The sequence below is a fragment of the Tauraco erythrolophus genome, chromosome 10 (assembly GCF_009769465.1).
Source record: "Tauraco erythrolophus isolate bTauEry1 chromosome 10, bTauEry1.pri, whole genome shotgun sequence".
Taxonomy (NCBI): Eukaryota; Metazoa; Chordata; class Aves; order Musophagiformes; family Musophagidae; genus Tauraco; species Tauraco erythrolophus.
The window spans coordinates 31432983-31577161 of NC_141474.1; the positions used below are offsets into that span (position 1 = coordinate 31432983).

At 43.5% G+C, this 144179-nt stretch overlaps 2 protein-coding genes and 1 long non-coding RNA gene across 3 annotated transcripts; 1 reads left to right on the forward strand and 2 right to left on the reverse strand.

Moving 5' to 3' along the window:
- Positions 1-2701: 2701 nt before the first annotated feature.
- On the reverse strand, positions 2702-4930 carry LOC147528205 (CARD- and ANK-domain containing inflammasome adapter protein-like). Its single transcript, XM_086617669.1, is given in 3 exon segments — positions 2702-3436; positions 3439-4525; positions 4527-4930. Coding segments are annotated over 3 exon segments (2226 nt in total).
- A 20394-nt stretch (positions 4931-25324) lies between these two features.
- JUN (Jun proto-oncogene, AP-1 transcription factor subunit) lies at positions 25325-27090 on the reverse strand. The gene is made up of 2 exons (XM_009980206.2): positions 25805-27090; positions 25325-25395 (listed from the first exon to the last, which is right to left on the reverse strand). Exon 1 carries the CDS (start codon positions 27038-27040, stop codon positions 26096-26098), a length of 945 nt encoding a protein of 314 aa, XP_009978508.2. The 5' UTR covers positions 27041-27090; the 3' UTR covers positions 25325-25395; positions 25805-26095.
- Positions 27091-27656: 566 nt separating this feature from the next.
- LOC147528206 (uncharacterized) lies at positions 27657-92627 on the forward strand. Its single transcript, XR_015222368.1, has 5 exons — positions 27657-27710; positions 33126-33261; positions 34957-35080; positions 86717-86781; positions 92324-92627. It is a non-coding gene; the product is annotated as an uncharacterized LOC147528206 (long non-coding RNA).
- Positions 92628-144179: the final 51552 nt, after the last annotated feature.

A 144179-nucleotide genomic window follows, 5' to 3' on the forward strand; every position in this document is an offset into this window, starting at 1 on the left:
CCGGGGTGAGCCCGGGCCGGTTGGAATGTGGTGGGCTGACAGAAGAGGGATGCTGGTTTGTAGAATCATGCAATGGTTCGAGTCGGAAGGGACTTTAAAGATCATGTAGTGCCAAACCCCCTTTCACTAGACCAGGCTGCTCAAAGCCTCATCCAACCTGGCCTTGGGCATTTCCAGGGATGGGGCAGCCACACCTCCTCTGGGCAGCCTCTTTCAGTGGCACACCACCCTCATAGTGGTCCGATTCCTCTTCCACTGAGTGGACCATCCATCAAATCCATGTCTCTCCAATTTAGAGACAAGGATGTTGTGTGGGACAGTGTCAAATGCTTTGCACAAGTCCAGGTAGATGGTGTCAGTTGCTCCTTCCTTATCCACCAACACTGTAACCCTGTCATAGAAAGCCACCAGATGTGTCAGGCACAATTTGCCCTTAGTGAAGCCATGTTGACTGTCACAAATGGCCTCATTTTTTTCCATATGCCTTAGCATAGTCTCCAGAAGGATCTGCTCCATGATCTTGCTGGGCACAGAGGTGAGACTGACTGGCCTGTAGTTCCCTGGGTCTTCCTTTTTTCCCTTTTTAAAAATGTAGGCTATGTTTCCCGTTTTCCAGTCAGTGGGAACTTCACCACATTGCCACGACTTCTCAAATATGATGGATAGTGGCTCAGCAACTTCATCTGCCAGTTCTCTCAGGACCCGCGGATGCACCTTATCAGGTCCCATGGACTTGTGCACCTTCAGGTTTCTTAGATGGTCTTGAACCTGATCTTCTCCTACAGTGGGCGGTTCTTCATTCTCTCAGTCCTTGCCTTTGCCTTCTGTGACTTGGGCAGTGTGGCTAGAGCACTTGCCTGTGAAGACTGAGGCAAAAAAGTCACTGAGAACCTCAGCCTTCTCCATATCCCGGGTAGCCAGGTCCCCTGTTTCCTTCCGGAGAGGGCCCACATTTTCTTTAGTCCTCCTTTTATCGCTGACACCTATAGAAGTTTTTCTTGTTGCCCTTGGTGTCCCCAGTCAGATTTAATTCTGTCAGTGCTTTAGCTTTCCTAACATGATCCCTGGCTGCTCGAACAATTTCTCTGTATTCCTCCCATGCTACCTGTCCTCGCTTCCACCCTCTGTAGGCTTCCTTTTTGTGATGGAGTTTGTGCAGGAGCTCCTTGTTTTGGTGCATTGTGCTGCAGATGTTGGTTTTGCTAGCCTCTGTCTGTGTACTTCCAAGCATGCTGTCATGTTTTTTCATCTAGAAGATGACAGCAGCAGGGTGTTGTGCGGGGCAAGTAAAAGTGTTGTAATATGGCTATAAAAATCACAGTTTTGTTCCCGTGCATTCTTAAATCTGTGTATTGTTTCAAAGGAAATATTTGGCCCTTCGTGGTAATTGGACTTCTAATCCTATGCTGAAGGGAAGCGGGAAGAGCTGTGAGGGTTGATTATCATTCAGTAGAAAATTACCACAGAGAACCTTCTGTTGACTCAAGAAAATGTTTCTGTTTTAAGAGATGACAATACAAATATTTTGAACCAATAAACTCTGTTGCAACCTTTTTATTCTGAACACTTCATCTTTGTGCTGGGATTGATTTGCTAAACAGCAAATACGATTGTTTTCATTATTGCTACTTAAAAATGCAAAAGATAGAAAGAAAAATAATTGTGACAGTCCTAGGAGACGTCAGTGCCGTATCATGGAGTGTAATATAGAGGTGTCTAAAGGAGTTCCAGCCCGATATTGAGTGTCAGTGTAGCACGTAATAGTGTCCTGAAAATAACATAATTGTGTTTGCGAAGTTTTGAGCACGCACTACTCTGGCTGGTTTGTACCCAGCCTCTTGATAGGATTTATTAGCATAGACAGTGGATCTAGTAAATCCAGAGTAGAGCAACCCCACACTGGTAAATTTGCAGGGAGATGTCTTCTGGTCTCCACTTAGCTCAGAGAGCAATACTGCGATCAGCATAAGCCAAGCTAATGCTACATCACCCTCGGGAGAGACAGAGCTGTTCAGCTGCTTGCTACCCTGCCTCTCCTCTTTGCTCAGTTACAGCTGTGGAATAACTGGGATCAGCTCACACATAGCCTTGAGCAGGCACGCGTGGCTGGACTGAAAGAGAGGGCCGGTCAGTCTCTTCTGGCAGCACTCTGCAGTTACGTCTGCCTAAGTCTACTCCAACATCTCGATGCTCTAGATCCTTGAGGATACAGATATCTCCTTTTCATAAGAGATGGCTTTTCAAAAATGTGATTTTACCAAACAGAGCTTAACTAAGCTACCCATACAGGCTAATATTCACAGATACATGAAAAGCTATTTTCTGTGGGTTTTTTTTCAAGTCTTAATTTCACAAATCACAGATCACAATGTTAGGGATTGGATGGGACCTCAAAGGATCATCTAGTCCAGTCCCCCTGCCGGAGCAATTTATACTAGAGGGGATCATACACAATGTGTTCAAGATTGGTGCTTTTTAAATAGGTTCCAAATTTGAGATTCATGACAGAAGCAAAAGACTAATCAATACTTAGAAGTTTAACAGTGTCTTTAAGATCCATTTTTTTCCGTGATCACCTTTGATTGCGAACTTAACTCTGCCTGCCCTAACGTAATTCTCAATCATACTGGGCAACAGCACTATCCAGATTACATTAAAAGAGAATTCTGCATTTAAATTTAGATGTTTTCACTTTACATCTTCATTTTGTTATTACCATTTTCTTTTTCAAAAGTGTCACAATTTGCACCTGATTTTCTGTTTTATTAAATTCCGCAACTTCCAGTGGGATCTTTTCGAGACTATTAGCGGCTGGTAAATTTGCCTTTTCTCCTTGTGCCCAGTTTCCAAGGGAATTTGCAGCATTAAAATGAGCAGCCTTGCACGCCCGATGCCATGGAGTGTCTTTGTGGCTCTCTAAGGCATTAATGGCTGCACCGTGCCTCAGCAATGGATTTATCAAGTCGCCGTGTCCGTATTCCACTGCAATATGCAGTGCGGTCTTTCTCCAAACGTTTCTCTCATCAATATTTTGATTTTTCCCTGGTGTCAGAAGAATTTTTATGATCTCTGTGTTTCCTTTCATGGCTGCATAGTGCATCGGAGTACATCCATCCATGTCCTTAGCTCCAAATCTTCCTTTTCTAGCTAACAGAACTTCCAGGATGCTGAGATGTCGTCCTATAGCTGCAGTGTGCAGGGGAGTCTTCTTCTCGTTGTCTTGTGTGTTGGGGTCAGCCTTAGCGTTCAGAAGCATCTCTGCCATTTTTTTGTCTCCCCTTTCAGCAGCAAAATGTAAAGGTGATTTTGGCTGCTTGTCCTTGGCATTGGCTTTGTGATGCAACAGCTGTGGGGCAACACCAGTGTTACCTCTTTGACGTGCAATGTGCCAGGGAGTTACAAACTTTCTAGTGACAGCGTTAATTTTGGCCCCAGCAAAGGGGCCAAAAGGCCAATTAATGCCCCTTTATTATGAAGTGCAGCAACATGGAGTGGGGTTTCATCAGCTTGGTTCCTGAGGTTAAGTTCCATCCCTCTGCACAGATTTGCCGCAGAAGCAGCCCCAGCTTGAATTGCCCCATGCAAAGCTGTGTCTGAAGCAGGAGTCTTTATTCCCAAGTTGGCTCCCTTTCCGATTAGAACTCCTGCTGATTCAGCTTTGCCTGTTTCACACGCCAGGAGTAGAGGAGTGTACTGCATTTCATTGTTGGCATTTGGATATGTACCTCTGTCAGTTAAAGCTGCTGCGATACCGGGCAGGTTTTTCTGTACAGCTCCAAAAAGAGCTGACTCCATTATGTCAGAAGACAAATCTTTAGAATATTCTAGGAAGATGTTGAAGATGGAAGGGTGGTTGCTGTTGAAGGCTGTTTCGGCCATGTAGGAATCAACCCTGGCTCCGGCTTCTAACAGTACTTTTGCAGTATTTTCAGACCCCTGAGAAACAGCGTAACTGAGAACAGTCTGTCCTCTTTGATCCTTTCCATCAATGGAGGCACCAGCCTTTAAAAGCATTTTTGCCAGACTGCTCTCATCTTTAAGAGCTGCCATGTGCAAAAAGTTGTGCTGGTTCCTGTAGCTTCTTGCTTCTTCTTCCAGGAGCATCTTCAACATGTGACTGTGGTGGTTCTGTGCAGCCCAGTGGAGTGGTGTCTTGCCTTCCGTATCCAAACTGTACATATATACATCACCATGGCCTTTTTCAGCAGCCCTATGCGGTGGTGTTCTTCCTTTTTTGTCCTTCACATCTGTCTTTGCACCTTTGCTGATCCAATATTCCATTGTCATTAGATGTCCGTTAGCAGCTGCAACACGCAGAAGTGTTTCACCTGAAGAGTTTAGTGCATTCCTGTCATCGTCTTTCAATGTTTTCTCTAACTCAGAAAGAAAGTCTTCGGTGTCTGCGTCAAAGATGCCGACACCAGCCCCATCTTTTCTAGGTTTTGCTGCCCTTGAAAGTTGAGTTTCTCTTTTTTCCTTCTTAACAACGCATTCTTGCTTTTTTCTTCTAGGACTTTTTTTTTTCCTGGTGCCGTTCACTGCTATTTTCAAACCAAACCTTGCCTTTTTCAAGTAAATATCCTACCAATTGTCTTCTAGCATCTCCAATGCTTTCATTTACTTCACTGACGTATTTTCTTATCTTGAGATAAAGTTTTGGCTCCACTTGCTTTAAACATGGATAAAAAAAGGGCCTGCAGGCTCGTTCACCTTGAGAAATTAGTATTTCTAGAACTCGAGAGTTCTTTTCTGTTTGTGTCCTGTAGAAACTCATGACCATCTCTTTTTCTGGGGTAAAAATACCGTTGTCTACCAGCCAGTTCAGAAGACAGTCTGGGTCGTTTATGCCTTCTACTAGCTCTTCTTTTTCAGTCCTTAGGAATTCAGTTGTGTATGGATTTGTAAGCAGGCTAGTTGAATGCGTGATCATGTTGCTAATCGGAAAGTGAATTGAGCTATTGTTTGATGTTTGAAGTTAAATAGGAAATAGCAAAGCAGGCTCACATCATTTCACACGTTCTTTTCGTAGAACTATGAACCAACAGCTGTTGTAATTCAGTGATAAATCTTTAAAGAATGAGAAAGAAATCAAAACTCCCTCACCTTTGTTTTCCTAGTTGTTAGAAGTGCTTTGATCTTCTCTGTTCTTCCTTAGCAACAAGTGAAGTTTAATAACAAAACAAAAATCTGTGATATGTAAAGCTATTCCACGTGGAAGACTTCTTCCAGATTTTTTACGCATAATTAGGGAGAAAAAAATACACTTGCGAATCTGATGTTTGAATAGAAGATGTTTGTTTATTGAGTTCCTCCGGTCCTCTGGCCAAGCTGCTTTTGTAGGTGCCTAAGTGACCAGTCTATTAAACATGACAAAAGAAAACTCACAGCATAGTTACTGTTGCCATGATTGCATACCTTGTGTGATCTTAAATGAAAGAGGACACATCACCAACGATGTAGGTGAAAGCCTTGTAATATAGTGAAATAAAAACATAAAGACCTAGATAAAAATAAGCTTTATAAGCAGCTAGTTATAAAAAGTGATCCAGCCTTTCTAGTATGAGTTACAACTTCAGTCTAGGAGGTATATTTAACTTGAAGGCTATTTAGCTTGTAATTCCTGCTGTAACTTGGAGTCTGTCTGGAACTTAATTCTTTTCCAGGAGGTGGATCAAGACGTGTGATTCAATGTGCAACGTTTAAAGTAGAATTAAATAGAACTTCAAACCTGTGAATATGTATAGTCTTCAGCATGTGTGTAGGACCTTTGAATCTAGCTGTAATTAATTTAACTTATTGGTGTTAAAAGTCCTTATGGAGAGAAGGAAATAAAAGAATAATAATCTAAGCGTTTTGAAACCCATTAAGAGAGGAATTGAGATTACAGAGTTCTGTAAGAGCTAGAAGTAAAATGAGCTGAAAAGCTGAAAGCTTGACTTTGTTGAAGTCAGAGGGAGATTTTGCCATCTGTTTCTTAGTTCGGTGTCCTTTCTGTTGGGTCCTGCTGCCTTTCCATCTATTTTCTTTAATAGTATGTACGATGTGACTGATAAGATTTTTAATTTTTTTTCTGTTGACCTTAGTTTTATAAGTAAGATCACAAAGCTTATTCTATTAAAGAAAAAAAAAAAAAAGATTTATTGAAGAAATAGCCAGGAAAGGCAAGACTTTTAATATATATTTTGACAGCCAGCCAGTTACCAAGTCAGCAAATTTGACAGCCCATTTAAGAGCCCTGTAATTCCTCTGAAATGCAAAGAAGGGCACTACACCAAGAGCAGCAAAACCTTTGTCATTTGGGTAACTACGGTTTATTGTAGGGAGTCAGGAGCTCTGAATTGTGTTCCCAAATCTGCTAATGGCTCCATCTGTCATCTGCAAATTATTTAGTCTTCAGATTTGACTTAACAAGTACTGAAGGTCTATCTGTGTCTTGAGTAAATTAATAGTCCTTACTTAAAGTTTGGTGAAGTGGGATCTCAATGTCATCATTGTTACTGTTCGTATGCAAAATGGAGGTAGCAATACTTGATTGCCTTTGCTGGAAAGTTTTGAGTTCTGGCAATGGAAAATGTTGGGTGTGTGCTGAGCAATATTTTTAATATAGACAGCACAAGAATTTTTGGAACTCCTGAAAAATTTGAAAACAGAAATTGTGACATTCTTCAAGAGTCTGTTAGTGTGGCAGTAATTTCCTAGTGTGCTGAACACGGAAATTTTACTGGTAAACACTACAAATGAAAGGGTGCAGTACTCCTGACTGGCCTTGAGGAGGAACATTTGAACAATATATGCAGGCAGCATCTCTTTCAGAGCCACTGTGAGACTTTATTTTGGGAAAATGATATGCAGAAAATTACTTGTTACTAGATGCAAATTACAGTCTTCAAAATAGAATTATGCATTTTTTAAAAAAGGTTTTTCATTATACATATGTGACTTCCGAGGAAATTCCGTCTTAAACCAAGAATCACGTTTGACAAGAAAATTTTGGAAGCTGATTTTATGGATGCATTTTTAGAAATTATGGTTTAAAAGCCTTTATTTTTTAATTAGTATTTTAACTACTTTTAGAATTAAGCCTTTGTTCCAATAATGGCTTCACAAAAAGATTGAAAACCCAAGCAGTTGGAAAGAAAAGACATTCAGAATTGACTATTTGAAACATGCTTTTTGTTTATATCTTTTAAACTTATTAACTCTTTTTACTTGACATATAAAAAGTTTTAGAGAAGGCAAACATTTTAAAGTTCCATACCTCTTTTCATTTAATTAGGTGCATGAGAGCACACGTGTGTGGGATCACCAGGAAGCTCTTCGTTGAAAAGAATGGCAAAATTTAGCATTACTAAAGATCTAAGAAAAGAAATAAGTTGGAGAGAGGAAGAGGTAAACCTTTGGCCTTCTTTGTTGTCTTTTACATGTATGTGTTGTCTGAGGGGCATAAGGTGATTATTTTTTTTTCTCTTGCTAAGTACTTCACAGTCCACTTTTATTTCTACTGGCTTCTGTAACTCCACATAGGAGTTAAGGACTATTCCTCATTAGGTTATGTTGCAAAGAAAATGATAGCTTTTGCTTCTGTCTTCCTTGTCAGAAAGCACCTAAGGAGCTTTGTGTCGGCAGTATGGGTATATAACAGGGATATGTAGCAGATCACCTTATATGCATTGAGGAAATTCTGTGTTTTATTCTAGAAGGACATAGTAAACAATTCTGATTGGTACTAGTGCAGGTTCAGCTTCAAGAGTGTCGTCAGAGAAACTTCAAGCAGTAGGTGTGCTGATTGTGTTGTAATTCAGTGTGTTGTCAAGAAGCCTGTAGTGAGTTGATTGTCGTGACATAAAAATACTGAAAATCCTCATGTAGACCACTTGAGCTCTAATATAATTATTAAATGCAGAAGTGAGACTCTGTGTATATGTAAGATTACCTTAATTCAGATAGATTATATGTGAGAGGATAGCAGCTGAAAACAACATGGTGGAGTTTAGAGTAGGTGATGCTGTTGATAGGAAGGAGCTCTGGTTTGGCCTCTGCTGAGTAAGTGTCCGTACAGGGAGTGCCCACTCACTGTTTTAACTCAGCTGTAGCTGGTTTGAGAAAGGAGGCTCGAGCCAGTTACTTCTGACATGCAATCTCAGTTTTGCTACTAACTCGTATCCTTGGGCAATTCACTTAATCTTGGTGCCTTGTTTACACAAGCATTAAAAAAGGAAATTTTTTTCTACCTCACAGACATGTCCTAAGTGTTTATTAATGCTGGTGCAGTGCTTTGAAGTTATAGACTGCTTTGAAGTTTTCCTCCTTTGAAGTATTGTTTTCTGACTTCTCAGAGATGAACATTTATTTCTTAAATTAACACGTGCCTGTGCTTTCTAGCTTATTTTGTGTTGCTATGTCATCATCACATATACGTTTCATTTTCGCTGTTTTAATTTCTCGAAGATGAAAGCAACCCAAGCTTCACCTCGCACGTAGTCCGATGGACGCGGGAGGTGGTGTGGCCGTGGGGTGAGGGACCTGCAGAGGACACCGTTCCTCCACCGAGGCCTGCCCAGCCTGCACCTATGGGTGCTGCCGTCTGCTGGAACGGCGTGTAGTGCCACGGACTGACTTCCAGTAACTTCTTGTCTTCTCCAGGGTGTTTTCTTGGTAGAACTGATGGAAAGCCAAACATTAATAACACGGTTTCACTCACCGTGATGTTTGTACGTTTCCCAATGTGTAGTTTAATTTCATTTGAGATGACTGTTTGCAGTAATGCCAGCTGTTTGTTGGGAACATAGCTCGCTGTAGAATAACTAGTCTGTAAGAGATAATAAAGCCAACATCATTGTCTAAACATCATGAGGGATGGAGAAATATATCTGGGTAATCAAGGCATTCTCATTAATAAACATGGCTTAGGAATAAAGCTTTGTTTTGGATAACCAGAAAACTAAGGGTGGCCTGGTTGAGGTTGAACTATATTTAGGTGCAGCTGGATTGAGGGACAGCAGCGTTAGAAGTGCTGGTGATGATGATTAGAGTGTACTTGACTTACTGTAACACTGGAAGAGAAGCTGACTAGTCAGAGATGAAATGCAGCACTCGGTTTTGCCTAAAGATTAACTGCAGAGAATTAGGGAAGTCGAAAGGGGAGCTCTGACACTGAGTGATCTTGTTTGTGTTAGTCATGTTTTTGTAGAGAGCAGGCTTGGGGCCTTCCTGACGCTAAGAAATCTCTGCCCTGGCTGGTATTGAAATATGAGGTGTTCTCTAGAGTAGTGCCGTGCTCCGAGTGGTACTGGCTCACACAGGACATGCATATGTGTCATCAGGGGCCTGAGCAGGGGCCTGCTGGGGGGAGGGAGCAGCTCATCTGCCCAGTCTCACGTTTTACATCTCACTCCCATCCTACAGTCTCCACGACTTAGGCGTTGGCAGGGCATAACCACCCCTGCAGAGTCCTGTGCCAGGTCCTGTACTCGAAAGAGGCACCTCACAGCAGGCACAGCTTCCCAGCTTTGTCCATTTTTCATGGATACTTCCGAAATGTGAAGTAATAATGCAACAGCTGATAAAATAAGTCAGGTGTTTTATTCTGTTTGCAATGCACGTCGCAGTGTTATCCCAACGCTACCGTACCATTTCCTGCCAATGAAGATCGTGTGAAGCACTGCGCCTGTACAATGCAAAATGTCCTTTTTTCCCAAAGATTACATGTACTTTTATGAAGTTGTCATCCTTGGGTAATTGTAAATGGATAGTAAAATCTGCAAAGTGCCCCTGGTGGCTGTAAATACTGATGGAGCAGGCTGGCTACCTGGATCAAACTGCGGGAGCAAGGCTTAGTGTACAGCACTCGGCCAAAGTGAGGATTAGGATCCTTTTTAAGCTTACATGCGTGTGTTAGTGAAGTTTAGGAAGAGTGACCAGACTACTTTTTGCCATTCAGGTTTTTGAACAATTAGATTTAAGTATTTTTCCAAAGTTCTTCATGGAATTATTTGCCAGTTAGTTTTTTGAGAAGCTACATAATGGAGGTAGAAGGGAAAAACGCATTCTAATTTAACTTCACAGAGTTAAGGAAAGGCAATGTTCTTGTTTCAGAACAGAATAAATAAAATTAAAGTTGGTTTGAAACAAACAGAAAAAATGCTAGTGATGATATGATGAAATATTTAGTTACTGTAATTTTTTAATGCAAAGTAAAAAAAAGATGTTACAATTATTGTGTCTAAGCGGCGGGTATTACTAGTTATTTGTTTCTCTATATATTTGTTCTGCAGAAGTCTTTACTGTCACAAGCTTAATTTAGATTTAAGAACTAATTTGCCTGTTAACCTGTTGACTAAACCTGGACACTAGTAACGATTTTACTAATGAGGAGATACCAGTTTTGAACTCATTGGCTTGGCATTGTATCAATGTCATGATTTTTATCTTATAATTTTAGAAATTTAAACGTGTCTTTTCAGACCAACGCTACTAGAAAGCACTTACAGCAAAATGCTAGCCCTCATATCATTAGCATAAAATGCAAATGATGTAAAAGTATTAAGTTACTAAATGCTGAGGCAGCTTCAAGAATCAGCAAAGCCAAATGGAGAGAGGGCCAGTTTTTTTCTCCAAAATGGGCAGATTTTTTTTTCCATTTTAAACCAAACAAGCCCTTGTGGTTTTGAGCCAGGAACATACACTTTGTCAGTGAAATCTTACAGAAGGAAATACTTTATAGAAGTTCTTTAACTGCTGGAGACTAAGATCCTCCTTACAGCCCCTGTACTCTCCAGGCGAGCCTTACTGGCAGCGTTGTTCCCAGAAGGTGAATGTAGCGGTGCCACTCCATCTCCCACGGGAGCCTTTTGGCCAAATACGCTTTGTAATATTTGTAATTTGTGAAAAACTGTTCTGAATTGAGATCAGTAGGCAAGCAGAATTTTGTTCTTGCTGATTATAAAATGCTGTAGATATGTATAGAGACTAATGTGACTTTGAAAGGAAACAATGTTTTGCCACATCATAAACCAGGTTTAATTGCTGTTATTTGCAGTTAGATGTCAAGCATCAGACATAGTACAGACATTTACCTAAACAATGTCTTGCTCATGAAGTCTACACACACACACTTTGAAATTTTACCCTCTCTGAGGAATCCGTTTACAGTAAAATATATATAAATTTTATTTATTATGTCAAAAGAATTTTCAAATCTCTTTATTTTAGTTCCACAGCTGTTTTTTTCTGAACTTAAAGAGTATAAAACTTCTTTCAATTCAGTGTGGAAAACAATATCAATATTTTTTGTTCTGGTAAGAAAAACTGTGTTGTAATTACTCTGTTAAAAACCGCAGTATGTCTCCTGAGTTCATGATGATAACCTTTGTTTCTAAAGCTTACCACCATCTTTTTGCTTACTACCAGCAGCAAGAAGATACTGTAATCTTGCAAGTGGGAGAGCAGATAGTAGTGAAAAGGGGCTCAGTTAATTCCCTCTCTAAACCTGTTAAAGGTCAATTGAAACAGTTGAGCCTGACTCAATCCAGTTGGTCTTCCTGATAGACTTCTTGTAATACAACGGAGAAGATTCCCTGCGTCTGTTGCCTTCTCCACAGCTGTCATTACAGGCCTCCATAAGCTTTATTATGATTTTTTTCTTAATATTCTGGCTTTGTTTCTTGTTTCTTTGTTTACCTTGAAAATGGTTCCTGTGTTCCCTGCTCTCTGAGCTTGGGAAGGTGGCTGTTACATTGTGAGCCCTTTAGGTTTTTCTTGTTGACATAGTTTTACAGAAGACTGATAATAATTAGCACTATTTAAAAAAACTCTGTGCAGGCTGATTCGTGACCCTCGAGTGACTGTAATTCCGACATTACTGCCTTGCTTCTCAGTTTCTCAATAGCATTGTTCACTGCAGTGTGGAGAAGCAAGGCAGCTCGGGATTAAGAAAGATTGCCTGGCAGTGCTGGTTTGGCTTGTCTTCATCAGTTTTTCTTTGTCTCAAATTTTATATTTAGAGAAGAAGTAAGTTGATTTTGGTTATAATTGTGCCTCAGTATGAGTTTGACTCCCAGCAACTTCAATAGGACATTAGCACCTCCTGTCTTTTTCTGAATTCTGAATTGTGCTTTAGCAGAGGAATTGATTAATTGGAACACTGAATCAGAACTTCATCTGTTCTTCTGTCTCTTTGGCTCCATGAGAAATGCGCTTGTTGATTTGGATAGCTCCCTAAATCACAAAGTCCTGACAACTCCTCCAGATTCATGGTGTTTGCTTTCCTTGGCATATCCCAAAACATCCTTCTCTGTTCAGCTGCACCTGTGATATTCCAGCAGCTCTCTTTGTTCCCAAGCCATTATGTCTTCCTACTCAAATTTCCATTCAAAGAGTGATTCATGCAGCAGGGGAAAGGCATGACCTAGCTGCCCCCTCAGTTTCCATCGCTTTGCAAATCATGTGCAGTCTCATCTGAACTGGAGCTTTCGTTTCAGACTTCTCTATTCCCATTCCTGGAACTAATTCTTTTATTCCTTACTGCTGTAGTCTGCACTGTGAGCAGAGAAATGTTTGCTGCATAAAGAGGCTTTGGTCACAGAAGCAATGAAAACCCATCAGCATGGATTTTCTTTCCCCTAGGAATGCCTTTTCTCCCAGCACATGAATATATCTGGTTGCTACCTGCGCTGTAGCTACTCTGTGGATGAAGCACAAGCTTGACTCGTTATACCAGCATCCTTTTTTATTTAATAATAGCTTCCATACTATGAATGTTTGGGTTTTGATGTCCAGCTGGAGAAAATTGCACACCTTCACCAATAGTCTTTACAAGAGCTGCATGCTCTTCAGCCTTTCTAATGCTTTTGATGTCTTCCATTGTCCTCTGTACTACTTTCCTCTTCATCCTTTGAATGTTATTACTACCTCATGCCTTTTTGAGTCTCCTCTTCCACCATTATTCCTCTGTCATCAAACCTACTCATTTACAGCTTGTCTCCTTTACTGTGCGGTAGAAGCATTCCCTATTTGAGAAAGGTGAAAGTTTTTAAGGTTTCGGGGTTTTTATTTGATTTTTTTTCCCCTTGCCTAAATAAGAGTTCTGTGTTTACAAGACTCTCAGGATTAAATTGTGTTCTCTGAGACTTCAGGGACTCCTGCCAGGTGACGTGGTAGGTGCTGAAGTGGCATCCAGACCCATTTTAGTCTACCTGTAGCTATATTTTCTGCTGTTATGGTTCCCAGTGAAGCAAACTCTTTGGCTCAATATGCATAGCATAATAGTACACAGAACAGTGATATGCCTGCTAGGGATCTTAGGGGAGTCAGATTAGGGGAAGAATGGTGATTTTTAACACATACTTGCACGGAGAATTAGCTACAATAAGTAAAGAGGTGAGCTAGAGAATCAACCTTCTTTTTCCCTTGTCACTAGACATAGGGAAAGCTTAGCTTCATCTAAAAGGTAGTACAGCATCAGGAAAATGGGATCAACACGACAGTAAAAAATGAAAGAAGCTGAAGCTGTATTAGTAACTTAATATTTAATTCAATAAAATGTCACTATTTAAAATTTATCTGAAGAAGCCAGAGTTTGCAATGGCATTCAGAGCAAACCTCCTAGAGAGTACACATGGCCATGGTGTACTACATGGTGTAGAAACAGCAGCAAACTTAGCTTAACTGCAGCAGGTTGCAGCTCAGATTTGTACTTTCCTGTTTGCTTTGGTACCTGTATTACTTTCGTTTTAAAGGTTTTAAATCAAAAACCATTAAAAGTATTTTGTGCTCTGTGGGCTTACTTACTGTCAGTTTATTTTACAAGTTTCATTAATGTTATCTAGATGTGACTTTCAGTTTTGCGTGGATTGGCACCAAAAGCGCCTGGCATAATTTCCATCCAACAACCTTTTCAAAAATAAGGAAGGAGAAGGCCTTCCTGTACAAGCTTCCTGTGAATCCTCTCCAGATATAAAAGGCTTGTGGAAAAGCTTGGCAGGCAATCCCTGCATATGCCACTTAGTGACTTCCTTATTTTGTGCTACCGTTCCATGTACAGCAAATGAATCTGAAAATCAGGGTCATTTCCATTCATTCTCGAATCAGAAATTTCAGATGTTAAATTTCCTATCTGTGTATGACGCCCACAATTGAGATTAAAAGTTTTGAATGCCGACAGCATTAGTCATAGGAAATCCTGTATGAACATCCAGCACTTCAGTTGGACCTTCCCCTAGATCGTGCCATAGAAGGAGTTTACAGGAAAACATTCTGTTACTCTTGAATACTGCATTGATTTTTAATCCTTCACATGCATTGCATCTGGTATGACAGTGCTTTTTTTTCTAGAGCCCATTTCCCATTTTCTTGTGATCAAAATGGTATTGAAAAATTATATATTTCAATGCTAAAATTTTCTGTATTTTAATAATATGCCAGTAGTGTTCTAAAGATACATATGTATACATATACACCCTCTCTCATGAACACCAGTAGTCTTCAGTGTGTGCTATTCAGAAGAAAATTAATTTGAATTAACAATATTGGTTTAGAATATTACATTTGATGTAAGGGAACCAAGTACTTCTAATAGCAGGATGTAGAATTTCTTTATGGTTGCATATATATGGTTAATTGTGTAAAATACCACATATGGTGTAAATATTTTAAAATATTTGGTGCAAAAACAAAGTTTGGTGTTCATAGAAACCCAGAGCTTTGACACACAGGCTTTGCTGTGTGCCGTTCTGCTGGTTAACCCATTACCTTTCCCACGTTGTGCCCCTACCGCTCCCAGAGACGAGGCAGCAGGCTGGGATAGAATCATAGGATCACAGAATGGTTTGGGTTGGAAGGAACCTCAAAGATCATCCAGTTCCAACCCCCTGCCATGGCCAGGGACACCTTCCACTACACCAGGTTGCTCAAAGCCTCATCCAACCTGGCCTTGAACACTTCCAGGGATGGGGCATCTACAGCTTCTCTGGGCAACCTGTTCCAGCGCCTCACCACCCTCAGAGTGAAGAATTTCTTCCTTATCTCTAATCGAAATCTCCCCTCTTTCAGTTTAAAGCCATTTCCCCTTGTTCTATCACTACATGCCCTTGGAAAAAGTCCCTCTCTAGCTTTCCTGTAGGCCCCCTTTAAGTACTGGAAGGAATTAGTATTCACATGTGACTTATGAGCATCGAGCAAACTGTATAGCTCAGTAAAAATGGAAAGCTAAAAAAGCCAATGTAACTTGGTAAATTAAACCATAACATGGTCAAGGCATGAAAGTAACATATACAGCTGTGTTGCACAGGATCATTTTCATATTACTTGGGTGAACCAACTTTGATGGTTTCTTTGTCTTTATCTAAAGGAATCATCCCATAATGGACATTATACCTCTTTAAAAAAAAAAATAATCCTAGTTATCGTTTCCATTTAGTGGGAAAATCCCACACATGTTGAGTTCTTGTGGAACAGCTGGCTTAAATTAAGGTTTCAGACTTAAGGAAGAAATCCCAGAGCGTAAAGTATCAAATAATAGCTAAAGTCAAGATTAGGATGAGGCTTGTGATGTTAGACATGACAAGCATATATTAGGTAAATGAACTTAAAGAATCATAGTTTTTTTTGTAATGCAATGGATCCTAGTACTCCAGTTTTAGATCAAAATACAGCAATATTTAAATATAGTTTAATAAATGAATCAAAATACATCTTAATATAGCTTTGTTCGTAGATAAGAGCATTTAGATTGTGCAAATACTGATGGATGGCATTAAAAGAAATAGAAAACTGTTTTAAAATCTCGGTATTTGAGTGCTCTACTTTTATTCTGACTCTTCTCATGAATTTTAAGAGCTTTTCATATATTTTTGGAGCTTCATCATAATAAATAATCATTTTTGCTTGTATAGGCAAAAGTGATAATTTTTTACTGGCTACATGGAGATTTTCTGTTTGTTTTCAACCTATACTTATAAAACTTGTCTTTTTTAACTCATAGACTCATGGAGTCATAGAGTTGTTTAAATCAGAGTGTAGATCTCCACAAAGTCAGTGTTATTATGAAGATCCAAACCAGAGGGAGGATTTAGGCCAAGACATAATTCTTTGGTTTGGGGCTTTTTGGTTTTGTTTTATAAGCCAAGAGCTGGATTGCCTGCAAGAAGGAGAATTAAGTTCAGTCCTTCTCTTCTGCACTTAGATCTCCCTTGTGCTTCACACAGCCAGCAGTTATGGAAAATCACGAGTGGGACTGTGAAGCAGCTCTTCGTGTAAAGCTGCAGGTGGAATTCAAACTCAAATTTGTTCCTTACTGTGCTATTGTCTGATGTGGTATCACCTGAACCCCAGAAACACCGAGGAATCTAGGTTTTATATGTTAATTTCTATGTCTTGGTTGTTCCTGTTTCTATGCAGTCGAACAAGACAAGGACTTTTGTTTCTTCTTCATGCTCTTAGGTCACTACTGCCACCACAGAAGTTAGACCCTCCTGTAGAGGCGAGGAAAGGGTGAGATGGTGAATCGTGTGCTTTCACAGACTGATGGGCCTGCCCTTCTGTGCTGTGATGGGCAGTGTGTTCTCAAAGAGGGTGGCGCTAGCTTTTCCTTCTTACATCAGACTGTGGATGTGTCGAAACACTTAGAACTACATTTCAGGAGAGAATGCTACTAGAAAGGCTGCAGAAAATCAGGTGGCACTGTTCTTCAGCTGAGCTGTGGGCCCTAATTGGCAACAGATTTGTGAACTGAGCCATTTCGGACAGAAAATGAGTAACTCCATAAGATCTTTCCTTCCCTGAGCTTGTTACTTCGTTGCTTTTGTCAGGATACTTTGTCACTGTTAGCTTTCGAGTTTGGTTAGAAATGTAAATTGATTTGCTGGTAGCAAGTAGATATGACAGGCACCAACCGTGAGAGCCTTCGTTAACCAAGTTGCCATGTTCGACCCACAGGCACGTAACTGTGGAAGCAACAACAATTAACATGAAGTTAAAACCCCAGCCTTTCTCTTATTGCCAGCCTGGCATTTCCTGTCCAGTGGAAAACACAGAGGCAATTTCTGCACATAAGAATGATAATGCAGTAAATGGAGGGGGCCAAGGAAATAGCTTGAAGCTCATTTTGGGTGTGCTGGTGTGTTTTGTAAGTAAATTCAAAACAGACATGGAGGCCAATATCAGGAACACGTGCAAAAAATTCCATTTATAAGACTTTGAATAATAACCTCCCTGCCCTCTTAAATAATTTGAAATATATATGTGTAAAGTTAGTCATGTAACAAAACCAGTTTCATAAGCAGGTATACTAAGAACCCACGGTTCTCATTCGAGTTAATGGGTGCCCGAAAAATGTTCACTGTGAAAATCAAACCATGTTTTATAGGTTTGTCCATATGGGAAGTTGAGCTTGTTTAACCAAAAGCATGAATTCAAATTAAGTTCGTAAAACTGGTGCAAAATCTGCCTGGGCATTTTTGTAGTGTAATTTCAATTGGGAAGAATGAATTTAAGAGATCTGACTCGATCTCTGGTTATTTGAAGATTGCTGGTGAGCGTTTCCTTCAGAGGATGCCACATCCCTACTGCTTGTACCTGCATTTATGTTCTACCTCCCCTGTTGCCCCCCATCAGTTCAGGTGTTTGTAGAGCTGTGTGGTTAACAGAATAAGAGAAGCAATGCAGATTAAAACAAGTGTCCTGCAATATTCCCAACAGCACAAATGAGGGAGTGGAAAGGAAGAGGCAAAGGAGGAGGGAAAGGTGGCTGTTCAGGCTGGCACCCATGTGAAAAAAAGTGCTTACACACATCAAAGCTGAGCTCCCCGAGGCCAGGAGGCAGATCTGCCAGTGCTCGCCTGGCAGCAGCAGCCCTAGCAGCAGTCGTGGCCAGCTGGTTCGCTACTGCAGTCTACAAACTGGCATATAAACCCAAACTGGTTTACTGGTAGCTTCTTAAAACACCGCAGCTGAAGCTACTCGAGGTCATGCAGCAAGACCCCAAGTTATATGGAAAAAGTAAGACTGTGCATACTTGTGTAGAGTTTGGAACAATCAGTTTTAAAGAGCTAGAGCTGGGTGGCTTCTTATGAAGATAAAAGTTTAGTCTGAAGCCAAGCAAATTCCTGATCAGAAAAAAAGCCTGTTGGGACAAAATGTTGTGCTCTTGCTCATTTTCTTTCTTTCTGCTCTGGAAATTCTGGCATCCCTGTTTCTCAGCATAAGAAGATACTATGATTTTTAATCATGTTTTCTTTCCAATATTTATCGGTGGCTCGATTTCCAATACTGGTATATGCAGCATCTTTAGGACTTCTGCTATTTTTTGATAACTATCAATCAGTATTTTGAGAAAGAATCAAATTGGTCAATTTCATTGTTACTTTTGCGAAATTACCCAGAAGCAAAAGCTGTGAGTAGTTGTGAAGCTTAGTCAGGGGCACTTCCCTAAATATACTAAGCTTAAGTGGTTTTGAGAGTGCAGAAGTGGGAAATAAAATTCCGAAGTCTCTAACCAAGCTAATGTATTAAAAGCACAGATAAATCTGCACAGAGAAAAGCAGCCTGCTTTTTCCCAGATCGCAGCCCTGGAAACTGATGTAGTGGGAAATTACAGAAAGATGTGCTGCTACCTGCAGCGCTGTGCTGGGAGGATACTGGTTAGAAATTGCTGCTTCGAGGAGAAGGAACCTGGGCAAAGACCACTAACTTCTGCTGGCGTTCCATCATTTAAAGAGGGAAACTGCTGTGAACTTTTCAGGGGCTAGCTTTGGTCAGTAATCTTGTCGCAGACTAAACGGTAAGCTCTTGTACTGTCAGTCCTCAAGTCAGCTATACTTACTGTATAGCTTTACATCGTTTTGATGTAATTTTTCATACAAAAGCACTTTTTTAACTAGTTAGAATATATATATATTTAGAAATACTTTATCTGGTTCAGTCAGGGAGCAGGGAGAACAGACAATCGGTATGATAGCAAAGCCAAACAAGAAAACTAGAGATGGATTTTGCCTTGAGAATTTGAGTTCTTTTTCTCCCCTTCAGGTATTTGGGTCAGACACTTGGTGATTATTTAGCACGATGAAGATCGTATCTTGACTGGGGCCCTGAGACACCACTGGTGGGTTCATAGTAAGTCTTGGTTTTAATGACTCCTTGTAAGGAGGTCTGAACAGTTAATGTTTGGGGATACCTTAGTGTTTGTATAGGGAAAAAGAGTGATGTTATGTATACAGTGCAGTAGAATAAACTTTGTGTGTGGAAATTTGTTCATCACTGACACATGGGGGATGTTTGCAGAACTTTGCTGTTTAGTAAAAGGAAGTGTCTCCTGATTCTAATCAGGTCATCATTACACCCCGGTTTCATCCCATCTGACTAGAGGGGCACCTAGGTTAAAAAGAGTAGACTGCTGAGGCATAGACACTTCTAGTTAGCGATTTAGTTTACCCAAATCGCTCTCCGAAGAGGCCTGTGCTTTTCTGTTAACCATAAGGAGAAGCTGTGGTGCCTCCTAACCCAGATAACTTACTGAGGTGGCAGAAGTTAAACTGAATGGATCCTGAGCTGTGTCTTTAAAGTGTTATGGCTTCATTTAAAAAAGAACTTTTTGTGTTTGACTTCTCAAGGTGAAAATAAAACAATAACCAGAGCTTGCAAGGTAGATGAAGCAGCTCACCATTTTTACCACTGTTAAAAGTTCGAAAATTACTTTTGGACACAAATGAAAATGAGCTTTTCATAGTTGCCAGCGTTCTTTTGATTTGCAGTTGCATAGAGGTCAGCACCTTTGAGAATTGCATCGCTTGGAATAAATAGGTGGGCTCCAGTTTTGGTAGTGCCAGGCTGTGGATACTAAAAGGCTAGAAGCAGAAATTTTCCAGCTACTGCAGCATCCTGTGAAAGTTCTTTTTCCCATGCAGGCTAGCTGAGAAACAGTTTGAGGTTTTTGTAAACTAAGACTTTATCTTGCACCTGTAGCTTGTTATGCAGTCTTGTTTATGGCACACCGGGAAAGTTGTTTTGAAATGGGTGTTGTAGCATTTAGCCAATCACTCTGGGAGGTGGATGGTCAAGCGACCAATTGCCTTGGCCATCCTTGTGAACCATGTTATATATATATACGGATTTGTAATTAATAAAAGGCTTCTGCCGCTGCTGCTAAGGCTGCTGCGGCTGCTGGCGTTGTATTGCGCTTTTTCTCCTGGACCTGAATTCTGTGTCGTTCTTCTCTCCGTCCCCAGCCCGACAGCGACACCAGGCCATGCTTTTAAACCTACCAGCAATCAGTTTGGTGGAGGTTCAAAGCTTCAGTGATCTCTGTTCAATGTGAGTGCTCTGCGAATGGCTTCGTGAGTTGGAATAGCAGCATTCCCTGGATTGTGCCTGCATCCTGCGTGTCTTCATGACTTGTTATCTGGGACATACAAAGCGTGATAGCAGCAGCCATCTAAAGTCACACCCACTAGTTCATCATTGTGAATGGGAATTCAGAAAAATAGCCCTGGACTCTTAGTTTTGAACTTGCAATTTCCTCTGAAATAACTGTGGTTATTCCATGATTAAAGGGATGCAGGATCCCCCTGATCATTGCAGTGATTATTTGAAGAATTCAGGGAAGCTGTTAAAATGAATCTTTTTTCAGTACGTTTGCACGATAGCGGGTTTCATCTGAAGACTTTTGTGGCTACTACTCCCTCTGAGCAAAGGCTCCTGTTGCAGGGAGCTGTGCAGCGTGTTCCAGGACTTTGCTTTTGAGCTCCATCTGCTGGAATTGTGTCCTGTTTCCCACATCATTAGTATTACGTTGCCAGGTTTCACAGGATTTGGTTTTGAGTTAAAAGAGAATAAGGAACAAAGTTCACAGTTCAGAGGAGGTTCTAGCAAGTCGCTGGTCCTTTTGTTTAAGGAATCAACCTGAAGATTTCTTGGAGAATATAAGGCTCAAAACGCAAAATAATGGTGAGATCGAGGAAAAGTTTAGTTCCAGATTGAGGAAAAATTAGTTCCATTTTTGTGTACAGATTTAGTTTTCAGGTATTTTAGAGAGATTTGGATTAATCAGGTCAGTCATAACCTATCGAGTTCTGTATGAGATTTCAAAAATAAGTTATTCACTTTACTCATTTTTCTGAATTAGCTTTTTGTTTTGTTTTCCCCTAATGCCCGTTGTTACTCAATAACTAAGAAAATTAGCAGTGCTTTCAATATTTAATTAACTTTTTAAAAATTCATTCTTCCCTGTTGTAACTGTATTTCTAGTATTTCAGAATATTTAAGGACAGAATGGGCTGTGATTAACGTCTAATTTGATTTTTGTAGTTCCATTGTTCCTTAACAAAAACGTACTGCAAAGAATAATGTGCAAAATTGGAAAAGAGGGCCCTGCTGTGCAAAACCACTCTAGAACTGTTTAAGTCATCAGAGGCTTTCACGGCAAATTGTATCATGGCTTTCTACAAGTTTTCTTTGTAAGAAGCACCATTGTCTCTTCAGAGGATATATTACAATGTTCATGTCAACAATAATGTATATATGCAGATTAGAATTGCCACCTGTCCTTGGGTGCAGACACTGGTGTTGGCAGCGCGTGTAGTTCTAAAGAGCAAGCACTTCTCTGGAAGAATTACCTTCTCAAGAAGCAAACCACCTACATTTTGAATTTTCCTTTCCTTTAGTTGAAAGGATAATACTACCTTCCTTTTCCCTGTCCCTGAAGCTAATGGGAGATGTTCCTAAGGTATAATCTGTTTCATAATGGGTTTGTGTATATGGTAATTTCAGATATTATTTCCTTGCTGTCCATCTGCCTGTTAGCAATATTTTGCCTTTGCTTATGATGTTTGCAACCTTTTTTTTCTACACAGCAAACTTTGCCTGAACTGGTTTTAGTTTCTTGATGTGGGTAACCCTATGCTGTTATACCTAAGTCTTGGGAACAGGGGTAGAGAGGAAGAGATGCAGAACAGAGAAAGCACTAGGCTTGATGTTAAAGATAAGTGTTCTTTTTTTTTCAGTTCTGCCTTGCACTTCTCATGGCCATGGAACACCGCACTCCGTGGTGTACTGCACTGATGCCCGAGCTTGTTCCAGCCTGAGCTGGTCCATCCACCTCCGCAGTCTATTCAGGAACGCTGCCCAGGCTAATAACCCCAGAGCCTTGGTCAGGCTTATTCACTCAGGCAGGGCACTGTGCTGATCCAGCTCTATAACTTCCAATTTCGCCGCTGGTTCGGGCTCCACACTCCACCGTGCAGTGTCCGTACGTGCTGTGTGATAGCAGACACGTGATGTCGTAACCTGCGTGTCTGTAAGTTAGAGTCTTGGCTTCCTGCAGACTTGTGGAGATAAGATCATTAATGTGTGTGCAGCAATGTACTTAATTGAAAGACCTATTTACTTTTTCAGAAAGTGATTGTTATAATGGATTTCTTATGCTTCTGCATGGGACAAAACTGTCGGTCGTTTTGCACATGGGTTTGAAGGGATATTGTCTGTATGGCTTGACAGCCTCCTATAAAATGGAAAGATAGCGAAGGCGACCGCTCTTGGTTGCCGTACTTCATTGTTAAATGGGCACGTGCTGCCTTACACTGGTGTTTGAAGTGCCATGTTTTGAGGTCAGTATTTTTTAGGCCTACAGAGACGTAGACAGTTGAAGGATTGGGACTCTGTTAGTAACTGCGACTGTGTTCTGAGATTGAAACTGGTTGGTACATAACTCATTCCCACTGTAGAAGAAGTTGGATGGCTGTTATTTCTGTAATGACAAGCACTTCGGATTGAAAATTATTCAGTGAGTAATCATGGTCAAACCCCCTTGTAGCTCCCTTCGGTTCATGGGATGGAAGTGTGAGGGGTTTGTTGGTTTTAGTGCAGACTGAAATTCTAATCAATATTCCTGTGTCCCAAACATGTTGTTCTGATTAGCGGCTCCTTGCCTAGGCATTTCTGTGCAGCCTGCCCTGTTTGAAACCCTGCCTTTTTCTGACTTCACTTCCTGAATCCGTTGACAACACTCACAGCCAAACAAAATACATGTTCACAATGCTGTTATTTGCAAAATATTCCCTTGTGAGTACAGCTGGGGCAACAAAAAGAGAGTTTCTCTCTGAATCTCAAAGAGAACTGGCTATTCCTTACAGAAGTAAGGCACAAAATGCATCAGGCAACGTTCATCTCGGCAGCTAAATAAGTCAGTGTTAAAACTTTGCATTTCACCACATACAAATGCGTGTCTTTCGTTACAGTCATACGTATTGATCACCGGATAATCTAATAATGTACTAAGAGTGATGAGTTTTTATCTGTGCTGAAGTGAACCAGATAGCAACAGGCTCCTAGCTCACCACACTGTTTCCAAAACAGACAACGTGGAGGGAATATAAACTTACTTTGCCCTGTGTTAGGCCTGATCCTCTAGTGGGATGTGGGACCAGAGAAAGGGTTCATCTAAAGCAGCCCTCTTCTCCTTGTAAAATGGCGTAACTGGCCCTCAAACCCACCTTGCTTTATGGTAGATTCTCTGACTGGACATCAGTACCTCCTGAGCTGGACCAAGTAACTCGTGTCTCCGAGACCAGGCGATGCCCGCTTAGTGAGCAGTGCCATTACTCAGGAACTTCTTTGCCTGTGCTACAGAACGTCGTCCTTGAGAGAGAAAACACAGAACTGCAGTGCTAAATGTCTCTGTGTGCGTATTAGGACAGGGTGGAGCAGACTGTCACTCAGCTGTATTTAATTAACATAGTATTTTATATAATGTATTTATTTTTTACGTAATTAGGTGATTAAGCAAAACGCTTGCTAGTAACATCTATTCCATAACCCAGCACTGCTGAGAGTTAAGCATGCACCTTTGCATGTAATTAATCTCCTTGCCCTGCTTATTTTGCTAGTTGGCACTTGCTAAATCCCTGTAAAACCACACCCAGCAGTGCTGTGTATTATCCCTCCGCTGTCTATTCCTACATATGGTCAAAATCAACTTACCTTCCGGGTTGCTGACATCAGCAAAATGTACTCTTGGCAAACTCCAGTATCCTCCTAGTAACCCTTTGTTTGGTTGATGTTATTACAATTGTATTCCTCTGACAGCAGCAAACACCATCGAAACAGTGCCTACCTTGACACTGGAATTATGATGTGGAAGGAGATTGCCGTATTTTCACATTTTGAACATTAAAATAACCCCTCATATGATATAATGCGTATAACGTGGAGGAAAAAAAGTTAGAGGAAAGATACTTCTATGCTTCCAGTAAGGAACTGGCCCACAGTAGTTGCAAGTTTCAGGGTATCATTTTGATAACAGTGAAGGTATATATATATATCCAATTATCTAGTCATCTTGGGAAGTGACCTTAAACAAGACTGTCGCTTCAGTTAAAATGATGCTTACTCCTATTTTAAGGAAAAAAGACATTTTTAAGACTGCCTGCTCTAAAAAATTAGCATTTGCTAATAATGAATTTCTAATATTTTCTGGCTATCTTTCGATAGCATCTATTTCCTCTTAGAAGTTTGGCTTTCAGCAGCAAGCAGGACAACATCTGGTCTCCCTGCAAATACATGCTTATTAAACCATATGAATAGGGTACAGTGTTGAAAATCCTGCTATAATTGTCATTTCTCCCCCCCCAATACTTTGCCCCAATGAGTTCAGTAGCATGTTTCTCAGGTATATATTTATATTGTCATAAAAACTAAGATTATTAAAAAATATATGGGAAGTGCCAGAGAAGTTGCTACTTTGAGCAAGTTGCTGAAAACAAAACAACAGGAGTTGCTGTTTTTCAACAAGTTGCTCTTTTCCTTTCCCACTGGGTTTGGTTTTCCTGGCTTTTCTATTGCTACAAAGTTTAGAACCCATAGTAACATCCAAAAGGGAAAGGATTTTGAGATGGGGAAAGGGTTATAAAGTTATTTTACTGTGGACAACAGCATTGTCATAAACATAAACAAACCAGGATCACCTCCTGCCTGGGAAGGAACACAGGATTAAAGGTGAATATTTCTATTTTTGGTCCAGAGCCCACATTTTGGGTTTTGGTGGGTTTTTTTTTTTTTTTGCCTTCTATTCTTGAGGGCATTAATTTATTAAAAAGCATGTCAGATCAAGTAGTCAGTTGCTCCAATTATGGAGCATTTTATACACTGACTTTCTACCACTCTACAACCTGCTTGAAGCTGGCTGTCTGAACTGGGCCACCAGAATACAGCAGGCAAGCAAGTCAGGTTACAATTGCGAATTCCAACACCAGGACTACTCAAAAAACTGCATTAATTTTTTGATCAGAACCGAGCTTCTCCCTCTCCTCCTCACACATTCTCCAGGACATGCCTGTAGTTACGGAGTAAGTCTCACATAATCCGTAGCCTTTAGAGTTCGGCATAAAGGGCATTTTCCCAACTCAGGTACTATCAAAAATGCAAAAGTGTGAGGGGGAAATGCATTTTAATTATTTTATTTTTCTTAAATATAATAGAACCTTCTAGATTTTTTCCAGAAACAGAAACATTAAAAAAATTATACTTTATTACAAATGGTAAACTCAGAGTGCTAAAAAAAAAAGCCTCTTATTTACAAACAATACTGGGCAGTGCCCAAATAAACAACATAAAAATAACTTACAAAGTCATGAAGTAGTTTATTGACATTAATCAACTTTCATAAAATAAAATAAAAAAAGATATGTACATACACAATTTACTTGAAGGCAGGCAGAATAGTTTTTTTGTTTATCAGCCTCCCACAAACCTCCCTCCCACTTTTTTTTTCTTAAGTAATACTACATAAAGCAATCTACAGTTTCTATTGCAGTTTAACCTTTAATACTGAATGATCATCGAAGGTTAGGTCCATGCAGGTCTTGGTCAATGTTAAACAAAGATCTGGCGTCTCGTCTTAGCAGGAACAGCACTCCTCGGAGCGCTGCTGGCCGCTTGGCTACTAACTCCAGCTGAAGGCTTGCCAGTCTTTCCACACATGCGCTTTGCAGAGCGCAGGCAGGACTCAGCCTTTCAGCTTTCCCCATTAGCTTTATGCATCTGCCACTTTTGGGGTGTTTTTTTTTTTAGTTATACCACAATATCACAGTTCTCACTTAAGACAGTCTCTTCAAAACGTTTGCAACTGTTGTGTTAGCATTAGCTGGCACCCGCTGTTGACATGGTTCATGACCTTCTGCTTAAGCTGTGCAACCTGTTCTCTGAGCATGTTGGCAGTGGATGCCAGCTCTGAGTTCTGGGCTTTCAAAGTTTTCACTTTTTCTTCCAACCTGGCAATCCTTTCCAACTTCCTTTTCCGGCATTTGGATGCTGCGATTCTGTTTCTCATGCGTTTTCTCTCGGCTTTGATTCTCTCCTGTGACTCCATGTCGATGGGGGACAGGGGAGGAGTTTCCCCTGGCATTTCGGGTACAGTCTGAGGCTCTTCCTTCAGAGCCTGAAGCCGGGGATGCTGCACGGGCATCTGGGGGTTTATGTGATGCTGAGGGGCATAGCCCATGTTGCTTGCGTTGTAGCTGGGTGCAGAGTTGAGCGCGTTGGGGTTGAAGTTGCTGAGATTGGCGTACACCGGGGGCTCGCTGTGCAAACTCGCGTTGAAACTACTGCTGCCGGCCATGGAGGACACAGGTGCCATGCCGCTGTTCACAGGCTGAGCGGCGGAGGTAACGCTGGGCATGGTGTTCTGGTTGTGCAGTTCCGCCAGGGCTCTCACAAAGCCTTCCGCGAACCCCTCCTGCTCGTCGGTAACGTTTTTGGGGCAGAGGAACTGCGTCGGGGTCGGCGTGGTGGTGATTAACCCGTTGCTGGACTGGATGATGAGCCGCTCCAGTTCAGGCGAGGCCAGTTTCAGGAGTCCCACGTCGGGGGATGTGAGGATGTCGGCGTTCTTGTTCCTCAGGTGCGGCTTCAGGTTGCTGGATGGGTCGGACAGGTTCAGCGTCATGTTCTGCTTCAGCACTTTGGCGTTATTATATCCATACCCGCCGCTCTCCGGCGGCACGAAGCTGGCGTTCAGGGCATCCTCGTAGAAAGTAGGCTCCATCTTTGCACTCATAGAACACAGTCCGCGGAGTGGCGCCGGGAGCTGCGGCAGCGCGGAGAAGCTGCCCGGCCGCCGCTTGCGCCCCGCTCCGCGCGGCCACCCCAACCCTCCCGGCGGCGCAGGGAGGGGGCAAAGGAAAAGCAGAGCCTTACTTCTCGCCGGGGCGCGGAGGGTCCTGCGGCGCGGGCCGGGCCCGCCGTCCCTGGCGCCGCCGCGCTGAACGTCCGCCCGGCCTGGCGGGGCGGCGGGGAGCGGAGCTTCGCCGGGGCGCCTCGCCGCCCTGCTGCTGCTGCTGCTGCCGCCGCGGGGCCGGGACGCCGCTCCGCTGCCACAAGTTGCCGCGAGAACTTTTCCCCGCCTTCCTGCCGCCCTCCCCGGCTCTGCGCTGCTGCGTGCCCGCGCTGTGCCGCGCCGCTCGCCTCCACCCGGCGGCCGGAGTCGCGCTGCCGCCCGCCCGCCCCGCGCTCTGAGCCCGCTCCCGGCGTGGAGCCCTTCACTTATCAGCGACCGGGAGCCCGCTAAAAATAGCCCATGATGTCACCCCGCGGGCTCCCCATTGGCTGCCGCCGCCTCTCCCGGGGGAGGCGGGCCGCTGGCCCGGCTCGGTGCATATCAGCCGGTCGCCATGGCCACCCCGCCCCTAGAAGCTTCTCCCCGCCGGCGCGGGGCCTTGTGGGATGAGGTAATGCTGGCGGCGGTTCGGGGCATTGTGGGCTGACGTATTGTTTTTGAATATCTGGTTACCGCGTCCCGAGCGCGCGCGGGGTTGGCCGCCGCCGGCGCCTCCTCAACGGCCACGAACCACCCGCCCGCCGGCGGGGCGGGGGCGCCGCGCGGCCCTCGCCCGCCAACCGTCCTCTCTCCTTGTTCGCTTTCGCGACCGGGTGTTTGTTTTTTTTCGGCCGGTCCCTGCGGCGGGCTGCAGGCTCCGCCTCGCCTCGCCCCGGCGGGTTTCGGCCTGTCGCTCCCCGCGGCCTCCCCCCCCGTCCCCCCGTTGCCGGTGGTACGGCCCTTCAGGTGGCGCTTCGGGGGAGGCCTCACGTGATTTCCCCTCCGCGCCGCCGTCCCGCCGCCCGTGCGGCTTCCAGGCAGCGCCGGGGGTGGTGCCCTGGCGGCGGCGGCCGCGCGCGGGGCCAGGGCGGGCACTGACCGCCGCGGGGCGGCCCCCGCCCCCGCGGCGCTCCCCGCCGAGGACGTGCCCGCCCTGCCGAGGGGCCTTGCGCCCCCCCTCCCCTCCGCGCCCCGCCCCGCCGGCCGGGCGTGCCTGGCGCTGGCGGTCGCCGAGGTCTCGCCCGCCTTCGAGCCGGGGCCGGCAGCTCTCCGGGGAGCCCCGCCGAGCGGGAAGGGCGTCCCGGCTCCCGAAGCGCCGCCAACGCGCTCGGCCGTCCTCCTGCGCGGCTGATGGCCCCCGGGCCCTGCGGGCCGCCCCGCCTCTCCCCTCCGCCCGGGCGGTGGGAGCCGCGGGGCTGGTGACGCGGGTTTCGTCCGATACCGCCTGATCGCTGTGGGGGTGTACGCGAGGGCACGGATGTGCGATTACAGCCATTGGGAATGGCAATTCCCGCTCTCAACAACGTGCCAGGATAAGAAAGGGGAAATAAAGCCTGAGAGGAAAAAAACTGGTTCCAGATGGGTTTCTCTGAACTTGTCCTCCAAGGGGAGGGGACAGCGGCGGTCTAATTTTAGAAAGAGTGCCCTAGTATTGCTGTGGAAGTACAGGTTAGGCGGCAGGGAAAATAAAGGCTGCAGTTGAAGGGCCCAAGTCGAGGAGAAAAGTCCGTGCTGGCATGTTCACCGCGGAGCAACAGATGGGTGATCTCTGCTGTGCTGTAACTGCTCTGTGATGAACGCGGCGTGCATCTGTATAGCACATATCTCTCCTAAAAGGGTGTGCCCTACTACCTGCATTCATTTTTCCTTCCCTTTCCCCTCTTCACCTTACCCCATGCACACCCTTCTCTCTGGGAGGCATGAATTTGTGGGTGCTGACAGGCTGCCTCTGGAGTGAGGTGCAGTAGCTGTTCCAGGGCAGGTAGTGACAGTCCGGGGTGGGACAGGGACTGAAGGGCTGTACTGTTGTATTGTGTTGCCAACAGTGCAACAAGCGCTCCTGAGCTTGCGACACAAAGCTGTTACCTGCTGTTACAGGGTGGTCCAGCTTTTTAGGTCGGTGAAGAACTTGGTATGTCAGGTGCAATCACTTTTTACGATACCTGAAGCTGACAAACTTATGGCTAGGTTTGAAAATACACTTTCAAGTTCTCCAGTGCTCTTTTTTCCTAGATGTAATGACATAATTACCAGTTACAATATAGGAAGCAACAATGAAGCAAACAGAAAAGCAAGCACCTGTGAAGGAAAAGTGAAGGTCTCGTTCTCCTGTTTGAAGTTGTTGACTTTTTTTTTTTTCCTCCGTTTTCCCCTGGTGTTCCCACCTGACTTCAGCCACTGTGTTCATTTGACCACATGGTGGGCACTGGTGTTACTTTGTATGCTAGCTGGAATTACACAAATAATACATACACTTCTTTGTACATTGGTGTGAACGGTCCGTGGCACAAAATATGAAGTTGTGGCCAGGCACGGGGGGCTTGCTGCGTGCTGTTGGTGTACACACAACCTCCACGTAGGCAGTGTCGCTCTGTGTTGCAGGTAACTCAAACTACTCAACTGCTGCTCTGTCTTCAGCTGCAAATAATTTTGCCAAACAGCAGTAAGTTACTGTATGTGCATGAGAAAATCTCTGGAATTTATTAATGCAGCGAATGCTCGAAGCAGTTGTTTAATTCCTTTTAAATCTTTACGTACAAGATATATAGAAGACAGCGACTGACTCTTCTGGCACATGAACCAAGGGGCATCAAAAGAAACTGAGAGGTTCAGAACAAACAGAGAAATGTCTTCACAGAATTGTACTTAAGCTGTGGATTCCTCAGCAAGAGCGCTGTGTGAACTGAGGGAATTAGGAGTGATCAGATGAATTCACAGAAGAGAAATCACTTGAGGGCTATTGAGCGCAGTGCATCTCTGGCTCTGGAAATCCCAAAGCTGCAAACAGCTTGTGCCTGGGAGAGCATCCCAAGGCAAAAGTGCTGTGCCCTGGTTTTGTGTGCCTCTCCAGGTACCCGCTCCTGGCTTCCCTCAGAAACAGGGCATCTAGTCGGACCTGCTGTGGCAGTCCTTGCTGTGTTAAAACTCCCTGAGATAGTCCATAAGCGATCTCTGTTGTGTCGGCGTGCAGTTTTGACGTGTATGGAGGGCTTGTCCGTGCAAGGAAGAAATTCTGGGGAAATGCAAGACATGAATTTTAAGTAGTTTGCTGTGTGAAATAAGAATTATTTTAAAATTAAGCTAAAAAGGGTTTTTTTTCTGGTTTGGTTTACATAGGAAGCCGTGCAAATAATATTGTTTAGTCAGTTTTCTGTATAGACTAATAACTACTAATTAAGTTTGTTCTGATTAATTATTGAGATATTTAATTTGTTAGAATTTTCTTTTATCTTTCGGTGTTTTTTTCCACATGTTCCTTTTGTCGTAGAAAGCCAAGTTCAGACTACAGGGAAGGTGGTCAGCGTAGCCTTAACCACTCTGATAAATATGTGTATAATCTGAGAAACTCTGCCTTTAGAGTCTGCCCAGTCGAGCCCCACAGATATCACTGCAAGTTTTTCATTAGCTTCAGTGAGTGTAGGAGCAGGTTAGGGATATTAATTTAAACTCATTTAATTTCTTTTTTTTTTTTTTAATCCCTCACCCATTTTAGTTTTCTACTTCCTTCCTTTTACAGAGGTGGAATTTCAGGACTAGACATTCCAGTTTGCCGGAGACGTGTTGCTACTGAGGCCTGTAGCTATGGGGGACACCCATCAGTCCACTCATTATGTTAATTGCTGCTCGCTTAGAGGTTATTTGGTCCAGGCTGGCAACAGACAGTCAAGCTGGTCATAAAAGTTGTGCGTAGCAGGAGAGCTCTGAAATCAAAGACAGCTATTACTGTAGGGCTTTTTTCCCCCTTTCCTGGTGTCCTTAGGTAAATATTCCTTCAGTAGTATGAAAAAACTCTTCCCGGCCCATTTATAAACCATAACCATTTACGTGTCTCGATGAACTAACTTGTTTAGGGCGGGGACTGGAAATGAACTATGTATCTCTGTTGCTGTGAGAGGCAGGTGCTTGGAGCAGCAGAAGTGCAGATTTTGATTTATAAAGTTCTCTAATCAATCAATACAAGGCTGACTGAGGCAATCAGATAATCTGAATAATTAAATGGCTTTTCAGGGACAAATTAAAATTTCTTATACATACCACATCTGTCTAAATTATATTTGGTGTCCAGGCATAAATGGATTCGTTGTTTTGTTTCGGTCCTGCATCAGAAATGCTTTTGGCTTACTTCTAGACCATTTGAAAAAAAAATTTAAAAAAAAAGAAAAAAGGATAAATCATAGTTTCTGCTCTTTTATATTGGAAACAGTGCTCACAGAAAGAAAATGCTTGTTGCCATACAGTTTTTCTTTAAACTTAGATCTATTACACCATCTTGCTTTTTCCCCTTACCAGAGATGGTTCAACAATATTTTTATTATATAGACAACAATATTTTTATTACATAAGGTTTTTTCTTTTTATTTATTTTTTTTTTTACTCACTTCATGCTTTCTAATGTGATATCCTGCTTCACCTCTGCATGGAGTGAATAAAAGTGGGAATTACTGGATCTTCTCATACTGCTTTTTACTTGCTTAAGGAGTTACTATAGAACAGGTTTCCCCAGCTGAGGTAGAAAAGAGTTTGAAGAGTCGGAAGGAGCAAGTATTTTTCTTTTATTTACTACATCAGAGTATGTAAAGAAGCTGGGAGCAAGAGGGCACAAGAAATAGAGTTTCCTTAGGCTAAGTGGAAGTATAATAATTCACAGGTGCTCCTGCTCCCAGTTGCTCCCTGGTTCCTGAAGGTGTGTTTTCGTAGTCGGTTCAAGTCCACCTGAGTCTGCCACGCAGCAGAGGTGTGGCAAAGAGGTGCCACCTCGTCCACCCCCGGCTTCCGTGGCCTCTCCTTTTGCTCTTTGCCCCTGTGCAGCCAGGTAGAGATCCAAGAATTGAATCTGGCTGAAAGCTGAGCTGAAATGAAAAAAAAAATATATATTTGAGGGTGCAAGGGAGGGATGGGAGTGCCTAGGCTGGGGGAAGAGCGGGACTCAGCTTGAAGCGAAGAGCCCTGGCACCAGATCTGTACAACACGACTGAAAGCCAGTTTTCAGCTAGTCTTCAGCTGGCACATGAGAAGTGCTCCCGCAGAACTATAGGCACTTGTAAATGAATATCATGTCCATCTCCTCCACCCTCAATTAGTCATCGCATAACCAAGCTATACGCATTTAGTCCTTTTCATCTTTCTTCTTGTCAAGCCCTTTAGCCTGTCCCCCTCACCTACTCATCCCACCAATCATTTTAATTAATCTCTGAATTTCTTTGAAACTAATAGTTTGTGGAATGGAGGAAAATGAGTAGGTTAGAGAGACAAGATTGTGAATGATGGAGGTGGGGCAAAGTTAGAAGACTTTGCAAGACCTGTTGGGTTACCTTTCGGGCAGGACAGCAACACTGGCTGTAAACACAGTGAAAGACTGCAGAACTAAGGGAGGAACCACTAAAAACATTTTCGCTTTTCTTAGGAATGCTGTCTGAGCAATTTAAACCCTGGATGCTTATGTGCAGCAACATATGAATGAAAGATTTGATATGATTGTCTTTAAAGTAGATAGGATGATTCCCTCTTTACCCAACAGTTAGTTATACTACATTTCTCACTATTCTTTTGCCTATTCCCAGCTGGCTTTATAGAGGATTTCAGTGATCACTGCAAGTGCTCATAAATATATTTTCAAATAAGTAGTGAACTATATTTTTTTTTACTCCAACAACTGTGTGTATTGTATGATTTTGTTTCAAAAACCTGACCAGATAGAAGTTAACTATGTTGTCTAGAGATGAGTCTGAAAGTAACCCTGGGGCCTTGCTCCCCATGCTTTTTAGGATGTTACAAATCTAAATGTTACACCACTAATGTCTCTGTGTTCATTATTTCTACACCATAGGGTAGCCAGTGCTCCAAAAAATAGAGAATTGGGAAAAGTTCCTGTCCTGTGGCGCTTACAGTCGGAAAAATCCTCTACGTGCAAAGAAGGCTGGCAGAATAGCAGTTGATCCACAGTGGGAGCCCAAAGAGTGAAGGTAAGGAGTAGAGGAGGCACTGGAGGACGTGTGGCATATGGGAAGCAGACGGCTGCATTCAGCATTGTGAGCTGGCAGCATGAACAAATTTACCGTACAGATAGAAGCTGAGCGGTGGGGAGGTAGCGGAACACTTTTGAAAAGATATTTACTGTGTCTGGGGACAAAGATCCCACTGGAAACGTGCGTTTGCTCAGGCATTGCTGAGGTGCAGGTTCGCTGTGAAGAACTGAAGTTAGCTTTCTGGCATTTTGACGTTTCAATACACGTGCGTTAAGGTAAGTCGTGGCAGCAAAACACATTGATTTATGGTTGCCAGTTGTGACCGAAAGCCTCGGAGTAACTAGATTTAACTATTCAGATGCCGTGGTAAAGTAGCTCAGTTTTAATTTAGGGTCTCAGGACAGATAGAAAATGCTTGGATTTTTAATTAATAAACAATCTGGCATCCTGTCAAAGTTGACACCTCACTCTATTCTAGCAGCTGTTGGAACAGTGGGCTCCTGGCAACCTGGGATAAAGCAGTGCTTACAACAGGAGAAGGAAAGGAAGCAAGTCTGCGTGAGACCAAAACTGCCTCGTGCAAAGTACCACGGGGATTTCCAGCAAGCAACCAGGCTTTCCTTCTGTGTGCTGGGGGCTTGGGCTTGGGCACGCACGGCAAGTTTCTGTTGTTGAATGTCACCAGAGGCTGGTTGCTGGCAGATGTGAGGACACCTGTCTGAATTCCAGTAATGTTTCTGACAGTAGTAGCAATAAACAGAGAAAGTGTGGAACAGCGAAAGTAGGTCCTGCAGGTTGCTTCTTCCCAGGGATTATAGTGGCGGAGCCTGTGGGGAAGTTTACAGAGTGCCTGCTCATGTAATTCAAATGGAAACATTCTCTCTGGATGACAGTCATTGTGTTGGAGTCATGGTGTGGGAGCAGTTAGGGTTGCCAAACAGCCAAGGAAGGCATTGTAGGGAGGAAAGGGCACAGCCTGGGTAGGACAATACCTGAAAGCACCAGCAGAGTTCAAGACTTCAGTTTTGGAGAAGATGCTACTAAACTACTACTCTTCCTCCATCCCATCTAATTAATAATAACCAACCTGATGTCTGATCACAGCTGGCGTACCACACAGCGACTGCACAGCTGCTCCTTACTGGTTCAGGCAGCCATGTCACCTCACAGGATGGGAATGTCCTGGTCTTGTCCACAGCAGCCCCTTAGGGCTTCCATAAGAGAAGAACCAGGATACTCAGCCCCTTATAATTGCTGTGCTTTCCTCTTTTCTTCTGCAAAAATCATATGCAGTGGCCAACACTGCAGTGCCTATATGTTCCCTTATTTCAGAAGGAAGCCCAGATGGAACATTTAGTCTGGAATCAGTACTGATCCCAACCTGAGGTGGTGCTTTTTGCCATGGGCTCAGGAGCACTGGTCACATGTATGCTAGAGGAGGTGCTGCACGAACAGCCAGCGGTGCATTTGGCAGATGTTGGTCAGCTCCCAGGACTGTTTACACGGTCTGTTGGGAACATACGAAACATATAAAAAGCCATAACGTTTGAATGTATTAGGAACAAGTCCATGAGATCAAGGAAGACTTTTTAGGATAAAAAGAGAGTAATAAAGCAAAGGCCTAAGGCTGTGACGGTTACTAATTGAAATTCAGATTTAAAAAAAAAATTTACTTTTTTTTTTTTTTTCCAGGGATCACAACTAGAAAGACATTCCAAAAATGACTGTGTGGTATTCAAAGATGTGGGTACCAGCTGCAGCCTGCACATATTTGCAGAGGCTTCTGTTCAGCTAGGAACGGCGGCTGTGGACTCAGGTAAGTCATGTGAGAGAGGTTAAGCACGTGCGTGGTAAGAGCTAAGGGTACAACGTAGCCTTGTTCTATCTAAGCATGTTTTGTGCTGATGTTTTCCAGTTACTGCGTTCCTTGCAGTCAGTGTAGGGAAAGGTGTGTGGCTGGCAAAACTGCAAGCCCGGACAAAGCAGTTCTGGGTGTGGATGCTTACAGCCTAGTGCCAGGTGCTTCAAATAGGCATTTGTGTCAAAGATCTGAGGTCAACTCAATGATAGCCAATTTCAGCCCTAGATTATTACATAAATGTTAATAAGAACAGTGGTGTATTTCACATTTATGCTATTGGTCTGCAAAGTATTTACCTAACCCTGTAGCAGTAGTGGTGGGGAATGTATATCCCTTCAAGACAGCCAAGAGAATTTACAAAGTGAAGCAAAAACATGTTCACCTCTTTAATGTAACCTCGTGAGTTTAATGAGGAGTAATCTTATTTTCTGTATGCCGGTAGAGAAAAACAGGAGAGCAGAGTAAACTCAAATGGGATAGAGCTGCAGTCTTCCCTGGTTTTGCCTCGCTGTGAATGACCCTTAATCACTTTTTGCATCTCTGTGGCATGGTTTCCCTGCCTTTAAAATGAGCATGATGAGACTGGAGTTCTAGTAAAGCATGCAGATCTACGGAGAATAAATGCTATACAAGTGGTATGAACTATTTTTATTTTAAAAAATGCATTAAGGGAAAAGGTACAGAAAAGGCATGGAATTTCATCTGGAAGATGGTCTAGGACTTACTTATTGGTATAAAATATTTGTTACCGGCCCTATTTGCTTTTAGGATATCAACCATTGATGTTTTTATTGGTTCCTCAGCCTTGTAATGTGTTTTGAATCTGACCCAGGGCTGTGTAAAAGCATATACTGGCACTTAGATTGATGCCATTTTAACTCTCTGATCACTCTCTGACATTTTGACCAAATATCTTCCAGTTGCTATGGGCTCGCTTTTTGGGAGTTTTTTTGGGTTTGTTTTTTTTTTCTTTGCATTTGGAGTTTCTGCTGCGAGAGGCTCTGACAATGATGGGGAGTCGTTAATGTCAAAATGCTGTGTAGGAGGAAGTATTACATGTCAGCTTCCCAGAAGGGGGAAGCTGAGGCACAGCGACCAGCACCTCTCCAGAATCACACAGAGGATTTCTTTGAAGAAAGAGCCTTGATACTTAGTCCCAGACTTTGACAAGAAGATAATCATGTGAAACGCAGGAACTCTTCTGCACTTTACACCCCTCCGGAAAGCGGGCGAGCACAACAGCCACTCCCTCCTCGCAGGGTGGGTGTTGCTGGTCCTGGGGAGGTGAAGCTGACAGCCCCCTTGGACACTTCTGCCCAGTAAATCTGCACCTAAGCCTTCTTGCCTGTTTTTGCTTGTGTGTTGAGCTTTAAAATGCTGTATATATAGCAGTCATTTTTAAGGAAAACTAAGGAGTGCTTTTTAGCAGACGTAAATCCACACGATTTACAATGTCATTCGCTCTCCAAGTGCTTTCGGCCGGCACTGCTGACAAAAGAGGCAGTCCTGCCCTCTTCCTGCTCCCACGCTGTCCCCTCCCTTGCGCTGACACAGCCATGAGGTGAAGCGTGTTGGGAAATACATCCCGTTCAAATCTATCCCAGCAAAAAACTGAATGGCTGGGGAAAGAGGAGGCATTTGCTTCTTTTCAGGGTGTCATCAACATATCCTGGATAAAAGTCTGTGTGGAACCACCGTGTTCGTGCAATTCACTGGTCTCCATGAAAGCCAGGAGCTTCGCCAGTTTGTCCCAACTGCTTCTGGCTAAAAGAGAGTTGGGCTGCAGCTGGAGACTCAATCAAGCGAGTTTCAAAACATTTCATTCATACGTGGTCCTCGGTCGATTCTTAATACACCTTTACTATAGTGGGTAGTGCTTCCTAAGCCTTGTCAACATTGCAGTTGAACAAAGGCTCCTCTCAAGACTTTGTGTTGTGTAAATAAACCTTGTGCCTAGCAGGGTGTCACTGAGTTAATGTAAAGCCTGAAAAGGGGAGGGCGTGGGAGCAGCACGCCAGTGTTAACGTTCTGTTTTCTGCACAGGATTGCAACAGGATTGCAACAGCCCAGCCTATCTGAGCCGCTGCACGTACCCTAAACATGTCTCTGCGCTTGGATTTGATATGGGTGCTGATAGAACAAGGTGCCTTTCTGGGAAATGGTAATGGGCAGCAAGATTTTGTTTTAAGGAAATTGAGTAAACAATAGCAGTTTTCTTCTTAGAGTGCTGATGCTTTCCAGGTGGCCCACCAGACAGCCAAACAAAGGAAATATGCATGGCAACATTCACTCAAGGGTTAAAGTTTCAGGGTAAGGAGGGGGAATGTCGACAATCCCATGGACTTTAATAGTTTTGCTTCTATCTTTGTGGTAGCTCTGACTCCTTTTTTTTTTTGCTTCTCACAGATCAGTAATCAGGGGACAGTTGCCAGGAATAACCCCCTGGTAAAAATATACAACTGTTTCTGAAACAAACAGCATTTCATATGCAAAGCTGTCTGCTAAAGCGCGTACCCAGGGTGCTTTTTCAGGCCCCATGGGAAGTTTTACAAAGAGCAAGCTACCTTTTAGCAAGTGCTGTTCTGTTAGTTTCAAAATCCTCTGTTGCTTTTTTTCTAGAATGGTTTTCCCACAAAAGGTGATAGAAACCATAAGAAAATTCTCAGTAGAGCTTACTGTCCCCCTGCAACCCTCTTCTCTCCCTTCCTCCTCCCCCAAACACTGGGAGCTCTCAAAAATATTTTAGTGTCCTGGAGATTAAAACCAGTGTCGTTAATTTGTGTTTGTCTTGTAATAGCTCTGACTTTCCCCGCCTTGTCCTCCCCTTTGTTGGGAGGACATGTGTGAGCACTCCCTCTGATGTTGTTTATACACTCTCTGTCAGGTTCAATAAGCAGTTTCTTAGCAGGGCACCTTCCCACGTGAAGGAAATGTTTCCAGTTCTTGCCCTAGCTCCTGCTTCCACCATGCGCCGTGTCTTGACAAGGCTCAGCAGAGAACAACAGGAATGAGTATCAGCAAATCTTAGCTGATAAGTGGAAATTAACTCCAGAATCTCACGAATCTGCTGGCAGCGTAGATGTAGGGCAGCTGTTTGCAGGGCATTTTGTGAGTGTTCCAGTTGTGCAGGTTTTGCACAGTGCCTGTTTTAAGTTCAGGCATTTTATTAATAGTGGATCTGAAGAATTTTAGAACTGTTGAACACCAGTGCACCTCTTGGGTAACGCTGGAAGGAATGTGGCAATCTGTTGAAGGATTCTCTATGTAAATGGGGATATTGCTAAAGAGAATCAAGATGAAAGGTAAATGTGAATAATTGCTCCTAAGACAAATTGGCAAGCAGCCGGATTGAAATCAGAAATTTAACTAGTTTTGTAACAGGACTACTAAATCCTGGTGGTGGGCTCTCAGGCCCAGCCAGCGAATGGCATAGCCATTGCCAACTCGCAGGACCAAGGGTTTCCCCTTCATGAATGGGTGCAGATAAGTAAAATTTCCCAGAGCGAAGAAGCAGTTAGAGAAGTGGACAGATTTTCAGCTTTGAAGTAGAAGAGATGCTTTCATTTTCAGTATCCCCATTAGGGCTGCTTTTTTTCAAGACCAGGAGTGTTAACTCTTGTGTCTGAGCCAAAATTCCAACCTAAGCAGAATGCACTCATCTAAATTTCCCTTTTGGTTTCATTTGGACAAGGTATTCTTTGGTGTAGTGTTGCTGTGTACTCTTACAGCAGTTGCTGCGTCGGGAGCTTGGGAAGGCGCCCGCATGGAAGAGGTTACATAAAAACTAGACCATTGTAAGCTCAGAGAAACCCCTGAGTGTGATGATTAAAAAGAGAAAACGATTAGGAAAAACACATCAAAGAGTCTCAGTGAGAGTCCTAAAAGGAAAAATACTGATTATATTTGTTTTGATTTTGTCTTACATGAAGTAAAAGATGTGTGGTGTGTCCTGGGTCGCCACCCTAAGGGGTGTGTACTTAAAAGACAACAGAATCAGACTCCAAGACTTGAGTGTGGTTTATTTTGGTTGCACGGCTGGGAAGATAAGATATAATTGTACCACATACACAGTGGTGCTGTCAATCTGATGGATTATACTTCCCATACACCCCTGGCCACCTTGCCTACCCTCTGCCTGCAAATCTGTTTCTAGCAGGATAACTCCTAGCTTTCTGACCTTTCAAGAAACTTTCAACTACGGTTTTTAAAACAGTCACAAAAATGTTTTTCTTTCTCCAAACGTGCAATTCTTCTCCCTGATGAAAGCAGTCAGAGGCATGAGCTGGGTAACATTGATTGCTAAAGCTGGTGTGCGAGTTCAGGTGCAGTCAATTGTGAATCTTAGGGGCTAAAAATTGGTTAGAATTCCATTCTGAGTCTGGGAATAAGAGCAGGCATTTATCGATAGTCCTGTTGTTCACACTTCACCAGATTCTAATACTGTTATTTTAGAACAATGTTATATTCGTTTTTTAAAGCTTGTTAGACTTGGTCTGCCCTGGGAACCATGTTAGAAAAGGTTTGAACTAATAAAATATGCAAAATGTGGTTTTAGGGCTCTCCTTTAATGTGGAAAGGGGAAGAAAGGTTTTAGTCGGTTATAGTAAATCCAGTAAGGGAACTGTTTACTTAATGCTCTCACAGGTGTTTTGTTTGTTTGTGTTTTTTTTTTTTTAATGTGCCTTTTCAGAGCTTTTCAGCTGGGTTTAGTTCATATGGGTTAGCATATTAAATAATGATTTCTACTGATACGTGTTTTGCAGTTGTTACTCTGACTTCAGTAGTTACAGTCATTTTCTTTCTGGCACACTGGTATGGTAGATCCCAAAAAGCTAAAGGAAAATAACTGAACAGGACTTTGGAAATAGGGGAATATAAAATACAATCCCTATAGACTTAGAATTTAGGTAGGAAGATTGCATCCCAGTGTATTTTCCCATGAATATATCTAACATACACAAATCGATGTGGTGTTAAGAGTAATACAGATTCTTGTTTGACACGGCTTGTGTGACTATTTTACTTGAGTGGTGCAGCATCCTAAGAAAATGGAAGGCAACAAAGTGTTTATGCTGTCCTGCTGAGAATGTCATCTCTCTTACCAAGTCCATGTAGTACTTGTGTGTAACATAAACCCACATGCAATAGGTGTGTGTATCTGAAAATGGCAGAGAAAGTGCCACTTTCCCTCTCAGGAGACCCAGCGCTTCCCTGGCTGCCACACATTGGTGATCGTTTTAGGACTTTTTTTTCACATCAGGAAAAACACTGGCAAAGTGATTTTCCTATATCAAAAAAAATAATTGTAGAAAATGCAAAGTGTGGCTGTTTGTGCCCGTGAGGTGATACATTGACTTCACTGATTGTGCGTATTTGGCTTTGGCCTTTTTAGAGCCTTCCGAGTTTGGGTCCAAGCTGCGGAAGAAATTGTCTTATACTTTATGCTTTTGTGTATAAACAAAAGGTTGTTTGGAACAAAATGTTTCTGTGTGAAAGATCCTTTCATTTTCCTTATATCCTTCTACCATCTCGATTTGGTGACAGGCTCTAAAATCCACCTGTTCTTCTGGCTCATTTGAGACTCTAGAGAGCAGTGGATGGGTGAGACAAACGAGAAACAGGATGGAGAATGGGTGTAGACAGCAATACTTTCCTTCAGACCTTGAAGGCTAAGAGAATTTTTAAATTTTTTCCATGTCTGGGGTGTCCTGCTCTTGTGCATTAGGTAGCTTGACTTTTTGGTCTGATCAGGAGTCTAATCAATTTTTCCCTTCTTAAAAGAGGTATAAAAAATTCACTTTGTTTATGTTAAGAGTGGACCTAGATTCATTCAGCTTCGATGTGATCCTCACAAGCGTCAGATCTGTTTGTAGAGCCAATAGAAGCGTAATGGCAAGAGCAGCAGGGGCAAATACCTTTTTTTTTTTTCTCCTTTTAATATCAAAGCTAAAAATGTGGTCTTGATTTATATGCAGGATTACTGATATGCATACTGTTAAAATATAAAATAAAATATCTAAAATATAAAGTAGTGTATCTAAAGCCTAGCACAGTTCATAAATGCACAAAACATATGTAACTTCATAGTTATTTGTGCTGAATCTTTTTTTCCCCTGCATATTCTGTCCTACCTTTGTTACTCAGGGCACTAATGCTGCACTAATGTAAGCTGCAAACAGCTGCATTTATCTTTGTTTTATTCTTCCAAGTCGCAGCAATGTGCTGGAACAAAAGCCATTGTCTGTAGCAAACCTCCTTGAGTCTTTTGAAGGCATCCATCTGGATAGACGTTGTGGTCATAGAAGGGCTGGTGCTGGAAGTATTCCTTCCACTAATGGCCTCATTGATTTTTATTTACGGTCTTTGCAGGTCGCACAGAGCCTCGGTTTGAGTAAGAACTGCAGAATATATGCCGAGTTCAAGAATTATGGGCGTATGTTAAACTAAAGCAAGGTCTCTGTATCTGTCTTTAGGACTCCCAACCAAAGCGATGGCTCAGAAGCAGGCTGTTCACTCTCCAGGGAAGCTGAGGAGGAGTGCGATGGGTAAGCACTGTTAAAAGCCAGGTGCATAAGTTGGAAAATGTTGGTTCAAATCACATTATTATAAGTAGTAGGGAAATGTCATGACTTACTGAGATTAAACAAAGACCTGCTTAGAATCTTGTGACTTCAGCTCATAAATGGATTTCATCACTCATTACAGCTGCATAAACAAATGCATGTGGTATATATGCATGTTTTGGTTTTGGAAGTTGTTGTTTTTAAAATCCCCTCAGAGTTTTTTTTAATTGCTCCTAATGAGCCAACGTTCCCTAGTTCTGGAGCAATGCCTCGTGTACCTGAGCAGCATAGCACAGTGATTGCTTTTAAGGGAATAGTTTGCCTGCTTTTCTCCCTTTCTGGCAGCTGAACTGCTTTGGCAAGCAAGTTATTTTAAGGGAGAAATTTACAATATGAACCCTGGTGTCAAAACTTTTATTCCCTTTACAAAAGTAGTCTTACTCTAGTGCTCCTATGGAGCTATAGAAATGTAATCCCAGCCCAATCAACAATTGGAGAAAGTCCTACACAGTGTCTGAGGTTATACTGAATAAGTTTGTCATGTATCTGGATATTTTTTGGTTGTTTAATGTAATTTTTCTTGTTGTCTGTGGCCTCATTTCTCCTGATGGGCCTCTCATAAGGAATCCTAGAAATGGGTGCCCTGTGATTATCCCTGGGTAATTAGTACTTCCCCTGTGTTTTCTTGCCAATATGTCGCAAGTGGGATGTGGCAAGATTAATCCAAGTTTTGGTCTTCCTGCTGCAATTATTACCTGAAGGCACTAGTGATGGCAGAAGTAGTTTGTGATGTAGAGCAGACACTTGTCTGTGGATTTCAAAAGTAGTACAGATCAAAACTATCAAGCTGTTCTTGTATCTCTGGGTTAAAAATTGCTGCTTTCAGTTAAACCTGTACTATTCAGCATTTCAAGGCCGGCAGTTATCAAAGTTTAACCTCAAGAAACTAAGGTGGCAAAATGTACGGGTAATTCTTTGAATTTCAATATGCCATTTCATGTTCAGAACTGGGATTCTGGATTATTCCTGGATGGATAGTATCTGATGTTAATGTTACACTGTAAATTTATCTTTTTAACCATATCTAAAGGAAAAATTTATCTTTTTTTGCCAAAGAAAAAATATTCAAAGACACTCTTATTATTTCTGTTGCTGTTTTCTGAGAAAGATTTAAAACCCAAACTTAAAAATGGGTATTGTTGGGGAAAAATTGTACTTTTTTCCTCTTTTACTCACAGCCTCTTCTTTTTACTTCTCAAAACTAGAGTCAGGAAAGTAAAAAGAGCAACAGTACGGGACAGTTCATGGTCAGGGATACTTACACATATATCCTGTATGGATGGGTTTGGCCTGAAGTGGTTTAGTTTGTTTTGCTCCCTAGAAGAATAAAACAGGTAATAAAAAGAAACTTAACTTAAACTGAATGAAATGAAAATCTTTTTGCTTTTCTGTCAAGCAGCCTTCATTTTTAGGCAACTGGGGAGGAGTCTCAATCATGTGTGTTCCTTAAGCTTGCTCAAACGAGTTGCTGAGTGTCTGAGGCTTCGAGTGTCCTCTTAAAGTCTTCAGAAAATCCAGTTTCTCACCAGCTCCGAAAACCTGCCCTCTTGTGTAGGTAGCTAAAGAGATGCCTGACATCAGAGACTCCCGCTCCAAAGCGTCGCCTCGAACGTCTTCAAATGTCGCATTAAAATCCCGTACGGTTCACCCACAAACCATCCGGCTTTACAGATCCGAAAACGATCGTTCAATTAATTAAGCTTCTCTGCTTCCTAATAAGGCCCGTTCAGAACTCTGGGAGGCTGGAGATGGCAGGGCTGGAGGTCTGCTCTGAGCGGGAGCGTGGCGGTGGCCAAGGGCTGCCCTGGCCAGCGGTGGGGAGCCCTGCCTGCCGCACCTTGCTGCTGGCAGTGTTCCCAGGCCAGGGCTGGGGAATACCTGCCTTTCTCCTTACAAGGCTGGCGAGCTGCTGCGGGAGCCCCGCTCCTGCCCCGGCACTTCCCGGCTCTGTTCAGCCACGCTCCTAAAAAGGCAGTTCCTTGCTCCCGCTTCCCACAGCCGAGCTCCCCGGGGAGCACAGCCCTCGGCGAGTCGGGCGTTTGACTTACAAGGAGAGCTGTGCTTGGGGACTTTGCTGTTGCTTCTCAAGGCGGCCGTTGTGCTGGCGAGCGCGGCTGGGGTCTGTCCTCTCGTTCAGGGAATAATGAGAAGTGTGATGGAGTGCAGCGTCTGCGCGGGCACATTCCGCAGCGTGTGGATCCCTGTAGGGTCCTGCGCTGCGGGAAGCAGTCCAGAGCTGTAATCCTGAAAGCATATTCGGTTCTGGGTTTATAATAGAAAGTACTCGGCAGCAACGGGAGCCCAAAGCAATTCATGTTCCTTTTCCTCCCTCCCTCCCCTGACTGCCATTCCCGTGCTGCCGCTTTGCTCGTGCTTGCTCGGTTCTTTGTGGGGGCCGCGCCGTGTTCTTGGTTTGATTTGTTCTGAAAGCCAGAAAAGAGTTTTCTGCTCCCATTTGCAGTGTGACTTCACAAAAAGTTGTGCTGGTGTAACTGAGCGAATAGGATAGGAAGGAGGGGAAAAAACCCTTGGTTATTAATGCTCCGTGCTCTTCCTGACAAGAAACCCAAGCTGCTGTCCTCCCATCCTGAATAAAACCTCTTCAAATGCTGAATGTTTTATTAGAGATTTTTACAGGTTTAATTGAAAATTTCTAGGGGATCTGATTATTGGCTTATTTATTTCACGTGCCAAGCTACAAGCTTAGTTACAGTCTGATAGATTTTTAAGGACAGGTTCTCTACTGGAGCCAGTTTCTGGAAAGGCTTGAATATGCTAATTCAGAAGGGGTTTTACACGGGATTTTTTCTTTTTATTAAATCAACAAATCATCCTAGCTTAATTTGAAAAAATAGAGAGGAGTGTTTTTCAAATTTAAGATCTGTGAAATTCTGGCATGTGTAGTGCACTGCGTGGTCACACACTCATTTCAGAAAGGGGTGTAAAATAATTCTTTTCCAAGGGGGCTATGTGGGAAAAGCCCCTGGCTAGTGTGCTCTTTCAAGCGTGCGAGGCGTTGGGGTGCAGCTCGCAGAGTTTGGACACGTTGTACTCGAGCACAGCAGTTTGTCTGCTCAGAGCCACACACTTCCTTGGTTTATCGGGCTGCTCTTGGCAATTCTCTTCAACCTTTGGACTTTATGGCCTCTCTCAGGATGTAGCATCGGTTCCCTAATATCTCTTCTCTTGTCTTTTGCCAAGTTTCCAGCAGGCAGCGAGGCCGTGACAAGCGGGTCACAGGTGTTGAAGGAAGTCGGCAGCACAAATAATTATTGTTACAAAATTCCACAGTTGCAAGGATGAAATACTGCTTTTCTTTGTGAATCTGCCATACCATCCCCATATTCTCTTTTTCTGACATTGTAAGGTGTTTTCTAGCTCATTTGGCTTTTGTGCCAGTGCTAGGTGTGTGCCTGTGGATTTAGTAGGTGGGGTTAACAGTACTGATGGAATAGTTTTTTAAAAAAAAAAATAATGAGAGACAGAGAATGCTGTACACTAATTTAATGCATGTTGTTAGCCAAGATCTGTTGTGTATTTTCTACTGTTGTTTTTATACTGCTGGTGCTGGTTCCTTAAATATGTCTAGCATGTGAAACGTTAAAACTCAAGTTATTCACCTGTTTCAATTGTGGTCAAGGAGATATTTAGGAAGAAACAGAGATCAGACAATAAGGAAGAGGGTGATTATAGAGAAATGTTGATCAGGCAATAAGGAAAAAGGTGATAGGAGCTCTGATACGATAAGGCAGGAGATGGTGTGTCTGACCAATAGCTATGGAATTTGATAATTTATGAGGAAAAATAATTTACAGCCATAGGTTTTGGACACTAAGTATAGCAGGGCGACATTTAACAGAATCCTGCTTGGCAAAGGGATGCTCCTGCCTCTGCCAAACAAGGTAGGGGGTTGTCAGAAAAGGTTGTATTGGAACATGGGAAATACCACTCACTAAAGAAATTCTTAGCATTTTTGGCTGGCTGCTGGTAGTGGTCCCAGTGTACACCGTGTGTCACGTTTTGTGACCCAGAGCTTTGGAGGATGTATGTTGTTGGGATGATGCACATGTGAAACGATATTGGGAGGACTGCCAGGAGCACAGTAGTTACTCTGAATTCAGAAAGTGCCCATGTGTAGTTTCTAATGTTGCTGCAAAGTGTCCTATTTTCCGAACTTCTGTACATTAAAGCAGACTAAACTGTCAAGGTTTTTTAGAAATTCTAGAAAAATTTAGAATTTTTTTTGGCTGTTAGAAAAGTTCTCTATATACACAAAGCACTTGACAGCACCCGAACTGCGGCCAATCTGAATTAACAGCCCCCATCTCATGCTCAGCCTGTGATTCTGTTGCTTTTCTTAGTCCAGAGTGTAGCAGCTCTGCCTGGGGCTCTCACTGGTCCTTGTTTATGTACCAGTTTGGAGCAGAGCAACTTGGTCAGCTTTAGTGATGTTAGTGGTTTTTTTATAGACTATTCCAACCGCGATCCTTTGTCTGAATGCAGTTACAGCCAAATCAAGGATGTATTCTCCATCTAGTATGTGAATTAAGTCGAATTGTAGAATCACATTTCAGAAAATACAAACCTACTTGCCTCAGAAGGTCTTGCTGCTTTAACTGTACTGATAAAACAGTGAAAACTTGTGGATGTTTCGAAGGTGAAATTTAGAAAACCTGGGGCCCTTTCAATCACAGAGGTGCTCTGAAGTCCCACTGTCTAATGGTCACGCTGATGTTAGCCCTGTGTGCAGTCTCAGCCCTTTGTTCATTCTCTAATCATCAATCTCCAGTTAATTCAGTGAGACTTGTGGGAAAAGGTGACTAAAGGTATCTGAATTTGCCCTTTAACCATGTGAGGAATTCAGCTACAATTCTGATAACACGGGTTAAAGCACACTTTAGAACAAATGGTTTATCGAGCTAATGTTAAAACTGTGCATGTTAAGTGCAAGCTGTGCTTGTCAATGGACCTTTATCGGAAACGTCACCAAGGTTCTAAGGAAGCTTTAGGGAATAGCTCATTACTTCTAGGGCTGGGCTCTGTAGGTGGTTTATGTAAAGCTAACATTTTAGTGTTAAGCTCAATACACTTTCATAAGAAGTGTGTTTCGATGTAAACAGTACCAGCTCATGTGTTCTAAGCTGTCAGTGTCATTGCCACTTGTGAAAATCAAACTTACAGACTTTACAGAATCAGCCATCACAGCTCAGCTTACTTCTTCTTGCTTTAACATAGTATGTTGGAAATCCAAACAAAGGAGTTAGAACTGGGAAAACATTTATTGTTAATGCACTCCTGGTAGCCTGTGGATCGTATTCATTGCTACTTCTAAGGCTGTTATCATTTCTTTTTCAGTAAGTGAAAATCCTTCTGGTTTAATACAAAAAAATGAACTCTTCAATGCTTGCAATAGACATCCTAAAGGCAAATGGACTGGTTAAAGCCCCGAGGAACCTGATCTGACCTCATAGCTGACCCTGCTTTGAGCAGGAGGTTGAACTAGATGCCCTTCTGAGGTCCCTTTCAACATGAATTATCCTACGACCTTGTGATTTGTAAAAACAATTAATGATATTTTTGTATCTCATCTTGGGGTATCATACTCTGAACCTTTTTGAGATGGCCGCGTTTCAGAAAAGGCTGTAACACTGAGCACTGTCACTGCTCGACTTGAGTCACACAGTTGGGCCCGCTGAAGTGAAATGATGAGCAGATGTCATGTTATCCTTTAAACATGGTTACTCAACCTAGTATGTCACTTTGCACACAAGGCAGAGCTAGCCACAGATCCGGGTGTTCAGCGCGTCCGGGAGCTAGGCCATGTGTGCATTATCCACTTTCTAAGAAGATTTCATTGAGAATATTTAATCTGGCCTGCCAAAAACTTATCAATGTGTGATTAGGCTTTTAAAAATATCATAGCTTCAGGATTCATTTGGACTGGGAAGGAAAATAAAACACATATCTCCAGGCTTGTGAGGTATCTTTTCTGTATTCTCCAGGTTGTACAATTTATATGCGATCTGTGTTGCAAAAGGCATAGTAGTAAACACTAGTGTCAGGGTGCTAATACAACTCGTGGGGCCTGAGTTTTTTTCCTGTGCCCCAAAAGTGACCTGTGGTGATGCTGAAGGAGTTTACCAAAAAGAAGAGGGTGTTTTCTGGGGCTCTTATCACAGGTGGGTGCAGCCCAGGTTTTAAAGGTACTAAGCAGAAACACCTTGAGGCGCTGGACTGTAAACCACAGCAGACCAGCAGCTGTTGTGCAAGCTGTTTGATTCTTGTGGTGAGGATGGGAACCTTAAAAATCGGGTAGGGTAGAGAGCAGGAAATGGGAGCCATTAGAGCTGTCTCAAGGGAAGTGGTTCCACTTGTGAATCACAGTCCTGGTTTCGCCGTGCTGTGTGGGAGTGACGTCCTGTCCCAGGCGGATATTGCCGGCTTCTGGGACCTGGCAAGTCTGACTGCTGCAGGGGAAAGAGAGCAGGAAACTCACAGTCCCACCAGCATTGCTCCTCCACAGCCTGGTAGCCATCGTTTGGGCAGCTGGAGCAGGGGGGAATCAGGACACGCCAAGCCCTGTATGCCACATGAATTAAGTGATACGGTCCATTGCTATTGAGAAGATGACCAGAGAGTGACAAGGACTGCAGACCTTTACTGAAGGGTTTGACCACATGCCACATAGGCCGTGGAGAACAAAACCTGCTACTGTGTGAGACAGCCCAGGTTGCCAAGTCTCGCCTTCACTCCCCCCCGCCATGAGTCACACGGCTCTGGCAGAGGCTGGAGCTCGTCTTGTAGTGTCACAGGAACCTCCTAGAGGAAACTTTCTGTGTAGGCTTCTGGGCCCTCTCTTGCTGTGCTGAAGAGCTGCCACACCCCAGTTTCTTCAGGCCTTCTTGTCAGGGCATCACTGACTTACTCATAACGGATACAGACATCGAAACCAAGCAGTCCCTCCTCTGCTCTGCTGACTCTGTGGCTCCTAGAGGCTTTTTCAGTGCTGGAAGTAACGTGCCCCTTCGCTTTGTTCTGGCTACTCCAAAGCCTCCATCTGTTCTCAGGAAGAGAAGGCAGAGAAGATGAGACAGATCCTGGCAGTTGAGTGTTGCTGTTATTTATCCTTCCTAAGCCCACAAATGAGATAAATCCCCAAACTGCTGTTCATCCAAGGCTTGTGTGTGTTTTCTGTAGCAGGAATCATAGAATCATAGAATCGTCTGGTTGGAAGAGACCTTCAAGATCATCGAGTCCAACCATTCACCGTGCACTGTCAGGGTCCCTAAACCATGTTGCTCAACATCAAATCCACACTGTTTTTAAACACCTCCAGGGATGGGGACTCCACCACCTCCCCAAGCAGCCTGTTCCAATACTTCACAACCCTCTCTGTAAAGAAATTCTTCCTGATATCTAAGGACTAGCAACGGCTCTACGTTGGTAGCACAAGTCTGGCTCTTTGCGGTTTGAGAGACGGTGAGCGTGCACAATGGATGATGTGGAGAAAGGACAAAGCTGTGTCTCCCACTTCTGTGCCTTTCTGCACTGATGAGGTCCATCTTCTTCCACCTCTGATGCAAAGGTGCACAGAGCTGTACCGCAGCTCACTCACCGATTAGGAGATCGTTTAGAGGCTTCTATTGCTCGTAAATCGTGGTGGAGAGAAAGCTAACGTCTGAGTCCCCAAGGCTTCTGGTAATGTTGTGGCTCACCAGAGATCTTTCATCCCAGCCCTTATTTCTTGCTGAGAACTTGTCATCTTAATCGTGGAGCTAGAGGTGCAGCAGCATCAATAATTTTGAGAACTTAGGTCTTTGATATAAATTTGAGGTAGTTTTATGATATTAGGAAGCTGATGCAATGGAATTTTTGTACTGTGAGATGTCTTTGCAGCAACAAAGTCTGTTATTAAATCTTAGTGGCAATCCACAAAAGTGCTCGCAGTTTTGGACAAAAGGTGGCACTTATTTGGTCAAGTTAACAAGGGAGTGACCCAGGGCAGGTCCATTGGTCTTTTGTGGATGGACTTTGGCTTTGTCTGCTCGTATGTCAATATAGCCAGGTGTAAACTATTTCTGTTAGAGAAGTTAAGTACTTCTGTTCAAGTAGCTTGTGACCTGAAACAATAACCCCTGCTAAGGGCCTGAATTTATTAGGCCAATAATTAGCTTATTAGGCATACAGCTGTGCCTGTGTAGGTTTTGGAATTGCGTGTTCCATGTGACTTGCATCCAGTGAGTTCAGTTTAGGTTGTAAAAGACTGTTCATGTGTACCGTGAAGGGGTTGTAGAAAGATTTGCTGAAGAAACAAAGGAGGAAGCCTCATGTAGGAAGCCTCAGGCTGTGTGGGAGGGGAGAAGGAATGAATGTACCTTTTCCACTGCAGTTAGGTTTGGCCAAAGGGTCAGTCTCATTCACAGAAAGCAAGTTGCTCTGAAGGAGTTCAGAAGGAAGTCCTCGCATCTGCCCAGATCCTGTACCCTCTCAGAGGACCTAATATAACCCAGAGAATCTGCTGGAGCTATAAGGAAGCTGAGACAAGGTAATCTGCTGGTTTCTGGGTTTTCGAGTGGAACTTTGCACGTATTTGTAAACACAGAGCTGGTCTGTTTTGCTGTGTTTTCACTATTGTGTGGCCCACCAGTATTACACAGTGAGCTGGGCTCCTTCATCTGGGGTTACAGGGAAGAGTCTGTGTGAGTTACAGGGGAATCATCAGAGTCAACAAAAGGCCCCTGACTGAAACAATTGAACTGTAATTCTCAGGAAACCAAACTAGGCTGATGCTAGAACTTTGCTTACTCCACAGAGGCTCATCACACATTGTGCCGTCTGGGTTTGGAAGTCTGTTACATGTTCAAATAGGGAAGGATGATCAGATCTGTTGTCTAGAGACAGTGGTCATCTCTGCTTTCACTAGCGTCTCAAGAACAGTGCTTTCAGGTGATTTCCTCACCTGCCTATAAGCAGGTAAGAGAAGACAGGCGCATAGCAGGGTCTCAATGATAGGAATATTACAAGAAGAATCTTAAAGAGAACTGGAAAGCATAGAAAGGATTTCAGGGATGGGAGGGCAATATCTTCTGAAAGACAGAAGAATGCTTGCAAAAATTGGACCTGATCCGATAAAAATGGTTTCTTTTAGGGACCTCTCATAATATTTTCCACAGTCAAACACAATTTTTACTTTAAAAAGTGTGAAGAGTTTCTTCTGCTTTAGGGTAGACTGAAAGCAGCTCAAACCCCTGACTATCCCTCAGTAACTGCAATTTTTTTGGATAGCTATAGCATCTTGCGAGTTGGTCTTTCATGATACAAGGGGGACACCTTTTAATTTCTGCATAATTAAACGGTCTTCCCAAAGTCATGGTAGGGTTGCACAGTATGTTGAGTCAAACGGTGTAGCTGAACACAAACCCCACCAATCCTACAAATTATTTTGTATTTGTTATTTTATGTTTTTGTTAAAGACAAAATAGTCAGTAAAGTCAGGAGGGGAAGTGAAATGACTTGCTACCGAGTTGTAGTTGTTATTTGTAATGTAACTACCCTGTTCCTGGCTGGGAAATACGCAGGAGGTGACAGGTGAACGGAGATGGAGCACGAGGAAACTGGGAGGTTAGGTCAGGCCACTGACACCAGGAATTGCACAAGAGCTGCAGCTAAGATTCCTAGTAAACTTTCAATTAGATATTCAAGCTAACGAAAGAGAGGCTTAACCTTAAGGACACCCTCTCCCTGGTGGTTTCGGGTGCTCCTGGGCACCAAGGCTTGTGGTGTTAGGAGCACAGACCCGCGACAGCAGCCTTAGTGAAAGTCGTATATACAGCTCAGCTATCTCTTCAGTATCACTGGAGCTTTACAGGGCACCTGGGCTGAATTAGCATTTCTGATTGACCTCTGTTTTTTGTGCAAATATCCCAAGGTGTTAATCCTTGTGTTAGTGTAATGAGCTGGAAAAGCTTTAGGTTGAAATCCAAGCAGCATCTTAAAAAACAACTAATATTTTTGTCATTGTCTTGACTGGTAGATTAGACACAACTCGGCCTGATTATTTTGCGAGTAACAAATGTGCTCGGACTGACAGCTTGTATGTTGTGTTTTATCTTCCAAAAGAATTTGTGCAATCTCTAGGTCTAAGCTTCCAAAATGGGATATGGGTTTATAACTGAAAGACTGACAGATGTTTAGCTGTTGAGGATAAAAGCAAAGTTTAAGTACAGCTGTTAATTTCACGTGCTGTATCCTGTGGAGCAGTGCTTAAGACCAAGGCATTACAGTGGGCTTTTAAGGATGCTAGCACCCTACAAAATTGTTTCTACCTCTCCTGCCTGTTCTTTGTAATTCTTTGTAATGCTTCCAGGGACTGCAATGATACACTCAGATAGAAGAGCTGATCTACTGGAGCCTTACCCTAGAAATGAACTCCACTAATCAACTGCTCATGACTCCAACAGATGTTTCTGGTTTTCATACAATTGGAACCTCATGTTCTACTATATTATTATTTTTTTTTCTTCTTTTCGTTCTAGCAGCAAATGCCTCATTACACATGTGAGCTTCAAAAACTTGTCACATGATACCAGGAACAAATTGTTAAACCAGTCAGCAGAGTTCAGGTTTGAAGTGGTGGTCTGCTGAAGGCAACTGGGTCTTAGAAGCTGGAAGAGTGGTTTATGGAACAACCGTGCTGTGGTTTTCTTGTAAATGCCAATACTCTACTTCAGCCTCCCGTACGAAATTTGGAAATGTCAGATGAACTCAGATCAGAACTCTTTTTTCAAGGACTGAATCACTTTAGGATGTGGAGATAAAGTTAAGCGATACTGTTGAGGATATGAGTATTGTACTCTTGAAACCACAGAAACGGGATGAGAACTGTTTATATGATGTTGTTATATAAGGAGTTATCTCCTGCGGCGGGTCAAAATTGGAGAATTTTCAGGCATAATGGAGTACAGATGTGAAAGATTTACTTTTTGCTTCAATTTGTTTAGTCTGTTGCATTTAACTTACCATTCCATTTTTTTCTAGCTGATAAGTGACTGATGGATCCTTGATGAATCAATATATTTGTATGATTTGGGAAGAAGGAAAAATACTGTAGGTAAAAAGGATGATATATTGTCACTCCACAAAGATGCAGTGTACTCTACTGTCAACAACATCAGAACTTAGTAGTAGAAATGAAACACCTGTTAAGAGAATACAATGGAACCATTACAAATCGTAGGCACTGGAGACACACTTCTTTGGGATTATAGCAACTCATTTGCAAACCATTTTTCTCTTAGCAGTGAACAATTAACCATGAACTTTCCCCCACCCACAGCTCACCCACGCTGGATTGATTCAGGAGCCACGGCAGACCATGGCTAAATAGGCACGACCAGGAAGTTTTTCAGTATTCACACTTCGTTAACCAAGCAGGATCCTGACGAAATGTGGGATACCATAACCAGGACTCGTTCCTTTCACTCTTTCCCAAAGTAAATATATTAATTTGCTGCTGTTGCTGGCCTTGATTGTCATGACAAACACAAGCACAAAGAGCAGTCTGAGCTGCAAGCTGTTTCATTACCTGAGTGGAAAAGGTGAGACCGAGCGTAGAAAGGAACATTGGCTGCCTCTGTGGCCACTTTTAGGATACTAGGTACTTCTGAAACATTTCTCAGCTGATAAAGATGTAGTCAGTTAAGAATATGGCTGATAATACGCATTGAGCATCTTCATAGTTGCTTTCAAGCTGCTGATGCCCTCTCTTCTTTGAACATCACATTCCTTCCTCTTGTTTTAAAGCCAAACTCTAACCTCCTGGTGCCGTTTGCATGTATTTGATGGAATGTGAACTTGAGTTGAAGGTCTGGAGTGCAGGATTTCTGTCTGCGTAGAGATGCTGTATTTTTTTCATGGCTATGGATGAGATTTCTTCTTCGTTTCTTGCGCTCTGAGTAGAGAAGGAAACTGAGAAGCCCATAAAAGATGGGTCACAGGAAGCCAGTGGACGATCCTCATTAGAGCATGTGCACAGAGTGATGGGAGTAGGAGGAGAGGAAAGAATCAATCTAGGCCAAGGGATGACAGGAATTTCAGAAGAGCTCGATTAGAAGTGCTGAAGTTGGCTGACAAGCCACGGAGAGAAAAGATAGCATATTTATGTGAAATTTTGGCAAGTGCCTTTTGAAACTGAAAAAATGAGTTTGGTGGAATGAAGGAGCAAGAGGACTGAGCAGAGTCTGGCATGAACCTGGAGGAGGAGAAATCCAGATGCTGTTGTAAATGGTGAGCCTGGTGGTCTTAGAAATAAAAGGAGGAGGTGGGAGATGAGGGATGCAGAGTGGGTAGTACTGAAAAAGGAGGAGGTGGGCAAAGAATGGATTTGAGTTCTTAAAAGAAATTTAAATTTCTAGCAGAAATTTAAATGAGCACAAGCATGTGCTGTAGAGAGAAAGAAAATAAGCACTGGAGCAGCAGAAAAGATGTAAGGGTGAACAAAAAGAAAAAAAAGTTGATTTATGGATCAGTGGAGAAGCTAGAGGGAAAGCAGGTAAGAGGTTTCTTTATGGGATGGGAGAAGGTCTTACTGGCAGAGAAGAAAAAGAACACATTGTGTCTTATCAGTTTATCTCTTGGAAGTGATACACCAGGTCCAATGCAGAGAGAGAAGTGGGGACAGAAGGAAGAGAATATTTGGGAAGCAACAGTTTTTGAGGGGCTGGTCAAAGGAGCTGAAAAGACTGCTAAGGTCATGAATGTGGGTTACAGCTAAATTAGAGGTGAATTTCTAGTGGTAGAAAGGTGGGCAGGACAGAAAGGGATGGAAACCAGTCTTCAGGGGTAGACTTCCACCAGGAAATTTCCTCTGCAAAAAAAAAGGGGAGGCAAGTATAGGAAAAGAAAGAAAAGGATTAATGGAGCAGAATAAAACATGGAGAGAATCAAGCTTATTGATGGGAGAAAGCGCAGATAAAAGTAGGGAGAAAGATTGAAGCTGGGGAAGATGTCACGAATGCTAATGGGAAAGAGCAGATGCAAGATCACTGTCAAGCAATGCTGGAAGAGACTTAGGCGATGACTGAGCTTGGTAGTGGAAGGTACAAAAAGCTTTCATGAGGTCAGGTCGGGGTGTCAGAGTGCAACTACAGCTCCTTCCTTCTGATGCGAGCAGAGATGCATGTCACTGTCACCCTTGTCAGGCCAAGTGTGACCTTCCTGCTCTTTGAATGCTGGGTGTCCACCTGACCAGACCTTCTCTCTTGCATGGCATGTTCTGACAGGTTTAGCCTCATGTCTTCTCTCCATACAGAGTCTTGTGGCACGCGTAAGAGACTACCTTTTAACACAGTTGCTTCTCAAAGTAGCCTGCTGGTGGGCGATAGAGCTGCTGTGCAGCCCACCGAAATAAATGCAAAGGCTCCAACTGATGTCAGTAGTGTTGGGTCAGTGTATATCTGATTAGAAATCACTTTTTCCTTTGACTGTGTTTTCAGTATCTCTCTCTCTCTCACATGTTTAGGAGAGTTACACTATGAAAAGCACAAATCAAAATATATCTAAAGGAGCATGTCAAGAGGTAATAGCAGTGAATAGAGTGGAAATGTTGAGTGAGTCTTTTGGACTTAACAACATCCACAGTGGTGGTCTCATATCTGGAGACTGTGATCAGTGTTCTACCTTTCAAAGTATCTAGAGAAGATAGCTTGTTCCCATGTTAACTTTATCTTTGAAAACAGACCTGGGGGGTAGAGAGAGACTGAAAGTCTGAATGGCCGGTGAGAATAATTCCAAGTTCTTCTTCCGACTCGAGAGAGCTTGGTTCAAATAGTTACCAGACATACAGAGATGAGAGTGAAGATACGTGGTCAGCCGTAATGAAGCATTCACCCCCCTGCTTCTGGGGCAAGAGGAGTCAGTAAACCAAAGCCAACTTTGCCTGTAACCCTGCAGATTTTTGTAGGAGTGTGAGAAAATTCAGATACCCCCTGCCCTGCTTCCAGCCTTGTGGCCGGAGAGATGGAGAGATTCCCCTTTCTGGGAAGGATTTCTTCAATCTGCTGTAGGGTTGACTCGTAGTAATCTCGTGTGCGTGTGTGTGTCTAAAGCGCATGACCTGGTTCCCTTGAGAGGGCGATGGTGGGTGGGAGATCTGCTCGGCTAGTAGCCGGTCAAAGCCGTGGCTGTGTGGGCCACCTGGGAGAGAGGTGGGTCCCTGGGGGTTCTCAGTGTGGCACCTCCCGCTGCCGCGTTCATGCGCTCGCTCACACACGCACAGTGCCATCGATGAGTAACCATCTGCCGCTTGCACGCCCACGGAGCGCATCAGGAAGGAAACGGCTGGTCTCTCCAAGGCAGGAGTATTAAAAAAAAAAAAAAAAAAGGGGGAAAAAAAAAAAACAAACAGCCAAGCAGTAGGCAGCCTATGTATTGTACCGATTCCTCCCGGACTGAAGGAATCCTTTGCCCCGTGATTCATGCTGAGCTGTCCGCTCCATCCGGCAGCAGCCGTGTCAGGCAGCCACCCACTTGTAACTGGGTGCTGGCTCTGCCGGTGCTGGCACCGGAGCCTGCAGCGTTTCAGGATTCTTTTGTTAGTCAGGGCACTGGCACTTCCTTTGGCATTTGTCAGTCTCCAGGAAGGCTTGTGTGCGAGCAGGGGCTTTTTCTTTTTCTTTTTTTTTTTTTGTGTGTGTGTGTTATGATTTTGTCCGTTTACACATTTGGAACCTGAAGGTTTGATTCAGATGTCTTCCTTGCTCTCCGCTTCCTGTAGATTGAAGTCTCTGTTTTCTGATGATTAGCCAATACTGGCTGTTCTGGCAATGAAGATGTCTCAAATCAATCCTATCCTGTCTGGCTTTCCAGGAAGAGAGCCGCCCCTCCCCTCGCTCTCCGCAGCCCCTGTCATCTAAGATTGAAATTCATCAGAGCTGCTGCGAGCAGGAAATTAGCTCCTTTGCAACTTGTTCTCCACTGCTTCTCATTCATTTTATTGTTTTAACATTTTCCAGAAAATAAGGCAGAAACCAAACCTGCTTCCTCTTTAGAAGAATTGTGCTGTTAACCTGTGAAATGCTTATTTCCCTGGCAAGATGCTTCTTATCTTTATAGCAGAACCACAAGATTAAAATCAGTTAAAGTTGAACTGAGATAATGAATAAAACACTGGAAAACATTTAGTCATCCTTTAGCATCCTGAAGATAAGGATTTCTACATAGAGGCATCAAAGCTGTAATGAGCACCAAGGGAGGGATAGGCTCAGGAAAACTGGAGTGAAGGGTGCTGCCCACAGACTTAGGAATGTGCCTGTGAGGAACTTATTTGGGGGCCTGGGTCTGCAACACCTATATTAAATTGACTTGACTTTCCTGAAGAGCTGAGCACCTGCTGCTTCCATGAATGCAAAACTCACCTTAGAAGAATTGCATTCCAGTAACAGAAAAGTGGGTTTCGCTTATTTTGTGGCTGACTTTAGAAACGGATACATGATCTATGGATATATTCATGCTTTCTGTGTATCTTCTCAACAGGAACATTGGAAGATTTTTTTTTTTTTTGAGATACGCAGAAGGAAGCCCTCTCGTAATTAATGTCAGACATTTTTGGTGTTATTCAGCATTAAAAATAAACCTCTGCCTTTGCCAGAAGTAAATTTGACAATTGCGTGCTCCCTGCTGCAGGAAAACAATGTCTGTCTTTAGAGCTCAGAACCCAGCTTTGGCGATGAAATGAGGCCCAATGTCCATTGATCTCAATGGAAAACCTATTATTAGAAAGATCACTGTGACCACATCCTGCCACCATTCTGTGCTGAGAACCACCACTGAGGTCAGCAGGATTTTTGTGCAAGTATTTATGGCAGGATATGGCCCACTTCAGGGCGTTCTGAGGGTTGACAAGCCTTCAACTGAATTGTTCCTTCTTCACGTTGATCCTATCAGCCCGCTAAAATCTGATCCATGAACAATTCAAAATCCTGCCATCCAAGCTGGTGTTGACTGAAACCAAGTCAGTCAGTTCGTGCAATTTAAACGCAGACATGAGGCAAGACTCTGGCATTGCACAATGTCCTGACTGGCGATGCTGTGCCTTGGATACTGAATGGTTGTATCCTTCTAACTCCTCAAGCAAGCAGCAAGGAGTAAATTACTGCTGGGATAGAGAGGCCTGCGGCTTTGGCAAGTGAAAACTGCTGTTAATTGAGTAACTCAAGATTTTTGTTTTCAGCAAATGCTTTGCATGTGTGACTAGTGCAGCTAATTTCCTGCTTGCCAAATTCAGTTCTATCAACACTTATTGGAACCACGAGCTCGGATAGCAGAGGGAATGCTCTCTCCTTTATCCTTTTGATATGGGGAATAAATGAATTCCTTTCAGCTTACTGTACATCCGTGTTTTCACTGGACAGCAGAAAACTGTGTCACTGACTCATTGTTTGATCTTGGGTAAATCGTCTAATCCTGTCTCTCCCAGTACCCTCGTGTGCATAAATAAGGTAATGACTCTCATCTGTCTTTACAAGCTGTTAGAATAACTTTGGTTTATATAGTTTTAGCTCTACTTTAGTCTTTTCCACAATGTTTTATTGGTGAAACAAGGAGGCTCTTACTAAAAAGTTTCTTATCCCTGTCTGGGTGCTGAAATAATCAGTTTTCACAGGTTTTTATAATTTGCATAAATGATAGCATTTTAGCCAAAGTGTTTCTCATACCTGCGGGGCCAGGCTTTAAGTTTGTACAAATTGGACACTGCAGAAATTTCTCTGATAAAATGACAACCTGGCGTTTTCAGCAATAGCTGTTGAAACCCAGCTGGGCTTTTGGAAGCTGGGAACAAACCTGTGCTGTGAACTTAGGTTATGTACCTCCAAACTCTGTGCGTGAAATCCCTGTAAAAGGTGAAATAGGCACAACAACTAATTGGTGCTCACCTGAAAGAGGAGTTTCGCTATTGCCTGGTTCATATGAGGAGTGTGGTTTAGACTGAGGCCTAAAAACTTAAAAAGCAAATCAAAAGCTTAATCATTTCCCTGTGTATCAACAGCTGTAAAGAGAAAAAAAAAAAAACCCAGCAAACAAACCAACCAAATGAAAACAACAGAAAACAACCCCAAAATTTGACCTGAAAAGATGATGGGCCATTCCACAATAGCAAGCGTGCAAGACATTTCCAACCATCGACTGTTCAAAATGATTCCTTGCATTATAATCTGCCTCTTGAGGCCCAGAACTAACGTGATTTATGGCCTCATCCTCCTCTAGTTATATGCCTAAAGAAAATGTCACTCCAATGCTGTGAAAAAATGCCTTGCTAATAACAGAACTTTACTTACAAATGTTTTAGTTTCAAAGAAACTGGTCTCTTGGAAACCTTCTTCACTCAGAGATAAAACTTTTGAAGGGAAGAGACTGCAGGATATGAGGATCTGAGAGCACAGGGGATGGGTGGCATTCTCAATAAGAGCACTTCTAAGGAACGTGGGAGAGAAGGGTTTGTGTCTCCACTTTTTTTTTTTTTAATCTGACTTTTCTCTTTGGCTTTGGTGAAAAAAATGTCCACTTTTCAATTTTAGCATTATCCCAATGCAAGAATAAAACTAAATTCTCAAAAATGATTGCAAAATGGGATTCTTGTTTTCTAGCCAGTTCTGGGCCAGAACAATTCTGTGTTTGTGGAGGGCTGGAGAGAAAGGTTTCCTTTTAAAGAGGAAAAGCATCACCTTGCTGCTGCACTTTGGTCGGAGGAGATGCCTGGTTCCCCAACAGAGCTTGCTGTGCAGTGGTTGGCATTCGATCCCACACGGCAGCTGTGCCACAGGCCGTAAGTGCACTGCTGGAGGCAGCTTTGTGGTCAATGTGCTGAATCGGGACTCAGACCAGGCTCGGTTCTGGCTTGCCCGGAGATTTCTTGTTTAATCTTGAGCAATGCATTTAATCTGTCTGTGCTTCAGTTTCCTATCTGTGAGTGTCTGCCGACGTGAAGCATCAGTGAACTGCTTTAAGCACAGATGTGATACTAATTTAGTATTTAAAAGCTGGAGAGGGACTTTTTCCAAGGGCGTGTAGTGATAGGACAAGGGGCAATGGCTTTAAACTGAAAGAGGGGAGAGATTAGATATAAGGAAGAAATTTTTCACTCTGAGGGTGGTGAGGCACTGGAACAGGTTGCCCAGAGAAGCTGTGGCTGCTCCATCCCTGGAAGTGTTCAAGGCCAGGTTGGATGAAGCTTTGAGCAACGTGGTGTAGTGGAGGGTGTCCCTGCCCATGGCAGGAGAGTTGGAACTGGATCATCTTTGAGGTCCCTTCCAACCCTAACTATTCTATGATTCTATGATTAATACAACCTGTTCTGCAAGCTGACCATTTTTAGGTTAGTTTAAGGTTTCTTGGAATAGGTTTAAGATAAACTAAAGTAGCTCATTTTCAACTCAGAGTACATACTTTGCCCCTGAAAAGGCCCTATATTCGTATATATTTTGGAGAGGAGAGATACTCAGACTTCAGGAGGGGTACAAAACCTTATGATGGAGATTTCTTATGAGGCTCTAATAGAAAGTGAAGGAAATATGGTGAGAGAAGTCTTGGCGTTGGTCTCCATCATTGCAGAGGATAAAACACTGGAAGGCTCCAAATTCGGTAGTTTTATTGCTGCCCTTTGAAGGAAAACGTGCAGGTTCAGTCTGCACAAAGAAGTTGCATCACTGAAGCGAAAGGGAATCTTTTAACTGCTTCCTTCTATTGTCTTCTCTTACTATCTGCCTTGCCACCGATGTTCTTTTTCTCTTGGAATTAACACCATGGTTTTCGTTCCCAGGAATAATAATAATAATAGCAATAATAGAAAATTACTGCTTTGCAAATAATTTTGGAAAGTACGTACGGAAATCTTTAGGAGTGAAAATAGCTGCAATGGATGATAGTTGCTATTAGCAATGAAAATGTTTGGCTTAAGGTATTAGAAAAAAAAAAAAAACATGTCAGAGATGCTGAAGTTTTATCTGGATAAATGTATGCGTAGACTGAGTGCATGGTCTTCTCAGGCACTGGAAGGATAGAAGGGAGATTGTGAATACCCTGAAGTCCTGACCTGCCTTTGTAAAGTTCTCCTTACCACAGGCACTAAGTGTTCTTTAATGCAAGTCAAGCACTGCAAATGAGGAAAGAGAGAGAAATTAGTCTGAACAGGAAGCTTCAAATATTCTAAGACTAATTGAGTTTAGTTAATTAAGGGGTTTTAGAGCAGTAATTCAGAGGAGAATGAGAGGGGAGGACAGTTTAATTGAGATTGCCTGTCCATCTGTGAATGCTCTGTGCAGCCTTCTGTGGCATGTCCCGGTTGTCATTCCTTCTGACCCGAAGGAGTCGATGTCGTTTGTATTGACCTTACCAGTTAGCACCACTGCAGGCTTCCACTCACGTCGTGCCTCTGGTACAGAGTGTGTGTGGCAGCTGTCGGTGTTCTCCTTGGCTGGAGGAAATGCCCTGTCCTGGTGCCTCTGCCCTTTTGGGACCTTGTAGTATGCCCTGGGGTCACGCCGGGATTTGGGGGGATGAGGAGCAGTATTTGAATGCTGCTTTGTAGTTCGATAGAGGCTGTTCTGTGTGTTTTGGAGCTAAGCCGTTATCTCTGCTGCAGCAAGGGATCCAAAATTGGAATCAAAACCCAAACCTCTGCTGCTAGGAGAGGGTTAATGATGGTGATAAGCCTGGCTGGTTCAGTAGGTGAGAGGAGATGGCAGCCAAGCCTCACAGTTTGCCAAGGGAAAAGGTTCCCAATAGCTTGGCACTGACTGCCACTAAGAAAACAACTTTTTTAAAGGATATCATGGTATATTCTGCACCTTGGGAACGAACGTGCCTCCGTTAGCTGCAGTGCAGCACCATGGATCTCCTGCTCTGCGACTCCCTGTGCAGATGCCGCTGGTTGGTGTCTCACAGGTCAAGCTTGCCTGCTGCCTTCAGCGGACAGGGAGCATGACAGAGACACCCCAGCACGGCGCTGCGAGTGTGCGAGATTTGGGCACAACAGGCAGCACGTGGATGAGTGTGGCTGTCCTGCGGCGCCGGAGATGTGCTGGTTGTTGAGGCTGGTGCTGAAGAGCTCACAGCCCTTGACTCAGCTCCTGTCTGGCAGCGTGGGCAAGCCCAGAGCGCTGCAAAAGCCATGTTGACGTCTGAGTTTTGATGTAGTGTTGAATAAATGAGAAGTATAATGCTAGAGCTGTGTCCTGCAAGACCATCCCGCTCTTAGGCCTTGGCCACCCCACAGGCAAGTGGCGTGAATTCCGATTATCTGCTGACTGGTGCCCATAGGCACTCCAGTGATTTAAACGGGGCTGGCCCAGCACCATGCCAAATGTAATCAAGATCAAAATGCTGTTCAAACTGCAGCAGATCATGTTCCTTAATTTAGACAGAAGCTAGCAGATACTGAGAGGAAAGGCCTTGGAGCATCTACGAGCACTGACAAATTGTAACGTGTTTCTTGTGCTGTGTTTGTAAATACAGGCAACTCGATTCGGCGCTCTGCAGGCTGTTGTCTCACCATAAGGACCTCTGAGAAAATAATAAAGACATCTGAAAGTGGATAATCTGGGGTTTTCTTGTCTGCTTCTGCTCTTTTACAAGCGTGGCAGTGGAGGAGCTGCAGCGAAGCATGATGGGCCCTTTTCTGACAGATTGTCCTGCTTGCTCCAGGAGTCTGCTCATCAAAAATGAGGAAACAAACTCTAGGATGTTTTCCTGGGGAGAGCCAGGCAAATGCTCTGTGCTAACCTGCTATCATCAGGTGTTTTCCTAGTGATTGTCATTGTTACTGCCCCTCTGGGGCTATTCGGATATGGGAAAGTGGAATAAATAATCAAAGAGGATGTTCCTAGCTGCTAATTTTCAGTCCGATTTGATACTGGTCCAAGTTTTAACACTTCCTTTCTCTGCCAACCACATACTAAAAATAACATATTTTCAGGATATTGGAGACCACTAGAAACTTGTGGTATTTGTCACTTGAATATTGCCTTTTGTCTGGAGATCTCAAACCAAAAAGTTGGAGCCTTACCGTGTCTACTTGAAATTAGGAGAACTTGAGACGTTTTTGGAGCTGTTTGCAATGTAGGTAAACAGGAGACAAAATCTTAGAATGGCTCAAAAGGTCTGAATTTCCTTGTTGAGTGACATCTATTCAAAAAAAAGAAAAAGCACCTTTACCAGAGTTCTCCATGGGGCCAGGGGAGATGCATGTGGTGTGTGTAATGGGGATGTATTAACCCAGAGGACAGTTCCCTCTGCGGAAAGGTTACAGCCCCCCATAAAGGTTGGTGAGGAGTTAATTCCCATGTTGTTGTTAGGTTTTGAGTGTTTTTTTTCCTAGTTAAGCAGGGCTTTAGACTGCCTTCCAGTAATCAGTCTTGTTAACGAATACTTCTGGCATAGGCAATGTTTTTTTTGACAGAGGGTTTCCTTTTTCGTTGTTTTTTGTTTTCTTTCTTTGTACTTTCTTTTTCTCTTTGGGCTTAGTCATTGGTAACATAGAGATGGTGGAAGCAACTGAAAAAATAAAAGCACTGTTTTGCTGGAAGAAAACCAGGAGATTAGGTCGGTCTGTGTGGATGGGCTGTAATGTCACCGAGAGTCAGGAGGATTCCCTGCCTGTTTTGTAGGCTGCGTGTTCTGCGCCGAGTGTAACACGTCAGATGGGTCTTCTCAGGCCTTGGGAAAGCAGCTGCTTTTTCTCTGTTGGGAAAACAACACATAGGTGGTGGGCTTCAGCCAAAAGTCCAGTGAAAGAGCTTAGAGTCCAATCTGAAAGGCGGGCTGAGAGGAAGACATAAGTTTCCCAAGGAACCGGGATTTATTTAGATTCTCTCTCTGAGTAGTCAAGCGCTTTTCTCCCAAGACTCAAAGTAGCTGTGGAGCCTCTTCCCTCCTGAGCTGAAACACAACTAATGATTTCTTGTCTTTGATAGTTTTGATTGCTCTGCTCATTTTGATAATTTTCTGAAGTCTCTCAAAGCATCTGTAATTTAATTAAACCGGCAGCAGTAGTCACTTGCCTGGAAAACAGCAAGACCGTTCATCCCACGCCGGTGGTGTACGCGGCTGGCCATCGAGGCCACGTGCAGTCACTGGGAGCAGAGCAGGTTCTGTTGGGAGTCACTGTCTCTAGCAGCTCACGCACCAGTCGATGTTCATGTCGTGCCACCTCTCACAAAATGGGAGGTGGATCAGGCCTGGAATTACCACAGATACTGGGGTGTTTTCGTTAGGGGGAAGGGGGTGTTCTTCTCTTTGATGTTGGTGATGTGATGGCATGGAGATAACTACAAGAGCCTCCTTACTGTGAGCAAGCGTTGGATTGTTTATTTGGCATTAGGAATGAAGTCACCTGCCTGATGAGAGATTTAAATGTTAGGGAAATGTCAAAACTGCCCACAACTATTTGATCTGCCAAGTCCCAGGGAAGTTATCATTTCCACTCTGCTTGGGGAAGCTGTTTTTGTTATGTTTTAGCAGGGTGACTGTTCCGTATTGTCTGCCTGACTGTGTGCTGAAGCAATTTGTTGTCTTCTGCTTGCCTTATCTCGCCCCATCCTGACAGATGTGGAGGAGCGCAGGTGGATCATAGAACGTTTTTTCCCCTCAGTATTGATGATAAGATACAAGTACCAGGTCTGGTTAGAGATAATTCATGCTTGACTCTTGCATCATGCTTAGTGACCTTCAGACTCTTGCTCGTGTGTGGAGACTGTGGGGACCTTTTGATTTACAGCACTGCTATTTGAGCGGTTGTACACCTTGGCAAGGGCCAAATTACTATTTCAGTTCAAGTCTGTGGGTGATGAGTGAAGAGACACATTTTGCACTCCTGTCACACTGCTGAGAGATTTATTTATATTTGAGTGCTACAGATTTCATTTGGAGTGAAAAAATACTTTTTTTTTTTTGCCTAAAGAAGAAAATGCCACAATGAAACATTTCTGTGCCTCTACTTCTCACTCCTCAGGGGTCACTTCCTCAAGAAATCTTTGTCTCAGCTTTTCTTCTAACTTCTGATTCTTCTGGACCTTTCTCTCCATGCTAGTAATTTCTGGCTTTTGCGTGGGTTTCTTCCAGTACCCTTCTCTTCATCTCCACTTGAAAAAAAAAAAAAAAATCTTTCCTTTGTATCTTGACTCTCTTTTCCCTTGGCAGGAGACAAACGGGAGACACTGCTTGTGGAAAAGTAACTGCTTTCAGACCTGTGAACATAAAGCGAGGCTGAGAGAATCAAACGCTCTCCAGATCTGGAGATGCGGCGCCTGATGTAGAGATGGAGAGACAGTAGATGTTTGGGGGATTCCTGCATTGCTTCTGGGCTGGATGAGCAGAAGTGAAAGGCGAGACAGCTGTAGGGGGGAGCAGAATTCGTTCCCTGTCTCTCTGTCCACGCTCTCTGGCCTTCTCAGACGACGAGCAAGCAGGTGCCTGCCGGCCGGATTGCAGTGGATATTGCACAAGAAACTGTAGGCTGGTGGAAAGACTCCAGGGAGCCAGCTTCAGCCTACGGACAGTAGGTTTGACTCCCTTAGTCTAGACACTCTCACAGGGATTACGTCAACAATAATTTGTCAGTCTCTATTTATTTTCCAGTGGCATGGTCAGTATTTACTAGTGCTGAGATTCTCCTTCTACTCTTCCATAGTCTATCGTACAGGACTCATTTCTAGCAGACAGCTACCTAGGTCACAATTTCCATAGTTTTCTTAATAATATTAGTGATACTAATGCTTAGGAGAAAGAAAGGCATAGAATGTACCTAAGCACCTACATCTCACTGAGAGGCAAGAGCATCCTTTACATGTTTTGAGAATCTCCACTTCCCCCTGATGGCCCAAGAGCATCACATATTTTAATAAGAATTATACATATTCAAATATGTATATCAGGTTTGGGAATGAGGTATGAGCACACATTGCTGTCATATTAGGAAAAAATTCCCTCAATCTCAAAGCTACTAATGAAATGAGTGTCACAATTGTGTTTTTTTTATACAACAAACCTACCACTTTCAGGTGCAATAACTTGAGCAAAATGGCACACAATCCCTGGGGAATGTAAATGCAGCCCAAGTTCAAACCTGAATTTAGGTGCATATCGTAAGAGGGCACTGTCTCTGGGTTCTCTGTGTAGTTAATGAGCAGGTGACTCTGAGCTGTCTTTTGCAGAAGCTTTTCAAGTAAACTTCTGCTCTGAATCACCCTCTGGAAGAGTTTTCCTCTTCCTATGGACCAGAGAGGCAGTCTGAATTAGATGGAATAACATTTTAAAATAAAGCTGTGTGAATAACCACCTTTTTACTTCCTCCTTTCTTTTCACAAGTAGGAGTAGAAGTTCAAGTGCTGATAACATCTTACGCCCTAACCTCTGGACTCCATTCCCTCCCGTGATGTCATGTCAGATCTCCGTGATGCACAGAGATTGTGTTCAGTTGTGCACACGTTGGAACAATCGTGTGCGTCAAAGCTCTGATGTGAAACAACCCGAGCCTACAGAATCCAGACTTCCCAGAATGTGCTTGGTGTAGAGCTTGGCTTATAACACGCAGCTGGATAATACAAGTTTTGCAAGGCTTTTATTTAATGCTTTGGATCCCCACCCCAAAGTACTGAAAGGGCATTAAACTGTGCACGTTGTTTGTTGAGGAGAGGGGAAACCCATGGAAAAATAAATCTTTAACTCAAAGCAAAAATCAAGCAACTCTCTCAAACTCAGAGGATCGATGTTGTTTTATTATTAAACCACTGTGCTGTTGTTCCCATGGAAACAAAGAAACAAATATTTGGAGCTGTGTAACACCTTCCACCAAAATTCCAGTCCAGAATGTTTTGGAAAGTGTTTCTGTCAATGAGAGCTCTCCTGTTCTCTGAATGACTGCTTTGTGCAGCCTTCCTGGGCTCCTGCACAGGGGACAAGGTGAAACTCTGCACTCAGCCTCAGCAACATGACTTATCTTTGTAGTTCTTCAGAAGGAATTCATTGCATCAGGAGGCCTTTGCCCAGTACAAATGATAAGTTTGAGGCTGCAGCAATGACCCAAATGAAATGTGTGACAGCAGTGGCATTTGCTCATTTGCTATTGGTTTTTGAGTTTTTTTGATCCATAGTTTTCTACAGATCAATCCTAGCAGCATGCCAAATGATTTCACCTTGAAACGGCATGATCTGTTCAGAAATAGAAGGAAAAAAACCCATCAAATACAACTGACATTGTGGCTAAAAATAATATTTACTTTACTAAGATAATGTGATCCATCTACTCATTACTAGTGGGAAGAGATCTTTCCATGCTGCCAGGTGTCTTTTACCTGAGGCACCCCATCTGTTTATATTTGCAGGTTGGGGTGAGAGAAGGAAATCTGATCAAACTTAGCAGGTGCTCTTTTTTTTTTTTTTTTTTTTTAATTAAAATGCTGCTATTGTCTTCTCTTTGTCTGCACACTTACTTTCACCTACAAATCAACCATCACATTTTAACTACTTTAACTGGAAAGTTTTCTTGTTACCTTGTTTTCCAAACAAGTTTAGTCTAAATAAGGAGTAGTAAAATACTTTGACTCTGGTTTTCTGTGTTGTTTTGGGTTTTTTTTTTAGTGACTATAAGGTCAAAACTGTAATTAAGTATCTCACCCCTGGGAAAAGCATCATACTTCTCATTTCCAGGGGGGAAAATAGTCAACGATGTCTCATTAAGTGTAAGCCCATTTTGCAACCTTTCCCTCTCTGGAAGCACTAATCACCTTTTTCTTGTCTACCCACATGCCTATTTTCACACAGTTTGTAGCAGTTTAATACCTTAGAAATCTCTTGTGCTCTGTTAAATGCCTTTGAAATCTGCTGGTTGGTTTGAAAGCTATTAAGGATGGGAGCAGGAAAGGATATTTACATAATGTTTTTTGCACATTAGGCTAAAATGTAAATTTCTGATGTGTGAGGAGACATCACGATGATTTCAACTCTAAAAAATTGTGCTCCCCTTCTGAACTAGAGTTCATTATGCTGCGTTTACCCTGTGTAATACTACTTGTGCAAGGATGCTGAAGCCCTCCAAATGCAAAGTAAAACAAATACAGTTGTCTAAAACTTTCTGAATTTTAATGGAATTTTTCTCATCTTTCCCTCCCTAATGAACTTTGATGTTATAGTCCAAAAACTGCTAAAAGTTGGAAGGTTTATAGTGTAACCAGCTCTAAAAATCCTCCTTTTCAAGTTACAGGCAGGGTAAAATACACCAGCATGGGAAAACCTTCCTTCACTGGAGGGTGGATGAACTGCTCAGGTGCCTTTGACGGACCACACACTGTAATACCTCTCAGTATTATCAAATCATAACTCAGAAACCCTGGGCCATATGCTATTTGAACTGAAGTCAGAGGGCATATTTGGCATGTGGTTTGTGGTCCCTGGAATATGTCGTGACGGGTGGAATATACTGGAATGAGGGGCTGGGAAGTAGTGCTTTTTGTTTGTAAAATCCTGCTTAAGATAATTAAAGTAGTGTAGAGCAGAAGGAAGTCTTTTGCCTGGGCTAGTGGTTCTCTGCGTATCATGGCCAAGCATGTCTCCTGTCTCAAAGGAGCATGTAATTCAAGAAGTGTCCCTGTGGAAGGGAGAAGCAGCTTTTGTTCTCAAAACCCAGCGTTGTTGTGATTAAGGCCACATGTTCCCTTATGGCCCCTAATCACTCTGAGGCTGATTCCTATTTAGTTTCTTTCAACCACTGTTATTCCAGCTTTATGCTATTGTAAATTTGCTCCTTCTCATCGAGTTATACTGGAGTGACTCTCTAGTGTGTCAGGCTCTAGGTATATAGATACTGATATTCTTTCTAATTTACTTTTGCTGCCTTATGCTGGGTAATATTTTTCCACATAATGATTCACAGTAACTGTGCCTCAGGCAGTGGCTTGAGCTAGAAGGTTATACAGCAAAGCTACAATACTTTAAAATACTAATTTTGGTTTTAAAGAGATGCATGGGAAGGGAAGGGTGTTCTTGGGCTGAGGATAGCCTGCACGATTTGAACATATTGCAATATGATGAAAGATAACCCATCATCTTGCAGAGAGACATTGTGAAAATTCATATCTTCTCCTAACTGCTGCAATTGCAGTTCCTGGTTATGACTGTTTGAGGAGACACACTCAATTGATCAAGGTAGCTGTACATGAATATTTTGTAATTATAGCTTATTTTTCAGAACTGTGATTTTGCTAGAAAATGCAGTTGTTACTGCACCCAGTTAGTTTTGTCTTTAATTTGTCTGATAGTTGATAATATTTTCTTTGTTGTGAATGCCTCGCTGTTCTACCAATACTAATAATTAGATTTATAGAATTAAAAAATAGTGAGTCTAATAAAGGGAATTCTTAGCCAGGCTGTAGGAAAGCTGAGTTCTAGTCCCTTTTCTCCAGAGCGACTTGAACCTCTATCTCCAACTTGCAGGAATGGTCTTAATCGCAACATTTTAGGATTGGGTTTTCTGGATCACTCACTGGAACTGGTCTCTTGCCCCCGAGGTGCATGCCAAGTCCACAGGACTGCTGATTTGTAGGTCATTCGCACTGGCTGGCTTGATGCTTTTTGAGGTTCTTCAAATAAGAGGGGAGTGAAGGGGCTTACTGGGGCTATAGCCCCGAATACTCCGTACTGCCCAGTTGGAAAACTGGTCTGGATGTACTTTCTGGGTATACTTCGATTAAGGCGCAAGGAGCCAACATGTCAGTTGTTTGCTGCACAGAATTTAAAAGCTGGGTTCATCTGCCAGACAGTTTTTCCCCAAGCCTTCATGGTGCTAACATGAACTAAAATAACGCGCTCTGCAATTGCTGTTATTAAACCAAGCATGGCTGTATTTCAGCCAACGCATTTCTGTTTAAACCAGTGAACTAGTGATCAAATACACAACTTCTAATTGCAACCAGTGCGTGGTGTTGTAAACACGATGCAGATGGCCTTGCTACCCCGTTAGCTTCCAATTAAAAAAAATAAAATAAATTTTACTAGTCACTTAACCCTGTATGTATAAGTCTCAGCCTGACATCATTAATGTGTATTTGTTGAGTGGAAGAAGGCACTAGAATTTCCCATCTTGCACTTTAGCTCTTCCTTCTGTTAATGTGATTGTTTTGAATTTGATGATGGCTGCAGAATTCGCAGAACTTAAACAAGTAATTTTTAGGAAAAAACAGAGTTGCTATGGAGTAGTAAAAATTATTATTCCTCCTCTAGCCTGAGTTACTCACTTAGCAACAGTCCTAAACTATATCTGCTGAGCCTGAATTGATGATTCTGTGTAGTTGTTTGCCTGTTAAAAATATGAGAAGACCTTTATTCTTTCATGATGCTAATAGTATCTTCATTACTTGGTTTTGTTGGAGACAAAATTTATCCCAGCTAATACTTTTCCTTGCCTGATCCAACCGAGTAATTAAGTACGTGCCTAACTTCAGTAACCTGAGTAGTGTGACTAACTGTAGTATGATTCCTCTCGTACTTCAGAGATTGGGAATATTTGGGTGTGTTGGGACTGTTATAAGCCAGATCGTGCTTTAATGTGGTTTTTATAGGGATGGTCAACTGTATGCTTATTTTTGACAAATTAAAGATACTTTTGATAAGTTCTGTAAACAGAGGAAGGGAAGGCTTTTCAGGAACGAGAGCCCTTCTCTGTCCAGTCCTAGGTGTTCAGAAATGCCTGCAGTTTTTATCTGGTTTTCCGTGATGAAACGGTTTTACTCAGTGCACATTGCCGTGACTTGAGCCAACTCTGTTTAGGATTGATGAGTATAGATTCACTGAGCTTTACTGATTTACTCCAGTTAAGAATCAAGCTCGCTCTTCCAAAACAAATAGTGATTCAACCCTGTGACCAGTCTGCAGTGAGCTTTGGGAGGCAACATATTTTTTGACTTGACAAGTCCCCACTTAACGGTACCTCTTATTCCAAATCCAGTGCAGTGGTACTGCTTTTTTTTTTTTTTTTTCCAAAGCAAGTTTAGGAAAAGAAAAAGTAAGCAGTGGCATGTAGGAGGAGAAGTGATGTTCAGAGGGAGCAGCACTGGGATCTCTGCAGCAGGCCACCTACACAGGGGTCAGAACCACTGTAGGAGTGCAAGGAAGACAATACAACATAAGCTGTAATTATTGTAGTGAAATATGTCCCCATAAAATTTGAAGTGCTTTGAGACCTTGGAAGTCTGGTTTATGCAGCATCTGAAACACCAGAGCCCTGATCCCTGAGTGAGGCTTCTGGGTGCTGCTGTGATATAAAAAGTGAAAAATACTGAGAGAAATGCTACTGGGACATGAGCTTCTCTGTATTAATGACATTGTAAGTCACAGGAATCTAAGAATGTGTTTGACAGTCTGTCGTTGTAACCACTGAAATCTTAAAGGTCCAATTAAAACCTCATAAAGAGTAATTCAGTGATGTTTGCATATGTAAAATAAAAAGCTTTCCTAGCTTAGCTTTATGAGCATGTATGGACTCTAAGAATTCTGAAAACATTCATGTATTTTTATGAATGTCATGAACTCAAAATTATTTAGCAAATTTTGCCACTTTTTTTTTTCTCCACAGGCTTTCACCGTTGCTTACAGCCCAAACCACAAATAAAACATTAAAATTATTGATGTGAGCTAAGCAGGAGGGCTATTGCCAAAAATAGCAGTATTCACTCAGGCTCATTCTGTGTAGCTCTGGAAAAATTATTCCCATGCTACAGCAAAGATCACATTTTTTCCTTTCTTCACTAATAGCAAAAATATTACCTTTCAAGTGGTCTGTTATGCCTGCAGCTGGGGGATAAGCAGGTTGGATGAAGTTTAGGGTAGCTAAATGAGCAAGGCTTGCTGATCCAGCCTCCTGCTAATAGTCAATGATTTATGATGCTTTTTCCTCCTGGTGCCTTCCCACCCCTATTTTTGCCTTCAAGACGACAGCAAAATGAGGCAAACGGGCAAATGAAACCTGGTATTGGACCTAAGTGAGCTGCAGGAGCATTGCTCTTTGTTCTCTCCACTTTAATGATGTGCACAAGAGCAGGTTGAGTACCTGGTTGGCCTCGCAGAGAGTGTGTTCAGAACGGATGCTCACAGTCCTGCCTTGCTGTGACCAAAAAGACACTTTAACACCAGAAAAAACATGGACACTCTGAAATTTGGAAAGAGTACAGGTACGCCTACGCATGAGACTTGTCTCATGTCGTGCGTCGATATCCTCTCAGAAAGATTCAGTCCACTTGGCCGTGGTGGAAAGACACTTTATTCCTGGATAAGACTCCCATGTGCTGTGCTCTCTTAAAGCCAGGATCCCCAGTTTGGAAGACCTCCTCCCTCATCCCCAGCAGCAGCACACAGGAGGCCTGCTGGTGGTTGGTCCCTGAACGTGCAGAGGACTCTGCACCGTATGCTGAACGGAGTAAGTTCAAACTGGTTTTGTGTGCAATGTACGCCTTTTGCCCTCTCTGTGGCTTGTGAGACGTTTCAAGGTGGCTTGGCACAGGAACTTGTGGGTCTTCACTTCCGTGAGGTTCCCCAATGTGTACATCGACAGGTCACGTTCGTTAGTGCTGTGACCTCGATAGTGGAGCTCCGAGGAGAGGCAGCCAGCCTTGGTGTGGGAAGCATGTCTTCCACAGCCTGTCGGGCTGCTTTTCTGACTGCCTCTTCCGAGAGAGCACAGCACCCTCGCTGACCAGACCCGTACGGGTTGTGATGCCCTCATCAGGTGTCTGCGTGGGAGGAGCTCAGCAAGCACTTGGCATACAGAGTCCTTCAAGCCTGCAGAAGCGAAGTAGCTGTTTACGGGGTTCAAACTGCGGCTCTGGGAGCTGTAGAGAATTGTACATGGTCCCAGGCTGGGTCAGTACCAGTGAAAGAAGGAGGCCACCAGTGCTGTTGTGGGGGGAGACAGGAGACTGCTTTGGAAGGCGGGCGGAGTTTAGAGGGAAATATAAGTGATTCCAGTGAAGCGCTGAGAAAGAATGAGATGTGTAAAGGACGATTTTCTAAAAAGAAACTGATAATCCTGAGGTTTGTTACGTTGTTGCAGGGAATGAAAGGCAAAGAATTGATATTGTCTGTTGCATTAAGCTCCCTTTGATAGGTACAACTCTAATTACTGAGAAAATGCACTTTCATACTTCTTTTGGTCAGTGAGAGCTTTTGTGCTAAGCAGTGCTGTTTTCTGCCCTGGGATTAACCATGGCACAAAGACTCAGTTGATTTTTTAGCTAATGCTTCAAATGATTTAGAAAATGGTTTGAGGAGCAAGTGTTGGAGCTGGGTTCCCTTACCACCAAAGCCCAGGTTTATCCTTTGGCAGATCTGTAACTACCTGACTGCTTGTAGTAAGATGAGTACAATTATTTCTTATCTTCCCCAGATGATTTGAAAGGCTAAATTTATTTGTGTGAGAATATAGATTTTTTGAGATCTTAAAACAGTATCAGTACAAGGAATAATCATTGCCAGTTTTAAAATCCATTCTTAAGTCCCTGATTCAGAAATAAAACGATCACAAACAAAAATGAGACAGAAACCTGATATCCCTGTTAAAACTCAACCACAAAAAGCTCCTCCTGTTGATGAGCCGCTATCAGAGGTGGGATAGCAGAGAAAATGGCCAAGTACTGTACAGTGTTTTGACAGTGACCCTGGAGCCCATTCTGCCCCGACCGAAGCCAGTGAGGCTTTTGTGTCTGCCTTCAGAAAATCCTGTTTTATGCTCAAACCATGGACGACGACTAAGAACATGGTAAATGTTCCACATCAGATTATGCATAGTGAGATCGACATCGTTCCTGCACTTGCTGTGTGAAAGAGGTTTTCCCTTGGAGGGTAGTAGCAGCATTCCACAGGGAGGGCAGGTAAAGTGGGGGGCGGGCTCTGATGGCTGCACTGTGAGAGCGAAAGGAAACGATGCAGATTTGGGGCTGTGGGGGAGAAAGGCTTATTAAGATGAGATGTCAGCGGCAGTAAAAGTAGGACCTGTAGAAAAAGTAGGATCCTGGAAGAGACAAGTGCCTCCAAGCCCCATTGCTAAATAATGTGGAAAGAAACACATGCACATCATTGTTGTAGGAGTTTTCTCATTAGATCAAAAGGACAACATCACAGCAATCTGTTGCTGCTGTAGAAAATACAGCATCCAAGAGGAGGAGGAGGCACATGTGGGCAGCAAGAAAGCTCTTGAAAAACAACTAAGGAGACAGCATGGAAGAAACAGCTTATGGAGTGGGGTCAGAGCAGTCCCAGTGCAGTCAGAGAGGAATGAGAAGGCAGATGAGTGGGTGAGGACAGACACCCTACTGAATGTTGATTGTGGCACAGCCTCCATCTGTCCTGCCTTGGTGCACCCACTCCTAGTGCTAGGAATAAGCTGTGATACCATGGAATCAGATTGCTGTTTGTAATGGTAAAGCTGCTGCTGAGAAACACAATCTTCGTTTCCTAGTGAATGATAAAGAAACAATAATAAATGATGTTTACAGGCCCAAGTTGTTTGTGGTCCTTTGCCGCCACACTCTTTTTCTCTACAAACAACATGTTTTGCCTGTGTCATCGCAGCCTGGACACCTCATGCACTACACGGGGCGATTTCCCTTTCTTAAGCTTCAGTAATTCATGGCTGTGAGACCAAGGCACTTGGATACCCAACAACCGGGATCCCCGTTAAACAGTCACCACAGGAACTGATGCTGATACAGAGCGACATCCAAGAATTCAATAACTTTCACTGTTGACAACCTTGTAGAGTTGCAGCAATTAACACCTTCCTGTTGTGAAGATTCTCCTTGAGGACTATGGAGTAAAATAAATCTAGAGTTGGTTAAATTGTGTATCCCAGCCTAGGCAGTAATCTGAAAATGTAAATTACCTTCAGAATGTAGAACACCTTCAATCTCGTTCAATTCTTGATGCATCCATAAAAAAGACTTTGTCTTTGTAACCTCACGTATCTTCCCATCAAGAAGCTGGACAGCAGTATCAGATGAAAAGAGAGGGTTTTTTCCTTCCTTATTCTTCTTTCAGGCAGTTAGTAGGGAGAGGACAGAACTGTTCAGAATCAACCATACTATGCCTGTAGCTACAGGGCAAGTACTCAAATGTCTGCAGTACTAGCATAGCACGAAAAGTAGATGGAAAAGTCAGACCAACTTCCAGATCCCAGTTTTGCTGTTAGATTAGTTCTCCCTTGACTTGTGTACCTGACACTTTCCTTCTGATGGCCTTGATACTGGGGATGGCTCTACAGCTCCAGATGTCTGCATGTTGTGCTGCTGGTAGAGTCCTGTTTCAGAGAATAATCCTGTTTAAAAAGCACGAGAGCGGTTGCACAAAGGCACAACAAAATGTCAGAAGTAAGCAAAGAAATGTATTTTTGTTTGGACACTGAGTTTCCTTAAGTATTAGCCGTCACTCTCGGTATAAAATGACTGACTGCTCTAGATAAGGGTGTTACCATGTTCTGAACTTGACTTTAACGTGGTCCATGTTAGAGCCAGGAGAAGCGACCAGCAAAGGTGGGCTGTGTGTTCCCCCTGAGGTAACGGTATGTGAGCCTGTGGGTTTGTTTTAGCCATATTTAAGGTGACAAAAAAGAAATCCAGAGAAAAAAAAGTAGCTAAATCTTTATGTGTGTTTTCTTTTCAGAGGGAACACCTGTCTGGGGTAATACTTCATTGCTTACATTCAGGAGAAGTAGGAAAGCAGCTCCGTTTGCTTCGACTTCGTTAGTGGCAGACCAGCTTCTCAAATGAGCACCAAGTTTCTTTTTTTTCGCCAGCTCCAAACAGATAAAATTACTACTTGGTAAATTCCACATAACCTTTAAGGCTTTCAATCACAGCACTAAATGGTACCGTGCTCCAGCTCCTGCTTTTACTAAATTGTATTATAAGCACCTTAATTACAGTGCGTGCTGTCTGATGGGCCACGGAAAAGGTCATTTTCCAAAGAACACGTGATAACAAGGGTGGAGCGATACTGGTCGTTTTTTGTCTGTTGGGAAAGAAAGGGCTTTGCAGAGAAGAAAACTAATAGTAAACAATGTCAATCTAAATATATCTCAGACACAGAGTGCCACATTCCTTCGGGCTTGCCTTCTCAGGGGGTACTGGCATTAACCATTTGGCTGTGGGGATGGCTCCACAGAGGCACGCTGCTCCTGGTCGGAGCCGAGCTGGTACCAGGTTTGTTTTTGTTGTCGTTTCACTGGTGAAGCTGCAGCAGTACAATGAGGTCTCTCACCTGTGCTGCTTTTAGCAGCTGAATCTAGGGCTTCCAGGTGGAGACCTGGTTCAAGGGCAGAGAAGTGAGCAGAAACATTGGCAGTGACTTCCCGGTGAGTTGAACAAATCCTCCGTGCTGCTGCGAAAGACAGGAATCAGACCTGGGTCTTACAAATGGATCAGTCCCCCGTTATAGCCCGTGTCTGCCTCTTTACTTATTTGATTATTTTTATAGGTCAGATCAAATATAAATTGGAGGCAGCTCGCTTTTAAAGTCTCTGCTGTACTCAGTAGAGCCAAGCATCTGGCAGGACAATTTCATTTCTGACTCCCACTGCTAATGGCATGGCTTTGGGCCTTTGGGTAGGCAGGCTGTCCTTATCACCTTGGCAGGCTTCCAGCTCCAAATAATAATCCATTAATGTCTGCCCCTCTGGCATTCTTGCCAAATACAAGGGATATCTTTTAAATAAACATTGGCAGTTCCCAGTCGGAGGAAAGAGAAAGGGAGTAGAGGAAAAACAATCCTTGACATTTCAGTGACTTTGCAGGGCTAGCTGACACCTGGTACCACCCTTATCTGCGGGTGTTCATGCAGAGCTGCAAAACACAGCTTCTTCTGTTAGCTCTTTTGCTTTCTTTAAATAGAACTGGGAAGAACTATAATGATAGGAGTAACTTTCCTGGACAGGTGCTCTTTTCTTTGCCTTTTTTTTTTCTTTTCCAGGCTAGGGAGACCCTTGTGTTAACATCTGTGCTCCTGTTTTCCTCTGAAGTTCAGCAAGAATAGTGTGGCTTTGCCAACAATCTTTTTTCCCACAGTTTCCCTCCCTAGTGGATGAGATAGATAAAATGCAGATTTACTTTCGTGGAGGCTCTTTCCCACCTGACTTCCTTTCTCTTCATCCATCAAACCAAAGAGCCACGTTGGTCTGCCAGCAATCCGAGCAACTGGGGCTCACCCCATTCTCAGCGTTCCTTGGGAAGTGTTTTTTCTGTTTGTTTCAACCATTTCGCTTTTTTTTTTCTCCGTAGCTGAACTCTCAGTGACAGTTCGAGGTTTATTTTTCCAGCTGTTATATTTTGCTTAATGGCAATAATATTACTTGTTTGGATATTTCACAGTATCAATAAATGAGCTGTCTAGGTTTTATTTTTGCAGTCCAGTTAAGACCTGGAGTAGGATTCATTCTTCCAGAATGTGATTGGGAGATAGTAAAATATTTATTATTCAAAGAATAACATAGGGTCAAACCTAGAGTTTGTTACCCAAGTCTGGAACTGGATTTCATTTCTGCTTGTTTTGCCTTGATTCACTGATTGCGCTGATGCTGCCTTAGTGTACATCAGAGGTAGCTAAGGGCACGGACAAATTCCATCTCTTATTCCATCTTTATAACAAATTAATTAAAAGATTGGATGGTGATTTGAAGACCTGATTGTAAGGACTTTTTCGTACTTAGTTCTCTTCTGCGAATGACTTGAGACTTCGTTTATAACTACTCCCTTGCCAAAATTTCCTAGAATTTTGTCTTGCATTTGCAGTGTTGTATTTTGCTTGCCCCTCTTCATCTGAGAGGTCGAGACTATTCCTGTCTTTCCCTCAGTTTCAAAATAAACACCATCCCCACCCCTGATTAAACTTCCTATCAGGTTAGCATGAGTACTGAATTTTCTGATGTGCAGCTAAAAGTTTCCTCTGGCCCCATTGCCTGTGTGTGGGATGGGGCAGAGGGAAGCACGCTGGCTGCTAAAGGGCACGGAGACAAACTGACAACGTGCAGAATGCATTTTTTTGACCAGATCCTCATTTTGAGGCATTAAGCATTTGTGTCTCAATACTTCCCTTTTTGAAGCATGGTGACATTTGATTATGTGACTGTGTTTTCAATGAAGATAACTTAATCACCAGCATTGGGAGCTTGTATATCTCCTAATTAAAATGGAACCAATCTGAATCTTCCAAACCCAATCTTTGCTGTATTTTTAGTTCAATATATCGCTCCACCCCTGCCCAGCCTGTGTATGGTAAACCTTCTGCTATTTCCTACTCATTTATTTAATGCTGGAGCCAAGCTAGTTTCAGTTCTCGAAGCAGAACCAAGCAAAGCAAATGTGGTTAGAATGGAGTTAACTGGAAGCATTCCCAAAAAATAGCAAATTTACTCCCAAGTGCATGCGGATCCACCTACAGTGGAAAACAAACATCTTTTGCAAATCATAACCTCTTCACTCCATGTAGATTCCATCCGGACACTTACAGGCCTTTGTTAATAGTCTGTACTTAAAAAGAATTACGAAGAATTGTTCAGTTCTTGTGCTGTAGGCTCATCACAAGCAGACTGTAATTGAAAATACTGTTAAGCATCTTTGCAGTGAAAGTTATCCTCGTAGTTGCTGAAATGCTGCAGCCAAAGTGTAAAAAGGGGGCAAGAGAAGAAGTGTACAGTATTGAGAGGCTGCTTAAAATAGGCAAGTGCACACGCACTAAATGTAGCTCCCGAAACTGGATTAAGGTGACACATCTATCACTCTTCTGTCACTGTTTTATTAGACTGCACCAAACCCTCGCTGCTGGAACGTGTAGTGCCTCTGATTTCGCTAGCCAGGAGGGTCCTTAAAGGCAAGGGTGTTCAGGTAGGGAGAAAGGAGGCAGCTGTGGTCACTGCGTGGGCTAATAAAACACTTCGGCGGGCATATTTAGCAGGGAGGAGCACTCCGTAGTGGCATCCATCCGAGTCTAAATCTGGAGCTGTTAATTGACTTTAGATTAGTCTGTGAGGGTCTTCTCCTCCAAGGGAAACAGCAATGTTAGCCCCCCTGAGGTATGAGGGTGAAGAAGGGTAAATAGGAATAAACTCGTTGCCTTCAGTAGAGGCTGTTGATGTGTGCCAGGTGAGGTCTGTATTCTGCTTTCCTGAAAGTAATCCTAGAAAGCGCTTTATAGAGTGCTCCAGTGGATTTCTGTAAAACTCGCTAGGACCTGCTTCCCTGAGGTGATAAAACTTGCAGGGCAGAGAGAATATTTACTGTGGTTTGCTCAAGAAATGTCTGAATTTCTTCTGCAGTAACTTTCGGCTTGTTCTTCAAATTAGAAGGGTAGAGGTCTGGAAAGGAAAATCCTGTATGTTTAGTGAAAATAAAAAGTCGGATACAGTGCAGAGGCCCAAGTGCTGTCTCCCACTCTTGTGCTTTCCCCTCTCCCCGGAGGGTGATTGCAGCAGAGGTGAAACACTTGGTAGACACTGGGAAATCCATGTAGGAATTAGTCTCAAGGAACAAAATCTGGCTCCAGTAGCTTTTCCATTCACAGGGTTAATTGTTTAAATCAAGGAATGCAGTAATAGAGACGCTTTGCTTCAGGCCTCTCTCTTTTAAACACTCCTAACCCAGATTTCAAGAACAACAATGTGTAGCTGTGCTGGAACAAGTGCTATTTTTAAGTTTCCTGTGGTTTGAGAAATTGTCAGATTTCTGTCTGAAGGATCAAGGGATCCAGAAAACCAGTTCTGAGTTGCTGGTATGAACATTGAATGAATACAAAAATGAACAGACACTCATTTTCTGCGTTATAGCAGATGAAAGAAGACTAAAGATCTCAGCTATGCTAATGTCAATCCAGAGCAGCTCCAGCAACTGCAGGCTTTAGTTAAATAAATATTATTTAACCTAGTTCAGGAAAATCCCTCCGCTACTACAAAACAAGTTTTTCCACTCTCACGGGTCATGACCGTGTACGGAAGCAGCCCACGCTGATAACCTGTTGCACAACTGATACTGAGTGAGAGCCTTCAAAGGGCAAGTCTCTGCACCGGCTGACCTCCGCTCTGTCTGGCAGCCCTGCCCAGGTCTAAATGACCTCAGCTGCCATCTCCTGTGCCTGTGGTCCGTTGGGCACAGCGATGCCTTGTTTTGGTGCAAGCGGAGGCAGTTCACACGCAGAGATCTGTATATCCTAGGAAATGTCCCATTGTACCTGGGAAGATTCTGTCCGTCCTCTAGCTGCATCCGTGATGCTGTGGCCTACTTGGCACTTTGTGGATTTTGTTATGGAGCCCCTTTTCTGTTATGGAGTTTTTGGAGCTCTGCTGGCTCTCACTGGTGTTCCCCATCCCTGGAAGTGTTCAAGGCCAGGTTGGATGAGGCTTTGAGCAACCTAGTGTAGTGGAAGGTGTCCCTGCCCATGGCAGGGGGGTTGGAACTAGATGATCTTTGAGGTCCCTTCCAACCCAAACCATTCTGTGATTCTGTGATTCCATGGTGTGTTCCTATGTGTGTGTGTTATTTGGCCTGGTACAGCATGTTTTAAGACTATGTAGTACAAATACTTTTCTTTTTCATTATTATAACCCCATAGGTGCTGTTTATGGGTTTGACATGCTCCCTGTGACACAGCCTTTCTTGTTTCACAGCCAGCAGTGCCTGTGAACATCTTTCTTTGTCTCTCCTGCCCATATATCCACATGCCCTATAAATATCAGTAGTTGTGGTTAAATGTAGAAGAGATACAGTGCCAGTACTTGTGTATTGGCGTAGGGGAAAAAGAGGACAGAGAAGAGGTAAGAGTTTTGGTTTTATATAGACTGAAACATTACAGTAGTAGAAACAATGGCACTTACAGTAATGTCACAGTCTCCTGAATAATCTAATTCCATCATTGCCTGGAAACTTAGCACTTATGCAGGGATTATTTCACTCTTGAGTAATAGGATAGCATCTCAGCACATGAGTATTACTTTATATATCCAGGAGATCATGAGGACTTGTGCATATTTGGTGACCAGAAGACTTCTTTCCACCAACACTGCTTGCATAGGTCTTCCCATGCACCTTTGAACCCACTTACCTTCTAGACCACGTGTCACCGTGTGCCCTCTGCCTCTGTGAGTTGGAAGGACTCTGATGAGGTTGTGATGGGGACCTTGTATAGACTAAGTGAAAGCACTGCATCCTTGCAATTCAACAAGTTACTGGAGGCACACACCAGACTTGGAGGCATTTTTTGTCTTTGATATTCTCCTTTCTGTTTCCTCATCTAAGTGAACTTCAAGGCACTGACACCTTTCCTACACCCTCTGAGTTTGGCTGGCATCTTTTTTAAGACTTTCAGAAGTGGAGCACAGCAGCAGTCTCTTGTGGTCCACATGAATTTATGAGAATCCAGAAGCCTTTCTTGGGTGACATTAGACCAAAGAAACAGGCGGTATGGTTCTACCCATATGGAGGCATAAGGCAGCGTATAAACAAGGTTCTTAGCAGGGACTTTTGTATGAGAAACATCACATTTTCTGCCATACAATACACTGATCCTAGAAACTTTAAAAATATGATATGGGAATGGTACACAAATGAGCAGTTGCATGGCTTGTAAAATTCTGGTGCGGCTTTACATTACAAAATGACACATCTGGCATCTAGCTTGAGAGAGTTTTTTACTTTTTTTTCCTACCCCAGAGTGCTTTCTCCAGGGAAAAAAATAAAAGTCAAATTACCCCAAATAACATGCTTTCAGTATTAGCAGTATATGGCTGTCTGTGCCCTGTGAAAGTGGAGAAAATATCACATATACAATCAGCACATTATGTTGTTGACCAAAACAAAACTGGAAAGTTTTAGGAACAACCACTGTATAATCTCAGATTACCACGGTGTCTGGTTTTGGGAGCCTCGTTCTCCTCTTTGAGAGTTATTATGCCAACATAGGAAAGAGAAAACTAAATAGAAACCAAGAAAGATATCATTTTCCCTCTTTTTTTTTTTTTTTCCCCCCTTTTTTTCCTGTTGGGAGTGTTTCTGTTTGTCTGAATAAAACCCATTCCAGTACATAACTACTATTTAAGATTGCTTGCCAGCCTGGGAAGCTGTTATGCAGGTTGCCCTTAAATAGCTCATGTTTGACTGCAGAGCACCTGTTATTTGATTGGGAGACAGTAAAATTCAGGGCAAAGGCTTCCCAAACACAAAGGATTGCTTGTGGAAAAAGACCTTGTTGATCTTGGATGGCGTTACAACCACCACTTGATGCCTTTAGCCAGGCATTGTAAGGTCTACTAAGTCTGTACATGTGTTTCTGTGTGTGAAAAAACAACACCTGAGCTAAACAGAAGAGAGCAGAGCTAAACCAAGTCTCCTCCTAACGGTCTTTCTTCAGGTGTATTTTATGGAGCACTTTTGAAAGGACTTTTTGTGTAAGCCCCTTGGAAATTCTTTTCAAAGCCCCCGTGCAGAAGCGCTGGAGCCTGTGGGCCACCTTCCTGCCCAGGGCTTGCATCCTGGAGCTCATGTCTCTCCAGTTCTGACCTTGGTCCATCAGATCAAGTGTTCCAGATCTGCAAGAGTTGTTTGCCTTGGAGGGAGGTGGAGGAGCTTGAAATAAATAAGAATCTTTACAGAAAAGTGTTCTCTCTTTATCCCAGTCCCTGTTCATCCAACTGTTACCACACACTGCTGCACCTTAATTTTGCTTCATGCCTCCTGTTTGCTGTGCTCTCCGGAGGCATTTATCCCTTCTCTTGGAGTCAGCTTTGTGTTCTGACTCATTCACTATTGTGCTTGTGGTTGATTTTATGGGGCGAAGCAACTGGGATAACCTTGCAAAGATCAAAACAGAATACTTCTAAGTGACACACGATTACAGCATTAATTTTCAAATACATTTAGGAATAATATTGACATTCATTTGTTCTTTACAGGAGTGTACTTGTTTTGAAAGATAGACAAGCAAAAACTTTTCATGAAAACATGGTCGACCTATGAAATAACTTGTTCATTTTCAGAAATTTAAAAGAGCTACTCTAAACTGCCAGGATTCATGAAGCTGTTCCCCAGAAGACATCGGTTGAATCCAGAGCCCACTAGAGTCTGTGAATGTCTTTTTGTTTTGCTGACTTCGTTTCCAGTAAAAGACTGAGTTGTGAAACATGGTGACACCTCTTGGTCATGCTGACTGGTATCTGTAGGATCTCCTTGCTCTTCAGGACCTCTCTTTTTGTGGTTCAGCTGTAGTCTGCCGAAGTAACTTTGACTTTCCTAGCAAGATGTGTTACTGCAAAGCTTGTCAAAATTTCCGCTCACTTTCAGAGCTAGACAATTTAGTGAATTGGCGCAATATGAACAGCGTTGCCCAAAATGTTTACGGTGAACGAAGCCATACCACGATGTTTTCGGCAAACAGCTGTACTCTCAATACTTGCAGGAGCTTTTCAATAACCACTGCGTCCTTTCCCAGCAGCTCTCTCAGGGGCTGTTGCGCAGGCTGAGGAGGAGGCTGTTTCGCACAGAAGTGAGATTTTCCACTGGACAGGGCAGCCTGCTCCATCCGTAGTGCCTGCAGGAACTGGTTAGGAGCTCATAGTTATTTCTTACCATTCAGGTTACTTCATATCTTTCTTTTAACATTTCAACCAGAAATGAGTTATTTCTTGACCATTGTGCAAAGCAGCACCTCTGCAATCTTGCCAAGTTTGGGATTTACCACCCCACCACGCACACATAATACATTCTACCCCACTCCAAAAGGCAGAACGAACACCATCTGTGTGTTGGAACGGGAGGCACCCAGGCTCAGGTTGAGGGAAAGCCATGCAGTACACTGATCACATGCAGCAAGCTGATCTTCTGCTGTTTAAAACCTGATTATTCGTGCAGGCTGGATTCTGAAACATTTGGTTTGGAACTGGACAAGCAGAACCAGCAAACTGGATGATTGCCCGGTGCCAAAGGCAGAGAAAGGAGGAGCCTCTGGGATCGTTCAAGTGCTTGACTGTTTTTTTCAGTTCACAGCAGGCCATTGACACCAGAAAGTGCAGCAACAGCAACCTCAGTGGTGAAACTGCCGATGTTACAATCGAAGGGAGATAAAGTGAAGTATTTGTTGGAGTGGCAGCACCAGGAAATGGCTGAGACATCACATGACGGAGGATGTGCTCTCCGTAGCAGAGGGACATATTTACTTACAGGCTAGACTTCCACCAGACTCGACCAAAGGCAGTTTTGGCGAGTTGTTTGGATTACCTGACCCACTTGCAGTAGGAAGTCATTATATAGATAGTAAATACCTACCCCACCCTTAGCAGGCAGACAGACTCTTTGCCAAAACGGTCTAGCTCAGCTTCACAGAATATAAAATATTGTACCTTTCCAGTTAAAACTGTCATTGCAAAGACATTAGAAGCTGCTGCTGTTCCAGTAAACTGCTCCATTTCTTGGCATTCGATCATTGCGGAGAAAGCCTTTAGGATTTACCTCTTACACCATCTGGAACAGACATCATATGTGAAGAATAAGTCTGAAATTTTTCTAAGGTACAAATCACTTGCTTCTCCCATTGATGAGAGAAGCTCCCAGGTCCTCTGGCAGTCAGGGAAGTTGCCTCTGATGGAGTATTCTGATAGGAGCTTTACAAAACCATTCATCTGAGGTGTTAAATAGAGACTCCAAGATAGTTTTTCCTCCACTTTTTGGTTTTAGTTGCTTGTTATGACATCTGCAGCTGACTTAGCACACATAACATGCTTGGTGATTAATTATTGTTAATTAATGGATGGGTTTAAATTGCTTAAATGCTTAAAATTTTAAGCAATGTGCTTGAAACATTGTCTACAAGTTATCATTTTTTAAAAAAGGTCATGTGGCCATTATAATAATTCATAAGTGTAAATTATTTTCCAGATCAATAGAGATTTCACCAAAATCTGTGGCCTGCACCAACATTCACCTTGAACATAACCCTCCAATTTGTCACCAAAATAAGACTCTGATGTTGCTTACACCAGAATATAGTTGGAAAAAGTCCACAAGAAGACAGCAGATTTATACTAATGTAGCTAGGAACAGATCTGGTCCCAAATAGATTTTGAAATAAGACGGTGTCTCTCAAATTAAAATGATGATGGCCTTGGCTTGGGCTGTAGGAATAGGTGGTGATAGAAAAGAAGAACTGTCATGTCTCCTACTGCACATATATCTCAGTTTAATTTTGCTTATATTTTGTGAGACTTATCTGAATCTTATGAGACTTCAGATACTGATACTTAAGATACTGTGATGGGTTGGAGCCATTCCTTTAGAAGAAACTGAAGTGAAAATTTCATTTCCTCCAAAGGACAGTGCATCGTGTTGGGCTCAGCAGGGTATTTTAATGCACTAAGGCAAAGGTCCGTAAAGGACATAGGCACCCAGCTCTGAGGCCGGCGTTCAGAAGCCTTGATTAGGGTGCTGCTTTGCCTGCACAGTGAGCTGGGAGGATTCAGTGTCTACTGGTGGGATTCACATGTACCAGTACTCTGAGTGGGGGGATTGAGTGAGTGAGCTGGAAAAACGCTGAAGAAAAGGATGTTTCTGTGCTTCAGTTGGTGCCTAAGCCCTTTTCTTGGATCTGACCCTGACTGCTGAAGTTCTAGTAATATGTAGCAGTCAGCCTGTGTTGACAATTGCACTGAGTTTCCTTAGGGAAATAAATCAAATTAAACTTTTTTTCATTTGACCCTGTTATTAAACTGGAAAGCTGAACACCACGCTGCGCTGAAGGCCCAATGCTGCACTGGTGCCCACACTTCCCTTGTTTCTATTCTATTTATGAACGCCCTTCATCAGCTAATCACTGTCTGGCACAGTATTAAATTTAATCACTGAGCTCCAAAACGTTGTAATGTGTCTACCTACTCCATGGTTCCATTTGGATGGAAATTTTCCATCTCGTTTAAAGACTATTAAAGCCCTGCCTTTCTTGTTCAGAACAAAAGACTATTGTTTACTTTGTTTTTCGCTATTTTCGTATGCAACAAAAGATAATTATTCTGTCTCCTCAGTGCTGAGATCCCTGCAAACATGTAGACCTCCTCTCTACTTGCTTTTCCTTCCCCTGGGTGACTACAAAATAGAAATTTTTTTTCACGCAGAAGCTTACAGTTGAAATGCACAAAAGCAAATGTTATTTATCTAAACTTTCAAGGTTTTCCTGATGAAGGTATTAATTAAAACGTTGATGTGAGGGATAATTGAATCAAGAAAGAAACTTACAAGGCGCAGCAGCAGTAGCAATGGGAATAATGCACATTTATGATTAAGAATGAATCTTTCACGGTATAAAAACATTTACTTCCGTCAAAACCTTTTGACCTTTTGAAAGCAAACCCACAAACATGTAGTTGTTTGTTTGGATCCTGTTATTGCCATCACATTGTAACCTAGGGAGAACAGCTTTTCTGATCCCACAGCGAGGCAGCCTGTGGGCAGGAGAGCAGGGTTCTTGCTTTTTGAGAGCTAGCAGCCCATTCACAGTGGGTTGACTTTCAAAAGACCCATTTATTGAATGACGCAAGGTGCAAATTATGACTCACTCTGCATAGGTTAAGTTTGTAAAAATCAACCTATATTCATCTTCCTAGCACCTACACAGCTGCATAATGTCTTTATTATCTCTAGGGTCCCATTAACCCTTTTAGAGGTTTAAAAGTGATCTGCAGTACAACCCAGACAAACTGATGTTATTTAGTGAATTGAAGCTTCCCTCTTTTATCAGCAGTGTTCTAGTGAATGGCAGTTTTTCTTCTCTCTGGCCAGGATTAGGACACAGAGTGGGTGGTGTCAAACCCAGCAGTCTGGGTTTGAACATTTCCTCCTGTTCTAACAACCCTCGTAAAAAACCACGTTGATTGCTCGTGTTTTTTGCTGACATGTGACTCTGTGTTTTCCAGGTCTCAACCAGATGAACCAGGTACTCTTCGATCTCTGAGTCCTCTAATGATCCTGCAATGATACTGTAAGTAATTGTTGTTTATTATAAACAGCTTTTTAAGCAGAAGTTTGGAGCCAGTCGAGCACATTTTGTTAGTTGAAACTTTCCCTTCTATTTCCCACTTGTATCGCAGCCTACTTTTTAGGGTAGATTTAAGGGTATGGGAGCAGTTTTGCTGTGTTTCCAAGGCCTTTAAAAGGACAGAACCGCCTCTTCACCTTCTCCACCCATCTCCTTCCCAGTCTTCCCTCCTTTCAAAGGGAGAACACCAGGAAATTTGGAGATTCAGATGTAGGTCCTGAGTGTGTGTCAATGAGGAAGATCTACTATGCTGCTGGAAATGGTGCAGCCACTTGTTCCTGTATTTCAGCCCTTCTTCCTCTCAGGAAACGCAGACTTCAAGGGAAGGAAAACCCCAAATGACCCTTGTACGTGTCATTGCAAAAAATTGTGGTTGCTTAAAAAAAGGGTGTTACCTTACGTATGTGGCTTCATTTCTCCACCTATTCCTCTTCTGCACATGTTACAAATAATAGCAGCTACTGCAAGACCGGCTGTGTGGGATGCACACTGAGACATGAAGCATCTCTTCCCTTGGCCCTCTGTCTGTAGTTCAAACTAACTCAGCAGAATTTTCCTTGTCTGTTAATGTGGCTGGACTAGAGAAGGGACTGGACCTTCTCTTATTACTGTGGGTGAAAAAACACTGCAAAAAGCCTTTCTCCAATGTTGAATCAAACACTGTAATTAATTTACTTCCTCTCTGTTCATAAATACTGTCTGTCAGCTTTCTGCAAGCCCCAGTACACTAACCTACTTGCAGAGATTCCTACAAAAAGGAAGTGGCAAAATTCCATGTAGGATTATTATAGCGAGCTAATGTGAAAAATGAACATTGGCCAGATACTTGTCTGTGTCTCTACTCAGGGAACACCTACTACTCTGTGACTTTCGTGGTCAATCACATCTAAACATAAAATGTGAGTTTCAGAACACAGGTAGGGAGCAGATGGGAATCGAGTATGAAGATATATATGCTGTTGGTTTTAGGCCCATAATAAAACTTACTGAATACTGATGAATAATAGATGCATTTAAAGGAAATTACGATCTGCTCCTGTTTAATCCTTGAAAGAAAAAAGCAAATTGGCTTATGAATTCTCTGTAATGGCTTATTCTTTAAGACAGAACCATAGAGGCTTGGTACAAAACTCACTGGAATCAATAAAAAACACCTCATTTTATGCCCCAAGTTTGTAGCCTACACAGAAGCCTGTTACGGCAGCTGCCACCTTTGCTAACACACCAGGGTTCGGACCAGGTTCCTCTAGGGCTACAGCGGTAACAGCTCTTAAGTCTGGCCGAAAGAGTCTGATATTCCCTGTGGATCAGGCACAGAGGTGGACCTGTAGCACGCACTCACCTGTGCGTTACGTCAGTAAGTCTAGTATGCGCCGTTCCACTTGTAGCTCTTGTAAATTAAACAGAGAAATAAGCTGCTTTTTCGCTTCGTGTCACTGCTGAAATATGATCCAAGGCTCAGGTAGATTCCAGCTGTGATCTTGCTCCGTGGTTATGAACATACATTTATGTTCTCAAGACATTAGAGCTCCTTCTACACAGGCCAAAATTGTAAAACCAAAATGAACAACGTTCTCTGTGTACAGTGGAGTTATTTAAAGTGCCTGAGGGTTTGAACATAAGCAGACACTGTGTTCACATACAATATAAGCAAGACTTCTGGCTTTTGGCATTTAAAATGACAATTAAAAATACAGCAAGCATTTTTCAGCAACTTTATGAGATGCTGTAAACATCCAGAAAGGGATTCCAGGCAGAAGTAAAGATCGACAATAAGGATTCTTTCCTTCTTTTTGTTTCCTGCCTCGGTTTTTAGTGTGATGTGTTGTGACACACCAAAAAACTGATGAAACAAAAGTAAAGGGCAGAAAGTGTCTCGCTCAGTGGAAGGTATTGTACAGCAGAAAATGCTTCTTTGGGAGAACCAAAGTTTACAATCTGTGTGGCTCTGCTCAGGTAATTGTTTTAGCTTCCTACTAAAAAGCCCCAAACAAATCTGGAAGGTGGAAAACACTTCCCTTCCTCAACACAGAAACAGACACAATAGACTCAGAATCTCTCCCTGGCATAAGCTTGTGTACCGTGACGCTGCCTGGATTTTCATAGATATGTTCACCACAGGAGCGATGCTACTGCATAGTCAGTCAGCTGTTCCCACTGTAGCCTCCTGACAGCATGCCATGGATTATGCAATTTTGTGTTGTATCGTGCACCCTTAAGGAACATAGTGGTTACAAATTTATAAGTCACCTCCTGTTGTGAATGTGTTTTAGGCATTAAGCTAAGGTGAGAAGAAGAACCTGAATCTCAAGTTAAGGATTTAATTATAAGGTCTTCCTTCTTCAATACGTTTTTTCCTGCCACTTGTAAACTCTTTGACAAAAAGAGTTCCTCAGCTTTTTTTGTTTTTTGTACCTGAATTTTTTCTTAATCTACTCCTTAATCTCCAAAATGCTTTGGAATGTTGTTGTGGCATTGAGTGGACTTTCCTCTAGGATGGTCAGCGCTTTCCTGGGAGACAAATTGCAGTTTGTTTTTAGATAGTTCTGAAATCCGTCTCATCTCTTTATGACACTTTAGCAATGTGTTTTGTTGTGTGCATGCACTGAAACCACATAGCCATCAACTGACCCACCTCATGGTGCTCAACCAAAACAATTCCCCTCCTCCAGCTTTCCTGGGTTTCTCTCAGTCCCCGACCCCCTCCCCACAGGAGTCATGCGTGGGTCCTCTTTTTTCTTTCCCACGTCTCACTTTTGCATTCTGAAAAAAATGTGAAGTCTTGTATAGTTTTTGGGGCATTCGCAGGGGATTTAGCTTCTTCTTCCATGCAGGGGCCAAGGAACAGTCAGTCTCTTCTTTCTTGTCACTGGACACCAGTGTTGGGATTGTTTTTCAGGAGTCAGGGCTAAGTGAGAATTAGGTTCCTGCTACCCCTGAGTTAAGCAACTCTCTGCGTTAGTGATCCCGTGTCTCAATCAGGGCAGGAAGTGCAGAAACCAATCCACAGGGATTGAGAACGAGACATCTACCAGAAAAGAGGGAGATAGAAGGTATCTTAGGGTTACACTTGTTTCCTGTGGCTGTGTGTTTGCTTTGTTTTCGTTTTCCTTTCCCCTCCCCCTTACCACAATTCAAGACTTTGTAGGAGCTCTTTTTACCCCTTTACTTGTATTTATTTCCTTTATTTAGGCAATAATTTTGCAATCTGAGGGATTCAGAGGCAATCCCATTCTCCCTTTCTGCGTTCCTAGTTGTAGCCTCTTGTTTCTTGAACCTGCCACAGTTGCAATGCCATGCTGTGGAACAAAATACAACGGTCCTTTTTGTTTGTTTGCGTTTTACTTTGTGTTCCTTCCCTTTCCCTTGCATTCCTGCTCAGCATAGCCCCAGCAGCTCTTTTCCCCATGCGGAACATCAGACACAACCCCCAGGCCTCCTACTGAAATCTTTAGCTCCCTCAAACATGACCTGGGGCTGGTTCTCACCTCTCGTGCAGGTTCTCAGCCCAGAAAAAAGTTCAAGTCCATTTAAGAGCTATTTCAGGGGCTGAAGTGGGCATGAGATAGGGTGCAATTTTAACGCTCTTCATCTATGCAGGATGAATTTGATGTTAATTGTAGTGAAACTGCTGTGGTAAATAGTCTTTCTAGCTATGAGTGATCTTGTGTGCTTATTCCTTTGCAATAGCAGCTATGTGACTTCTTCGTTTATACAATCAACTTGAAACTGTCTTGAGGAAATAAGGTCTGTAATTCCTGCTATCACAAAAATGGTAAGGGGAAGAGCAGAATGCTGTCTCCAACTCCTGTGCTTTGCTGAACACTGCAGATAGCTTCTCCGGTGGTGGAGAAGTGGAGCTCATCTAACATGGGACAGATTTGAATACTCTCTTTCACCTGTCCAGCAACACAAAATTGTTCCCTGCTTTTCGTTTGCTTGTGCTTTACCTGCTCATGACCAAGAAAACTTCAGCTGTTTGGGCAAGTGTATTGCAAGCCACTGCACTTCAGTCCGAGGAAATTTATCCTGCTGTTCAAAACAACGCCTCACACTCCTTGACGTTTACTCCTGTGGGTATTTGTAGGCTGTTATGTCTGCCCTTACTTGTTGTTTAACCTAGCAATATGCATGTAGCTCTGTCCTCCTAAATCATTTCCCCTCAGCTCTTTAGCTGCCTGTGCTCCTAAATATGAAAAACCCCGGCTAAGCCTACCCTGTCAATGACTACTCCCCACGGGATTTTACTAGTGGCACAAAATCATTGCTCAAGCCAGGATTTAATTCCTGGCTTATTGCATGATCCTTCGCTGATTATACTGACCTAAGGATCTATATCAGCAGTTCTCTGGGTTTCTTCCCCATGTCCTCCCACATACTCTTAAGACTTGTTCCACCTCTTCCCCCAACTTTAAAACCACTAATTCAGGCTCCCTGCCCCTTCTCCCCAAGAACGCAATTTCTGGGAGTAGCAGAGGCTGCAAGGAGTGTCCCTGCTGCCTCTGCTCCCTCTTCCTCTGTCCCTCACTCCTCACTGAAGCTAGTTCTCAGGGGCAGCAGGAAGGTGGGCTTCCACTCCACATTGCCTGGGATTGGTGTCTGGTGGATGCAGCTCCCTGGAGCGGGGTAAGGAAGAATAACTGGCTGGATTCAAACCTCCTCTGCCCAGATATGTGGCAGGAGCTGGTGGGCAGGGAGCCGGGCCACGTATTTACCAGCTGGCTGGGAGAGCATGGGAAATTCTTGCATTTTTGCCCCTCCTGTGGGCACCTGTCTGTGTTTTCAGAGTGGCTTGTCTGGACTTAACACGTACAAATTTGAGGAGCTTTGCAGTGAAGCCAGAATGTGCAGTGGATTAAGGCATCTTAGAAGGTATCCGGATCTGAAACCAAATTAATTGCCACAAAATATCACCAGGAAGAACTCAGGAGAACCCTGAAAATGGTGCATTTATCCAGTTTATGAGGACACTTACAGTGACTACAGCAAGGATTGAAAATAATGAAGAGTTGTGTAAGGCACAGGAATTACTACAGGATGCAAATCAGGCTTTGGCTTTTAGGGAGAAGAAGAAGAACTTCTTGTGGGCAGATTTGCCCATAGCTGCCTGTTACAAACTTTGCTTTGCTTTTTTTGTTAAATTTTTGTTAGTGGTTACAACCACAGATAGAAGAAGGACCAGAGAGATCCCTAATCTGGCATAGGATATCATCTCATCAGCATAGGGTATCCTACCATCACGTGCAAAGTACAGTATTCTCTTTTTAGCTGGTAAAAATTTGGAAATTGCAAAATTATCATGAATGCAAGAGACAGGATGTGATGGAGGACATTTATTTTACTAAAATCTCACAAGAATTTAGACCAGCCTCAAGTCTATGCTGCATTTCTTACCTACTTGCACGTTCATTCTAACTCCTCCACTCTCATCTTGTTTGTTACTGTGCTAAATGTGGCTGATTACTGCAAGTGCGTTTTCTTTCAGGACTCTCACACCTCTGGGCTGGAAGAATCGTCCATTTGCCTTGCAGCAGAAGAAGAGTTCGGATCTAAATTTGGGATGACTTGTTCAAAAGCTACTTTTGTTTCACCTCTGAGCTACAGTCCGTCCTTTAAATGTGCTGAACATTTATTTTGATTTTTTCTGAAGACTGAGTTGTCTTCTGACATGTGGAAGATGGTCATGTATGAGCATGAATTAAGTTAAATTGTATCTGCGAAGTTTAGTCTCGTTTAATGGCTTTGTTTGGTTATTCTACCTGTTCGTTGTTTTTACATAAACATTTAAATCTTACAATCATTACATTTTCTCCTCTAAAATAAAGGAGATTCTTATAAGAAACTTAACTCTCTGCATATTTTATTTCAAAAAAAAAGGCTGAAATCCCTTCCAAAAGTGAGGCTGAACATTTTAAACGAACCAGAGGAGATCTTCTTGGAAATGTCCATGTTATCACTGTCCTCACTTCTTTAAAAGCCATGAAGACTGAAGCAGTGTGTCTGATAGAAAGAAGTTCTGCACTGGTATTGCGTAAACAAATGCGGAAACACTGCGGTTTAAGGATAGACTAGGATCTGCAGAAATATGCTGTAATCCCTCTGACCTCGGCATGAGGTATGAGCATATTATAGGGAGAAATGCGAGACCAAGCTAATAACCTTTGTGTTGTCCGTGTGAAACCGTTCCAGCTTTCTCTGCTGTGAAAACATGGGAATCCTTGGTTTAAGGTTGATCCCATGAATTGCTAAATGGCCTCATGCCCACTGACTCAGGGCAGCGTATACAAATTGGATAAGCAGAAGCTAATTGCCTCCCATAAAACATCTCTCCTCTTGAATCAGGATGGGCCATTTTATCCCATGACTAACTGCATGTCTCTTCATTTACATTTGATCCAGCCTCCACAGAAGGTGGTAAGAGTTGATTTTCTGATTTTCCTGGGAAACAAATTGGACCCCGACTTTAGCAAGTTAGTTTCTCTGAGCAGACTGGTGTTCAAGGCACAGTCAGAGCAGGAATCCTGCAAAAGCTACAGTCTGATGGCAATTGTCTCGGTCCCACTCAGGAGAAGACATTTGGCAGGCAGAGCAGAGTGGACCCATCCATCCTCTCTAACAAGCAGAAGCACACATTGCCATGGCTTGCTCTGCAGACAGCTTCCCTTCAGAGACGGTGCATTTAGGGCACCAAGAGTGGAGGGAAGTGTAAGAGGGTTTTCGTCTACTTCCCAGACCATTTCTAAGTAAAAAAAAGCAATTTAGAATTCAGCTGATTTGAACATAGAATACGCTTAAAAAGCCATGACGTTTTTTAAGTGAGGATGCATGTAGAAAACTTCTATTTTTTTAAAAAAAAGTGTTTATACTGTGAGTTGTGGACACAAAAGTATTATTACTTCATACCTGTAGCTGAAAAAGGAACTGTGTACCTCTGAATGTCAAACATGGCTTCAATCTGCTTCGCAGCCTGTTTTGTTTTGTTTTTCTCTGTTTCATTTCCCTTTGCGGTGTTGAGCTCTGACCCTGAAAGGTGAGGAAGTGAAGGAAATGGAAGAGTGAAATTTGGAGAGTTTGACATTAAAAAGCCGAGGGAACCACGAGGCAGTCTGTCTGGTTGTGAGATTGAAATGTAAGTGGGCTCCTCAAATTAATTACTTTGGAACCCACTTACTTATGTACGTGGACTCCCTTAAGCGTCAGTCTTACATTATGTCACCGAGGTGGCATTTGGGCTTGATTTATGTTGGCACAAAACTGGCCATAAACTGCACGTGTGTGCCCATAGTAGCCCCCTTTCAAACAGAGTATTTATAGAAACAGGAAACATGGCTGGGGCAGGAGTACACCGAGCCTCTGCTGTGTCAACAGCGTCCCAAATACAGGTATCCAGGATCTGCACGCTGTGTGCATTTTCCATGGATTTCAACTCAGCCGATAACTTGGAACACCATTACCAGAGATTAGTGGTAGGTTGATGGAGCAAAAAATGGCTTATTAGGTGAGATTTACTCCGCTAAAGATGTGTATCTGAACAAGAGCCATAATCCACAGTTTCATCTTTTTCTTTCATACTCTGTCTAATCTGTGGCTGGTATTTCATGGTGATAGTCTCTCTCTTCCCCCCCACTCCCACCTTTGAGAATGAGGACACGCTATATTAATTATATCCGATTCTGTAGTCATATCATTTATCTTTGAAAAGGTATGTGCTTTCCTGTCCGAATAAATTTGAAGCCTTCAGGTAGTGTTCAGGGAAGTGTAAACTCTTAATAGTTCTTTATTATTAGAAACAGTTAAATATATGTAAGCACCATACGAGATTTCTTTTAGGAGGTAGAAAGACATAAATGAAGATCAAAAAGAGCAGAGCATTTTTGGTGGCTGAGAAAACTATATTCTTTGGTTCCTCAGATGCATTTATGTCCTGGTTCGTTCTTCAGCTTGAATTGTGAAGGTGCTATGAATGGACACAAATAACCTTCCCTGCGATCCACTTGGATCTGCTGTGCCTGTAGGGAAATAAGAGGGGTTTATGCTTCAAGAATGCAGCACACTTGAACATCTGCTCTGGGACACTGGTGAAACCCTTCCCAGAAGGGGAGGGGTGAAGGTGAAGTGGGCTGTGAGGGCCCTATCTCCTCCATCTGGGTTGACCTAAAGGCAGACTACATCAGCTGTGAGCTGTAGGAGTTCCCTTTCGCAACGTCCTTTTCCTCAGACTTTAAAGAAGTGTGTAACAGAGACAGCGTTGCGTACACAAAACAGTCTCCTCTAAGTTTCTAAGGAGAACTGATGATGCAGGACGAATCCTTTTTTTCATGTGGTATACACCTCCCTCTTTCCCTTAGCTGGGAGAATCCTTACGGTGTCATTAAGATGATCCGGGAGATTTTTTTAGGGCACATCTCCTATTGGAAGTTGGAAGGAAAAAGATCTTCGTGTTGTCTTGGAGAGATTGAGAGGAAATGCATGTGAATCTTAAAGCCCAACTTCGAAATGAGAAATGCTGTTTGTCAATGGAGATTAGCTTGGAATAGGAACTAGAACCAAAGTCTTTTAAATGGAAATACTCTACTCCTTGCACCTTTAGAGCTGACAGAAGGTGTAAACGTTGCTCACAGGAGCACGCCCTTGGTGCAGGGAGCTATAGCGTTAACTGAGTAACTCTGGGAGTTTGGTCTGTTCTCAGAACTTATGGAAAAATAGCAGTAACTGTGTGCTGCAGTTCTTGCCTGGTGGGTGTCGGTGATCTCTGAGACAATTTGGGTAGGCTATAGGAGTAGGACTATTGTGTTATTCACTGAAGACTTACACTCCTTTTGGAGATAGTATGGGAATATATTTCTATCTAGGAAATACATTTCCCATATCAAGTGTCTTAGGACTTGCTTATTTACTGATTGCAAGTCAGATAAATTCCTCGAAACATTTTTGACCTACAGCATGAAAACGAGAGCCAAACAGCCTGCACTTGGTGTTCTATTGCATGAAATATTTCAAATCCGATTGCTGAAGTAGCCCTCGATGTCCTGACGTGGTCACTGTTATTAGAGGGTCACAGGCACTGAAGACAGTCACTGTGATGCTCTATTGAGTTTGGGCTGGGACATCTTTTTGCCTCTTTTGTTGGAAAATTGCTTGCAGGTAAATGCTTAGTTTGAATTATCCTCCTTTGCTGCTTAACTTAGGGGCATACTGTTGCGTTTAGGACAGTATTAGAACAGAAGAACAGGCACACTTGTCAGGAGGACTGGGAAACAGATACTGTAGTGCTGAGTGGGTGTCATGGGGGAGGGTTTTTTAACTTCCCTGGATTAGTGCCCAGCACAGGAGTGGACGGTAGGAACAATCATGTCGGCAGAGAACTGCATGTTGGGTCTCTGTGGGTGTGAGTTGAGGACACCCCGGAGAAGCCTGTAATCCCATCTCTGCTTTCAAGAATAGCAGGCACAGGCGGCACGGCCTTCAGGAGCTCTCTGATGGCAAAAAGGGCTGTGCAGGCCGCCTCATCAGAGCACTGTCCCTGCAGCCCTGTGGCCTTCAGATGCAATAAGATCTGTTGATCAGAAAGTGAAACACTTCTTCCTAACAGGTGAGAAATAGGACGTTTCCAAAGTTCTGCAACATGTTCCGACTGTTTGAGAGAAACGTTTCCCTTCAAAGTCATTGCCGTGCTTGTATCTGGAAGTGCTCACTGTTCTGGTCTCACAGAGGTCCGTGGCCTCTGAAGGACGGACATCAATGCAGTTTATTTGGGTGGATAGAGTTGCTGGCTCTAGCATTCAGTTTGTGGTGTTTGTAAGGACTCTGAAAGTTGGGAGGTCTCTGAAGGTGCACGTTAGAAGGTTGCTGGAAACCAAATGGCTTATTTTTGCACCTTAACTTTCACCTGAAATACAACTCATGATGTTGTACCGCCCGTGTGTTTGCGTAGTGGGAGTGTGGCTTTAACACTGAGCTTTATTATAACTCCCAACAAATTCTCCTACATTATTATCTTTATGCATACCAACTTGATTTTTTTTTCCCCTGTGTGTACTTGAAATTAATTTACGTGATAAATGTAGAGCAATCAGAACAGGATATGAAACAGGAACCCCTGGAGTGAGCATGAGTAGGACACGGATGTACTAGCCTTCAAAGCACACGCTGCTTGCTGACGTTTGTCAGTAAGGGAATGGCCTGGAATCTCAGCCCAAGCAGATGTGTTGCAATAGGCAGAGGAAGAGATCAGTCTTCATGTCCCTTGATGGCTTCTCCTGAAGATTTGAGGTTATGCCAGCTGCTGCTCCAACCGCCAGCTTTCATCTCTTGTTCCAGACTGGATCTGGAACGAAGTGTTTCTTCCCAGCCGTGATGTGCTCATGTTTTGGTATCTGTAAAGCAGAGACTTGACATGAACCTGGACAAGGGAGCAACAGATTCTTATAACTGGACCTTGCCTCTATTTGCATAAGAATTAGCCAGAGGAAGAAAAATGTCCATTCTTTTCTTGTACATAAGTGTAGAAACTAAAGAGATTGGCACTGGGATTTTCCAGCTGTGGTGATCAGAGGTTTGCAGGCCACACTGCAAGTTTGCCCCAGAGCATCTTCCACTACAGTTCAGCTCCATCCTCTGGTCCTGCATAACCTCCTGCCTTTCCTCCTTCCCTGCCCTAGATCACTCCATCTTCCTTATCTCCAATACCCCTCATCTGACCCCTCTGCTCCTGGTTTCGGAGTGTCTCCTCCAGAAGCTGGGCAAATCGACAGATCTGTGAAGAGATGCAGGAAGGGAACCGGGGGTTATCTGAGTGTGCAGGTTATCTGAGGGGTTGCTCTCAAGAAACGGAATCTGTAAGCAGTACAAGTTATCCCAAGCCGGAGACAAGCAGAGGCTGGGCTGGTGAGTTCATCAGGGCCAGCTGTCTTGTGGATACGGGTGAAAGATGAGAAGTCTGAAAATAGTGGTGGAGTCGCCCTGAAGCCAGAAAGAGGTGCCTGCGATTGAGAAAGATGGAAGGAAAGTTATTTTTTTTGTATGTATCATCTGGGGCCTTCGAATTAGCTTCCTTGGTAAGGAAGGACTTCCTGGAATTCTTTGACCGGTTTTATACACAGAAGGGAATTATTTGGCACTGGATTCAATATGCATGTGGGATTTGACTTTGCAGCGAGACTGCCCTGTGACAAAATAAAATCAGCACAGTTTTCCTCAGATGCAAACTCTGTGTCTGCTTCCAAGTTGAACTCCTGCTCGCTCATTCCTTGGCGGGGTTTGTCAAAACTTCACAACGTTTAGCCTTGCTTTTCCTTGCAGTGCTGAGTCACTCTCTGACTTGAGTGAGAATTAAAATGTTTGTTACTGTAAATTTTGCTGGCCTCTGCCTGCAATCCAAGTGAAAAAACCTGCAATGTCAGTTTGCTCAAAACTGAGTTTTTAGAAGAGTTTTTATCATCAATATTTTTATATGTAACATTGGCACATGTTTTGTTTTCCCTGTCACTTGTGGTCTCTTTACTTATGCCATGGCAATCTGAACTGTGACAGGTTCAGACACAGAAAAAGCATGACCAGAGGAAAACAGAAGTTTTATGGGGTCTAAATACATTTTTCAACATAAGAGGTGACTCCTCCGAAAAGGCAGCACAACATAGAATCATAGAATGGTTTGGGTTGGAAGGGACCTCAAAGATCATCTAGTTCCAACCCCCCTGCCATGGGCAGGGAAACCCTTCAGTACACCAGGTTGCCCAAAGCCTCATCCAACCTGGCCTTCTGTCTGCTCAGTTTTCTCTCAGTCCTATAACAGACTGTAGGATTTTTATGTCAGCCTGAGCTCTTTTGGGCTGTTGTATAATGCACTCTTTAGGGTGTGTAGAGAACACTGGTCTTTACTAGCTCTTCAGAGACTTGAGGTTTTAGCTCTGTAGTTCCTTATTTCTGTCCCTGTTCATCCTGATCAGGCAGGAAGCACATAAAAGGTGGTTGGAGCAGATGTGTACCCATGGAAGTTGGATGGCAGTGCAGATGCATAATGCACCTTTCCCTGAGCAGAAGATGCTCGCTTCAGGCCGGCGTAGCTTACGTCTGCCGAAATCCCAGGGGTGCGTGCAGCTACACAGAGACGGCTCTGGGGGATGCGCTGGGCAGCTCTGAACATCAGATGTCAGTCTCAGCTGAGCGAACCAGCTGGGCAGCTTCGGTGGTGGCAAAGCTGTCACTTCATGGCCGGAGCAGAAAGCCCGACACCTCAGTGCCTACAGTGACCGGTGGGTACGTACGCACCGCAGCGTTTTTGCAGGGTACGGGGTATCGCGCAAATGTAACCAAGGCCGTAATTTTAAGGGTTATACTCATGCACACAGAGGAAAATGTAGTTTTCAGAATTCTTTGCTGGTGATGAAACATAATCCAGAAAGAACACTGTTGGGTTTTCTGATGTCCGTGTGAGCTGACAGAGTTGGCAAGAAGAAAAATTATCCTTCAATTATAGGCTAAACAAGTTTAAAAGAAGTCACTGAGACAAAGCTGTTATGGAGCCCCATATTGCTGTTCTTATATTCACCTCTTGGAAAAAAGACATGCTTAAAAGTCCATAAGCTGTTCCCTCTCCTTCTCTCTCCTCTGTTGAAAAATGAGTCTCTGTCACATGCAAGAGCTGTACCAGTAACAGGAACAAAACATGTAGGTGTTCTGAATAAAGTCATTGAACAACATACTATTTGTTAAGCACATCAAGTTCTGGACAAATTCATGCTGTAGCTTTTCTGTTTTGTGTGCTCAGGTGATAAAGAATACTGGAGAACTTCCATTGGTAAGAATTTTATTTCTTGCCTTGAATCAAATTGTGACTCAGAACAAAAATGTCACTGAGACATGGGCTGTAGTGTGGCTACGTGACCACTGGTTCCAATCACTCTGTAATTAAAAGGGGTTTGTGTTGGTGGTGCATGAGCTAAGACAATCTCCACAGGGCTAAGACAAGAATTATCAGAAAAGACAGGGGCTGATAAGGCATGAGTTGAAAAATGATACATTCAGTGATTTGTCGTAGAAAGGGCACTATTAATGGCATAGGTGCGTTTCATGGTAAGAAGTCTGTGCCCACAAATGCTAAAATGAAATGGAAACACACTTTTTCAATTTTTACTTTTTTTTTTCTTCTAGGTAATCTTTCTAAGTAACTTCTTTCTCAGTCTTCTGTGATCTGTGATATGTTAATGGTATCATATAATTATACGATATAGCAATGATAAATAAAGATTAAATATTAAATGTAATCTATTCATATATATAACACCGCACTGGTTTTGGCTGCGGTAGTTGCCATCAATACGTATGTCCAGGAGGAAGCATCCAGCCCTCAGGCCCTGTTCATGCCCCAGAGAAGTTTGGGAACTTCTGGTCTTGAGGTTGAAGGCGCCCACTAACACTGTACTTTATCTGTACTCCCACTCAGATTTGAGTCTACCTACCTTCTCTGTTCACTTTTAAAATGCCATTACTCCGAGTGCTTCACCACCCACGGAGGGAGGGAGGAATTCAAATCAGATGGGGAGCGAAGCACTCTCCGCTGGGAATAAGAGGAGATAGGGAGGAGAGGAAATGAAACCACTGATGGGGAGAGTGGGATTCTGTGGTATGGAAGGATATCGATGTAGTTAAGTGGGGCCAGGATGTGAGAGCAACAGACACTAGCAGTGGGGAAAATGAAATGGATGTTCATCAAGCCTTAGCCATAGGAAGAAAATGAAGAAAAATAGAGTGATGGGGAAAAAAAAAAGCCTGGCTTTTTCCATGAAGATACCCAGCTTGCCTGTTTGAGGTGGCACTTGTCTTTCTGGTTCCTTCCAAAACTGGTATCCCTGTCTGGAAGAGATGATGCACTTCTGGCCATATCCATGCAGGTCACAGCTTTGGTATCAGCAGTGCCATCACCTCCGTGAGTTGCTTGACCCCTTTAGTTCATTGCAGGAACAGGAACCACTGGTGGCACTGGGCATGAGAAGCCCAAAGTAGGAGGTGAGAGATCTGCAACAGGAAAGGCAGGATCAGGAGAAAGTAACTTTGTTTGTGTAGTTGATGGAGGGTATTTTTGTTACAGACCTACCTATTTTTAATGGATACTTTTCCGTATCTCTTTTGCTGTGAAATGAGCTGTTGCCTCCTATTGCTTGCCTTCACCACAACTTAATTACAAGATAGAATTTTGACCTCATCATGCTTTGGATTTGCTTCTGACCTGCTTATCATTCTAAGTGAGGGTTACTAGAGAGGGAGCGCTGGGTGCTGTCCCCCCGGGCAAATGCTATCATGACAGGTTCCAAGGCTCTGGGGATAAATGGCCTACCTTTTATTTTAGCGTGTAAGCGTTACCACGCTGGTCTACGTCAAGTATCTGCAAATCTGAGAAAGGCTTTTGTAAGATGTTTCTTACATGCTTTTTAAAAAATTCGTTTAGAGTGCTCCCCATTTGCTTTCTTGCTTGCAAGTCTTGAGAATGCAGATGGGTCACACTTTTGGGCTTCTTCATGCAATCAAGTTTGAGAAAATTTTTTAGGCAGAATTCTATACTCCCAGGAGCTGGATCCCATTCAACTTGCAAAATAAATCACAACAGTTAGTAGGATTGTACCAGACTGAAAAACTCCAGAGAAGAAATATCACACATTTGTAAAATGCCTCACTAGTTTATTTATATATTCACATGTTTATTTACTGCACAGGTAGGGCAAAAGTACCAGCTGTTTTGTTTAGCTGTCCATTCCTAAAAGTGAGAGAGCGAAATCAGATGATAGATTCCAATTGCTAAATTTAGACAGATTCACCATCTTTTAAATACCACTGGTTTAGGAAGGAGAAAGTTTAAGTGGAAACTACCTGCTCTTCATCATGCAGTGAAACTGGAAGCGAGCCAAAATGTCAGGCAATGTAGTCTTCTGGTCTCCAGTGTGTCTCCTTCTGTCTCTGGGGCAGAGGGAGCACTGACCGAGTTTTCCATACTATTCGGATACCAAGGAACTTTCCACATTTCTGGCTGCCCCTATTTCTTGATTTCTCTCCTTTCTAAGAAGGTTCAGAATGCTTCTTGAGTGTATTATCTGTGTTTTCAGATAGCATGTGAAAAGGAAACTTCTTGATAAGTTTTTTTTTCCTGTTAGTTGTTGTTCAAGTCTTTTCTTTTTTCCCTTCCCAAATTCACATGACTATCAGAAGTCGAGGCGCAGATAGGTAAGCACTAAAAACAGCCGCCCGAAGAGCGAGCCATCTGGTGAGTGGAGGAGGGCCGACTCCTACAGCTCTGATCTCAGCACTAACGTACGGCATCTGCGCGGGACTGGGGATGGCGGTGCTGGGGATGTGCGGCACAATTAGCCACATGAAGAGCTGGCACCTACACGCCTTGGGGGATGAAGTGCCTGGTGCCCAGGCAGCTTTCCTTAGCAGCCTAAGGAGCAGAAACAGCCCCACAGCAGTGGGAAGGGGTCTGGGGACACGCAGCTCTGTTATAGGTTCCTTACTGGAATGTGCTGTTCATGTGCAAGTGGAGCACGCGCCGTGTTTTAAGTGCTGTTGTGTTTGTTCCCTCTAAAAAATCAGAAGTGGTTGTTCAGCCCAGCTGAGTTTCAGCTTCCTTCCTCAACTAACCTAATGGGCACAGTGTTCCCTAACAGGGTGAGGGGAGGATGGAAATTCCTCGCTGCCACTCTTGTGGAAACTTCTTCAGGCTGTGTCGATACCAGGAAAAATGGGTTCCTGGTATTAGATTTCTGGAAAGCCAGAAGTCTTGTAGACAAATGATCAGCAGACCAGTGCTCTTCAATGCTCTGCTTTGCTGTGCAGTGGCACTGCCAACCTTGAGATGAACTTGCTAGCTCCTCAAACATCCATTGGGCAAAACCTATGGAGCTTCTGAAAAATTCCACTTCTGCTGTCTGTTTTGAGGTTGTATTCAGCCCTCACTCTACAGCTACTACTGAGAGAGACCTTTTCTTGATGGGAGTGAAACAAATGATGATTTCTGAGCTTGGAGTAAGATGAACTGTCATAGAACCAGCAATAAAGTGGTGAGTGCACATCAAGCTGTTAAGCAGTGACACTCTACTCTGTATAAAGTCTTTTACCTGTGGTTTTACCTCCCCTTCTTAGTGAGACTAACGATATTACCTAAGGATACTCCTGAAGGCCTAAGTAGTGCATATTTACAGCAAACTTCAAAGACATAAATGGCTACAGAGTTGCACAATATTATTATCTCCCACTTTGGAAAGATGCTCCAGGTTTCTGTGAGATTCAAAGCAAAGTAGAAAATTAGGCTGTTTATTCTACAGTTCAGTGGAAAAATAAGTTTCTATAGAAACTACCACTTCACAGGTATTTACCTTTCTCTACTATGAAGCATCTTAAGAAAGAGCATTCCCATGAATAGCAAATGCAAGTTGTTCCATTTGGTATAATAAGATCATATTTACAAAAGGCTCTATATGTTCTAAGTATTATTATGAAGTTCCTGTATAAACCGTGGATCCATTGAATATATTGAAAGAGACTCAGATCTCCACATAGGAAAAACAAGATAGTGACATGTAAAAGTAATGCGTAAAAATTCCCTTGTGCCCTCCCTGGTGATGAGTCGGCTCTGAAACAGAAGATGGAATCTGATATCTCTGACAGAGCTGATTTTTTAAAAGCTCATTTCTGAGTAAAGTAACAAGAACATTTTTAGCTTTAGATGGGGTGCTGCCCATATATGCTTGTGCTTGCAGTTAGAACTTGAGTACTTGTTAACTGGTGCTTAGCTTTGCAGTTTCCTTCAGCTCTGCAGTTGTAATGCACCTCATGAGCGTATTGCTTTATAGTTATCTGTTAGTGAAAACAGTAGAAAAAGAATAAAGAAAATATAAATAGCATTTGCTGTATTTGCAAGGGTGGTGAGGGCATTGGATTTGCAAAGGCTGGTGAGCAGTGGATTGTGTGTGGGTACCCCTATTTCTGTCCTTTTCAATCAACAGATTAAGCATTGCAAGAGCTTTAGTGCTTCATTTCTTGTATATAGGCCCACTATGATAAATAAGATTACAACCCACAGAAAAAAGACCACCTGCCAACATCTGCAAGCTCAAGCTGAAGTTGATGGAGAATTTGGGTTGTTGCTGTTGCTTGTGGTGGAAACTCTCCCTAGGGGAGAAGGTCTGAATCTGGTGTCACGTCCTTTTTCATCACGCTCCTGCTCCTTCAGATCACAGTGATTAGAATATGAAAGAGGAAAATTTGGTACTGGATTAGGAGAAGGGGCCACCCTACCCATGTCCTGTCTTGAGGGGATCAGTTATCATAGATACTTGGAGAAAGAAGGTAAGAAACCTTGAATGTAGCTTTCCTTCCTGGGATGCCCTCCCAGCATCTGGCAATCTGCCGTTTTCAGGACTTACTGGGCTGGACGTTGCATCCAACTTGTTGCATTGAGTAACCATTGGTAGACCTAGGCCTCAGTGAGCATGGTCTTACCCTAAAGATGCATCAAAGGAATTGCAGTCAAGCTGACAATGAGAAGGTACCGAGTACTGAGCACGTCCCATCTTCTTCAGGAAAGCAGGTTCCTTTAGGTGTGTTTCTTTGAAAACACATCTGAAAGATTCAGAGGCCTGAACATCACTGATGTCTTCTTTGTCAGCTGAATACTTGGAAAAATGTTAACCAAAGCCTTTAATCAGTCCAGTAGCAGTGGAAATCTATGCTCGAGATGTAAATGAATCACTTCATTGATAAATAATGGCTGAAGTGTTTCTTAGTACCAAAACATCTTATACAAAACATCTTATAAGATGTTATCTCTTACATCTTATAAGACAAAACCTCTTATAATGGCTGCTGCAGGTGCAGGAGTGAAAAACCCCTCGGTACTGGTATCATCTTTTCGAGGTAGTCGTTTAGCTCAATTAACTGACAAATGCAACCTCCAAATAACAGCCAATAAAAAAGGACGGGCCAGACTGCTGCTTCCTAAATCGGATTTGTTCTCTGACAAATGACTGAATTACAGGTCTTAATAACAATGAACGCAGGGTATCGGTGCTGTCTTGACCCATTTACTAGATCGTGGTGTCTCTCCCATGCCTTTGTTTTGTTGTTTTTCTTGCCCAAGACTTCTCAGAAGCCTTGAATGCGAGACAGAGTAACACAGATCCTGCCCTGCTAGCAAACCGTGCCGCCTTTTGTTGCAAGCGCACAGCGTGCACCCAGACTTGCTCATAAAATATCCATAGCAAAATCATGCGATGCCTGTCTCTCTTATGCATTTTTAAGAGCTGTGCCCTAAATCCTTTAAGAGACTGTGAGGCATGAATAGGAGAATAATCTTTCCTACCGTAAGGGTGAGAAAGGAGTTGAGATCAAGTAACTGTACATACAAAATGAACCATGTGAATTTGCTGACTTCCAAACTTCTTCTGTGAGAAGACAGTACCTCTTGCAGTCCAGCTCTTTTGTCTAAATTGCTGGAAAGTATTTTGCATCACAGAACAGAGGAACTTAGTACAAAAAAGGTGGAGCTGGAATGAAGACAGGTCAGAGAAATAGAACTGTGCAAGAGTCAGAAGATGGTGAGGACCATGTGTACCCATAGAAGGTGCTTTCTGATTGCAGGACAACTGAGTTGAGGGAAGGGTGTCGTTATGATGAAAGTAGTTACTTCTGAACTACGAGGTGGTTGCTCTTGCTCCAGAAGTGAACTTTGGAAATCCAGTTCTATGCACTGGAAAAAAATGGCCTTCATTGTTTTACCCTTAGGAGAGAAGCAGGGAACGCAATGACATCCCATGTAACCTAGGTGGATGTTCAAAGGAGGAGAAGGGAATTAGCCACTCAGATTGAAAGGAAATTGGGTGTCTGTTTCCCTAAGGCTCTTTGTAAAATTACATACTACACCTTTTGCCAGGAGACCTCTCGTCTAATCATTTCTGTAGAACTGTGGTGTCTTTAATTCGGAAAATTGTCCCTCCACCTAAGTCTAAGTGCCAGATACTTACTTTTCCTATTCAATGTTTTGTGTCTTGGAATCACTTGCAGGTGCCCTCGGAGGTACATTACACCCTTTAGCCATGTCCAGGATCATCTGCAGGATTTCAGACCTATGCATGGGGCTCCTAAGCAGCTGGTTTGTTCCCATGGAAGCTGGAGGGAATGGAGATGTTGTCCTTACTAGGAGCAGGGTGCTGCATTCCTGCTCCTCTGTCACTGCCTGGTGGTGCAGGGCCCCTTGTGCTTTCCAGGACCCATCCTCCTCTGTGCTGAGGCGAGTTACAGAAATAAATTGCGTTTGTATTTGTTGTAAAAGCTTACAGTCGTAAGGCTAAATGCAGATTTCCTTTGTTCAGCGGGTGTGTGCTCTGACTGAATGCAGCCCCACTCAACCACTGCCACAGGTGGATTCCTTGGCAGGTCAGAAACTGCCAAGAAAGCAGCACAGCGTTATCTGGGCAGCGGGCTTGAGAGGAAAAGTGGCTTCAGCATTTAGCAACTAATTTCTGCAGAATTTGCTCCCAAGTGGTTAGGTCTCTTGAATGCGAGGTGATGGATACAAGTCCTCTGGTGTTTTCACACACTTGAACCCAAAAGCCATGTGCTCTGTTAAAAGAAGAAAATAGAAAAGCTTCATAATACATTCTGGAGAGCTTTGGCTGTATGAACTGTGGGACTGCATGACTTTCCTGTTATGAATTCATCTTAGTTCGGAAATGGATCACGTATTGACCTCACTTGTTGTTAGTGTCACTCCTCTGAGCTTGGTGGAATTCCTTGAGCGAGCAGAATCAGTGTTTGCTATGTAAAACAGCCTAGAGGACACAACAGCCTCCATGTGCTCTAGGACTTCGCTCTGAAGAAAATCCCTTTGACAGAATCTTCAGTAACTGACCTATCACACAGTTTGAAAAGCAAAGTTTACTGTAAATATTAATTTGGGATTTTTCTATCTTGATCATCTGCTTTTTCAAATGACTTGTTACTAGAATTGCCTCTGCAGCTTGTGATTCTCTTTTCTACTTTCAGTTTCCCTTCTGTACTGCCTCAGTGGTAAGTAGACTGTGGTTTTCTGAAAATGTAACTGTGATGTTTGCTGTGTTTTCTTATAAAGATCTGTGTTAAAAAAAAAAAAAAAAAGAAAAAAACAAACCCGAACGACCAACCAAAAAAAAACCCTAGCCAAAATCTAATTCTTTCCCCCATACATATAAGTCACTATCAAGGCAAGTTCAACATACACAGTATAATTGCAAGGTAATGTGTTCATACCGCACCGTATTTGTGCACATTTTGTGATTTTTAGTAACATTTTTATTGTTAAGGGGTCCCATTGTGTAGGGTATGTTTGTGCACAGATCAGCTTGAACATGTGGTATGTGGATACTTGACCATAACTGCAGGTGATGAAGTCTTCGCAATCATAGTCTGCCTCCTTGGTTTGTCTGTTTGTTCATTTTGCAAATAGCAACCTCAGTCTTGCATTTATGCTCCTGGATCCCAAGTAATGTCAGGAGGCTTCTGTATCAGGTGGGAGCCCACCCTTCTAGTTTGACGGGTGGTAAGGAATTACGGTTAGCAAAATACCATGACTTTCTGCACTTTTCTCACAAGAGAGATGCTGTTATTTTAATACCTCATGCTCTGTATTTCTATTTTGATGTTTTCTCTGATTTTTATTTCGTTTGCATATGATAAGTTTGATTCTTTTCTCTTTCCATTTTAAAATACTTCAGGTTACTTCAGGCACAAATTTTCTTGATCACAGTAGGTGACCCCAGCTCCTTTTATCGTCAGCTTGTACTAAAACCAGCAGTACCTAATTTGCTCGCCTTTCATCTGGGGCTATTAAATATGCTTACAGAAGTTAGATCCCCAAATCAAGAGCATGGGATGCCCTAATTGCTTTTTCTTCTGTGAGCTAACTTCTGTTTCTGTCCGGGTGTGCCGCAGTGCCTCAGCTCACTGGAGCTCTGTATACATCTCTGGAGGCTTGAAGATCAACCTGTCTTTGGTGCTGCTGCTGCCATCCCAGGAGATGGGATCTCACTGATGTTCCTTGGACCACTCAGTCGTGGGAAGGACGTAGAGTTCGACATTTTGCATGGGGTTTGCTTGTTTGACCATGTTTAGCCATCTAGTCTAGTCCAAGGTAGTTGACTGGTCTCCCTCTGTGGAGAAGAGAACCTTCAGAGGGTGGTTCTTCCATCCCTCTTAGAAACCTTTCTTTGGGGTGACACGAGTTGTCCTGTAAACACATCTGTTTCTCTGACTGTAGGGAAAGCCTCAGCTGGTCTCTGGGACCCAGCTGTCAGACAGGTAAAGGCAGAAGAGATAAAGCTTCCCTTTCATTTAGAGGAAAAAAACATGATCTTGTGTGCTGGATTTGTACATCCAGTGGTGGAAACAGCAACTTCTGGAGCTGTGTCTTCCTCCTTTTGGTGGTGAATGTTGCATTTCTGGCAATTTCAGTGAAGGTATGAATCAAAGGGCAGGTTCTGCCCCTCTTCCTCAAACCGAGCGATCCCCTGTTCCCTGGGAAGTGCCACCCTGGCAGGTCCCTATCTTCCGTGAGTAAATGTGGACCGAGCAGACATAAACGTGGAGAGCCATGTCCACCACATGCTGTGCTCTGGCATTTGTGCTGCCAACACTCTTGCCTTCATTTTCCTGCAAAGCTGGGCCTGGCAGCTGCCTGAAACCAACCATTTCCTGCAGATCTCCTTTGCCTGTAACGATCTTGAACTTGTTGACCTCTGTGCCTATTAATTATTGATATAATGTTGAATTATTTAGGCTTGTTTCAGCAGATGGATACATTATTACCAGACAGACACTTGCCAGACAGGCTGATGGATCAACAACCTAAAAAAAGTCTCGAGTTGCATTTGTACAATAAAAGACTGTAACTTCATTACTCTTCCCTCCGCCCCCCCCGCCTCTTGCCAGCAAATTAGTGCTACGCTACCCTGAAACCTTAATAGAAATCTGAGTATAATAATGGTCTCTTTAGACAACGGGCTTAATCTTGACTTGGAGCTGTGGTCCTCACGTCAGTCAGTCCTCAAAAGCACAGAGGAAGTCTTCTTAACCAGTCCGCTGGAGCTGTTTTTCTTAAGATACGAGAAATTGTTTTGGTTTTCAAACCCTTACCATGGAAAGGAGAACTGATTTCTCCCTGGTTGCTACGAGCTGTGTTGCAACACTCCAGAGACCCAGGCAGAGTTTGATGTGTATCTCCCAGGGAAACCTGCCTTTGATTTTTTTCAAACCTCGCTGCAGTCGTTTCGTCTGCAGATCCAAGGAAAAGGCGTAGCAAAAGGAATGAGCTGTAATTTAAAACATGCACGCTGAGCGTTTCTGAACCTGTGTAGCTGCAGTGTAGCTTCAGCAGAAGCAGGAATGCAGGAGCACAGCCCTCCGTGGCAGTCGTCAGAATGACGAGCGCCGTGCGCAGTCACGGCTGATGAGCGGTGCCGAATGCATGACGAGCTCGTTGGCGTCTGCGTGCTGCCCTCTTTCCTCTTTCTCTGCTCGTCATGCTTCTCCCCGTCACAACCAGTTTCTCCTCTGATGTCAAAATCCCACTGCTCGATACATCGTCCATACGAAAGCAGAAGAGGCAAAAAAGAGGAAGGAAAGCAGACGGAGGAGGATGAGGACAAGCCATGCAGTCTCGAGTGTTACAAATCTGATGGCTCGTTTGTTTTCCAGGGGCTTCCTTGGGAGAAACAGTCAGTTTTGGGGAAACAATTTCAGAAAGACCCAGCTGTTGTTTCCAAAAGTCATCTAGCACCAAGTTCTTGATGTCGTGTGGGTACTTACTGCTGCAGTTAGACACACGGTCGGGTTTCCAGAGCTCTGTAGCCTCCTGCTGCCTTGAGTGCCCGTGGTGAATTTTTTCATCCTTTGTGAGTTGCTTCTGTCTCATGTCTGGTTCATGGCTGCAGCAGAACCATGCCTGAGCACCTGGGGAAGCTCCCTTAGTTCAAACCCAACTTGACCCGCGTGTTTGTCCCCATCGCTCAGGGTCATCTCTCTCGTAGGCTCTCCTTACTATGCAGCCACGCTAGCATTTTCCCTGGCTTTCAGGAACACTAGCCACATCTGCTACACTGCCACAAAAAGAGGACCTCAGCCTCAAAGCCTGTATTAATCCCTTCAGTTCCCTCCGTTCAAGCACACCCTTTCCTAGAGGTCCAGCCTTGTTCAGCAGGAAGGGGTCTGTTCAAAGGAGATCCTTTAGTTTTGTCAAAAAATGTTAACAGACCTGGACAAAACAATAAATGAAGAAACCTGCACTGGTTTCCTCACTGCTCTACCGTGTATTGTGGGTCTTGGTCAGTATCTTTGAGATGTCCAGGTTTCCTCCAGCTCGTAGCGTCTCCCCCAGTTTACGCAGCCTCTCTTATTCCTGGTGACATTTTGTTGTTCTTTTTCCAGACCTATTGGTGAGGGACTCTTATCTTTCCTTCATCCAGTCTGTCCCTCAGTGATATCAGGCAATCCCAGTCTTCCACTGGGCAATCAGTTCCCACCTCTTTGAAGTCTGCATTTGAAAAGTGGTTTTTCTGAATGGTAACCATCTCTTTTTTCCCAATAGTCCTCCATTTGAATAGATGAGCATCAGAGTTTAGCAGCCCTCCCTTCTAGTCCTGGATAAGATGGAAGAATTTATCCTGTCTCATGGTGGTGGCTTTATCTCCATGTAGGGGCAGGGAAGCAACTAACTCCCACACTCAGATCGAATTTTAAGTCTGACGTGAGTAAATATATAAAATGCAAGTCCCTAACACTGAATTCACAAAATCTCTGTAGACTTTCTAAATTATTTCAGGCTACTTTACTGAAATTAGATTACATAAAAGTTATACAAAACAGCACATTATTATGTGAAACTTCTCAGAACAAGTGTTGTGATTTTAACTGAGTTGAACAAATAAAACATTAAGCCTACTTTTTGTTTAGGGCAATGTGTTAGCTTTTGAAAACAAAGAGGGAATAAATGAACCAAGTCACACAAAACACATGTCTGCAGAATAATGGCAAAATATATACCCATGTGCACATCTTGTAAGTGTGGTTTTAATTCTTGCTGCTGTTGTGGCCAGAGGCTTTTGCTGTGCAAAAAGGCAACACTGTGTTCATATTACAATACAGAATGATTTTTATTCCTACTACATCAGGAATAATGTAATTCTCTTGCAATAATGTGGTGGGTTCTGAGTCCTTCAGCTGAGACACCTTCCTGGGGAGTGCTGGAAACTTTCAGAAAGACTGTTCAGTCCTGCTGTCTGTTATAAGGGGTCACCTGTCAACCCCCCCAGGATATGAAGGAGACTGACTCTGCCTTTGGCGTACAAACCCCTAAACTCTGAGACTGAGAAGTCCAAAGGAAGGGTCAGCATGTGATCAGCTGAATTTAAGCGGTCTCATACCAGAATTTCTGTCACTGTGCTCTTAGAGTTGCTTTGTTAAAAAAGCCATGTAAGAAGTGGTATGTTTCTGTTCTCCTGTGCGGACTGCGTTTTGGGAAGGGAGGCTGTGGTGGTGGCTCTGACCATGCCGAGGAGACTCTCTTGCAATACATGGGATAGAAGGTCACTTGCCTCTCTTGGCATGCTACAATTCATGCCAGGATTATGCCAGAGATTCATGCCAGGATTCATGCCAGAGTTGGGGCTGTTCAGCCTGGAGAAGAGAAGGCTCCGGGGTGATCTTATTGCAGCCTTCCAGTACTTAAAGGGGGCCTACAGGAAAGCTGGAGAGGGACTTTTGACAAGGGCATGTAGTGATAGGACAAGGGGAAATGGCTTTAAACTGAAAGAGGGGAGATTTAGATGAGATCTAAGGAAGAAATTTTTCACTCAGAGGGTGGTGAGGCAGTGGAACAGGTTGCCCAGAGAAGTTGCAGATGCCCCATCCCTGGAAGTGTTCAAGGCCAGGTTGGATGAGGCTTTGGGCAACCTGGTGTAGTGGAGGGTGTCCCTGCCCATGGCAGGGAGGTTGGAACTAGATGATCTTTGAGGTTCCTTCCAACCCAAACCATTCCGTGATTCTATGATTAACCGAAGAGGCATACTCAGAGGTATTAGCAAGATACCTTTGGTATCTTTGGTAGCTAAAGATCTGTCTATTCCCCAGATTTATCATTGCCTTACCATTCATCAGCTATCATCTAACTGAAAACGTCTTCTACGGCTCTGATGCATCCTGAACCCTGGCTCCCGGGGACTGCCCTTGGAGCACAGGTACCCATTCCCGCAATTCTGCCGTTGCATCTTTGTCATTTCCAGGGCGGTGCAGTTCTGGTGCGTTTCTGTCAGCATTCAGGGCATGGGCCAAGAGTGTAACATTTTAATTAGTTTTTTCTTGTTGAGCAACACATTGTAAGTACACGTGTTTAGCTGTCAGCTTGATTCTTGCAACAAAAGGAAAAACAAACCAGTAATAAATAGAGAAGTTGCACAAGCCAGTCTTTAAATAATGGCATTGGGTGGAACACGTGAAATAGGAGCTGTGGCTACAAAGGAGATTACTGCTTCCTATTCCTCCTATGAGCATGATGTAAATTACAGCTGTTTAAAATGATGCAGCAATCAAGGAGAATATTGAAAGCCTGAAGACGCCTGGGTATCCCTCCCGCTACTCCTGTTTCAGGTTTGTAGGCTGAGAAGTGAAGAACAGAGCCCCAGCTTGTCCTCTTCCACTGAAGATTGGTTAGTTCTGGTGTACTGGGCAAAAGCATCGGGAATTCACACTCGTATTTCCTGATGTGACAGTCACTGATGCTGCACAGGGCTTTGAGGTTCCGAGTCACGAAGACCTGAGTAATCAGGCACTGACTTTTCCATAGTTTCTGAATAACTGTGGGAAGGGATTTCTAAATACTTCAAGAAATCAGGCCTTAAAAATGGAGGCATGGTATTCCAAAAAAAAAAAACCGGAAACATGGCTTTTAAAGGTCTTCCATCATTTCAGTGTTTTAAAGGTTTGGTTTAGATTTAGAAAGCAATGACTCATTTTTGCAGCGTTTCATTGTATCACATGAAATATTTTTTTTGGTAAAGGCAGGTGAATGTGACCAGTAGATGCGTATTCATCTATCAGTACATTCGTATTTAAATAAATGAGTAGTTTAAATGATTAATACCATTCCAGATTTCTTCAAACATCGTCATTTAACATTAAGCCTCAAATATCTTCTTTTTAAAAAAACATTCCTTCAGATGTTTGTTTTTGAAACTGTGGTGGTATCATATACCTGAAATATGAACCCATTTAGAGTGGCAGTATGTCCTCATTTTTTCTCATAATATAAATGCTTCCAAAAACATATTGAAAAATTTAGATTTTGAAGCACCAAATTTGTCAGGATTCCTACAGTTCTGTCCAAATGATATCAAAAAATGAAAAGAAATACTGAATTTTAGTCTTTCTTACAGAAGTCATTGACACTTCTTCTGACTTCGTTATTTACATGCCAGTATCACAAAATTCTGGAAAGAATACCAAAAATGGGTTCTTTGGGACAGAGGTAAGAAGTATCTGAAATACTATGTGTCAGAGCGATTCTCCGAGCCCCCAGCTCCCACTTTGCCATGCTTTTTTCCTGGAGACTTCTCCAACTTGAGCAGTCAGTTATCATGATGAATTATTCTGACGTCCCACAGCTGATCCCAAGCTCTACTCTCTCTGCTCCGGAGAGCCTCACGTGCCCTTCCTCGTCACGAGATCACATGAACCCACTGCAGATGGCAGCATGTGAGAACAGCCTTCTTGCCTCACAGCAGAAAAGGCCAAGAACATCAAAAAAGTTTCAAAACTGAAAGGTCTGGGTGCCTCCGTTTGAGGGTATTTCAGTTTGCTAGACACATTTGAAACTCTCATCTCTGATATGTGCTTTTACAGAGGTGTCCTACAATTTATGATAGTACAGTAGTAATCTTTAGGACTTTCTTCCTTCACAGATTGAAGTTATAACTTCTTTTTTGTTGTGAATTAACTTGTATTGTTATGTAGGACAAATAATGCTCTTGATCAAAATGTTACTGGCAAGTTTGTTGTTCACTTGAATCTAGACATAAACATGACCTTTGAACTTTTTGAGGAGGGAGCTCCTTTTTAACACGCATTTTTCACCAGGAAGACAAAAACTTGGAGATGATTTTATCCACAATTGTTTGCTTAATCATCATCATCTCTTTTTAATGAAATGGTAATGTCTCTTTTTAATGAAATGGTAACGTTTTGTCGGGGAGGGAGGAACTATTTTCTGGGCAGTTCTTTTCTGAACTAAGCCTGCCCGACATGGATATAATCAAGATTTTACAACTACTTAAATGGATCAGTGCAAGAGGGAGTCATTTACACTGCCCTGGAAGTGGGGAGTGGTGCGTATGCACCATCATCACAGATACTTGACTGAGCCTCCAGAAGAATTCTAGTAAGCTTTTCACGTTAATTATGCTTAAAACCATCCCTCTAGTGATACTGGGGCTAATTTTTAATTGATACACTTAAATCAGTTCCTTCATGGACAGACATTTGTTCATTATGGACTCGTTTTTACGCACGGCCACTCTTGTAGAAAGCAAGCTGATATTGTTCCGTCAGCAGTCAGGTACATTAGAGAAGCAATTGCTATTCATCTCCTCCTGATGTGTTTTGATGGTGCTCGTTTCTCCTGGCATGCTTTTAGCTCCCACTGATTCAGATGTGTCAGCTACTATAGCTGTAAGAAAACACTGATGATGGATTTATAACAGCCAGGCTTCAACTTACTGACCTGAAAAACGGCTAAGTGTTTGCTTCTGAGGCAAAATTGGTTTTACCCACACAAAAAACATGCTTCCTGAATTCCCTTATCTGTATTTTAGTGAAACATTTTATTCGGGTTATAAGTCATGACTCTTGTCAGATGAAGATTTCTCAATGTGGCATAGTTGGGGTAGCTACTGAACTTAAGGGAAGGAATCAACTTAATCTCTTTAAAAGTCAAGTTGTCTTTTAAGGTGTCAGTTGAACTGTACTGTATGATGATTCTGAAATGTCTCACTGTCTACATGAAGGAGGAGTTGCTCTAGGCAGAGAGATGCTAGAGCTTGACAATAGTTGTCAAAGGAGGAATGCTCTTCAGATCTCCCTTTGGGAACAAATGAAAAAGAAATAATGTTCTTGCTGTTCCATTATATTGATTTCAGAGCAGCTCCCATCCAAAATCAGATCTCAGCCTGCTAGGTGCTGAAGAGGTATGAAGGAGAGCACAGCCTCTGCACCAAAGGTTAACACTCCAGACAGAGATAGGTTAGAAGAATCAAAGGATTAGTAAAAAATTGCAATATATGCAGACAGAGCTCTCTTCCTGCCAGATGAATTCCAGCAGTGAGATCAGATATCCAGGCTCCGTCCTCCTTCAAACAGGAGTCCAGTTGTACTTCTGAGCAAGCCGCTCCAGCATAAAACCCGATAGATTATTAAATAATGAATTGGATGTATCTAATATTTATTTTCCATCTACGTTGTTCCAGTGGAGGAAGAGCTCCCTGAGACAGTGTCAGCTCTGAGCCGTTCATGCTGGATTTGTTGAAAGCTTTACTGAATCTCCTGAGAGAAGAAAATAATCTGCCCAACAACGATCCCACTGGGCGAAGTCAGGAGATCTCGGTTCACTTTTCAGCCTGACCACAGGTTTTCCTGTGCCCGTGGATTAACTATTCAACCCCGTTCTTTCTCAATTTACCATCTGCAAAATTGGAATGACAGTATTTCCCTCACTGACAAGGAACAGTCCTCTGCTCAAGTACTGTCCTAAACTGTAGGATAGATCTGGGTTATATTCTTGGGCTGTTTTGTCTCAAGTAAGTAGGGTCTCCCATGTGCAAGTTAGTGCGATATCTCTCATGCGGTCATATTTTGAGGGCTAGCTGGATTAGGGAGGACAAGACAAAGGGCCCACGTTGTTTAAATGATGTCTGTGCTTCAAATCAGTTTAAATGTTTTAAAGTTACATAAGATGATCCCCTGTTGGTGTTGGACAGAAGGAGTCAAGATTATTCGGCTTTGAAGTACATCAGAGAGTGGCTTTTTCCCCTCCCTTCTCCGGCAAATACGATAATATTTTTTCTGTCCCACAGGGGGAATTTAGCTTCTAGTACAGGCTACCCCAGGAGCACCTCGAAGTGCATCTCTAATAGGGCCACAGGGATTTCGTAGCATATAATTCATGACCAGAAACACTTCCCTTATGGACAGGTTCCTTGACACACCCTAGGCTGAGGGCAGACAGCTGTGGTTTTCCTTCAGCTTCAGGAGAGCGGGTTGGCCTTCCTTCTGCAAGTCACTAATGGAGGTGTTTAGCTCTTGTCGCCCCTGCTGCTTCAAGGCTGAATGGAAAACAGAAATTATTGAGCACTGAACAGGCAGAAATCATAGAATCATAGAATCATAGAATGGTTAGGGCTGGAAGGGACCTTCAAAGGTCATCTAGTCCAACCCCCCTGCAAGGAACAGGGATATCTCCAACTAGATCAGGTTGCTCAGGGCCTCATCCAACCGGGCCTTGAACGTCTCCAGGGATGGAGCATCCACCACCTCTCTGGGCAACCTGTTCCAGTGTTCTACAACTCTCATGGTAAAAAATTTTTTCCTAATATCCAACCTGAATCTACCTCCCTCTATTTTAAAACCATTACCCCTTGTCCTGTCACAACTGGCCCTCTTGAACAGCCTCTCCCCATCTTTCTTGTAGGCCCCCTTGAGGTACTGGAAGACCGCTATAAGGTCACCCCGGAGCCTCCTCTTCTCCAGGCTGAACAGCCCCAACTCTTTCAGCCTGTCCTCATAGGAAAGGTGCTCCAGCCCTCTTATCATCTTCGTGGCCCTCCTCTGGACCCTCTCCAACTGGTCCATGTCCTTCTTATGTTGGGGACTCCAGAACTGGACGCAATACTCCAAGTGAGGTCTCACGAGGGCAGAGTAGAGGGGGAGAATCACCTCCCTTGACCTGCTGGCCACGCTCCTCTTGATGCAGCCCAGGACGCGGTTGGCCTTCTGGGCCGCAAGAGCACATTGCCGGCTCATATTGAGCTTCTCGTCCACCAGTACTCCCAAGTCCTTCTCCTCAGGGCTGCTCACGATCCATTCTCCGCCCAGTCTGTATTTGTGCCTGGGATTGCCATGACCCAGATGTAGGACCTTGCACTTGGCCTGGTTAAACTTCATGAGGTTGGTACGGGCCCACCTCTCCAGCCTGTCGAGGTCCCTCTGGATGGCATCCCTCCCTTCCAGCGTGTCGACGGCACCACACAGCTTGGTGTCATCGGCGAACTTGCTGAGGGTGCACTCCATGCCACTGTCCATGTCACCGACAAAGATGTTGAAGAGGGCCGGGCCCAACACGGACCCCTGAGGGACGCCACTCGTGACCGGTCTCCACATGGACATCGAGCCGTTGACCACTACTCTCTGAGTACGGCCATTGAGCCAATTCCTTATCCACCGAGTGGTCCATCCATCAAACCCATGCCTCTCTAGTTTAGAGAGAAGAATGTCATGCGGGACAGTGTCAAAAGCTTTGCACAAGTCCAGGTAGATGACATCCGTTGGTCGACCCTTGTCCACCGATGTTGTCACCCCATCATAAAAGGCCACCAAGTTGGTCAGGCACGATCTGCCTTTGGTGAAGCCATGTTGGCTGTCACCCACCACCTCCTTGCTCTCCATGTGCCTTAGCATGGTTCCCAGGAGAATCTGCTCCATGACCTTGCCAGGCACAGAGGTGAGGCTGACCGGCCTGTAGTTGCCCGGGTCCTCCTTGTTCCCCTTTTTAAAAATGGGGGTTATGTTCCCTCTCTTCCAGTCATCGGGGACCTCGCCAGACCGCCACGACTTCTCAAATACAATGGCCAGTGGCTTGGCAACTTCATCCGCCAGTTCCTTCAGGACCCGCGGATGGATCTCATCAGGTCCCATGGACTTGTGCACCTTCAAGTTCCTCAGATGTTCCCGAACCTGCTCTTCAAGTACAGTGGGCGGTGGTTCATCCTCACAGTCCCTGCTAGTTCTTTCCACAGCTTGGGTGGTAAGACAAGAGGCTTTATCAGTGAAGACTGAGGCAAAAAATTCATTGAGTACCTCAGCCTTCTCTATGTCGCGGGTGACCAGAGCACCAGTATCCTTCCGGAGGGGGCCTACATTCTCCTTGGACTTCCTTTTGTCCCCTACATACCTATAGAAGCATTTCTTATTGCTTTTTATATCCCTTGCCAAATTCAATTCCTTCAGGGCTTTAGCCTTCCTCACCTGATCCCTGGTCACTCGCACAGCTTCTCTGTATTCCTCCCAGGCTATCTGTCTCCACTTCCACCCTCTGTAGGCTAACCTCTTCATTTTCAGTTGGTCCAGGAGCTCCTTGCTCATCCACGCAGGCCTCCTGGCCTTTTTGCCCGACTTGTTCTTCGTCGGGATGCACCTCTGCTGAGCTTGGAGGAGGTGCTCCTTGAATGTGGACCAACTTTCCTGGGCCCCTCGTCCCTCCAGGGCCGCCTCCCATGGCACTTTGCCCATCAGGTCCTTGAAGAGGCCGAAGTCTGCCTTCTTAAAGTCTAGGGTACAGAGCTTGCTGAGTGGTTTCCTTGCTGCCCCATGGATCTTGAACTCCACCGTGTCGTGGTCACTGCAGCCAAGGCTGTCCTTAAGTTTCACCTCACCCACTAGTCCCTCCCTGTTGGTGAGCACAAGGTCGAGCATGGCACCCCTCCTTGTCGGCTCCTCTATCACCTGCAGGAGGAAGTTGTCATCCACGCATTCCAGGAACCTCCTGGACTGCCTGTGCCCTGCCGTATTGTCTCTCCAACAGATGTCAGGGTGGTTGAAGTCCCCCATGAGGACCAGGGCTTGTGACCGCGAGGCTGCTCCTATCTGGCTATAAAGCGCCTCATCTGCTCTGTCCTCCTGGCCAGGTGGCCTGTAACAGACCCCTACCGTAACATCCCCTATCCGTCTCCGTCCTCTAATCTTGACCCATAAGCTCTCTGTCAGCTCCTCCTCCGACCCGACAGAGAGCTTATGGGTCAAGATTAGAGGACGGAGACGGATAGGCAGAGTAAGAGCAAGATGCCCCATGTGCTGCTCTCCTTGAACCTTAGCTGTAGCATTTAATCTTCAAACACGTTCTGTCCTTGGCCTCTGGATTGAAGGTACCAGTTACCAGAGTGGGTTGTTTTTTTCTGGAAATGCAGTGGAAGCAAAGGCCATCTGGCCATGGTCAGGCAGTCGATGGTTTTTGGTCACTTCCACACCGGTCTGGATGTCGATCCATTGCTGGTGCAGCAGGAGGGTAAAGAAAGGATCTATTCCCTCCTGGAGGAGACTGAAAGCTTTTGGGGTCCTCACACCAGGTGAACGGGCTAGCAGGGAAAGCAGAGCCACATCAAGGTGCTCAGCTTTGTAAGACACTGCCTTTATTTGCCCACGGAGGGGACTGGGTGCTGGCAAGGGGAGCAATGAGAGATCCACAGCTGCAGAGGTCCACAGCCCTGTTCCTTGGCCTGAGGAGACAGCAGAGCCCAGAAAAGGCTGCTGCTATTTTAGGGGAGCAGAAAGAAAATGAACCTGCTTCCCTCTCCATCTCCCACCCCCGCTTCCCCGTCGACTGAACCCTGCCAGCCTCCTCCGAGGGGGCCCCGGACACTTCTCTGCTGTGCCAGAGCCTGTGCTGGGAGTTCCTACCTGCTCCCTTGTTTACAGTTCCCCAGCTCAGACCCGATGTCTGCTCTCTCCTTTCAGCTAATTGACAGACAGAGGCCTCGAGGGGTTTGGGTTAGTGCCATCAGACTCCTGCTAGCTCCGGCAGTGGTGTTCTTCCCCAGACAATGACTTCAGTAGCCTCTGGGCACCCCAGAACCTCCAAACAAACATCTCTCATAACTGCCTTATTAACTGATTGCTATAGGAAGATAATAATTAACACCCTTCCTTGTGTCTTGGCTCGACCAAAAATATTCTCAAGTGGACTTAGAAATGCATAAAATGAATAAATGATTTATGTTTACTATTTTTAATGGAGCTACTGATTAGCAACGCTCTAATACAGAGCAGCGTAAAAACATTCCTGATTTCATTACAGATTTAGAAGGTGGTAATGAAAAGCTGTAGGAAACAAAAGGTGGAAACACTCCTCGAGCCAAATTCTGCTCTCAGTTGTATTCAAAGATCTTGCCGAGTTGAATCCTAGAGAGGATTTTGGCCAGAAAAGCATTGAAATGGAGAGAAATCTTTGTCATCTGCTAATTCCAGCTTACGCATTCAGAACTGTACCAGGCAGGGGAAGGGTGCCTACCCTGTGAGTGCAGACACACAACGCGAGGGCAGGACGTCTGTATCTGCAGGCGGATCAGAAGGGCCGTGTTTACACACGCGCTCCGCATGCTGACTGTACGAGACAGTGGGGAGCTGTACCGTGGCACCTACAGTAGCTGGGATGGCCTCAGCGCCAGCATCTCTGGCCTCGGTGGGAAGTGGCAAGGTTCATGCAGCAAATCTTCACAAATTACAGTGGTGAGAACACTAATTGGGGAGGCATGGTGGCCTTTAGAGAGAGCCCTGACACAGGGCTCGGGGGACGGGAATGCTGTGCCTTGCTGGGTGACAAGAAATGCCACCCTTCCCCATGTCCTCTATGCAAAAGTGAAGGCACTGACCTCTGCATTTAAGGTCCAGGTGCGTTTAGGAGCCTTGACGTACAGGAACAGGGCATGTGAACTCTTCAGAGTGGGTGGATTTACTCTAATTTAATTCTTCAGCCACAAATATTGTTTGCTTTACTGTTCCTGAAATGAAGACATGGGAGTCCGTCACAAGCTGCCGTGACACACAACACACACAATTCCCAGATTTGTTTGACCGACCCTCTAAATCACGTTGGTTTATTCCAACTCAGAGGGAAGTCCTAAGCCCTGCCTCCCACTTACTTTTCAAGATCTCCTACTGGTATCTCTTCAGTGAAGATAACGCTGCAGACACATATCCATATCCAAACATCCAAGCATAACCCATGCTTGGGGGTTTATCCTGAGATATGTACTTAGTATTTAGGATAATTCTATTTGCATGTGCTCTATCCTGCAAATCCTAATCGAACACTTTTGCAAATACCCTTAAATACCTGCAAATATTTTCTTGCTGTCTTTGCTCGCATCTGTTGTGCGAATTAATAGTGTTCATCAGCTGAAGTTCCCAAAAGAACTCGAAATGTCTGGCTCGCAGCACCATTGAGGGCATCTGATTTTTCTTCTCGCTGGACAGGATTTCAGCAGTGCCTGAAAAATCAGGGTACTTAAAGGTGCTCGAAGTGTCAGATCATTCGTCCCTGGAGACGCCAGACAATTTTCCAAACTACTGTTTTTTCACTAACGTGTAAATAAAACATTCTGTGGATATTATCAACATTTCTTAGGCAGCCTGACCAGTCAGTCACATACAAGCCAAAGGCTACAAAACTACACTTGTCATGAAGAAATACAGTATTTTACATCACCTCTCTGATGTGTCTTAAAATGATACATTGCTCTATTTTTTTTTAATTTCCAGAAATAAAAATGAGTTTGCTTCAGGGCAGAGACAGTCTAAAAGCTTGTGCTAATAAATCTATGCAAGTTTACTAGTGCTTAATACATATTCTGCTTCAAGTGCTTTTTAAATGCATTATCACCTTTAAGTAAATACAGTGGCAGACTGCCAAACGCCTGGGTGCTGTTCTCCGTAAATTTATGCGTTTATATCATTAATGCAATGAAATGTTGATACTTTCATTGAATTTTGCTAACTGATTTGCAGTTTGAATGGTAGTAATTTTATGCATTTATCAATTACCATTTAAGTAGCTGCTATAATATTTCTGTTTAGGCAGGCAAAGCACACTCACCAAAATACTTTTCATCTAAATTAGATTTGGGATGAAGTATTTGAGCAATCGCAAAACGGGGGACGCGTTCGAGGTATAAAGAGTTCAGAGTTGCTCCCTCCTGATACGAGACAGTATTAAGCCTTGCAGAAATATATTTTGAGGGGGTGTCTCAGGTTCTTAACCTACTGGGCAAGTCCTTCTCTGCAGCACCCGTGTGATGCAAGTGGGTCTAAATGGTGCCTTGTCAGAATTATTATCAAGCTGCCGTGTGTTGCTGTCTTGCTGAGAAGCTGTGGCTCTGTTGCATGGTGTGCTGTCACAAATTCTGAAGATAACCTCTGTCCCTGTGAGTTGCTGCCCTAAAGATGCATGGCCACTTCATGCAGCTGAGTAGGGTTCTAGGTGGTGGTGAATTAAGGCTGCTGTGTTTTGTGTCACAATGCCACGTGTCGGCTTTTTTGGGCTGTAGACGCCTCATGCTCCTTTTGTTCTTCCTGGCTGCTGGTGCCTCCCCACCCAGTTCCCCGCCGTGTCCTCGCTGCTGTCGGTGCCTGCCCAGCCTGAAGTACCAGGCACAGAAACAACCATGGCAGCAACAGTTGGAGGAGGGAAAGAAAGGATTTGTGCCGGGCCCCCATCTCCGTGTCCTGGCTGCTGCTAGTGTTAGGAGTGGCTGGACAAGGAGAGCTGGGCTGTAGCTGTATGAGGCAGGTGGACAGGACTCTGCCCCATCTCCATCCACGTTCACATGGGGTGAAGGAGACCACAGACCACATCTGCGTGCACCCACCTCTTCTAATGGTTTGGGCATGTTGGGCTTCGGTTGTTACTAGGAGAGGAAGTAGATAAAGCTGCAGTGGTATTGAGATGAGAATCCTTTGGTAAAGTGTTTCTCCAACTATTTTCTGTAGTAAATTATGCAAATATTGTTTTGAACTGTTCTTCCTCCACCTAGGCAGATCTGTAGGTTTCATGTGGCTTATGTATATGTAGCTGAGAGAAGATTTACCTACAAAATGATAGCAGGATCAGTAGTTTGAGCACTCTCGCCTCCAATCGATGTCAATACACAGCAGCAGACTATGTTTACAGTTTTTTAAAATCAAGCCCTACCTGTTTAGGAGCCTACCTGGAGGCAGACATTATAGCAAAGTAATTTCAGAAGAGCTGTGTACTGTCTTTTTGAATTTATGCTGATTTGCTAAAAGTTTTTGGCAAAAGATTAACATGTATGTTAGAAATAGTCTCTGATTTATAAGTGAGCTGATCCACCTTAGTGGATAAAAATTCCTCCTGAATTTTTTACTATAAGAAAACAAAAACATGATCCTGTATATTTTTCTGCCTCTTTTGCTTAAGTTTCAAGTTTAGAAACAAGTGAAGGAAGGATCAAGTGCCTTGTTTGAAGAGACAGAAAAACATTTTTCAGTTCCCATTTGGGTTTAGTTTTCAAGAGTGACTAATAAGAAGGTGGTGATTGCTTCATTAGTATGCACTGAACTGAGTGCACAATATAATTATATATTTCAGTTGTAATTAGGACATCTAATTGATTTGTTTTAACTAAATTAACAGACATCAGGAAAAAAAAAAAGATTTCTGGCAGATTTTGAAATGTTTTCCACACAGCCAGCTGGGTTCAACTTATTATTGTATCTGTCTTATTTCTGGATAATGTTATGGAGACCAAAAACCTTGCTATTGAGAAACCGTTATGAAATAATTTTGCATTTCTTCAGCTCTTTCCTTTATATGACAAAAAATTCTTATGAGATGGGTATGGATACCTTTGGGGAGAGAAAAAGCGAAGGATAGAAATGACTTGAACAGAAGATGTTTCCATGCATTGCCATAAAAAATAGGGTTAAAATGTAGATTTCCTTTTAATAGATTGGTTGATTGGTAACTCTGCTACCCAGTTAGGCAAATACAAACATTATTTAGAAACTGTCTTCTTCCTCCTTTTTGGTCACGTACTTCCCTCTGATTTTTTTCCTGCTTTTGCAACCTGGCTCTGTACTTCTTCTCAATTCTGGGTTATTCTAACAAGATGGCTTTTCACTTCCAGTTTTTAGCATGGAAGCAGAAATGCTGATACGGCATAAGAGAGGCTCTGCATGTAGTGTGCCTGCTAGACACTCTTAGTGGAAGCATTACAAGGCCTCTTCCATCATTTTTTTTACCAGCCTTTCACCTTGGAGGAGAAGAGGAATATTCAAAGGAAAGCTTAGAACGTCTGTAAGTTGAAATCCATCTGCAGTATTTACATCCAGCCAGATGCTTCATCTACCTGGGCTGCTTAATCCATACAACCCGCAAGGGCTGCCAAAACTGGTCACTGACCGTAGGGCTGAGAAGGCTGGACACCCTGACCCGAAAAGTGTTTACACTATGGAGTTTCTGTGTGAAAATAAGTTGCCTTCTCATTTCTGTTTCTGCTGGTCATAGAATCACAGAACGGTTAGGGTTGGAAGGGACCTCAAAGATCATCTAGTTCCAACCCCCCTGCCATGGGCAGGGACACCCTCCACTACTCCAGGTTGCTCAAAGCCCCATCCAACCTGGCCTTGAATACTTCCAGGGATGGGGCATCTACAACTTCTCTGGGCAACCTGTTCCAGTACCTCACCACCCTCATTGTAAAAAATTTCCTCCTTCTATCTAACCTAAATCTCCCCTCTTCCAGTTTAAAGCCATTGCCCCTTGTCCTATCACTACATACCCTTGTCAAAAGTCCCTCTCCAGCTTTCCTGTAGGCCCCCTTTAACTACTGGAAGGCTGCAATAAGATCACCCCGGAGCTTCTCTTCTCCAGGCTGAACAGCCCCAACTCTCTCAGCCTGTCTCCATACAGAGGTGCTCCAGCACCATCTTCATGGCCTCCTCTGGACCCGCTCCAGCAGCTCCATGTCCTTCTTGTGTTGGGGACTCCAGAGCTGAACCCAGTATTCCAGGTGGGGTCTCACAAGAGCAGAGCAGAGGGGCAGAATCCCCTCCCTCGACCTGCTGCCCACGCTGCTTTGGATGCAGCCCAGGATACGGTTGGCTTTCTGGGCTGCCAGCAGACATTGCCGGCTCACGTTGAGCTTAGTGTCATACACTATTTTGAATTTTCCTGATTTCAGTACACCCACGTTGCAAATATAAAAGCCCCAGAATCTACCCCGTGCGACTTGTCCTGAGAAAAATGCTGCAAATAAGCGTGGAGACAAGACATGCCTTGGAGGCAGCAGTGGTTTGCTACTCATGCATATCTGTAGTAGCTGACTGTAAGGAGTAGTTCAGAAACCTCTGGTGTGAGAATGAGGTGGGGCAGCTGAAAGTGCTGTGGTTCCTAAATTTATTCTGCTCTTACATTTACAAGAATATGTGGAATCGAGTGTGTAGCTAAATGCACACGGAAGAGGAGAAAGAAAAACTAAGAGAAAGGCAGTAGCTGGGCACCCTTCTGGTAAAACCTGTTCTAGTTTTTAGGAACAGCTCACAATCCACTGTTTACAAACAGCAGTAACATCAACGTACAGCTCAAATGACTCATATTGAGACAAAACCACACACAAAAAAGAAAGCAAAATCCCCAAATTGCCACTGAGTTCTGGCACACGGTGCTAAAAATAGGCAAATTCAGAATGAAAGTTACGGCACGGCAAACAGCTCCCCGCTGTTAATGAGTCGCGCAGGGACGCTGCGCTAAATGGGAGGGACACGGATTTTTCTCTGAAATGTTTTTCTTTGAAAATATGGTTTCGTTTGAACTAAAAATTTCTTCAGGAACTTGTCAGAAACAATTTAATTTCATTAGATATCTTGAGGCAAAGAGATCCTTTGATAATGTCAGTCATTTCATGTCAATATTTTCAGAATGCACACTGCATATTTTTTTTTCAAATGATTGTTCATATTTGCATATTTTTCAGTTCCTTCAAAAAATGTTTAGAATTAAGTTTGGAAATCAGGGTGAGATGGATTCATTTGATCCAATAGAAATAATTCACTTGACACATAACGCTTTTCTATTTTTAACGTCTTTATGTGGGGAATAACAAAATCTCTTGCAACCCTGATAACACAGACTCAAAACCTATGGAAAAATATTTGCTTTTTAACAGCAATGTATATTACCAGGAAGCCCTGAATGCATGGTTTGTTCTGAAAAACATTTTTTTGTCAAGTGTGTGTGCATTGAGAGTGTTGGCTGGATGGATCATTATGGTTCTGTTTAGGAATGAAAACAAGTTTTGAAATAACAGCTTCTAATGAAAGAATAACTTAAGTTTTTTTCCGAGCCGCAGGAGAAAGCAGAGTTCCCAAACACCCTTTAAAGCACGGGACGTTCTGAACTCTACAGTCAAACCGAATGAAAGTCATGGGGGATGTGTGGAGGAAACCCGTACATGTGCTGTTGATTTGCACATGGGCTGCGGGGCTTTATTTTGCTTTGCTGTGAACGGACGGCTCGACATTTGGAACTTGGCAAACGGCGGCGGCAGCGAGGGTGTGCCCTGCTCGGGCAGGGCCAGCAGCTGCATCTGGGCCCCGGGTGCAGCAGGGAGATGCCGCGTGGATACGGTTACATCCACACTGAGATCCAGAAAGCTGCTCATCCCTGAAATGTGGATCCTGCTTCTGCTACCCCTTTCCTATCTGCAAATAAGTGTTCAAGGCCAGGTTGGATGAGGCTTTGAGCAACCTGGTGTAGTAGAAGGTGTCCCTGCTCATGGCAGGGGGGTTGGAACTGGATGATCTTTGAGGTCCCTTCCAACCCAAACCTTTCTATGATTCTATGAATAAAAGCTATAGTACGACAACAGGATGTACAGGAGCTTGGCATCTTTGGAAATATGGCCTTACATACTGCGTCGTATTTCCATTTCCAACAGTAAAATGAGGACACTGAAACTTTTGTTGTTTCTTAACCTTGCCCGTCCCACCAGGTTAGACCGTTGGCTGTCCATGCTAGCTGTTATGAATCCAATCTCCATTTACGTCTGTAAGGTCGATTATATTATTTTTATTATGAATATATATTATGCTTCTGCAGAAAAATACAGCAAAACAGGGAAGGAATTACATGTTTGAATCATCGGCACATCAGGATGATTCATAGCAAGGAAAGAGTTGGTCCATTTTGCTACCCTTTCTACCACTTAGTAGCCAAAGTTCGTAGTTTATAAAATATTGGAAGTATTTTTTATCTTTCATGTAGCACTGTTGTAAAGAATTTTTCTGAAAGGAAATACATGTCGTTAGTCACTTGCTTCTTTGCGCTCTAGGAAATCCAAACTTCACATTTTGGTGCCACATTGCAGCAGGAACTAAAAAGGGCTAAAAATGGAAAGTGAAAGCACATCGGCCCATTCTGCCTTTCATTTGGGGGGTAGAAAAGAAGTAGAAATTAGGGAGGTAGAAATTTGAAAGCGCAAATAATAATCCGATCTCAACTTTTCACTTTTAGTGAGTGTAGATTCCACAGCCAAAGAGTAAAATTAAAGAATAGTCCCATGTGCCCTTTTAAAAGTTTGGAGTTTATGGTCTTTTCTCTTTTTATTGTAGGAAACCAAGAATCTGTTTATTATCTGTTTATTATAAGGCAGAAGCATTGTCAAATGAAATATCATTGAATTAGAAAAGACTAAACCTCAAATTAAATGGGAGAGTTTGAATGCCCTGTTAGAACTCCTTCTGCTTTCTGTTAGCAGGATGCAGGGGTTTCCGACATCTGAAGAAAAAGTCAGGAGTAACAGTAGTAGTAAGTTACTTAGGTTTGGAGCAATATATGTGTAGCTGTTAGAGAAGCCAGTGAAACTGGCTGAATTGAGTTTCTTATTCTGGAAGAAGTTGGAGTCTAAAGACAGAATCCATTGAACATATTAAAAGGTATGTATTTCCTTGGCCATGTGAGTAGACCTGGGAAAGCAAACCACAGTATCCATTAGTTGTAACTTCAGTGGCAGCCTACCAGCTTCCATGTAGCTGACGATCAGGTCTCAACACTTCCCTGGGAATACAGTAGTAGTTCATCCAAGACATGGAAGGAACAATGCAGATGGCAGGAAGGAGCACCAGGGAGCCAGTCTGCACCCCGTGCCGTGGCATTGTAGCACTTCTGCAGGTAGCTCTCAAGGGTGGTTCTCTATGAGCCACTGAATCTTTCGTTGTTTGCAGGAAATGGGCTGTAGGGTGCACTTAGATAAAGCATGTGCAGAGGTATCTGCAACCCCAGGCCCTCAAAATCTACTTAGCCCACAGCTGACATCAATGAAGCAACTTTCTGTGGCTTGTCCTGTCTTGTGGCTGTTGAGGTGGGGTGGGATGTGCTTCGCCTTTCATTTGCAACTTCTGTCTGGTCATGCACGCTTTGTAGGCTGAGATGAGTATGCTGAGAGATTTGAGCTTCTTGTAACTCGTTAGTGGTGTTCAGAGTAGTCTGAGAGAGGAAGGGCTGTAACGAGAACATCGTACAGCTACTCTAGCAGAGAGTATAACCTGGATGTGGTTTAACAGCTGTGAAGAGGAGGTTCTCGTTGTGTTGGCTTTGCTTTTGGAAAGTAAGCACGTGTTTGAAGGAAGAGAAACAGCCTGGATGCTGTCTTGGATGTAGCTTGTCTCTGCAGTAACTGGTTTTCTCACAGTTCTCCTTTATTTCATCAAAAATTGGTCAATTTTGTCATGAATTCCACTGAGGTATTTTGAATGGAAACGCATAAAGCAATCAACTATGAAATACCTGGGTGGATGGAAGCCCTATGGCCTGCAGTCCCAGTGGGGCTTGTTACTCACTGGGATAGTTTTTGGTGGGCAGAGAGGACTATCGCAGAGCTGTTTGAGATTTTCCAGAATAACTTATTTAGCTTTCCACCACCTAGAACTGGCCCAGGAGATACATCCTATGTTGATGATACCTTCCCCCATCATGTGTCACAATTTTCTAACTAAAATGCAGATTAAGTTTTAATTAGGAGGATGAATGAAAACTTGGGAGTGGTTGGGAGAGCAGGAGAGTGTTCTGCAGGGGCACGGCAGGTTGGTGTACCACCGATTCTTGGCCGAGGAGTGATGTGGCCAGCAGACATCTGAGAAAAGGCAGCAAGTTTGGGCTGAAGTCACACAGAATAGCAGCTGCAAGACTGTAATGAGAGTCTTTACTCTGTCTAATCCTAAAGATGAGACCATTTTACCTGTATTAGCTGGCACGAGAGCAGCATGTTCCTTAGAAGTTACAATATACCTGAACTTTGGACTCCGTTGTTGTGGAAAGGGAACCGTGGGCTGAGTTTTGCAGACTCAAAGGCCAATATGACCACGTATCATCTATCACTCCTGCTAGAGAGACGCTAAGGCTAAGACTGCTGCTGAGAAATTCCAGGAATTAGAGACCTGTCCATCAGGTAACATGCTAATTACTGGCTCTTGCAATGTTACCCTTTGCTTCTCTTTGTCCTCCAGGAAAACTTTATTTGCTTCAAGCCCTTGGGTTTGATGTTTCAGAAAGGAAAGATGCTTGTCCACAAGTGAACCTAGTTGAGGTAACTCAGTTTTTGAGGTCTTCACATAAAAGCTCGATTCAGAGGATCTCTTCAGTGATCATTTCGGAAAGCATCCAATAGCACCTGGCACAAGGGTTACTGGAAAATACTTTACATCTTGTTGGCTCTGCTCGTTTCCAGGGAAATGTTGAGTCTCCCTGTTATTGTAGTAAAATCTGGTAAAATAATAACGTCTGCTTTCGTGCCCTTCCTGAAAGTGTTCTGTGTTGCTTCGGTAGTTAATCATATCAAATAATCATATCAAATACTTCAAACTGAGAAGAAAAGTATCTTTCTGGAGAATACTGAGGCACTACAGAAAGGTACAAATATTTGTATTGGAAAGAATATTAACAACTCGTATTCTGCCAAGAAATGTAACATTTCAGTGCCTGCTGGCTTTTGTTGTTTAAATCAATGTAGGAGTCTATGGGTTAAGCTTCCTAACTAAATTATTAAGTGTAATTAAACTAAGAAATGTGTAGCCAAAGACCCCAATTTGTGTTGAGGGATAAATGAGATGTGTAGCTGAGGAAAAACACGCTTTATGCGAGGCTGGCTCGTGAAGTATTTTGCATTTAGCATCAGCAGTCTCCTGGCTACTCTGTTGTGTAGATTCCTCATCTCCTTTACTTCAATTTACTTCCCTCTTGTGGGCAGCTATAGCACCTTTTGCACCAGCTTTAAGGACTATAAATCCTGCATTTGTTTAGTCAGCTACTACTGTCCCTGGGGGCTTGAGGGAAAACTTGGATCTTCAACCATGTGAAAAGGGGTGCTTTGACCTGAGCTGAAGAGTTAATCTGATGAAGGCTTGAGCATGGCCTCGGCTGAGCTCTGTGCTCAGTTGTGGTATTGAGCCAGCGAAGGACCAAGCCAATGAGCATATTCTGGCATCAGCTTTTGGAGGTTACAAGAACCTTATGTATCATTTTATGTATTTTCTTTTCATGTGTATATAATCAATTCCAGTGGCTAGGCTTGTGTTTTGGTTCATCCAGCCAAGCCAGGCAATTGACTTGGCTCCATTTTCAAACCTCTTGGCTTGCTAAATGTCAGAGCCTAAGTAGGGCTTCTCTTTGTGCTCCGATCTCCTACAATTGGCCTGGGTTATGTGTGTTCCCTGAGAGCACATGCACGGCCGTGAATACAAATCAAACCCAGTTAGAAGCCAAACACAGAGGTCAGCGAAGCAAATATTTTGTCTCCCTAAACTACCTTTCTTGCCTCCTGGCACAGCTGTGTGAGGCCCAAGCTCGACAATCTTCTAAATCCCATATGCCAAGAACTGAAAATGAAATAAAGTAATAATGCTAATGGTGTAAATGCATTGACAGTCTCTGTTAAAGTCCCCCAGTGACTTACTGGATTCTTGCAGTTCTGCACCTAAGAGAAACTATAAATTCTCTGGAAGAGGGAGGCACTGGAGGGTTTTTTCGTGATGGTCTCTTCAGAATGTTGATTATTTTAGATCTCCTTAAATAAGATGGTGGAAAATAGAGACTCCTGCAAACAAAAGTGATCAGTTCACCGTGAGATTTTTAAATTTCCAGTAATACCTAAGGAAACAGTGAGATAGTGAACAAAAGAATGTTTCAGGAATTAATATTAAATACATTATCTTTAGATGAGTCTTACAGGCTTTGACTGATGAGACTGACAGATGCAATTTTGCAACAGTTTTATTGGAGCATGGTCAAAGATGTTATTCCAGTTGCAGCTGAACAGAGTCAAGAAACTATCACTCTCAAGATGAGCTAGTTCAAAAAAAAAAAAAAAAGAAAAAAAAGCCGAAACAAAAAACCTACTAAAATGTATTTAAGCTAAGCTGGATCATTCTGACAGAGCCAGATTTGGGAGTGTCCGCACATGTGGTTGTTTGGCTGATGGAAAAGGGTGGTAACCCCTCATGGGGGGCAGTGGCTAAACAGCTGTGGGCAGGCTGGAGGTGGTAACCTCTTAACCTGGTTCAGCTGCTGCTGGAACAGCACCTCAGGCTGTGCCGTTCTTTACACAATACTGGGATTTCTTAAGAGACGAATTCTTAGATGGAAGAGCAAGCTGCGGTCCAAGTTCACCATGGGATGTGCTGCATCCCAAAATGTATGCAGAAATATACGTTCCCCAAACGTGTGTGCTAAGTGAACATTCAGTCCTTAAGAGCACCAGCACATAATACTGGCTCCGGTTCCTCCCGAAGCCATCGCGGTTGGAGCACAGGCTGTTCCAAACAGCACATTTTGCTGCATGAGTCTCGGCTGTAGATCTCGAGCAGAGAGAGGCTTCTATTAAATGCATCTGTATTTGTGTGTCTTTGGTCTGTATCAGATTCTCCTTAGGTTACTCAAACTGCTTCCAGACCAAGCTCTTATGCCCCCGCTGCTCCACAATATTCTTAACCCTCTCCTCACCGACCATCCATCAGTCAGGACAAGGCACTTGCCTGAACCCAGTGCAGCACTCAGCCTTGTTTTGCTGGTGGAAGGAGTTATTAATTGGTTAAGCGTGAAGCGCACAAGCTGAAAATAAGGCTCTGAAAATCTCTCTAAACACAAGGAGGAACGAAGGGCTGTGCTTTGCCGAAAGGTCACGGTGAGCTCACGCCAGCAGGAGGACAGCGTTTTGGGCAGGACTCCTGCTGGGTGGAGGGAGCTGCCTGAGTCGTTCCAGGGCTGAACTGGCAAGAGGCTGTGTGGAGGGGAAAGCCTGACCACACCAAGAGAAAAAGGGGTGTGGGGGAAAATTGGATATGAGGGCTCCAAGCATTGGGTTGGTTTAGATTTGTTGCAAAGAGATGGAAAGATGTGGTTTACCGCTATTAATACCTTTGTTTCGTTGTGTTTTTTTCCCCCCAGAGCATCTAAAAAGCTATGACAGGGTAATGACGCGACCAACCAAACTATCATGAAGTTTTTCCTCAGGCTTTTTGTCCCATACGCTCTCAATCCCTGCTGCGCCGCAGGACCCCAATGCCTGTGATTATGAGGATCACGGAGATCCTGTAGCAATTAGTCCTAGCCTGTCTCCTGAGAGTCCTGTTCCAGAGAAGGACTTGCTGCCAGGCCCTGGGCTCACCACACACCATCCCAAGAGGAGCTCCATGCTCTGCCGATTTCTGCCATGTCTGGGAGAAGGTGGAGTAGGGAGGATCCCACGTTACCAGCTGTCCCTCGGGCATCTCCCTTCATCTGCTGAGCTGCTTTCAATGCCCTGTCAGGAAGGAAACCCTGCAGCACTGAAACGTTACCTTGAGGTGCAGCTGCTGGCACCGTGTCCTGAGCTTGGCAGGTCTCTCAAATCTGCAGGATTTGGAGAATACGCAGTCTTAAATACCTACAGCCCCTCCATGGTGGAGCGTTCCTCTGGTACCGTCCTCCTGTACTCTTCTGTTTAGGAAAGGGCAGTCTGTCCATGAGAGAAATATCTGGGAGCCTCCAAACTCCTTTTTTAATGGTATGAGCCTCCATGGCATCGATTACTTTTTCAGAGTGAATGTTTAACACCAATGGGATGGGTCTCAGGAGACAGGTGAAAATCCGACTTTAAATTGTGTATTCACTTAAGGTTTGCAAGGTGAAGCTTGTGGAATTAGGTTTGGTCGGTAGTGCTGAAAAAGGTGGGTGCCCTGTGGGAGATGCTGCTTTTCCCACCGGTGAGTCCTGCCCTGGTAGCCCCAGCTCTGCAGCAGACAGGCATCTCATCCAGTGCAAAGTGCAGGTGCCAAACCTGGCTTTCCTGGCTGGTATTTTTTCTGAAATGATAGTTTTGGTGATGCTCAGAAAGACTTGTGTTGTTCTAACCTGCTGTGCTATAGGACTTTCCTGGCACTGGTGCTGCTGTGGAGGACCACATGCCAGAACCTGCAGAGCTGGAAGAATCAATCGCCCTGGCTTTGATTGGAGGAGCTATGAAACCTCTTGGACCCTGTGTCCTACTGAAAAAGGAGAATTCCCTGGAGTATTTGTACATGAAAAGTGGGGGAAGAGGACAGTGAAGTAGCTCTTGAGAAAGCGTGAGAGGAAGTTAGTGACCAAGTGAGAGGGGGAACCAATACGGATGTGTTTGAAGGCCCAGAGAGGGAGCAGGGCTGTATGTGCGTTGTTTCTGAATGCTGGCTGTATGTGTAGACCTGTATTGAGACAAGAAACAACATTGTACAAGACTTGTATGGTTTTCCAGCTTGAAAGGCTGAAGTCCAGTTTAGCTGAATTTAATTAGCATTATTTGATTAGAACAGACTTTATCCTTTTCAAAAATGAAGAAAAATGTGGTCTTTAGTTGTAGAAATACAATTTTATAGGATCAAATAGTCACCAGAGTAGCTTAAGAAGGACATGGAGACAAATCCTTGGGGTGGTGGGGGGAGCAAACTGTCAGGATAAAGCAGAGGCAGGTTTTTTTCTCTGCAGGGTGTCAAATGTATGTAGTTCTTGGCATAAGTTTTCTGAGTGACCTTAGCCTAGTGATATAAATTTTAATTGCAACTTTAAATGATGCTGGGACCAGATGGGTGAAGACTAAAGAAACACTGTTAGCTCTGCCCACCTCCCCTCTGTCAGAGCTTTGCTTGCTGAGTATGGAGAACAGCTTTGGGAGAGGACTTAGGTAAGGATCGTTTGGTTTAGGGATATCAGCAAAGGGGGAATACATGTCATCCCCATCAGTTTGTTTGTATGTGGATCAGTGCTGTGGAAAAGCTCTTCGTGAGCCGCATGGACCACGCCAATGGGTTGTGAGGCCTGGGTCTGACCTACCTGAAGCTGGAGGCTTTGGTACCTCGGCATGGCCAGCTGCAGGGACTGAGGACGTGTTTACAGCCATCCCAAAGTACAAGCTGGGTTGTTCTGCCATCCAGCAACACCATTTTTGAAAGACACAGGAGAACCCCGCTCCGTGCTAGTTCACTGCTTTTCTGTGAGTAGTTGCTTCCAACGAAAACGAAAGACTAGAAGCTTTGGGAGAAGTTGTCGAGCATCTGCTGGGGTGGTGATCAATTAATCCACTGCGTGACTCTTTTCTTTGCTAGCATTTGCGAGGCATGAGGGCTTCCTATCCAATGGAATGTCTTCAAGAAATGGGTAGTTTTATTTCATACCTAAAATTTAATGGTGGTTGCAACTAATTTCACACAGCAAATTAGACAAAATACTTGAGCTATTTCTACCGTCTGAACTCTACAACAAATGAAAATAGTTTTTTGGAGGGTAACTTGAGAGTTACTTGAGAGGGTTAAATGTGTCTCACCGGTGCACTCCGTTTGACAGGCTGATGCACTTTGTCTAGATGATAGATACGAAAAACTAATATCTCAGTTTTCAGAGGGGGTTCTGAAACCTAAAATCGAAACCAGATGTGCAACAAAAAAGAGCAGTGTATATTATAAAGTGTTGTGAAATAGCCCAAGGGAGGCAAGTAAGCAAAAACAGCCCTGTTTCTTAGCAACCTGCAAAACAAAACAAGTAACAGCTTGGTTGGCATCTGACAGGGCAGGTTTTGGTCTTTGCAGTGGAAAAGACGACTTGAGAAAACTTGGAATAATTGTGGAATTTTTGGTGACCCGGAAACACCTTTCTTTTCAACAGAGTGGTTACCTGATTTCTTTCCTCCCCTAGACCTCCTCCCTGCAAACGTAGAGCAGTTGAGACATACTGGTGCTGTCTTGTCTTTCCCATCCTGCTATGGCCTGACATGGTGTGGAACACACATTTCCTTTTTTTTCCTTGCTTTCCCTCTTACTAAAGTCAATCACATCTGCGAAAAGCAGGTGCAAAGTGAATGTAAAAGCTCCTCAATCCAAATAATTTTGAAGATTTTGCACAACTTGAAACGATGAGATAAAGTTCGGTGAAAGAGTTGTACCTTTGAGCAACAGCTGTGCTGCCAGATGCTGTGATGGGAATGGGCTTCTACCTTCAAACCAGTCCATTTGGTGAAAGACCGTCCATCGTAGCTGTTTGCCAAGAGGGATCTACTGGTATTTCCATCTGAGCAAATTGTTTCTGAGAAAATCCTTTCGAGTGTAGGCAAGCCATGGGTATTCCTGTAATCAGCCTGACTCCAGGACCTACGGCTTGAAGCAAAACCACAGCGTGCCCTGAGGTTTGTAATCAAAAGGCGAGAGGTAGCGTTTGTGATGAAAGGGAAGGTGGGTGGATTTGGCTCAGCTTGGTTATTTTTAGAGAGACTGAGGCTGCCAGGCAGCGAGGTGTTAATGGTTTGGGGGTTTTGTTTTGCGTTGTGGGTTTTTTTTTTTGTTTGTTTTTGATGTGGTGTTTTTTTTTTTTTTATTTTAAGAGAATAAATTTTTTTTGGAAATTGCTGTTTTGGCAGAATTAGAATATTGGGGGAAGTTCATCTTAATGAAGTTTTCAATGGAAAGGTTGATACTAGTTGAGATTGAAACAGCAACTTTCATTTTGACTTGTTTCAGAGTTTAGCTCTTTTTAGCTTCTAAAAATTACTACAATATTAAAGATTAATTATAGATATGAATGGCTTGACATTATCAGATAGAACTTCTTAATGAACTAATTTCGATCCTTTCAGCTAGAAATAACTCAGAGTTTCCATTCTGCAAAATATTTGATGTTTTGCTTTTCTGTCTGATTAGCAGAAGATCAAATGTCAGTGTCAGAATCTTCCACTGGATGAAAATCCCATTCTTTGGCGAACTGCAGGAAAGCCTTTAAGTCACTACCAAATGGACTGGATCTGAACTGGTTTCTTCAAAAGAAGTCATGGGTTTAGTAGTCTTGGGTGCAAAACTGGAAGGGAACAAGGTCATGTTACTGACTTCCTTCTCACACACTGAACTTGTTGTTTCTCCTGAGGCTTCTGGCAGTTCTGTAGGACATGAGACCTCCTCAGCTTCAAAGTCCTTTTCGAAAGATGCAAACAAAAATGATGAAAGCAATGGAAAGTGATCCCAATGTGATATCCGAAATAGGGATTGGTATCTAATCTGGTTCTGTTTCATGGGGCCCATGAACACCATCAGGGCTCAGCTCGTTTTCCACCCAACATTTTAATTCTTTTTCTGGTGAATCAAAGTGGCAGGACTTGCCCTCTAGTGCTGCCAGATGTCTGCAAGAATCAGTTTAACAATAAATTTTATCTCAAACAATGCACCAAAAGGAAAGCAGCACACTGGAACAATAAAACAAAGCAGGGGATGAACTCAACTAACCCAAAGAAAATCATAAATGATCAAGATGTTGCATATGCTTCTGTGCTATCTCCTGATGCCTCTGCTGTTCCTGATGAGTGTGAAATAACTTTCTTTCAATGGGATTTCTGGCAAGGCAGTCCCTGGCCCAAGCCCCTGAATAGCAGACATCAAAATAAGTATGTTTTGGGTAGAAGCATATTTTTGTTTGCAAATGTATCGTGATGCAGAAATTTCTTTTCGTGGTGATGAGGAGGTGGACTGTTTTCAGTATCCGTATCTTTCAGCAGGCAGAATTGTTGCTACATACACCTCGCAGTGGGCAGAGGCTGATCTCACTGGCGGTGTGCAGCGAGGAGGGATGCAGGCGCTAGAGGGGTGGGTGGGCAGGTTTTGGACATCAGTGCTAGAGGCTCCAGAGAACCATCTCTGTCATCACAGAGCAGCAGCAGAGTGTCATGGGGATTTACTTCTCAGTAACAAGGTGTCTTGATTGCTCATCATGCATTTCTTTTTGTTTTGCCCCATATGACTGATTTTCCTGCATGAAGAGGAGAGTAATTCTTAGATTAATCCTCTTAGCCCTGAGGAGAAGGACTTGGGAGTGCTGGTGGACGAGAAGCTCAACATGAGCCAGCAATGTGCGCTGGCAGCCCAGAAAGCCAACCGTGTCCTGGGCTGCATCCAAAGCAGCGTGGGCAGCAGGTCGAGGGAGGGGATTCTGCCCCTCTGCTCTGCTCTCGTGAGACCCCCCTGCAGTGCTGTGTTCAGCTCTGGGGTCCCCAACACAAGAAGGACATGGAGCTGCTGGAGCAAGTCCAGAGGAGGCCACGAAGATGATGCGAGGGCTGGAGCACCTCTGCTATGAAGACAGGCTGAGAGAGTTGGGGTTGTTCAGCCTGGAGAAGAGAAGGCTCCGGGGAGACCTTCCGGCACCTTCTAGTACCTAAAGGGGCTACAAGAAAGCTGGAGAGGGACTTTCTGCAAGGGTGTGTAGTGATAGGACAAGGGGCAATGGCTTTAAACTGGAAGAGGGGAGATTTAGGTTAGATAGAAGGAGGAAATTTTTTACAATGAGGGTGGTGAGGCACTGGAACTTCCAGCCCAAACCATTGTATGATTCTGTGATGAAAAAATAACATGACTGAGAACTGCATCCACTGTAAAGGTGTTTGCCAGTCTACTATTTTTGCTGTTTGTATTTAAACTGAAATTAAATATACCAGTAAAATTTACAAGTGCAGTCCAGGTCAAACCTGGCCAGTCAGGCAGGTGCAGCGGGTGTTGCTGTGTACACTCCTTTTTTTAACTGTGGAGGGAAATGTGGGCATGTTTACCATTATCAGTGCCTGAGATCCACAATGTTTAAGAAATTAAAATGGTTCTTTTCAAATCGCAAATGCTTTTACATTTGACTTGCATTGGCCAGTAAAGTCCATTAGTGCCTGAGTAAGTGGTAATTAGTGGTGAGAGCCTCAGTCATCAGCGTGTCTTAGCTCCTTCTTTGTAAATCACAATTGGCAGCTGTGGGATTCTTCAGCAGCCCTTGGCCAGTGCCTGGGGCAGAAAGGAGAGGGCTCCATGGGAGCCTTTTGGAAGTGGTTGTTTCTAGTGGTCTTTTTGTAGGATTGGAATGGAGTAACCCATCTGTGGTGAGCAGCTCATTATAGAGGATGTACTTCAAGAAACTAGGATGCTTCAAGAGAGGAACTGCTTCATGGGAGATGGCAAGTCTCGCAGTTCTAGGATATTCATGTCTCTTCCTTTGGTGTCCAAGATGCATTGAATTCATTGCAACCCTGCTGCGTAAGATCAGCCTGCTCCTGCGGGATGTTTTCTGTGTTCCCCCATCAGGCTCACAAATGTCCTTGAGTCCCCTCTCATCCTCAGCTTGTGAAGGGTGACACTCCTGAAAGGGTGGGGAGTAGGAGATGGTAGGGAAGACATAGGGATGCATTTACATAAATACAATTTTCTCTTGAGACATCTTTGTGTAAATGGAATGTTAACATGAGCGTTTTACATAGTGGGACTCTGCAATATTCCAGCCATGATAATGCCTTTGTAAATCAAGCAAGGAGATCCTTAAAGTTGTTGTGCATCGCTTGTGCTCTTGCCACTCCTGTTTGAATATCAAGGATTTTCCAGAGCGGAGGGTTTAGATTAAAGTGATCACATAGTGATTAGTTTTCTATTCTGCATTTAAAACCAAAGTAATTCTGTCCCAAAACCTCATTTCAAGGGGTGGCAATCCCTCTCTGTCATACCAGTATCTGCCTTCACTTTATACTGGTGAACTTCAGTATCTCTCGTGATATGGTGCTATCATTCATACTTCCAAGAAAGATGAGCAGAGAGACGGCCAGGCCTCGTGACTCAGTGTAAAATTATTTATCAGCCTTAACACCCGTAAGTCGGTTTTGATGCTTCTCATGGGTACCTGTCCCATCTGTGAGAACTTGCGGAGATGGACAGATGAGCAACTTCTAGCCACTTTGCAGCTGTGTTTTGTCACAGGATGAAAGTGTGCGAGATACAGATCAGATACAGCTGCTGAAAAACAAACTGAAACAAAGAGGCTCACAAAGAGAATGGCTGCAGCCAGAGTTCATAAAAGGGCTCTATATGCTTTCTGGTGTGACAAGCCTTTATTCTGCCCGGCTAGCCCGTTGAGTAATCGTAAGAGAAAAACTGACATCTCTTTTCAATAGGAAAGAAGAACATTTATTTTATTCCTAACGGTTTTAACAAACCTCTCCATGATGAATTATATATTTATTGTAACTGCACACTCCACAGCCACAAATTCTTCCAGTCTCTTTCCAGCTGAAAGCTCCAATAAAAGACTTCCCCAGATAAAGGCCAGAGGATTTGAGCCGTGGTTTTTGTACTTAGATTAATTTAGTTACTCTAATTTCGCTGGACTGGAGATTTCACAGACCAGATGAGTCAAAAGTACAGTAAATGAAGTTATAAAATGTTAAAAAAATAGTAATTGTGAAGCCATGTGCCTCAGCTGCTATTAGCTTCCTTCCTTGATTTTTGTTTTCCTGCTTTCCCCCATCATCTCTTTCAGTCTCCTTTCCTTCATATAACACCAAATCCAGAAGTGTTGATAGCTTTTCTTCATTCAGAATAAATACAAAAATTGGTCAAGTTCTTTTTGGAAAAAAAGGTTAAAAAAGGAGCCATTACCCCCAAAGAAGCAATCATTTGCCAGCTAGGCTGAAATTCAGCTGTGTGGGCAGAGGGGATGGTTCAGTTGTGTGCCCCTGGGAGCAGAAGCACTGGGGAGTAGCCAGAGAGGAGACAGACGGACAACCAGAACTGGAAATAAGAACTGAAAATGCAGCCGTGAAAGATACTGAGGATAAAGGTATGTGTTCACGGAGGACAGGAGGAAACAGGCTTCCAGCTGTGAGCAAAGAGCCCGACTCCAGCTGATCTAGTCCTGTTTTGCTCTGGGAAGCAGGACCTCATGAATAATATTACATTGCAGAAATGCCTGACACTGTTCTGTGGCTGATGGAAACATCTTAAAAGACTCTGAATATAGGCCAAGTATGTGGGTCAGTAGAGTAACTACTACCTAGGGGAAGGTGTCCCTGCCCATGGCAGGGGGATTGGAACTAGATGATCGTCGAGGTCCCTTCCAACCCGAACCATTCTGTGATTCTATGACTTATATTTGGACCTGCCTGTGAATGCAGTATGATATCCAGCTGTTGAAAATACTAAGAGAAGTTGCAGAGAAGTTTTTTAGGTATAAAATGGCGAAGACTTTGTCAGGTGATGTTGCTGTTAAAACTGCAACTTTACTTTCATCTGCTGTGAATTCAGTGGGTAGCTTCTTAGAAGTTCCTATTTGACAAGGTTATCTTCAATCTGGTGAGTAAAAAGGATCTACACCCTGAGTAAAAACCTTGCTGCATCACAGCATTAAACTGAAATATGAAATAACATACACTGAAAGTGAATTTTGCTGTGCCTATTTAAGTATTTCTACTGACTATCAGATTCTAAAAATTCTCTCTTTACTTGCTGACTGGTCAAATCCACTTCTGTCTTGGGAAAGTTCCCACTCACAGGTTAGAGGATCTCAGGAATCTTCACCGAGTTTGACTGTCCATGCTGCAGGCGAGCTGTACACACATCCAAAACCAGGGGTTTGAAAAGTACGAGTTCCCTATCCACAAAACACTCATTGTAAATTATTCTTGTCTTGTAAAGAACATCTGTTACAGAATTTAGGATGTGATGCAGCCCTTATAAAAAGAGAGAGGGAGAAAAAGGTTGCAGGAGTCACTGATGCTGGGAAAAGGGTGTTCAGTATTATTTCTCCACCAGTATAAGCAACGAGCGTTTTGGGAGATCTAGGGCTGAGCTCCGTTTTGGAACAGGCCCATAGCATCAGTGGGAGCTTTCTGTTGGTGGGGTGGAGGACTTTGATTTCCATCAGGGCTGCGGAGGCTTGTTCCTTATTATAAAAAATGTTTCACGCTCTGTTCTCTGCTACATCCACTGATGCAGGACAAAGGCTGTTACTTATAGCCAAGCTGGGCTGTAAGTTTGTATTTTTTCCCTCTAAGTTCTTTTATGATCCAAATCTATCAGAAAACAGCCAACATGTAATTCTGCACTCAAAGAAAATGACTTTTTTTTCCATAAAATTAGACAGTAATTGGAGTTAGCAAAGCTTTGAAGGTGCAGCTGGAGATAAAAGTAGAGTGCCATGTAGAAGGGTGTAGCTGTGTACAAGAAAGCTTTTCCAGAGGACATAGGGGGCCTGAAAGGGGAGAAATTGGCCATGAAACCTTCCAGACAAGGCCAGACTGCAAGTTTACTGCAGTCTTCAACAGCTTGCATTGCACTGGTGGCTGGAGCTCATGCTGGTGGGCCAAATTTTGCTCCCTACCATCTCTGTTGCTGAGCCTAATATATTCGACTTACCTGTAGCTGTACAGACACAACTGGTAGTGTGTATGCGAAGGGTGACTGAAAGCAGAGTTAAATTCCTTGTATCTAGCTATTAGCTGTATCTGAAAGCCTTGATGATCTGCAAATAAACCCATCCTGGGAAGTAAGAACAAATGGAGAAGATGATGTGCAGGAGAGGTCAAGTCACCAGAGCAAGATGACAGGGTGAGAGCAAGGTCCCAGTCAGGAACCTCTGGTTCACTCCCAACCGCAGTGCACGCCGTCTTTCATCCTGCCTGAAGGAAGCGGAAAAAGTGATTTCATGACCGTTTGTCATGGGGTTGGGTATGCTGCAGGACATGTGGACAAAGCCATTTGTCCAAGTGGCTTAAGCTGAGGACTCCTCAAAAGCTGTTGAAATCTCATGGCCTCTCCTTCCTCAAAGGAGTGAAGTCCTGCATCTAAACCAAACACGGACGGCTCCCTCCCCACCTAATCTTGGATGCTGACCGAGACCTGCTTCCTTCTTCTCAACATCTTTTGTATCTGAGAGATTTTGCTGCCCTTTCTACAGTATCCTTTAAGCACAGTAGGCCAAGATGAACTAAAGAGTCATCCTTCACTCTAAAAATTTTAAATTGTTGCAGTTTGTCAAACTTTTTAAAAGCAGCAGCATTAATAATAGTTGGTGTTTTGGCTGTTCGACCGAGTCCCTCGCCGCTGGTGTTGTTGTTGGTGTGTCACTGTCAGTATTTTGTACTGAACTATCTAACAGCTGTCTTGGCTTCCTTCCCCACTAGAACAACTGCTGCTTCACGAAGAACACAGATAATTTTGTCTTCCTTGATATTAACAGATCAAGAGAGGCCTTTGCCAATACAAACTCATCTTTTATTTTTACAGTCTGAGAGAGACCCTTGGTAGAATTTGTAGTTCTTTTATTCTGTACTTGCAGACTAGTTGACGTCTAATCTTTTCGTTTCAAGTGATGCTGGGTGGGTGGGACATCTAGAAGGGGGGTAAAAACTCTCACAAAAGAATCAAAGTCAAAAGGAAGCCAAGGGCAAAACAAAAAGCCCTGCACCAGGCACCAAAATGAAAGGGCCTGTTTAAAGGCAGGAGAACAGTAACAGCACAGTCTTCATCTTGGTTTTAAAAGGCAGTAAGATGAGAGACGCTGCACTGAGATTAACGTTCATCTCCTGCCATGTCCACAAATTCCACACTTGCACGTGGGAAGGAGAGTGGCATCATTCACCAAAGGGGAAACGCTGCTGTTCCTGCCTCAAAAGCCAGACCTGGGCAAAGGTCCACAGAGGCCATTTTCCTCCTGCTCTACGGAGCCTCTCTGTGTGACGAGAGAGGTGTTCACCATGGAGTGTTCATGGTACAGAGTCTGCGGACTGGGATACTGGGTCCTTACCAGCGTCTGCAGGAAGACTAAAGTGCAAACCTGTGTCTAGATGGTCGCTGGGCTCGTCCACAAGCTTCTGGTGCAGCTGCAGTCAGTGGCAGGCGTCCTGGTGTGGCCAGTGGTTCAATACTTGGTGTGGCCAGTGGTTCAGTACTCGATGGGAGGCCAGGACTTGGTACTTGGTACCTGCAATGGAAATGCTGGTGACAGAAGGTTAGGTGCACCCACTGTCAAACAGGAGGAGACAGTCCTTCCTGGTGCTTACTTCTGTGATCATCCTAGGTCCAGTTTGTAGTAAATTGTTTAGCAGATCAATTTGTTTTGGATAAAAATAAGACCATTTCAATTAGAAAATAGTGGGAGATGGGTTAGAGGAAAATTTTAAAACTCGAGTGAAATTTTGAAATTTAAAATAGGGATAACATTTGATTTTTAATGTCATTAATAGCAAAACTCATGCCAAATGCATAGTATTGAAGGGCTCATCCTCCAGAATGCCCTGGGGGATTTTAGATGGTGAATCTCCCAGTGATTCAGGGATGACTTAGGTTCTCTGAAAAATCTACTAAACACCTTGAAGGCTTAGCTTGTGGTAGCTGCGTGCTATTCATTTCCAGCAAGTTGGTCTTTGAAATACCTGAAGTTATGCATTGCTAGTCTATCAGGCAGAACTAGGGTCCTTTCCAGAGCACTCTCACGTCTGCTTGTTGTATCACAGTCCTCTCAACAGCCACAGAGCAGCCTGCCATTGCTTCCTTTCACCTCTTTCTTCTAGAGTCATCCAGCCAAAAATGCGGTGCTCTTTCCAGATGTCTCCCTAATGTTGCCTCTCTGCAACAGAAGATGAGGACCTCTGGGTCTTTCTTATTTCGGCTGGTTGAAGGTAACCATATCTTTCAGTGCCCCTTTGGCTTTATAGCAGTTTTTAATGGACTTTATTGCAAACTGGAGGATTCACGATGCCAGAAGTAGCAAAATAAAGAATTCTTCAGTACTCAGGGTGAAATTCTGAGTTTGAAGTCAGAAAGGTGAGAATTTCATGCAACGTGATTTCAATTTACAATTCCAGGTTTGGAGCTTGGCCTTGCCTACATATACATGCCTTGTCCATGCATACATAGCCACTGGTCTATTTAACTGTGAAGGTAACGTCTTAGTAGAGTTGGTCATAGAGTATTATTTACAAGTTATATTCTCAGAGTCATGATGACAGAAAAGTAGTACAGCAGTGCGGGGGAAATCTGCTAGTTTCAGAGAGGTTAGGTGGGTAAACAGTAATACTTCTCACTCCCTTACTCCCACATGGATAATGAGCTGAACACGTACTATGAGTAATTTGTTTTTTAAGAATTGAAGTTAACCCCAGATTAGAGCATCTGTACCATACTTGATGTGTTGTTGAAGAAAC

Bases quoted from the DNA above. Each gene is read 5' to 3' on its own strand.
- JUN (XM_009980206.2), bottom strand. From the start codon at position 27,040: ATGAGTGCAAAGATGGAGCCTACTTTCTACGAGGATGCCCTGAACGCC.